The sequence below is a fragment of the Anolis sagrei genome, chromosome 3 (assembly GCF_037176765.1).
Source record: "Anolis sagrei isolate rAnoSag1 chromosome 3, rAnoSag1.mat, whole genome shotgun sequence".
In the NCBI taxonomy this organism is placed as follows: domain Eukaryota; kingdom Metazoa; phylum Chordata; class Lepidosauria; order Squamata; family Dactyloidae; genus Anolis; species Anolis sagrei.
This window is the reverse complement of record NC_090023.1, coordinates 46418750-46562928: the sequence shown is the minus strand read 5'-3', so window position 1 is coordinate 46562928 and position 144179 is coordinate 46418750. Positions and strand designations below refer to the sequence as shown.

At 40.1% G+C, this 144179-nt stretch overlaps 1 protein-coding gene and 1 long non-coding RNA gene across 6 annotated transcripts; both read left to right on the top strand.

Annotated features, from left to right (window-relative positions):
- The first annotated feature begins 2180 nt into the window (after window positions 1-2180).
- On the top strand, window positions 2181-20100 carry LOC137096618 (uncharacterized). The gene is made up of 4 exons (XR_010909549.1): window positions 2181-2255; window positions 15603-15771; window positions 19569-19747; window positions 19851-20100. It is a non-coding gene; the product is annotated as an uncharacterized lncRNA (long non-coding RNA).
- Window positions 20101-32110: 12010 nt separating this feature from the next.
- CD47 (CD47 molecule) lies at window positions 32111-105434 on the top strand. 5 transcript variants are annotated; one of them, XM_060770662.2, is made up of 11 exons: window positions 32112-32675; window positions 36557-36907; window positions 64938-65027; window positions 72763-72864; window positions 75054-75146; window positions 76868-76963; window positions 80324-80419; window positions 85602-85633; window positions 91666-91690; window positions 92336-92363; window positions 103253-105434. In XM_060770662.2, the coding sequence occupies exons 1-10, from the start codon at window positions 32627-32629 to the stop codon at window positions 92359-92361; spliced, it is 960 nt and encodes a 319-aa protein (XP_060626645.1). In that variant the 5' UTR covers window positions 32112-32626; the 3' UTR covers window positions 92362-92363; window positions 103253-105434. The 5 variants fall into 5 exon arrangements, with proteins under 5 accessions (XP_060626648.1, XP_060626645.1, XP_067322743.1 ...); XM_067466642.1 differs by lacking the exon at window positions 91666-91690; XM_060770665.2 differs by lacking the exons at window positions 80324-80419; window positions 85602-85633 and having other exon boundaries at window positions 32111-32675.
- The last annotated feature ends 38745 nt before the right edge of the window (window positions 105435-144179 follow it).

The window sequence follows — 144179 nt, the reverse complement described above, 5'->3', positions numbered from 1 at the left end:
ATATTTTGCTGCTTTTTTTACTTAATCATTTAGAGACAGCTAACCGTTCAAAGCTGTTAAGATCTAAAAAGGACGTTCTTTTTTTGACACAGAAAGTAGGAGGAAGTCAGAACCTTTTTTAGAAATCTGATCAGGCTTCCAGAGGCACTTGTTAAGTGAGCCAAATTTAATGGCAAAGTTAGAAGAGCAGCACAATTAAAATCAATACTACTTATAGTTATGATGGGGAGAGGCCCTTGCTCAGTGTAGAATATGTACTTTGCATGCAGAAGAAACCCACATTCAGTCCATGGAATCTTCCATTATTAAATGGCTGCTATCAGTAAGAGAAAAGTGACATAGTTATTTATGATTTCTGTATTACATTTTTATTTCACCCTTTTTTCCAAGAAATTTAGGATGACATGTTTAATCATTCTACCTGTTAGCTTTGCAACAACAGGTGTGTGAAGTAGGATAAGCTTACAGATGGTGTATCTACACCAGGGGTCCTCAAACTTTTTAAACAGAGGGCCAGGTCATAGTTCCTCAAATTGTTGGCCTGATTATAATTTGAAAAAGATAAGAATGAATGCCGATGCACACTGCACATATCTCATTTATAGTGCAGAAAACACAAAACAATACAATAATTAAAATGAAAAACAATTTTAACAAATATAAACTTATGAGTATTTAAATGGGAAGTGAGGACCTGCTTTTGGCTGATGAGATAGGGTTGTTGTTGTTGTTGTTGTTGTTGGGGGCTTTCAAGTCATTTCAGACTTAGGATGATCCTGAGCGAGGGCCGGGTAAATGACCTTGGAGGGCTGTATCTGGCCCCTGGGCCTTAGTTTGAGGACCCCTGATCTACACTGTAGAATTAATGCAGTTTGATACTACTTTAACTGTCATGGCTAATTCCACTTCATAAGAGGGATTTGAAAATGGGTCGCTCAAGTCCAATAGTCCTACCACATGTTGTATGCATTTGGGAATGGTGAGATTCATTTAATTGTACTGGTATGACATACCCTCCAATTTTTTGGAGGTAAAATTGACATATATGTGGCCCAGCAACAGCAGATGGCAAAAGTTATTAATGAGAATGAACTGAGAAGTTAGAGAGAGCTGCAGAAGTTTTGCATTGCCTGATTCTTCAGGGAAGGGAAAAATTCATCCCTTCCTGTTTTCTCCCTCCTCCAAGTAAATGGAATATGAACAATTTTTGCATTTAGAAGTCAAGAAGACCTGCGTCTTTCCCGCTAACAAATTACCTTGGCACAAAACGGTAGGCCTGGGTAACAACGGAAAAATTTGTTTCTAAAATCGATTTGTATTTGGGGTTTTTTTTTGTTTCGATATTTAAAATAATTACAAAATTTTCCTTTTAAAAAGTTCGATATTTACGAAATTTCGTAAATGGTAAAAAATTAACGAATCGATTTCCGAAACAATAACAAATCGATTCGTTAATGGCAGACGCGACCGCGAAATATGCTAAAAAACCTCCAAAACCTTCTGAAGCTTCCCTCTCCCTCTGCAGTTGACTGTTGGTGTGATATTATAATTTTTTTCACTAATTAAACCATAAAACTGGCCCAGACATACGGAAATAATAACGAAATGACCTCAAAACAATAACGAAACGAATACAATATCGAAATACGAAGCATTTACAAAACATTTTGAAAATTCGTTTTTTTAAATAATTGCTCCAGAATGGTTTGTTATCGTTTTGTAATTGAAAAAATTAACGAATTATTAACGAATTACGAATTAACGAAACGAAACCGCCCAGCCCTACAAAACAGGGTTTTCCTGCTTTGTGCTGAATGTAGTCATGTTTACGTGGGACATCGTTTGGTGGGACATCGTTTAGGTGCTGTTTGAATGCGCCCTGATTTATAAATGAGTATATACAAGATTTTTTTAAAAAAATCTTACAAAGAGAAAAAAAGAAATGAAATATAGCACCAAAGCTCACATACTACCGATTCTTTGAAACCTGGGTGTTTGAAGATCTGTGTGCACAAAACACAGCTTGGCAAATTGGCCATAGGGATATGGCAACACTAAGGTTACTTTCTTCTCTTTAGAAAAGTGTGGTTTCATGCAGACCAGTGCTTCTCAAACCTTGTCACGAACTGAAATAAACCAGGGGAGGAGGGAGAAGAGGAACCAAGTTACTAAGGCAACATAAACACATCTCAGCAAGCAGCACTTATGCATACAAGCTGAAACCTGAGACAGATGAAGAATCACAAGGAATTGTCGTAAGTAATCTGCATTTGACCAAATAGACATGACGAAAGATACATGACTCCAGGACATACACTGCTCAGCCTTTATTTATTTATTTAAAAGCCACGGCTTTGAACAGCCCACTACAGAGCAGTTTATTTCATTCCTCATTTAGGTTTAATGATAGTTATTTGAGGCAGGAAGAGCAACGTAAAAAGGCAAGGAAGGAGGGTCATGTTGACCTATAGCAGTCCTAAAATCCTTTCAAAGAAGTGATGCAAGGAAAGCAAATGATGGCATCAGGTGATGACATAAGGAGGAGGAGAAAGAATTTGATCTATTGACTCATAGTATGCTTCAGAGGTCCACCATGGAACAAAAAGCTAGGAGCAGGATCAAAAAGGCACATAAGTTGATTTATTGACACCTTATAGTCAACAGTCAATTTGAAAGCATATCCACCAAGTGAGCAATGAGAAGCCATCCAGAAGAAGTAGCTTAATGGTTTTGTCCAATGACTAGGATCGTTTTCACCCTAGATTAATAAAAACAATTTTGGGGGAAAGCAACCATATGGTCTTCAATTTTTTTAAAAAAAAAAAACATTTGAAATTGTGAATACCTCAGGACTCTAATAGTTACAGTAGTGATGCATAAATGTGGCATAAGTTTTCAAGTTCTCCAGTTTTCTACAAGCAGGCATAATTCAAAGAAAATAAATTAGAAGATGAGGGAAGAAATGAAAACAGAATTTAAAACTCAAAGTTCCCAAATCTTGCTTGGTGGATTGGCCCTGCTGATGTGTGTGTGTATGTGTCTGCAGCTCCAATACGGTTGCTTCAGGCTCAGAGAGGAAAACATGGTAAAGTGTCAACTTCCTACTTGCATGAATGCAGTTAGCGGGTTTTTCTCCATCTCCACCAATAAGATAGTTGCCTGATACTCAGAGAACTACTCATTTCTTTCTTGGGGCTTACAGGCTACCATTCATGAAGCAGTAGTATTTTTTAAAGCTTTAAAATGGTTCCCCTTTCCACCTGCTCTATGATTTGCTGCTTTCTGGTCATTATTTTATAACGTCTATCACTGACCACTCCTGAACTGTATGTGTGTGTGAATGTGTGTATGTCTGTGTATATATATATATATATATATATATATATATATATGGCTAAAGCAGACATCCATTGTTCTTACATCAGTCTGAACTAGAATGTAAGTACAAGTATGTTACATTTATATGATTAGTAAGGTTGGGCATTCTTCTTCCACTTAAGTTATGAAAAAATGGAAGCAATCAGCACCTAGAATAAATGTATTTGTGTTTTTGGCTGAATCCTGTATACTTTTTTGGGGAGATGTTATCAATCACCATGGAACCCCCAGTGGTGCAGTGGGTTAAAGCGCTGAACTTGCTGACCGAAAGGTCTCAGATTCGAATCCGGGGAGTAGCGTGAGCACCTGCTGTTAGCCCCAGCTTCTGCCAACCTAGTAGTTCGAAAACATGCAAAAGTGAGTAGATCGGTAAGGTTGAAAGGTAACAGTGCTCCTTGAAATCATGCTGGCCACATGACCTTGGAGGTATCTACAGACAATGCTGGCTCTTCGGCTTAGAAATGATGAGCATCAACCCCCAGAGTCGGAAATGATAGGACAATGTCAGGGGAAAACTATCAATCACCAGACCATGGCCATGGAATTGGGTTGCCATTTGTAGCATACTACTCTAAAAGGCTCTCCGTCCACTCATTACAGAGAGGCTAGAAGGCTAATAGGTTTCTGGAGTTAGAACTTTTGTAGGATGAAATCCTACAAAATGATGCATAGATGTGGCGTGAATTGGGGTGGCATTTGTAGCATACTACTCTAAGAGGCTCTCTGTCCACACATTTTAGAGGCTAGAAGGCAAATAGGTTTCTGGATTTAATACTTTTGTAGGATGAGATCCCCTAAAAGAAAAGCACCATTTGGGAATTTTTGGACTACAAATCCCAGAACCCTCCAATCAGGCTGACCAATGGCCATGCTAGATGGAGCTTCTGGGGGTTTTATTCCACACAAAGTGACTTTCCCAAGTTCTGGGATCCAATGAGCACACACAACCATCACAGCTGCTAGTAGTGCCATTGACCATTGCAGGATGAAATCTTCATGCATGTGTAAACTTCTGTGCCCTAAAAACCCCCCAAAGCATTGCAAGAACAAGGCCTCACTGTACAGCCGGTGCCATAGGAACAATTCTCTGTTGTTTCTTGAATGTATGGTATCCTGGCTCAAGAAAGCAAAGTAAACAGTTTTAATTTCTGAACACCAATTGTCCCTGACTGAAAAATGCTGCCAGCACTGATAGGTATGGTCTTGTTTCTTGCTTTCACTAGCTGAGCACTTCTCTGCTTGCTAAGAGAGGAGTGTGAAGACTCAAAAACATCTGTTTTACATATAACAGAAGCCACTCTTGTTGTAGTATGGGTGTATTGCAAGATTTTGGGGGCGGGGAGAGACTCCAAATGACATAGCTGCAGGATGCTAAAGTCTCTGGAGAAAGCTAGCTCACTATGGGCAGGATATACTAAGAAACTGATCCATACCGTCACTTAGAAGCACATGCATGACTAGAGAATGGTGTGCGGAGAAGAAAGCAGCTGGGAGTGATTTTGGTGGGTGTAGTTGCCAACACTTATCAACAGAAAAAAATGAAGAGATTGTAATCAGCAAATCTTCCCTTAGCTGCACCTAGGCATGCATGAACTGACACACACGCACACACTTCAGAAGCCCGACCCTTCCATCTGTCTCGTACAGGCTCTGTATCCATAGCATCAGAATGTCTTCTAATCTTTAATAGAGTGATCCTCTCAATATCTCTCTATAAACCCAGGACTGGCTAGCGGCCTGCTTTATAAACACTGAACTGTAAAATGCCAGAGGGACAAGGAGAAGGCCATGGATGTGATGAAGCTATCAGCTGGATTCTCAGAATGACAAGTTCTGGTATTTCAGTTCTTAAAAAGGAAGGAAAGGATTTTAGAATATCTGCATGATGTCTCACTGTAGAAATGTCCACTCACACTACATAACTTTAGTTTTGTGGTTCCTCTCAGCCAACTCCACGACATGACGTTTCTACCCTTTAGCTCACTAAATATGAAAACTTGCACAGTGCCACTGTGATTACCAAGATGGAGGGCTTTCCTTGATTCCTACCACTGGCACAATATAAGGAATTTCTTCTGCCCCAGCTGTATCCCTGAATGTGAGGACTGTGGAAATGCCCTCAAAGTACCTAGGAAGACGTATGAAACTTCTTCCCTTGATGGACACTACCCTACTATATTCAATAATAATAAACTTTCTACCCCGCACCATCTCCCCAATGGGGACTCGGGGTGGCTTACATGAGGTCAAGCCCAATCAACAAATTACAGCAAAATAAAACCAAAAACACACACAAGAAACAACAACAACATAATTACATAAAACATATGAATACATTAACAATCTAAGATTACAATAAACACAGTCACAGTAACAATGGGTGGCTACATGCGTGAGATAATGATTAAAAACTGATTAAAAACTGATTTAAAACATAGGTGAGATAAAAGGAGAAGCAGGTTATTTGTGGAGGGGGGTTCATTAAAACAAGGATTGTGGAAGCTTTCCCACGGGGGGGGGGGGATGGGACGTATACTCCAATTACAAAACATTGAGGCTAAGCAATAGTGTGAGGTTGTATAGGCACAAAGGCACAGCGGAAGAGCCAGGTTTTAAGGTTCTTTTTAAAGGTTTCTAGGATAGGGGCTTTACTAATCTCTCCAGGTAATTAGTTCCAGAGTCGGGGGGCCACAGAGGAGAAAGCTCTTTCCCTTGTGCTCAACAGGTGAGTTTGTGAAACTGGCTTGCTTGTGAAATATATTCAGTGCTGCTACCAGATATCTTGTCTGAATCCCAGGTCTTTTATAGATAGCATTTATGGAGGCCAAAATGTATATATAAACACAAATCTTTATTTATTTACAGATGTTAATAATATCAAAGCAGATTAAATATCTATTACATTTAAAACACCACAAATTTCCTTTCAATCTTCTCCCCAACTCCTTTCCTTATACTCTATTATAGACGCTCTCTAAATTATCCATCTCAGTATTCCATAGGGCAGAACCATGGTAGTTAAAGTAGAAAAATAGCCCTACAATTGTGTAGTGTGAATGGACCAAAGGGTCTGAATCTCTGCTCAGTCATGGACACCCACTGGGTGACATTGGTCAATTCACACTCTCTCATCACTGAGGAAGATAATGGCCAACCACTTTTGAAGAAATCGTGCTGTGAAAACCTTATGATAAGGTAACTTACTATATGTCAGAGATTACTTGAAGATACACAGTAAGAACCACCCAAGTCCTGCTCTCACTTCTGTTCATCAGGATTTGGAAAAAATCATTTTTGAACAAAAAAGCATGGCTAGTAACTTTGAGAGTGTGTGGTCCCCAAATGTAACTTTTCTAAGCTCTGCATCAGACATTCCCACAAGCAAGTGGGTCATAAAATGCAGTTCTGGAAGCCTGGTAAGTGTTGCATCTATAATTTAGAAGTTTTCTGGGATGTCACCAAGGGAAGAAATAACTGAGAAACATGAAAATGCAGCTGTCTTTTGATTGCCTTCTTCAGCAAAGGCATTAGCAAAGCAGGAGCGCTGGCAGAAGATGAGACCAGCAGGAGACCAGTCCCTCTCCAACCTTTCTTCGGTGGAATCTTGTCCAATTAAAATCATCTCAGTCCATTGTGATCCGCTGGCGCTCTGCTGCTGACCTCCCAGGTTCAGGCAATCATGCCTGCGGAGAACAAATTACTTTGGTTCTCTCGAATCTTCAGTCGGAAGCCGGAGTACGCTTTTTGAATGATCGCACAGAGACTGTGTAAGCACTGTAGAGGGGCATTGCTAAGAAACAAAGATATTTTATAAGAGAAGCATCCGGGTTCTCAGTTAGGAAACAGGGACTTCTCTGGAAAGAAGCTGTTTAACACATAGGGATTATCTAAAGACATTAGTTGGCAGTAGAATGAGAGGAGGCAAACAAAACATTTCTCCCTGCACCTAATAATGTGGATTTCATTCATGATTCAGTTGTCACAAGATGTGATAATGTTTCCTAGCTAGGAAAAGCTTTAAAAAGGATTTGACAAATTTGTGAAGAAGCTGTAAGTGTGGGACCACTCAACAGTTATTAGTGGAGGTGTCTGGGTGTATCCACACTGCACAATTATAGTATTTCAATACCACTTTAATTATCATGGCTATATATTACAGAGACTGTGGCTTTGTGAAGAATTATTTCCCACTAAGCTTGAATGTTATATTTATTGGAAATAGCAACCTTCCAAGCCTTCACTGTTTGTAAATTTGTATAATTGTTAACCTGATTGTCTGTCTATTTGTCTTGTGTGTCTAAGGCATTGAATGTTTGCCTGTATATGTACATTGTAATCCGCCCTGAGTCCCCTGCGGGGTGAGAAGGGCGGAATATAAATACTGTAAATAAATGAATAAATATATTATATTTGCCAGTTTGACTGTACCTCTTTGGTGTGGGAGAGGCTTCAGACTCAGGATTCCATTTTTGTTATACATTTGCATCAGTGGAGGTGGATGCATGTTTTTGTTTGGACTTTAGTACAGTATGCTTTTAGACTTCAGTGGAGGTGGATGCATGTATGTTGCTGTTTGGACTTTGGAATAGAGAAGTATGACTTATGAGCTTCAGTGAGTACAGCTATAAGATTAAAGACATTGGACTATGGACTAATATGCTGAATATATACAAGAAGTTTGTTAGTAAACCTGAGATGTTATTTTTAAAGAAGACTACTTTTGTCTCATGAGTGCATATTTTAACTAAGAGGGTTCAAAGGAGTATATATCTTTTGGGCAACTGCAATTACAATTATAACTGCAAATTCTACTTTAAAGAAGCAACCATCTTCTGCTAAACAATATATTTTTGTAGTGGCATGTCTTTGTCCTTGGCAGTTTAAAGATCATGGTTCTTCAGTTTAACAGCCGAGTTGCCTGTGTGCCATTACATTAATGCTTGTGGATATCACTTTTTCAAAGAGTTGACTTCTAACAAGGGCATGTGAAAAAAGGCCTCCCTCTTCTCTGGTCAGCTATTTTGAAGATACCCCACCTTACTTTGATATCTCACCAATAAATATAAATAATGTTTAATTCTGCTGCTACCATACAATGTAAAGGAATGAATCCATCAGGCGAGGGTGTTTTAAATATCTTTGCCACCTTTTCTGCTCCTTTAAAATAGAGGTTAGAAAGTGAGAGAGACTTTGCTTAAAGTAAAACAGTAACTGATGGTTTATTTGTATCCTTTTTGTGACAAAAGTGTGATGGTTTCCAAAATATAAATGCTTGGTGGTTACAAATGAGGTAAATATTCTTTTATGAAGATGTTACAAAACAACATTTCAGCATGACTTTCATTCAAGCCTTTCCTCTTCCCTAAAAGACTTTTAATATTAACACATGAAAACACATGAAAACTGGTTTCCAACAATCTTTGACCTGACATAGAGATCCTGACCACTTGGTACTTTTAAACCTTTTAAACCTTCTTGACCTTTCAAGAAGAGTTTGCTCCAGGCACTGTCAGCCCACTGTATGCTAATCAAGGTGGTCAGTGGAAAGATTCACACCCAGCCCAACTTACAAAAGCCCCTTTGTCTCATCCTGGCCATTCCACAGATATATAAACCCCCTTTTCCCCATTTCCAGCAGACCTCACCTCTGAGGATGCTTGCCATAGATGCAGGCGAAACGTCAGGAGAAATGCCTCTAGAACATGGCCATATAGCCCGAAAAAACCCACAAGAACTGAGGATTTTAAATGTTGGCTTTCTGTCTTCTGGAGGTTGTATTAAGAACCCAGTATTCTCTTTGAAGATTTTTTTTTAATTCTTAACCACCCTCCTCTACAGATGCTCTAAAATTATAAAAACCCACTCTCCTGGAGACTTCCATTTTCCTTTCACCTATAAAGCCTTCTTCCTTCTCCAACAGTCTCTACCTAGAACTGTTGAAGACACCTCCTCACCAGGTGTTCCTAAACACTTTACCTGGGGTCCATCCAGTTGGCATTTACGCACCAGGTTATTCTTTTAATGGTATGGTTTTACTATGTTCTTACCTTATCGTTAACATTTCCTCTTACCATACACTCTAGCCACAAGGTAAATAATATCGGCAGTTTGGCCTTTGCCATATGTGAGTCCTCCCATGCCACTTCTAATTTATTTCTGGGCCTGGGTCTGACCACTATGATCTGGTCTTCCACTTGGTTTCGCCATTTTAAAGGGTAATGTTTTTACACAATGTTGAATCATTTTCCCACACATATGATCCCAATTTATTGTTTGCCCACACAATAGTTAAACTCTCACATTTTATTGAGGACACAGGTGTTTTTCTGTGCAATGTCCCATGGCTCCAACACAGCCTTGACTGCACTGAACCACTATCTCTTTATGATGGTCTTTGGGCTTCTTCTCATTGCCTCTTCTTTTCCTCTTTTCTAGCATCATACATCTTCTTTGGGTGACTCGCCGCTGTCTTTGAGGGACGGTTTTCCTCCTCACAGGATGATCATGAGCCTTCTCTGCTTTTCTTCCTCTCTCTCTCTCCTGTGGTTTCTTCTTAGAAGCTGAGGTGATTTCAGACCTTTTTGGCTTCTTGACCACTGCTTTCCTGGCTCCTCTGGCAACCATGATGGGCTTTTGGCAATTCTCTTGACCACTTTCTTGGCTACTGGCTTTTCAGCTTTCAACGCTGATGAAGTGTGCTTCTTCTTATCATCAAAGGTGTTTTTGCTCTCACACATTGTGGGGTTTTCAGCCAATGCCCTCCGGATTTCTTTTTTCATAAGGCTGATGATCTCTTCAAACAGGATAGCATTTTTCTTTCTTTGTGCCACCCTGTATACTTTATCCCCAATAGTTTTGAATAGATAGGGTTTTTCTATATTGGGCATGGCACTTTCAGGTTCAGCTCCTTCCCACAACCCTTGAAGTCTCTCATCTTCTTTTGGGGCCTTTTGAAACTGTCTCGCATGATCAATGTCCAAATGAAATGGGACTTCTGGTGCGTTGTCATATTTATTTATTATTATTTATTTAAAACTTTAATATAAATATCCCGATCTTCTCTCCCTCCATAGAGGGACTCAGACCGGCTGACAGCAAACATTCAATGCTAACAGTAAAAATCTAAACTATCATTCATCAACAGTGGATTAACAAATACATATAAGGATAAAATACATAAAAGATTGGGAATCAGGAACCATTTCTGATGTAAAATTTCTTTCATTTCCCCCACCCCACCCTACCCTACCCTTAGCTTCTGGTGACTACATTTACTTTGCTGCAATGTGCTGCCAAGTCATTTCCTATAATGATGGGTATGTCTAAGCTTTCCATCACTCCCATCCACCACGTACCCACAAATTGATGGTATTTAACAGGTAATTCAGCCACTTGGACTTCGAAATAGGGCCCCTGTATTCCTTTAAGACAATACCTCTGATCATGTATTATCTGTTACTGAACTGTTCCCCAACACTCCATATTCCATACTCTAAATACTTTAACTGCACTTTCTGTCAGGGCGTTGCTCTCACTTGTGCAGTGTGGAAAAATCATGAATGAAACCTCTTACATTAGGGTTTAGGTAGACAGCAACTGCAAAACAGAAAGAAATGGAGACAGCAGTTAAAACTCATCAGTTTTCCCCAGCATATTTGAAAAAACATACTTCTAAAGTTTGGTCACCAAAATAACAATTACTAAAGAAGTGGAGTTTGGTGGAAAAAAATCATCTCTGTTCTTTCCATGTTATTTCTGCCTCTGGTACCAAAGCTTCTGTTTAAGAAGTAATGCCCAGAAGCACTTCTACCTTGTTAACTGAAATTTTCCTTATATACTCATTTTTAAAAGCAATTCAGCAACCTGTAGAATTCAATCATTTCACACTGATAAAGATAGAATTTAAAAGCAAAAAAAGTGCTGCATACTGTTAAGAGTTCTTTCTTTTTTTCATTTGGGAACATAACGTGAGCAAGGATAGGGCCATTCAGACCTCCCTAAGGAGAGAGTTTTAATGTCTGCAATCAGCCATAAGAAGTCCCTCTTCCTTGTTTCCACCAGATGTGTGTGGGGAAGGCAGTGGGACTGAGAGAAGGGCAATATTAAAGTAGAATTAAACTATTAAAATATTAAATCAACTTCAAGCATGCATTTAAAGAGCATACAAAAAAGCAATGATAAAAAATCAGTTAAAGATAGTACAATTAAAACAATACAGCACCTCTGAAAAGCACTTTCTTGAAAAACCTTCAGTTCTCAAAGCCTGTGGGTATAGTATAGTCTTTTCTTGCCAATGAAAGGACTTCAAGGAAGGGTTTTCCAAAGAGGGCTCTCCTGCTGATCTCAACAGCTAGATTCACAATGAGATTGGTAGCTGCAAAATCTTAGGCAGCCAGGCCTCAAAGACTTTTCCTTCAGAGATATTTACTGCCTTTTCCCTCTTTTCTTTCTTTTAGCACCTACTTTCTTTAGGGTTTTAGAAGGAATAGAGCAAAGGAAAGGTAATCGCAATCTAAGCATGTATTAAACACTCAGGCTGCAATCCTATGGATATTTACTCCCAGGGGAGGAAGCACAGGTTGCACAACAATTAATTGGAATTCCAAAATCCAAAACATTCCAAAATTCAAAATTATTAACATGGGTGGTTACATCTTTGTTTTCTGTTGGTTCAATGTTCACAAACTTTGTTCCATGCACAAAATAACTGAAAATATTGTACGCAATTACCTTTAGGCTATGTTGAAAAGGTACGTAAGAAACATAAATGAGTTTCTGTGAGTTTTCTTGGCTGTATGGCTATGTTCCAGAAGCATTCTCTCCTGATGTTTCACCCACATCTATGGCAGGCATCCTCAGAGATTGGGAAACTAGACAAGTGAGGTTTATATATCTGTGGGATGTCCAAGGTGAGAGAAAGAACTCTTGTCCTTTCAAGGCAAGTGTGAATATTGCAACCTCTGAGGATGCCTGCCATAGATGAGGGCTAAAAGTCAGGAGAGACACACATAAATGAGTTTCATGTTAGGCTTGAATACCAGTTCCAATATAAGACATTATGTATGTATATGCAAACACAGATATTCCAAAATCCAGAAATCTAAAACACTTCTGGTCCCATGCATTTTGGATGGGAATTACTCAACTGGTATTTATTTATTTATTTATTTATTTATTTATTTACTTCATTTATACACCGCTTTTCTCAGCCCTCAGGTGACTCAAAGCGGTTAACAACAGCAAAATTCAATGCAAAAACATCACAAAACAAATATGGGACAGTTAAAAACAGTAGCATCATCAACTATTAAACATCAATATAACAATCATTAGCGTCTCATCATTAAAATCAGAATCCAATCTCATCATCCATTATTCCGTATTCCTATATTCAATTACACTGCTTAATCGAATGCTTGTTTGAATAGCCAGGTCTTCACTTTCCTCTGAAATGCCAACAGGGAGAGGGCCGATCTGATATCTGTAGGAGGGGCGTTCCACAGCCGAGGGGCCACCACTGAGAAGGCCCTGTCTCTCGTCCCCGCCAGGCGCGCCTGTGATGCAGGCGGGACCAAGAACAGGGCCTCCCCAGATGATGCCCTAGTTGGTTCATAGGAGGAGATGCATTCGGAGAGATAAGTAGAGCCAGAACCGTTTAGGGTTTTATAGGCTAACACCAGCAATTTGAATTGTGCCCGGTAGCAAACTGGCAGCCAGTGGAGCTGGCGCAACAGAGGAGTTGTATGCTCCTTGAGTGCCGCTCCTATTAGCAACCTGGCTGCCGAACGCTGGACCATTTGAAGCTTCCAAGCAGTCTTCAAAGGCAACCACACGTAGAGAGCGTTGCAGTAGTCTATACGGGATGTAACCAGAGCATGGACTACCGTGGCCAAGTCAGACTTCCCAAGGTACGGGCGCAGCTGGCGCACAAGTTCTAACTGTGTGAATGCTCCCCTGGTCACTGCTGAAACCTGAGGTTCCAGGCTCAGTGATGAGTCCAAGATCACAACCAAGCTGTGAACCTGCGTCTTCAGGGGGAGTCTAACCCCATCCAACACAGGCTGTAAGCCTATGCCCTGTTCGGCCTTGCAACTGACCAGGAGTACCTCTGTCTTGTCTGGATACAATTTCAATTTGTTCGCCCTCATCCAGACTGTTACAGCGGCCAAGCACCGGTTCAGGACCTGAACAGCCTCCTTAGTAGCAGGTGGAAAGGAGTGACAGAGTTGGACATCATCCACGTACAGATGACATCATACCCCGAAACTCCGGATGATCTCCCCCAGCAGCTTCATGTAGATGTTAAACAACATGGGAGACAATATTGAATCCTGTGGAACCCCAGAAGACAATGGTTGTGGGGTAGAACAGGTGTCCCCCAATAACACCTTCTGAGATCAACCCTCTAAGAAGGACCGGAGCCACTGCAGAACAGTACCTCCAAGGCCCATCCCCGCGAGGCATCTCAGAAGGATACCGTGGTCGACGGTATCGAAGGCTGCTGAGTGGTCCAGCAGAACCAACAGGGACACACTCCCCGTCTAGCTCCCGGCGTAGATCATCCACTACTACTAAACACTCTGAAATTTCCTATCACATAGACTTGTGTATGTTTGCACAAAAAACTTCTGCTTTAAAATGTTCATGACTTTTATTAGACCTATTTAGTTGTGCAAAAAGGCCAAACTTTGTGTTTCCTCCTTCGGAGACAGCAGGAATCAGAAAAGGGGAACTTAAAATACTGTGCTTGATGTTTTAGTCTGAGAAGAAAGGTCATTGAGAAATGAATGCATCATAACATTTTTTCCCAGTTTGATTTCTTCCCAGTTCTATTTTTCTAGAGAAATTTCTTTTATCCCAGCTGCTTTTATTCCCAGTGTAGAAATTTGGTAAGTATCTCTATAGATCCTGTATAGGAAATACTATATGGATACTTTTGTCCTTCTGCCACAAGTTTCACAGACAAAGTGGGTGATGAACCAGCAAAATGTCAACATGAGCTGCTGGAGCTGCAAAACAACAGTGAACTGGAAGGCAAAATACAGCAACGTGACTCTTGTGGAGTTCGACAAGCTGTGTGCTCATGATAAAGCATCTCCAGAGACATGCTTTTAGAATAGCATCTTTGTTTGAAACAACCTACTGCTGTGAGCAGTTGTTCCTAAAGTGAACACTTGCAAAGATCCACCACCGGCTTTACACCAGATGAGAAAGGCAGTTGTAAATTCTTGGACCATTAATACAAGAGAATGTTCAAAAATTGTCCAAACAAAAGCATTCAAATCAGAAATGGAACAAAAAAGGACAGGACACAACTGAAGGACAGGAAAAGGCAGGTGTCACACACAGTTTTACTATATATGGCTGTGTCTGCACTTCAGAGTCAGAGTGGTCCAATACAATTTTGAATGCCATGGATCCATCCTATGTAATCCTAGCATCTGCAGGCTGGTGAGATGGAATTTTCTGCTGGAGAGCATTTGAATTATGAGCTTTCTAGTAGAGAATTTGAAGTACTCTACAAAACTACAAATTCTAGGATCCCAAAGCACAGAGCAGTGACAGCTAAAGCATTCTTTCCAACATTTGACAGATGAAAATTGGAACATACATGGCCAAGCAACATCAGAGTGTGGTCAAGATGGCAAAAATTATTAATGAGGGAAAATGCTCAAGCTGGGAGAGGCTGCAACAGCTAGCTTTTGCCTGGGGTACTGGAACGGTAAAACATTTTCCACTTCTCTTCTCTCTTTCTGCTGAGTCAATTGAGTATAAATTGCATTTTCAGTTCCAATTAGGTTTGCAGCAACTGAAGTAAGCTGAGGAACTAGGAGGAAAGTGTGTGGAAAATCAAATGAAAAAGTGGGATGACAATGGATTAATCAAGACTGTCCCTGCCATATTGGAAGGTGTGGTTCAGTACTATCAGGTTTTGTAGTTCACAGAACGTATTAAGGATGGCATCATGTTGTAGTTTATAGACATGTAAATGCAGCTTGTGCACAAGTACATTATTTTTATTAGGGTACAGAAGGCTGTCTTTTCCCCCTTCTACTCTGTCTGAAAACCTCCCACTGTTCAGTAATTGTCAATCATCTAGAACAGGCATGGGCAAACTTTGGCCCTCCAGGTGTTTTGGACTCCAAGCTGAAGTCCAAAACACTTGGAGGGCTGAAGTTTGCCCATGTCTAATCTAGAAAGACACCTCCTGTTGTTGTTTGCAGGTAGAGAAGGAAAAAAGCTGGAACGGCTATTAGGACCATAAAGATCCAGTTGCTCTGAGCTCCCATGGGAAGGAAAATGCAGGTGTATCCCACCTGAGAATGGTTTCCTTTCTCTACAACCAAGCTTAAACCAGCTGCATTTCCATACTCTGAAATGCCTCCACCACAGGTAAGTGAAAACAGCAGAGACTTGAAAACAGATAAGCAGTGGGAGGGCTTCAAGCTGTGTGTGCAAAGCTGAAGGTCTTTTCTTATAAAGGTCAACAAACACTGTGTTTTTAAAAGGGTACTATACAGTTGACCACCAATGGCATGTGGTCAATGTGAGCATTCTACTTTAACTCTTAGCCCCTTTCTACACAGTCCTTATATCCCAGTACCTGATATCAGATTATCTACTTATCCCAGATTATATGGCAGTGGAGGCTCATATGATCCAGTTAAATGCAGATAACCTGGGATCAGATCCTGGGATATAAGAACAGTGGAGAAGGGGCCTTATTTTTTTTTAAGGAATTAATCCTTTCTCTGGGGAGGGTGGAAAAAAGCTTTGTCCATCCTGGGATAACTTAAAAGAAGCACCGATCTCCTCTACTCTCTCAGCTCCGGTGCCTTTTTAATGATTGGGTAGGAAAATGTCTGCAGCAGCCATGGACGATTGGCTCTTTGACAGTACTGGTGCTTTCCCTTCTCCACAGAATGAATCTTGATTTATCCAGGGATCATATCAAAATCTATAATTTTGGCTCCCAAATATTCACTTGACTTTTACATGAAATTGGCATATACATATGTGCTTTTCTGTAACTTCTCTACAAAGCTGCAGGCAGATGTGGAATCTTGTCCTAAGAATGGTATTCTCAGATCTGCCCAGGTTTATGTTGGCCTTCCCCATTGCTAGGGCATGTCCCTTGATAGCCTTTCCAAAAGGGAATTCTGCTCTCAACCCTTATCTAGGATATATGCATCTAACCTTTTCCCCTTGTGAGCGAAATCATCTCAGACTGGGAGGAGAACTGATTTAAGTGAATAAATAAAAGACCTCCCCTAAAGATCTTAAAAACCTTGGAAGGTTCATATGGGAAAACAGAGGCTCCCCAAAGCAGCTAATACTAATATGAAACATGTAGTTATTTAAGAAAAGCAATTCCTATATGCAAATGTTCAGAGATTTAATTGATTAATTAATTGATTAATGGGCTAAGATTTCTTTAATCAGATGATAGCCCCACTAATCACTTAATTAAACTGAGTGCTCTGTGAAATAGTATCTTCTTAACTTGCTGCCTGAGGCTCAAGCTAGGCATTACATGAGAGGCATGAATGCATTTTCCTCATCTGTTTGATTGTCAAAGTCACCTTGCATCCTGGGGTTAATAGGCACTGGGCTTGGGGAAAAGGTTTCTTTTTATTACTATTGTATTGTAGTATGGAGGAAAGAATTAAGTTCTTTCTCCTCACATCATTCTTCTTAGCAGGAGTGTTCTCCTATGCTGATGGCTGCTATTTCAGTTTTTGAAAATGCTTGTACAATATATTTCCATGCATACTTCTAAATATGAGCCAGAGTGGTGCAGTGGTCTGAATGTTAGAATAGTAGTGTAGGTGACTGAAGTTCAAATCAGCACTCAGGCATGGAAGCCACTGGTTGACCTTGGGCCAGTCTCACTCTCTCAGACTATAAAGAAGGCAATAGCAAACATCCTCTGAATAAATCTTGTCAAGAAAATCATATAATAGGGTCACTTCTATATAAGTCAAAGTTGACATGAAGGCACATAACTACTACTACTACCACTTTTACTTCTTAACAATGAGAGAGCTCAATGAACTGCACTTCAAAGTAGTACCACAGTTCAATTTAACAGCATCAGTGCAGAGGCCAAAGGTGTGGTAAACTGTGACCCTCCAGGTGTAACTGAACTGGAAATCCCATCAGCTCTGGCCATCATAACTAATTGTGTGAAATTCTAGGAGGTGCACTTCAACATGTGGAGGATGGACTTTGCTAAATCCTGATATAGGCAACCTTTGACTGGCATGATTGTACATTGTACCACAGAGGTATATGGCCTATTGTCCTCCCAACCCTGTTATATGCCTTTGAAACATGATTTGTCTACAGACATCACACTCAACTACTGGAACGATTCCATCAATGTTGCCTCCAAAAAATCCTGCAAATCTTTTGGGAAGACAGGAGGACAAATGTTAGTATTCTGGAAGAAGCAAAGACCACCAGCACTGAAGCAATGATCCTCCACCATCAACTTTGCTGGACTGGCCACATTGTCCAAATGCCTGATCATTGTCTCCCAAAGCATTTACTATATTCTCAACTCAAGAATGGAAAACAAAATGTTGGTGGACAAGAAAATATATTTAAACATGGGATAACCTTTAAAACTGTGGCATAGACACTGAGAACTGGGAAGCCTTGGCTGTCGAGCACTCTAACTGGAGGTCAACTGTTACCAATAGTGCTGTGAAATTAAAAAAGGCACGAATGGAGGGCAAAAGGGACAAAAGTATCAAGAGGAAGGCACATCAAGCCAACCCTTATTGGGACTGCTTCCCAATCCAGAAATCGATGCCCTCACTGCAAAAGAGCATGCAGATCAAGAATAGGTCCCTACAGTCACCTATGGACCCACTGCAAGACCCTACAATTAGAAGGCAATCATACTCGACCATGAGTGACAACCTATGATGATGGCCATTCAGATGTCCTCAACAACTGTCACCATTAATTTTCAGTTAGGCAGTATGAAAATTGTTATTATAACTTTAGCAGGACTACATGTTACCCGGTCCTCCTTCACCTCAAAGCTGAAGCACAGTTGTGCTTCTTTCATGTAGATTTCTCAGCAGTTATAGAACTTAAACTCTGCTCAGCTCTAGTCAGCATGTCCAATGACTATCAATAATGAAATGTGTTGTGCAACAACAGAAGGGCCCCCAAATTTTGCACCTCTTGGTTGGGACATAGAACAGCAACTCTCTTTAAAAAGGCCATTCCTGTTGTTGGGATGTAGCTCTATTATCTGTGAGGAAGTGTTATTTCCCTATCCTCCAAAAAGGAACAAATTTAGCTGAAGATACAGACAGGCAAGTGTTGTCCGATTTGGTCAAAGGTAGTTTACTCAGAGTACAGGTGTTCGTGAGCTCAGGAGTGCCAATGAATTGGGATCCAGAGCAAGAAAATCAGATACTTTTTTTTTTCTTTTTCTAGTTTAGTCTTACATGTACACAATGAGAAGAGATGTATGTGTACCAATCATAGATAGCCAACCAAAGAATTAGCACAAGTCCCTTGCAAGTAACCAACTGACTGTTAAGTTGCCTGATACTGCAACAGCAGGCAGTAGAGGGGGCATGGTTTCACAGCAGCCTGTTCCATTGAAAGCTGATGCGGCTGTCTTAGTTTAATGAGGTGGCTGCTATACTCCATTTTACACTCTTGTACTCAGGAGTAGGAAACAAGCTCTGTTTTCCATGCTGACTTTGTCAATACTTCTGGGCTAGCAACAACTGGAATGAAGATTGTTGTAGTTGTGTGCCTTAAAGTGTTTTCCAACTTCTGGTGAATCTATCATAGGGTTTCCTGGGACTGAGTGTATGACTCGTTCAAGATCATCCAGTGGTTTTCCACTGAGATTAAGATTCTGTTCTCCAGAGTTTTAGTCCAACACTCAAACCACTACACCAGTCCTCTCCTAAATACATGCACATAGCATGCCAGTGATCTGTATTCTGGTTCAGAACCACAAAACGTTGCAAGATCATTCATGTGCATTACAACTCCCTAAATCCCTCAGTGGTGACACTGAGGGAGGATTTTGACAGTTGTAGTCTGAAAGTGATTTTTCCAAGTTCTGGCATAGAATCTTCAATCTTGAGCTATTATCATTAGTTATCAATTTTATTTATCCAATGCACTTGTTTCTGACCAATTTTCTTACACAGTACTGCCCTGCCTTGATGAGTTCTCATGATGCCCCTGTGAGCCTGGTCCAAAACCACTGAGTGAACTTGTTATCTGAGAGGGGATTTAAACCCCAGAAGACCCTTCAGAGTACATGTCTGAACTTCCATTGTCATGTTTGGAGATTCTGTGATTCATGTTTGGCTGTCCAAAAAAAAGAGTAAGTTTTCTAAGCCCTGTGCCACATTGTCTTTCACACGGAGAGCAAGGGTAGAATAATGAATCATTATTGCTGTGGTAGCTAACACCAGGTTTTCTTTCAGATCTACAGCTGCTGCCATGGGCCGTGCCTTCCCTCTGCTAGACAACCAGCACATTTGCTACACAGCTGTTTTGCTGAGCTGCGAATCCTTTGGAGAGGCACCACCAGTAGCTCGTTGTGTCTACGTGCTGCTGTTGCTGGTAAGCCAAGTGTGGGTGTGCTAGGCAGCAGGGAGTGGGTGTGCTCAGAGAGCTTCCTTGGCAGCCAAGCGATGAGTGGGTGTGAGGCAGCTGCAGAGCTCTGGACTCAGCCGTACAACGAAGGTAGTACTGCAGAGTAATCCCCTAATATAGACAGCACTCTGTGTGTGAGCACAGGCAAGTCCAAAAATCCAGCCTGTGCCTTGGGTCTATTCAAGTAGTTCTCTCTGAGGACTGCATTGGAAATAGTGTCCCCCTCCCCACATAGAGTCTGTTAGCTTCAGTCAATTTCAGCAAGCTATCAATGAATGCCTTTTGACTCCCACTGCAGGGAGGAAACTAGCTGGGTATAGTGTTGGTCTTTCCCTTCTGCAAGCTTCCCCAGTCCCCGCTCATGCCCTTTTATTAAACAGCCAGCTGGGCTGAATTGCTGTAGGGAACCTTGATCACAGAGAGAGATTTCCGAATGCTCCATGACCTCTCAGGCAGAAAACACAATTAATCTAAGGTCAGGGGGCAAAGAAGCAGGCACAGAGGAGGCAGGGAAAGTAACAATCTCTCCCCCACATGCCCTAGATCACAAACTTACATTATCTAAACTGGGGAGTTACAAGTTTTACAGCAACTGAAGACAACTTCCAACAAGGTTTAATCCTGGCTAAACTCAGCCCTGAATCCTGTTTTAATGCCACACAGGACTATGCTGGATAATGTGTAGTATGCAGTTTCTTATCACACAATAATCAAACATTGCCCATTTCCATCCCAACAGAGAGCCAGTAGTTCTAGGCAGATCCAAATACCTGTTATCTTACTTTTAATCAAATTGACATCTGCACTTCTATTTCAGCTTCATCCAATTCGTTTTTCCTTTGCTCTAATTATATTTTCTGGGCAGTATTTATATTTACCATGCTTTGGCTGCAATCCTATGAATAAGAAATCTCCACTGAACAGAACAGGATTTAATTCTGAGTAAATATACATAGGACTGTGCTCTCTATGAGCCAGTCTGACTAAAGTGAAGTGCACCACAAATGCTGAATATCTTATCTATCTGCACACTTAACCAACGTATTGGCATTCCTGACTGTACTCTAAAAGAGACAGAATAATGGAGTGAGGTTTGTTTTACCCAACTTTCTAAAGGCAGCCATTTTAGTTTGTTGTTGCAAAAACAAGAAGATGATTAGTAGCAATTTACAGAGTAGAAACTACACCATAGCATAAACTTCCATAGAGTACTGCTCACTTAATCAGATAGATAACATTTTGTGTATGTTGCACATATAGAGGAAAATGTATGATATAATAAACTGGTTAGTTTATAGGTCTCACGAGATTCCTTGCCATTTTATCCAATCATACTTTTGGCATCCATAATAAAATTATTACACCTGATTTCTTGTTTCATTCAAACATAGGCCTTGCAAATTAGGAATGCTATTTTGCCCTTTGTGAATCATAGAATCATAGACTCATTGAGTTGGAAGAGACCTTGTGGTCCATCCAGTTCAACCCCCTGCCAAGAAACAGGAAAATCACATTCAAAGCACCCCTGTCAGATGGTCATCCAAATTTTGTTTAAAGGCCTCCAAAGAAAGAACCACCACCACTGGAACTTCATAACCGGAACATCTCAACTTAGTTACTAGTGTTAGTTCACAGGGTTTTTTTTAATATACTGACTATTTATCTGCCAAATTAACAAAAACTAGGTAATTGTTGTGAATATGTGAGGGCTCCAGCATCAAGACTAGCAGGCCATTATAAAATTTGGATATCCAAAACACTCTAAATTTTTGTCCATATAAGTGGCTGAGTTAATGACATCTTTGCTTTCTGATGGTTCAGTCTACACCAACTTTGTTTCATGCTCAAAATTATTTAATGTCATGTATAAAATTACCTCTAGGCAATGTGTACAAGGAGCATATGTATCATAAATTAGTTTTATGTTTAGAAGTTGTTTTCATTTCCTTTCTATCTCATTATGTACATATATACACTGATATTCAGAAATCCAAAACACTTGTAGATCCAAGCATTTAGGATAAGGGATACTTACCCTGGTTATAAAATTGTTTAAGACATAGCATTAATATACCAAGGCAAGGGTAAAATATAGAGGATTCTATATGCAAAGATGGTTATAAACTTTTATATTTTTGATTGGTAATTCATTAGAATACTCAATTACTGACCACCAAGGTCCTGATTCTTGGCACCTGAACATTTTGTGGGGTTCAAACCAGCTTGCCCTCTTGTCCCTGGGTCCATGCCCCACATCCACTAAATTTGACAACTTTCGGCCTGTTTCCAATCTCCCCTTTTTGGGCAAAGTCATGGAAAGCGTGGTGGCCTCACAACTCCAGGTATTCTTGAGAGACACGGATTATCTGGATTCGGCACAGTCTGGTTTCAGACTGGGACATGGTACTGAGACGGTCTTGGTCGCCTTAGTGGATGATCTGCGCCGGGAGCTAGACAGGGGGAGTGTGTCCCTGTTGGTGCTCCTGGACCTCTCAGCGGCCTTCGATACCGTCGACCACGGTATCCTTCTGGGGCGCCTTGCGGAAATGGGGCTCGGGGGCACTGTTCTGCAGTGGCTCCGGTCATTTCTGGAGGGCCGCACCCAGAAGGTGTTATTGGGGGACACCTGTTCAACGCCACAGCCTTTGACTTGTGGGGTTCCACAGGGCTCTATACTGTCCCCCATGCTGTTTAATATCTACATGAAGCCGCTGGGTGAGATCATCCGGAGTTTCGGGGTGCGGTGTCATCTGTACGCAGATGATGTCCAACTCTGTCACTCCTTCCCACCTGCTACTAAGGAGGCTGTCGAGGTCCTGAACCGGTGCCTGGCCGCTGTAATGGTCTGGATGAGGGCGAACAAATTGAAATTAAATCCAGACAAGACAGAGGTACTCCTGGTCAGTCGCAAGGCCGAACAGGGTATAGGGTTACAGCCTGTGCTGGATGGGGTCGCACTCCCCTTGAAGGCGCAGGTTCGCAGCTTGGGTGTGATCCTGGATTCATCGTTGAGCCTGGACCCCCAGGTTTCAGCGGTGACCAGGGGAGCATTCGCACAGCTCAGGCTCGTGCGCCAGCTGCGCCCGTACCTTGGGAAGTCTGACTTGGCCATGGTAGTACACGCTCTGGTCACATCCCGCCTTGACTACTGCAACGCTCTCTACGTGGGGCTGCCCTTGAAGACGGCCCGGAAGCTCCAGCTAGTCCAGCGCGCGGCAGCCATGTTACTAACAGGAGCAGGACGCAGGGAGCACACAACGCCCTTGTTGTCCCAGCTCCACTGGCTGCCGATCTGCTACCGGGCCCAATTCAAGGTGCTGGTGTTGGCCTACAAAGCCCTAAACGGTTCCGGCCCAAAATAACTATCTGACCGCATCTCTGCCTATGAGCCCACGAGGACCTTGAGATCGTCTGGGGAGGCCCTTCTCTCGATCCCGCCTGCCTCACAGGCACGCCTGGCGGGGACGAGGGATAGGGCCTTCTCGGTGGTGTCCCCCCGGCTGTGGAACACCCTCCCTGTAGACATCAGACAGGCGCCCTCCCTTATGACATTCCGCAAGAGCCTAAAGACGTGGTTGTTTGAGAAGGCGTTTGACTAAGTGCTACAACAAATTGGCAATGATGAGTGGAACGGAATATGAATAACGAGATTTGATTGTGATTCTATGATGAGACGTCGCGAATGATTTAGTGTAATGGTATTATTAATAGTGATGTTGTTATTGTTGTTTATGATATTGCTTTCATTGTAAATTGTCTTTTTATATCTTGTACACCGCCGTGAGTCGCCCTAGGGCTGAGAACGGCGGTCAACAAATGCAGTAAATAAATAAATAAATCCAGCTTTTGCTGATACCATAGTGAGCAGGAAGCTCAAGCTCTATGGGCTATATATTTACTTAATCAAAAATATTTATCCCCAACATTTGAAAAGTTTCCAGCTCACAATAAAAGGAAAAATAAAATTTTAAAAAGAATAACAATATTAATAAATACAACAAGTAGCCTAAGGGAACAAACTTCAACACATGATTGTCAGCAAAAATAGCAGCATGCAATAAGGCATTCCCCGGTTTGTGCACCATTACTCAAAATACATAAAGCCAGCTTTCTGTAGATATAGCAGAAACATCCTAGTCCCAGTCTGTTCAAACCTTTGAAAGCTGAAACCAGTGCTTGAATTGCTTTGGAAACAGATGAATAGCCCATGAAAATCCACAGATTTTAAAGTTATGTAAGCTTTGTATGGGAAGTTCCATCAGAATTAGGGTAAATTTCTTTCTTTTTTTGTATACGAAGAATGTAAATCTTTGCATTTTTCATCTTCACAGACACAAATAAATAATTCTATTCACTGCACCAAAATTGTGAAGTTTTGGGGAATCTTTGCATACTATACTTTGGAAGTTTCTAAGCATAGGCTGGATGGACATTTGTTGGGAGTACTGTGATTGTGTGTTCCTGCATGGCAGAGGGTTGGACTTGAATGGCCCTCGTGGACTTTTCTGATGCCATGATTTTATTATTCTTTCAAGGAAATATTTTGTGGAGAAATGTGTATGTTTTTTCCACAAAGAAAACATATTTCTTCCACAATATTGCTGTTTTCTGCACACAAAACTCATTTTCTCTACAAGAGCAATTATTTATGAAGAAAATCCAGATGCATCTTATTCTTTATGGAAATGAAAACTGCATGGGATTTGACAAAGTGGGAAGAATTACATGCAATTATTCTATCGGATACCATTTCTCAATAATCAAGAAATCGTGTCTCAACTGGAAACTAGTTTAGAAAATTAATATTCTTTCCAGTCTGGAAAGACCCCCATATTCATGGAAGATATATTCTTAGGCAAATTGTGATGAACTGGAACTGCATATATGACTGAACACCATTAAATTATCTGACATCAGCTGGAGGAACTAAAGTTGAACTGGAGTATACCACTTTAGAAATTTGCTGGTGAGACTCTTATGGTAACCTCTGGGAGAAACATACAAGAGAATCTCCTAGAGAAACCATTGCCCCCCAGGCGCAGGTAAGTGAAACCATGGATAAGGGTTCCACAGATACATGAAACTTAGTGTATATGTAAGCTGCATCTCATCAACAGACTCATTAAAGCTCACCCAGTAGTTTCATGTAGTCCAAATGTGACCCACAGGCCAAACATAATTCAAATTGCAGCCCCTTTTGCCATTCTCTATTTTTGCACTGTTGAATTTTGCTGATGTGGTAGTGGCTGAAAAAGTTGCACAGCCCATTTATGAACATGTAGGTGGCAAACTCATTTTAAAGCATAAGCACATTTCTAGAAACCTCTCTGTCATGTCTTGCCCAATGTTTTTTAAAATGTCTTTCACATGCTTTGTTCTTAAAAGGGAAATGTGGCATTTTGTTGCTATAAGGTCAAACTTTAGTGGCAAACTGAATGGTGCAACCATGATTTCGGGGGTAGGGAATTTGTCCCTTAAATCCACAGAACATGATAATACTAATGTAGATGTTAATACCGAAGACAAAAAGGATGCTTGCAATAATGCATAAACATTAGGCAATAGGGTGGCTTCCTTGTCATTGTGACAGTGAATCTATTCCAGGGTTTTGCTAACTTTGTAGGAACTATCCAAGGTGCTGGTTGTATTTACAGGGTACAGAGTTTCAGAAAACTTATTTAAACCCAGGATTAAAACCTGGGATGTCTTCATTGCCCTACTGAAATGGGAGCCCTCAACCACTATTGTGGAGCAGCCATCTTTCAACACCACCTTCTGGAGTTCTCCTAAGAAGCATCTGCTGCCAATGAAATATGGTGTTTTCTGTTCCGGAAGGCAAGCCAGAAGGATATCATGATTGATAGCCTCAAATGCTGCTAAGCAGTCCAAGACAATCAACAGGATCATGCTCTGCTGATCCATCTCCCAGTAGAGATTGTCAACTGTGACGATCAGAGAATTTCAGTCCTAAAACAAAGTTCTTGTTGTTATTTTCAAGTCATTTGTGACTTATGGCCACCATAAAGCAACCTTATCACAGGGATTTTTTTGGCAAGATTTCTTGTTCAGAAGAACAGGGTGGGGCATAATTTTGGCCTATCCATTAGTCTCAGGCAAAAGGAAGCTGCTGAAGCCTTCCCTGCCTCATGGCCTCCCCTTTATTGGGGGGGGGGGGGGACGACGACATCTTGACTATCTTGACAATATTCGAATGTTGCTTGGCCACATATGTCTTGGTTTTCAGACATTAAATGTTGGAGGGCATCGTTGATGTGTGCAACAAGCTACTTCTGAATTATGGTGACCCTAATGCAAACCTATCACAGGGTTTTTCAGATTTATTCAGAGGGGCTTTTGTCTTTACTTGCATCTGACACCGAGGGAGTGTGATTTCTTGATGTCATTCAATGAGATTTCATGGCCAAGCTAAGATTTGAGCTTTGGTTTCCAGAGTCATAGTCCAACTTTCAAACCACTATTCTATGTTGGCCAAATCCAGGGGCAAAGCCAAATTTAACTAGTTCAGCACTGTATGAGAAAATAGAACGAGAGCACTATCACATACACAGCACCTTGTCTGAATATTATGCATCTGAGACAAGTCAATATTTTTTCAAAATCAGAAAGATCTATTCATAATGTACTATGATTGCCTCCTGCTGCTGCAGCTTTCGTCAAGGCAGGGAGGACCACATTGCCAAGGAATACTGTACACGTTCCCAAACTTCATGAACTCATATATTTACATTTTTAAAATGACAAGAAGAGATCAAATACATCCAATACTGATTAGGTAGCCAGTAAGTTCAATTAGAATGGATGTGAGCAAATTAATCCACAATGTTTAGAACACAACATCAGAGCAGTTACTGAATATTGCTCTAACTGTCCTTGATAGCCAACATGTAAAGTCATGGAACAAGCTAGCTGAATGCTATCATGTAAATCCTTGGATTGCTTTGACACTATCTTCCTTAAGAAATAGGCCTTCTAACAGAGTTTAAGAAATCAAACAGGATTTACTAAGTGAGAGAGATTACCTAACAGTATCACCTATCACATTCACCAGAAATGTGTGAATAGTTGTGATGAAGAATCCCTTCTGGAGATAAAAGAAATCCACCTACAACCCAGACCCACTATCCTTTGCAGATTGTTCCAGATGGTTCCAGCATTGCAGAGTTTGAGGACGCTCTACATATTTCCCAGCTTCACTTCCCTCCTGTCCAGTAGAAAACACTAAATCACATTTACAATATGCTTATCACCTCTGAGAAATCTGTAGTCCCAGATATAATCTAAAAGTAGCCTATGACTGACATGGAGGCCATGAATCGCTGAGCTCCGCAATCCCAGGACTGCCATGAAGGCCACAAAATATTAAGATTTTTGAGTGCAGAGTGGCAGCTTTGTATTGATGTTGTTGTTGCCAGGATGACAATCTTGGAGTTTCCACCCCGATTTCATTTATACACAAAATATGTCCTCTCCAGGTATTTTCTAGGTTCTCCAGTATGACTCCATGGTATTCTTGGGCCAGAAATCCTTCTGGAATCCCACGCATTTATACAAAGACCTGGAAATATATTCTCTGCAAATACAAGAGCCATACTGTACATACCACACTTGTTGGCAAATGAAATGTCCTGTGTACCCACTAGCCATGGAGCATCTTCATTGCTGAACAGTAGTTCCCAGCCTGTGGTACATGGACCATCAGTGGTCCCCAAGAACTAAACAACAACAACAAGCCTCCTGGCTGCTGTTTCTTGTCCTCCTCCCTCCCCAAGTGGAGCCATTACATGTGCACCTGGAAGCGGGGGCACCTTGGTGTCTTCGTTTTTACGCCTGTTTCTTGGGCTATTTGGGGTGCTGATTCAGAAAATTGCATTGGATAGACCACATCAGCTCTAGGTTATTAAATATGGTTTTCTGTGGACAAACAGATGGTGACTACTGGATAGTATATGTTCTGTAGCAGAAACTAGAGCTGATGTGGTCTATCCAATGCACCCCAAATAACCAAACTAAATCTAAAGTTGACCAAAAATCAATTCACAACCCTTTTGGTTCTAATGCTGGAGAGTGGTTCCTGATCAAAAAAAGGTTGGGAACCACTGGTGTAGAATGAATGCAGTTTGACACCACTTTAACTGGCATGGCTCAATGCTATAAAATCATGGGAGTTGTAGTTTGGTGAAGCACCAGCACTCTTGCATAGAACGCTAAAGGTCTTATAAGACCATAACTCCCACAACTTAATAGCCTTGAGCCATGCCAGTTATAATGGTGTCAAACCGCATTCTACAGTATAGATGTACCTTAAACCACCCACTGAAAACTGGGTTGGTTGGTCTTAGCTGGAAGATTAGAAAGGAAAGGGGAACAAAATTGAAAATATTGAATGCTATAACCAAATCTGTTTATATCATTACACATTGGGTCTCCAAAATGCTGCTTCAGTGTTTTGTTTTGTTTTTTTTGGAAAGTCTTTACAAATTATTTCTATGTGTGCACTAATGAATGGGATTTTAACTACTACTGATGCACAATGCTTCTGTTTATGTGGAAGATGACCAAGTGTGGCTGAATAGCATTTCAACAAGCCAGAATTTGTCGGAAACACTGAGTTGCTGTCAAACAAAATAGAAAAATTGGAGAGGCTGTGAACTGAACAGAAAAGGCCACCTTTATTCTAAATTAGCTTGGATACCTAGCATTGCCTGAGTTATTTGAAAGTCAGTTTTTAATTGTACAAAATTCATAAGGTTGTGGGTGAAATACAACTCACATCATGCCAGGTTAAAATTTGCTATGTTGGGAAAGTTTGCTCTAGATCAGTGGTTCTCAACCTGTGGGTCCCCAGGTATTTTGGTCTACAGCTCCCAGAAATCCCAGTTTGTTATGTTGGGCAAGTTTACTCCAGATCAGTGGTTTTCAACCTATGGGTCCCCAGGTGTTCTGGCCCACAACTCCAGCCAGTTTACCAGCTGTTATGATTTCTGGGAGTTGAAGGCCAAAACATCTGGAGACCCAGATGTTTTGTTCTAGCTGCATCATCGGTGGGGTTCAGTGTGCTCTCTGACTCACTATAGTGAGTCAGTCTCTTCAAACCTCTCCAGCAGGTTCTTAGTCATGGGGGTTCTGTGTGTCACGTTTGGTCCAGGTCTATTATTGTTGGGGTTCATAGTGCACTCTGAATGTAGGTGAACTACAACTCCTATAAATCTTTTCAAAGACCTCCAGTATTTTTTCTTGGTCATGGGGTTTCTGTGTACCAAGTTAGTTCCAGGTTCATCATTGGTGGAGTTCAGAGTGCTCTTAGACTGCAGGTGAAGAATACACCCCAGGACCTACAACTCCTATAAATCATTGTGAATTCTCCCTAAATTGCTCTAGTACGTTCAGTTGCTGATCAATTCCTCTGTTTGCTGTGTGTCATAGAAAAGAATAGGAAAGGCTTAAGGAAGAGGCAGTGGACGGGTCATGCAAATTTCACACCAATGGAGAGAATGCGGCACATTGGGATATCTCTGATGGAGGAAACACATGAAATCTAGGGTGACAGCCTTTACTTGGGTAGTGGGCAGTATGGTGTTTGTGGACAACATTTGCAGAGCTCTTGGACATGTTCATGGAACTCACTATAACCTGCAATGTCATTGCACGGTGGGCCTTTGGTGTCTCTCGAGTAGTGGAAGCTATAGCTGTATGTGGAGGCACGAGCTTGTCTGTGTAAGTCAGAGGTTCACAACCTTTTATTGACCAGGGACCACTTTGACCAGAGATCATTCTCCAACATTAGTACCAAAAGGTTAGAAATCAGTTTTTAGTCAAGTGTAGATTTGGTTTGGTTATTTGGGCTGCCCATTCAGAAAATTGCATTGGATAGACCACATCATCTCTAGTTTTTGACACACAACATATGCCATACAGTAGTCACCATCTGCTTGCCCACAGAAAACCATATTTAACAAGCTTTTTGGCAGGAAAAACAAAATGCAAAGATACAAAATGGGGGACGCCTGGCTCGAGAGCAGTACGTGTGAAAAAGATCTTGGAGTCCTCGTGGACAATAAGTTAAACATGAGCCAACAATGTGATGTGGCGGCAAAAAAAAAGCCAATGGGATTTTGGCCTGCATCAATAGGAGCATAGTGTCTAGATCTAGGGAAGTAATGCTACACCTCTATACCGCTTTGGTTAGACCACACCTGGAATATTGTGTCCAATTCTGGGCACCATAATTCAAGAGAGATATTGACAAGCTGGAATGTGTCCAGAGGAGGGCGACTAAAATGAACAAGGGTCTGGAGAACAAGCCCTATGAGGAGCGGCTTAAGGAGCTGGGCATGTTTAGCCTGAAGAAGAGAAGGCTGAGAGGAAATATGATAGTCATGTATAAATATGTGAGAGGAAGCCACAGGGAGGAGGGAGCAAGCTTGTTTTCTGCTTCCTTGGAGACTAGGACAATGGCTTCAAACTACAAGAGAGGAGATTCCATCTGAACATTAGGAAGAACTTCCTGACTGTGAGAGCCATTCGGCAGTGGAACTCTCTGCCCCGGAGTGTGGTGGAGGCTCCTTCTTTGGAAGCTTTTAAGCAGAGGCTGGATGGCCATCTGTCAGGGGTGATTTGAATACAATATTCCTGCTTCTTGGCAGGGGGTTGGACTGGATGGCCCATGAGGTCTCTTCCAACTCTTTGATTCTATGATTCTAAGCCTTGGTACTATAAGAGGGTTTCATGGGACCCGTCACTCTCGTTCCAACAGTGTAGTAACAGTGAGGCCGCACACCCTATTTTTGTTCATGCGGACCACAGGTTGGGAACCACTAGTGTAAGGGGACACCCCAGCCATACACATACATACACATTTTCACTTTTATTGCATGTATATATTAAATGGGTTGGTTCTCCGAGGCTTTGTCTAACACTGAACATTGAATGCATTAAAAGTGGTTTACATGGCCTGATGGGGATGACACACAACCATTCAGCTGCTGTGGTTGGGAGCTACCTTCGAATCGCGTTAAAGCAGTGGTTCTCAACCTGTGGGTCCCCAGATGTTTTGGCCTTCCACTCCCAGAAATCCTAAGAGCTGGTAAACTGGCTGGGATTTCTGGGAGTTGTAGGCCAAAACACCTGGGGACCGACAAGTTGAGAACCACTGCATTAAGAATCATTGTAGAACAAGCTGCTTTGGTTAGACCACATCTGGAATATTGTGTCCAATTCTAGGCACCACAATTCAAGAGAGATATTGACAAGCTGGAATGTGTCCAGAGGAGGGCGACTAAAATGATCAAGGGTCTGGAGAACAAGCCCTATGAGGAGCGGCTTAGGGAACTGGGCATGTTTAGCCTGAAGAAGAGAAGGCTGAGAGGAGATATGATAGCCATGTATAAATATGTGAGAGGAAGCCACAGGGAGGAGGGAGCAAGCTTGTTTTCTGCTTCCTTGGAGACTAGGACGCGGAACAATGGCTTCAAACTACAAGAGAGGAGATTCCATCTGAACATTAGGAAGAACTTCCTGACTGTGAGAGCCGTTCGGCAGTGGAACTCTCTGCCCCGGAGTGTGGTGGAGGCTCCTTCTTTGGAGGCTTTTAAACAGAGGCTGGATGGCCATTTGTCAGGGGTGATTTGAATGTAATATTCCTGCTTCTTGGCAGGGGGTTGTACTGGATGGCCCATGAGGTCTCTTCCAACTCTTTGATTCTATGATTCTAAGCATGGGAGAATTTAGGCTCTTCAAGTGTTTTGGACTCCAACTCCCACCATTCCTCACAGCCTCAGGCTCCTTTCTTTTCCCCCTCAGCCGCTTAAGCGGCTGAGGGGGAAAAGAAAAGGACCTGAGGCTGTGAGGAATGGTGGGAGTTGGGAGTCCAAAACACTTGAAGGGCCCAAATCTGTTCTGGAGGTTGGGGCGAAGCCAAAAAAAGCAAGCCTGTGGAAAGGTCTCAGGTGAGGCGTGGGCAACCAACCTCGACGCCGGTCCGCTGCGCCAGCTTGCCTGCCTTCCTATCCACAAACTGGGCGAGGCGTGACGCAGGACCGTCCCTGCTCCTCCCTCTTCGCTTTCGCCAAGAACTCGGCGTGAACTCCAAGGCTTGCGCATTGCCTGCCTCGCCTCTTCTGAGGAGAGAGATTGAGAGAGAGCGCGAGCCGGGGAAAAGAACCAACCGACCGACCCAACCAACCAACCAACCAACCGCGCGCCCGAGTTCCAGCGCGAGCGTCAACGGTCCCTCCACCGCGGCGGGAGGGGGGCAAGCTCCGCTGTTCCCTCCTCTCCTCCGCCCCCCTACCCTCCCCTCCCGCGCGGTAGAGCATCTCTCCCCCTCTCTCTCCCCCTCTCTGTGGTGGCCCCGCCCTTCTCGCTGCGGCTGGAGGGAGCAAGCGGAAGCTCGTCGTCAGGCTGCGGGTTGGTTGGGCGGCTCCAGAGAGAGCTCCGAGCTTTCTTTTCCTCATTATTATTAGTAGTAGTGTTTTCCCTTCCCCTCCTCTTCGTCCCGTTTGTCCCTCTTGGCCCTCCCTCTCTCTCTTCGAGGAGAAAACCAACCAACCAACCAACCAACCAACCCACCACCCCGGCGCTGGAGATGTGGGTGCTGCGCGTGTGTTGGGTGCTGCTGGGCACCTTGGCTGCCGGTGAGTAGTACGGACCTCTTCTCTTCCCTTTCCCTCCTCGCTCACTGCTGCCCCCTTTTGCCGCTTTCTGTCCCTTGGAACGGCCTGAGTGGAATGGGATGGAAAGGGGGGGGGGGAGCCTTTGCTGCTGCTGCTGCCCCGCGCGCGCGAGGCTGGAGGCAGCAGCTGCGCCATTCGCCCTCTGGTGTGTGCGCGCGCTCGCTCTCTCGCGCTGTCCCTGCCTGTGGCTCGCGCTCTCTCTCACTCTCTGACTCGCGCTCTGTGTCTGAGTGCGGCTCGCGCTCTCAGTGGCTCTCTCTCTCAGTGGCTCGCGCTCTCTCACACACTCTCTCTGTGGTTCTCTCTTGCTGTGGCTTGCGCTCTCTATATGTGGCTCTCCCTCACTCACTCACTCTCTGGCTCGCTTTCTGTCTCTGTGCGGCTCTCTCTCTCTCTCTCCTCTCTGTGGCTCTCGCTCTCTCACACACACTTTCTCTGGCTCGCGCGCTCTCTGTGGCTCTCTCTCGCTGTGGCTCTGTCTCTCTCCCCCTCTCTGGCTCGCACTCTCTCTGGCTCACTCTGTCTCTGTGGCTCACGCTCTATCTATGTATGTGGCTCTCTTTCGCTCGTTCTGTGGCTCGCTCTCCCCTCCCCCCCCCCCCCTCCGCCTGTGTATGGCTCGCGCTCTCTTTCGGCTCTTTAATTGGACCGAGGCGGGCGGTTGTCCTGAGCGCGTGGGAGGGAGACGCTCGTCCTGCCAAAGTGCGCCACGAAAGCTGGGCCGAGCTTCGTCCCTGACGTTCCCCTCCTCCTCCTCGTCCTCCCCCCGTTTGTTTCTTCGGGCGGAGAAGGGGGAGATTCGCTCGGGGATTGGCTCTCTCTCTCCCGCTATGCACTGCTCTCTCGCTCTCTCTCTCTCCCTGCATCAGCCGCGCTTCGGGATCCTCTCCTGCTTCGGAGTCGGCATCAGCAGCTCTGTATTAAGAGAGGGGTACCCCGCTCCCTTTCCCCTCTTCTCTCTCTTTCGCTCTGACACGCCGCGCACTGCTCGCCCTCGCCTTCTCCCACAAACAAACGCCCTCCCTTGCGCTGAAAGCCACGGGCCGGTTGGATTCTCAGTCTCCTCGTATTCCTGACTGATGAATCAATTTTTAAGCCGCCTTTCTGCACTGGCCACTTACTACGGTTTCAAAACGGTGTTTCGCTGGGATATGTCATATTATTCAGTCCCTGTGGGGAGGAAAGATGGGGTAGAAATAGAAGGGTAGAGTTGGAAGAGACTCCGTGGGCCATCCAATCCAACATCATTCTGCCAAGAAGCAGGAAAATCGAATTCAAATTTGCATTCACAGGTAGCCATCCAAAGCTTCCAAAGAAGGAGCCCCCACCACACTCTGAGGCAGAGAGTTCCACTGCTGAACAGCTCTCACAGGAAGTTCTGACTGAAAGCATGAGGAAGAACCCTCATGTTCAGGTGGAATCTCCTTTCCTGTTGTCTGAAGCCATTCTTCCATCCTAGTCTCTAGGGCAGCAGTAAATAAACCTGCTCCCCCTTCCCTATGACTTCCCTTCCCATATTTATACATGGCCCTCATCATGTCTCCTCTCAGCCTTCCCTTCTGCAGGCTAAACATGCCCAGCTCTTTAAGCTGCTCTTTAGAGGGCTTGTTCTCCAGACCCTTGATTGTTTTACTTATCCTTCTCTAGACACATTCCACCATGTCAACATCTCCCTTCAATTGCGGTGCCTAGAATTGAACACAGTGTGATTCTAGGTGTGGTCTGACCAAGGCAGAATAGAGGAGTAGCATGACTTCCCTGGATTTTGACATCAGGCTTCTATTTATGCAGGCCAAAATCCCATTGTCTTTTTTAGCTGCTGCATGACATTGTTGGCTCATGTTCACCTTGGGGGGAGTTTGCTGCCTAGCTGTGGCAGCTAGCTTAGAACTGCGTTAAACGGTCAGTGTGGATACAGAGCCTGACGCTTGCCTTGCCTGCCACACAAAACAAGCAGGAGAGGCAGGCATTTTCTGTTTGTTCTCTCTCTCTTGTGCTTTCTGTGACACATGTACACGCACTGCACACACTTCTCCCGCCTTCTCTCTCTCTCTCTCTCTCTCCCCCCCTCCCCCCAACTGCCTTCCTGCCCTGCGAGCCAGGCACTGTTTGGGCTTCTTCACACTGCACTCGCATTTTCTTTTTTCACAGTTAATCATTCTGGGCGATGGCTCTTGCCCTTGACAGCGCCTGCCTAAACGGCTGTGACAACGTGTGATCAGCCTCTTGCTCCTTCCTTCCCTGGCTTTCTTTCCTTCCCTCCCTCCTTCCCTCCTTTCCTGCAGCTGTGGGGCTCCCAAACTTTGGCACACATGAGTGCAGCAGTGCCCCTCAATGACTTATAGCCAAGGGGAAGGTTACCTTGGGGTTGGGTTGGAAAAGAAAGCCCTAGCAGCCCATTTTCCTGGTATGTTTCCCTATCAACATATAGACAGAGGGAATAGTCCACCCTCCGCCTATAATACTGCCTGTGCTCCTGCCTGTATGTGGGTTTTAACAATTAGGTTTGGCTTCTTTTTGTGGATTTCAAGGGACAGAAAAGCTACGCTTTCCTTCTTTTCTTTTTAATGCTGGGACCTGGAAATAAGACTGAACGTTTCTTCTCTCCAGAGTGAAAGGCTCTCTCAGATCATGTGGCCTTGTCAGGGATGAAAATGTAACTTCTGTTTTCATCTCCACAACAGTTCTTGTAAACATTTGGTGACCCAAATGTATGGTAGTGTGTGCAATCACTCTTGGAATCAGATACTGTTTTCAGGAACTCAATAGTTTGAGGAATGTGCCAAAATAATATTGTTTAGATCTGTTCCAAGTTTTTCCTGTTGTTTGAATACGAGAGACCAAAGCAAGTTTTTCTCAAGGTAACTGGCTTCTTATGAAATCAGGCAAAGCTTGTGACAGTATTTAGGTCTCAAAAGATTGGTTTACATGATAAACTAGGATGCTTTGTTCTGTGAAGCTTGGGAAGTTCATATAATTCCTCTGCTTCTCGGTGAATATTTAGACATGTGACTGATTTCTGCAAAGTTAGTTGAATTTTGAAGTTGGAGATATTTTAAAAGTTTGTTGATTCAAATCCACTTTCCTTTCGGGGAGATAGGGCAGGCTACAAATGAAGTTATTGTTATTATTATTATTATTCCCATTGGTATGATCAAGGTCCCTAAAAAGATGGATAAAAATTTCACAAAATTATTCTAATAAAAGGTGAAGGTAAATGTTTCCCCTTGACATTAAGTCTAGTCATGTCTGACTCTAGGAGGTGGTGCTCATCTCCATTTCTAAGCTGAAGAGCCGGCATTACCCATAGACACCTCCAAGGTTATATGGCCAGCATGGGTGCCTGGAGTGCCGTTACCTTCCCGCTGGAGTGGAACCTATTTACTCACATTTGGATGTTTTTGAACTGCTAGGTTGGCAGAAGCTGGGCCTAACAGCAGGAGCTCACCCCACTCCCCAGATTTGAACCGCTGACCCTCCACTCAGCAAGTTCAGCAGCTCAGCTGTGCTACCGGGGACACCCATTGTAATAAATACATGCAAAAAAAAAAATCAAGAGAAAAGCTGATAAATGGCTTTGATCCCATGGTATTCTAGAGTCACTATATCTTCATTGAGACAGTAGAAGCAACAGAATAATAAATTCAATTGATGTTTCCACAGTTTCAGAGATTGGAAAGGAAGCAAGAGGGAGAGGAAATTGTTCTGGCTGAAGAACAATATTAGAACTACTTAAATGAATACAGGCCCATTGGATCCAGAACTATTCTTGAAAAGTGCAGGATAGAACCAGTATGGATGTATTAAAACAAACACAACTTAATGACTTTTTTCTCTTTCAGGTTCTGCCCAGTTGTACTTTGAAAAGGTTCGGTCTGTTACACTGGACATTTGCAACACGAGTGCCATTATACCTTGCAGAGTAACTAATCTAATACTGCACAGGACTAACGCAACGTTTGTGAAGTGGAAATTACAAGGAAGTGAATTTTTTTCTTATGATGGAGTTGAAAATAAAGTCACAAGAAACAGTACTTTTCAGTCTGCCAATTTATTGGATTTATCAATGCTACCAAATGGCACTGCTTCGCTTATCCTGTCAAGAGAAGAGGCCCCACCAGGAAACTACACCTGTGATGTAGCAGAGTCAAGTAGAGAAGGAGACACTATAGTCGAACTTATACATATTTCAAGTAAGCATTTGTCTGGTATTTCCCATTCCTTATATATTGGGTATTTGTGAACTGCAGTCCCTAAATTATGTCTATTCTTGGGTTAATAATGAAATAGTTTGTGGCCTTCACATTTTGGCTCGACTCAGTTACTAACTGTAGCATCTGCTTACAAGTCAATGTTCCTCTTTCCTGAGTTTGTGTAGCACAAGATTTGAAAGTGGAGAGGGCCATTCATATTAGATTGGGAGTTGGAGTATGTGGTATGTCTGCTCCAAAACTCACTGATACAAGAGCTGGCTACTTTTCTGTGCATGGGAAACATAGGGAAATCTATATCTGGAAGAAGTTTTTGCCTATTGAGCACAGTATTGAAAATTTCCTTTTCAATTTTTATAGTCTTTTAAAAAGATCTTGAGTGACGAGGGAAATGATATTTGTGATCTTTGGTACCTTTTGTGCTGGAAAGCTTAGTGGCAACTTTTGGACAGAAACTCTGATTCAGTTGTAGCTCATGTGTCTTCTGTCAAGGGGACCAGATTTAGTTTTCATCTCAAGGTAAAGCAGGAGAAATCCTCAAGGGCTACTGTCTGTCACTGTTGATAGTACTAGGTCAGATGAATGAATGATCTGACTCATAGAATCATAGACTCAATCTGTGAAAGCTTCCTATGTGCCTTGAAGACATGCAGTTTTGTCTGTCATTAGCCAGTGTGGTATAGTGGTTAGAGTATCAGAGCAGGACTGGGAGAATGTCCACAACATACCCATGAAGCTCTGGAATAGCTCCAGACCTGTCATTCTCAACCTAACTTCTACAAGATGGTTGTGAAAACAAACAGCAGTATGTCTGTGTGTGTTTCTAAGAAACCATGTATACAGAAAGAATTCTCAAAATGGGGAAGCAACCATTCGACAGAAGGGCACACATTGTTGGAGAGATAAGGTTATCAGCTCTCAACTGCTACCTGATGGTGGAAGATCAAAAAGGACAGGGAGATGATGCATGTGGGGGCTACAGTAAAATGGCAATAGGGTGGAGCATGTTGGAAAAACAGTCTACTGTGTGTAATTACATTTGAATACTCCAATTTTTAGAAATAGGCGCTTAAATTTGGCAGATTTAAAGAGGGATTGTTATTTCGTAAAATCGGAAACATTTTCTTGAGCAAGTGCGTTTCTGCTGGGAGTGTCAGGATGAACATTTGCAAATTAAAGACTTGGTGGACAGAACATTTAACTGGTTCAGGAGAAGGAGAAAACAGTATTTAATTATCCTATGGAACAAGCTGCTGTGTTTACATGCTGTGATTACAATTAGCCTAAGTGTTAAAATGGATTGAATACATTCTTAGAGAATAAATGCATTAGTCTTTACAGATGATTGCAGAAAGAAAGCCTCTAAACAATTTTTTAAAAATATGATTGTCCGTTTTTCATTTTTATATTACTTTTGTCACTTAATTAGCATTACCTTGTTGTCATTGTGTAACTGCAGCATGCTGATAGAATAATTTAAAGATGTTTCTGTTTTGATCATAGAGAAATGGGAAGTTAAATAAAATGAGGCATACAGTTTTCATAAGATTAAAATATCTGTCATGGTGTTATATGCTCCTTGCGTGTATTGATGACAGTTTTTGGTGGAAAAAACTGAGACTGGTATACAATGTTGTTTTATGGTGATTGGTGTTGCTTTCTACATATACAAGGAAATCTTGAGTGCCAAACTTGATATTCTGTAGCAAGTGTGGCTAACAATCTCCTTACAGGTTACTTTAAAAATTAGTGAGTTACAGGAGATTTACAGTTTCCCACAGCAGCAACCCATTATTCACTGAGCCCTTGGTATCTATTGAGGATTGGTTGCAGGACCCCCACAAATACAAAAATGTTCATGCTCAAATCCCTATTAACAATGGTTTAGAGTAGTGGTAGACATATAGCTGCCAGGCATGTATTCCAGCCTCCATGGATCTTGACAGAAACTTGCTTCTACCTTTGAGGCACAAAGCAGAAAAAGGTGGCTGACTGCCAGGATTTTCCACCACTTTTACTACCCTGTTCCTACACCATTTTAAATTGATAAACCTCGCCTTGTGTTTACCATCTCTCTTCAAATCTTGTGAGGGAGTGGCATGCCCTGCCAGTTACCATCTTCTGCTTTGCAAAGAAGCTCTGTTGCCTCCAAAGCAGAAGTGGTCATTTGACATGTTCCCCACTATGGATAAGGCAGTCCCATTGTAGTTCTCTGAATCTCTGTTGTGGTATATCCCAGGCCTTACTGTAAGTGGCTAAAACCAAAATCATGAAATCCTGAAGTCAAAACAAACTACATTTTGTAAGTCAGGCCCCTTCCACATTGAACTGGCTTATTTGGCAGTGTGGACTCAAATAATCCAGTTCAAATCAGATATTGTGTATTTCCTTGATATTCTGGGTTACATGACTGTGTGGAAGGGCTTTCATATGGCAGTGAAGTGAATAGGCGAGACAAGCAGGGGTGTTTGGCAGGGGGGTTTACCCAGGAGGCCCAAATTTCTGTTCCATTTTTATTTAATTCTCTACTTACTTTTGCTAGAGATGGATAGTGAGGGAGCTCATGCAGCCACTTGCAACAGCTGTGGAATGTTTGTGTTCTTGCTAGTTGATATGGATAGCTATACTTACAGAAAGTGCAATTTAGTGGCCCTCTTGGAACAGAAGGCCCAGTGCTTTGAGGCCCAGGTAATCAGAGCAGACTGTCTTGCAAGAGAATCACATGAGATCTTTGAAGAGTAGGTCACTCCTCAAACATAGGAAGTAGACACTTGGATGAATGTTACACATAGAAATAGAAGGACCAAGAGTCATTCTGTAAGTTTGGAGATAGAGAATCAATTCAAAGTTCTCTACAGCATCAATGATGATGAAGACCAAAAGGCATGCAATAGAGTCTGTTCTCAGGGAGTGTGCAGGGGGACCCTGGAAAAGTCAGCACATGGAATGGCTCCTGCCAAACCTTCCAAGAAGACATGTAGTAGTTGTAGGGAACTCACTTCCGAGGGATATGGAAGTAGTGCTTTGTGGACATGACAGGATGACTTAAGAGGTATGCTATCTCCCTGGTACAAAAATCCAAGATGTAATAGAGAGGCAAACAAGGCTTGTGAAGCTCACAGATCATTACCCCTGCTTTTTGGTCTATGTGGAAACCAGTAACAATGCAAGATGCAGCCTTTGGGAAATCACCTGGGATTATGAAGGTATGGGCAGGAAGATGGGGTTTTGATGCCTAGGTTGAATTATTCAACACCTTATTTGCCTCAGTCTTCTGTAGAGGATGGAACAGAAGATGCAGTACGGGAAATGTAGCACACAATAAGTAGAAGGGCAATACAGGAATATCTGGCTAATCTAAATCAATTCAGATCCCCAGGGCTGGATTAACTACATCCAAGTGTATTACAAAAACTGGCAGAAGTAACCACTGGCAATCAAATTTGAGAATTTATGGAGAACATCAGACTGGAAGAAAGCAAATATCCCTATCTTCAAAAAAAAAAAAAAAAAAAAAGGGAAGTGGGGGAGGGGAGAGGACCCAATCCATCACCACCTAGTCAATCTGACATCAATACAAGGAATGATTCTAGAGCAGATTATTAAATAGACATTCTGTAAGCACTTAGAAAGGAATGCTATATTCACAAAAAGTCAACATGGATTTCTCAAAAACAAATCATACCAAAACCAAATATTTTTGTATAGTGTTACAAGCTTGGTAGATGAAAGGAATGTTGTAAATATAGCATATCTTAGTTTCAGTAAGGCCTTTGACAAGGTTCCCCATGACATTTTCACAAAAAGCTAATAAAATGGGGGCTAGACAATGCTACTGTTGGGTGGATTGGGAATTTGTTGACTAGCTGAACCCAAAGGGTGCTTACCAATTGTTCCTCCTCATCGGAAAGTCCACAAAGTTCTGTTTTGGGCTCAGTGCTATTCCATATTTTTATCAATGACTTGGACATGGAACTGAAGGCACACTTATCAAATTTAGAGATTATACCAAATTAGGAGGAATAGCTGATACCTCAGAGAATAGGATCAGAATCCAAAATGACCTTGACAGATTAGAGAGGTGGGCCAAAAGTAACAAAATGAGTTTCAATCAAGAAAAATGTACTAGACTTACAATGATAGAATAACAGAGTTAGAAGTGACCACATGGGCCATCTAGTCCAACTCCCTGTCATGCAGGAAAAGCACAATCAAAGTACTCCTGACAGATGTCCATCCAGCATCTGTTTAAAAGCTTCCAGGGAATGAGCTTCCACCATAATCTGAGGCAGAGAGTTCCAGTGCTGAACGGCTCTTACAGTCAGGAAGTTCTTCCTAATGTTCAGGTGGAATCTCCTTTCCTGTCATTTTAACCCATTGGTCCGAGTTCTAGTTTCCAGGACAGCAGAAAACAATCCAGATCCCTCTTCTTTATGATATCCTTTCACATATTTATACATGGCTATCATGTCTCCTCTCAACTTTCTCCTCTGCAGGCTAAACAGATCCAGATGTTTAAGATGCTCCTCATAGGGCATAGTCTTGAGACCTCTGATCATTTTAGTTGCCCTCCTCTGGACACCTTCCAGCTTGTCAATATCTCTTTTAAACTCTGGTGCCCAGAATTGGAGACAGTATACGAGGTTAGTTCTAACCAAAGCTTCTGCTTTGGTTAGAACTAACCTCGTATACTGTCTCCAATTCTGGGCACCATGTCTTCCATGGATCTAGGCATTATTTATTCATTTTATTTATTTACAGTATTTATATTCTGCCCTTCTCAGCCCACAGGGGACTCAGGACGGATTACAATGTACACATACATGGCAAACATTCAATACCATAGACACACAACACATATAGACAGATAGTCAGAGGCTATTTGACATTCCAACTTTCCTGGTCACCAGGGGAGCTGTCGCTTCACTGTCCATCTGCGACACTGAAGTTCTTCCCGCCTTCCCCACATGCTTTGCTGGAGATTTTTTATGGCTTCGTAAATTTGTTAAATTAGCCTCCCCACACATAGGTGGTACCTAAATTTCCTACTTGATAGATGCAACTGTCTTTCGGGTTGCAAAGATCAACAACAAGCTACACAAAATTGGTTGGAAGCTCACTCCAAACTGGGCTGGCTTCGAACTCGTGACCTTTTCAGTCAGTAGTGATCTTAATGCAGCTGACACCCAGCCAGCTGTGCTAAAGTCCTTTTGATGCAGCCCAAAATTCCATTGGCTTTTTAAGCTGCTGTATCACACTGTTATTTCATGTTCAACTTGTTGTCTATGAAAACTCAAAGATCTTTTTCACATGGACTGTTGAGCCAGGCACCACTCATTCTGTATCTTTGCATTCCATTTTTTCTGCCTAAGTGGCAGGTAATAAAATTCACAGATATAGGATGGGTAAAACATGTCTTGAAAACAATCCATATGAAAGTGATCTAGGAGTCTGTTAAACCACAAGCTGTGTGATGCGGCAGCTAAAAAAGCCAATGTGATTCTAGGCTGCATCAATGGGTGTATAGTCTTGAGATTGAGGGAAGTCATAGTCCCACCCTATTCAACTTTAGTCAGACCTCACCTGGAATACTGTGTCCAGTTCTGGGCACCACAATTCAAGAAGAATATTGACAAGCTAGAATGTGTCCAGAGATGTGTGACCAAAATAATTGAGGGTTTGGAAACCAAGCCCTGTAAGGAATGGCTTAGGAAGCTGTGTTTGTTTAGCTTGGCAAAAAGAAGACCAAGTGCGGACATGATATCTATGTTTAAATATATGAAAAGATGTCACATTGAGGAAGAGGCAAGTTTGTTTTCTGCTGCCCTGGAGACTAGGACATGGAGCAACCAATGCAGGTTGCAGGGAAGGAGATTTCCACTGAAACTTTCGGAAGAACTTCCTGACAGTAAGAGCTTTTCAGCAGTGGAATATGCTGCCTCAGAGAGTTGTGGAGCATCCTTCCCTGGAGGTTTTTAAGTAGAGACTGAAAGGCCATCTGTTGTGGGTGCTTTGATTGTATATTTCTGCATGGGAGAAATATACTGGATGGCTCTTTTGGTCTCTTCCAACTCTGTGATTCTACAATTGCTTTCTTTTATATCTTAATTTCACAGCATGGCAGGGAATTGTCTTTTTGTCCCTTATAAAGTGCCATGCACTCTGAATGCACTGTGAAAATAACAGGTTTGATAATTAAAATGGCTGCAAAGAGTAAGTGTTCTGCTTCAGTAGTCTTCAGTTCTAACTGGAGCCCTCACACACAACCATTTTAATGTTGTTTCTTGTCTCTCTCTTGCCACTTAAAAAACAACACAATTGTTCTCTACCTGTGCATCATGATCACATTTTCTGTTTTCTATGGCAATAGCAAAACAAGTTGGTTAAATGCTTGGCAGTTTGAAATGGGGGTGCTTATGAATAAGGCTGTGGCTTCTACATTCCTGTGAGGTGCCTTAGATATAAAAAGTATATATATTGGTAAATCAACAGGGAAGAGGCAGGTTGTTTTGAGTGTAGAACTGCAGGAGACAGGATTCAAATCCCCTGTCAGACAGGGTGATCTTGGGTAAGTCATACTTGGCCTCAGAGGAAGGCAATGACAAAACTTCCTCTGAACAAATCTTGTTGAGAAACCTGAGGTTGGAATCACCTTGGGTGCTCCACAAGTTAGAAAAATGACCTGAGGGGACATTCATGTATTAAAAGGATCCTTGTCAGACCTGGTAAAGACTTGTGAATACTTCAGCTTTATGGAAAAGATCTCAATTCGAGTGCAAGGAAAGCCTTTCAACATCACAGTGATCCAAATATACGCCCCAACCACAGCTGCTGAAAAAGCAGAAGTAGATCAGTTCTATGAGGATCTGCAGGACCTACTGGATAATACACCAAAAAGAGACATTATTTTCATTACAGGAGACTGGAGTGCCAAGGTGGGAAGTAAAATGACAACTGGGATCACAGGCAAGCATGGTCTGGGAGAACAAAATGAAGCGGGACGCAGGCTGATAGAATTTTGCCAGGAAAACTAGCTGTGTATAACAAACACTCTCTTCCAACAACCTAAAAGACGGCTTTATACATGGACATCACCAGATGGTCAGCACCGAAATCAGATTGACTACATCCTTTGCAGCCAAAGGTGGCGGACATCCATCCAGTCGGTGAAAACAAGACCTGGGGCTGACTGTAGCTCAGATCACGAACTTCTTATTGCTCAATTTAGAATAAAACTAAAGAGATCAGGGAAAGTACACGGACCAGTTAGATATGATCTCACTAACATTCCTAGCGAATATTCAGTGGAAGTGAAGAACAGATTTGAAGGACTAGATTTAGTAAACAGAGTCCCAGAAGAACTATGGACAGAAGTCCGCAACATTGTTCAGGAGGCGGCAAGAAAGTATGTCCCAAAGAAAAAGAAAACCAAGAAGGCAAAATGGTTGTCTGCTGAGACACTGGAAGTTGCCCAAGAAAGGAGGAAAGCAAAAGGAAACAGGGATAAGGGGAGATATGCCCAGTTAAATGCACAATTCCAGAGGTTAGCCAGAAGAGACAAGGAACTATTTTTAAACAAGCAATGCATGGAAGTGGAAGAAGACAACAGAATAGGAAGAACACGAGACCTCTTCCAGAAAATTAGAAACATTGGAGGTAAATTTCAGGCAAAAATTGGTATGATAAGAAACAAAGATGGCAGGGACCTAACAGAAGCTGAAGAGATCAAGAGAAGGTGGCGAGACTAAAGAGAAGATCTGTATAGGAAGGATAACAATATTGAGGATAGCTTTGACGGTGTGGTGAATGAATTAGAACCAGACATCCTGAGAAGTGAGGTTGAATGGGCCTTAAGAAGCATTGCTAACAACAAGGCAGCAGGAGACGACGGGATCCCAGCTGAACTGTTTAAAATCTTAAAAGATGATGCTGTCAAGGTGATGCATGCCATATGCCAGCAAATATGGAAAACACAAGAATGGCCATCAGACTGGAAAAAATCAACTTAAATCCCCATAACAAAAAAGGGAAATGCGAAAGACTGCTCAAACTTCCGTACAGTGGCCCTTATTTCTCATGCCAGTAAAGTAATGCTCAAGATCCTGCAAGGAAGACTCCAGCAATACATGGAGCAAGAGTTACCAGATGTTCAAGCTGGGTTTAGAAAAGGCAGAGGAACAAGAGACCAAATTGCCAATATCCGCTGGATAATGGAGAAAGGCAGGGAGTTTCAGAAAAACTACTTCTGCTTCATTGACTACTCTAAAGCCTTTGACTATGTGGATCATAATAAATTGTGGCAAGTTCTTGGTGGGATGGGCATCCCAAGCCACCTTGTCTCTCTCCTGAGGAATCTGTACAAGGACCAAGTAGCAACAGTCAGAACTGACCACGGAACAACAGACTGGTTCAAGATTGGGAAAGGTGTACGGCAAGGCTGCATACTCTCACCCAACCTTTTTAACTTGTATGCAGAATACATCATGCGATGTGTGGGGCTTGATGAATGCAAAGCTGGGGTAAAAATTGCTGGAAGAAACATTAACAACCTCAGATATGCAGATGACACCACTCTGATGGCCGAAAGCGAGGAGGAACTGAGGAGCCTTCTAATCAAGGTGAAAGAAGAAAGCGCAAAAGCTGGGTTGCAGCTAAACATAAAAAAACCCAAGATTATGGCAACAAGAATGATTGACAACTGGGAAATAGAGGGAGAAAACGTGGAGGCCATGACAGACTTTGTATTTCTAGGTGCAAAGATTACTGCAGATGCAGACTGTGGCCAGGAAATCATAAGACGCTTACTTCTTGGGAGGAGAGCAATGTCCAGTCTCGATAAAATAGTAAAGAGTAGAGACATCAGACTGGCAACAAAGATCCGCCTAGTCAAAGCCATGATATTCCCTGTAGTCATCTACGGATGTGAGAGCTGGACCTTAGGGAAGGCTGAGCGAAGGAAGATAGATGCTTTTGAACTGTGGTGTTGGAGGAAAGTTCTGAGAGTGCCTTGGACTGCGAGAAGATCCAACCAGTCCATCCTCCAGGAAAGAAAGCCTGACTGCTCATTGGAGGGAAGGATACTAGAGACAAAGTTGAAGTACTTTGGCCACATCATGAGGAGACAGCAAAGCCTAGAGAAGACAATTATGCTGGGGAAAGTGGAAGGTAAAAGGAAGAGGGGCCGACCAAGGGCAAGATGGATGGATGGCATCCTTGAAGTGACTGAACTGACCTTGAAGGAGCTGGGGGTGGTGACGGCCGACAGGGAGCTCTGGCATGGACTGGTCCATGAGGTCACAAAGAGTCAGAGACGACTGAACGAATGAACAACAACATGGAAAAAGTATAGAATTGTGGCTCTCCATATGATGTTGAACTTTACCTGCTGTCAGCTGTAGACAGCATTGCTAGTCACACAGTATCTGGAGAGCCATAATTTCTCCGCTTTGTTTAACAGCATGCTGATACTAGTTGTGCAAAGTGGTAAAGGCTGATCAAAATTGTGGAATAACCCGTTTTACTAGTTGGAAAGGCAACTTACTTCCTGTTTCCCTGAATTCAGAGGATCCATTGTTGTCATGCCAAGAAGAATTACCTGTTCATGTTTGTTCATCTGAAATGAAACCTAAAATGAATTTTATATGGCTAGAGTGTGAAAAGTTGGGGAAACATTAAAAAATGAAACTCATTTTCATGCAGGTCATGGGAATATTTGAAGCCTCTGCATGCAATTGAGGTGGGAACAATTTAGGTGGAGTAAACCTAGTTATAGTGTGCAGAATGTTTACAGGAGGAATTTCAGGCATAGAATCTAAGACGGCCTCATGAATACTCATACAATGCAATGTTACATTTACAGAACCACCACCTTATCATTTTATTAATTTCACCATGCTTTATTTGCCTTTTTAGTTATTATTTTATTCCAGAATTGACTGGCTAGATACTGTATCTGGCTGTATGGGTTGGTTCCAAGACCCACTGTGGGTACCAAAATCTGTGGATGCTCAAATCCCATTATATACAATGGCATAGTAAAAGGGTGTCCCTTATATAAAATGGCAAGGTTTGCCTTTTGGAATTTTGTGGAAATATTTTAAGCCATGTATGGTTGAATGCATTGATGGAGAATTCATACATCAGGAGGGTATAGATTTTATTTTCCTGAAAGTAAGTGAACTGTCTGGATAGATACATAGCAAAAAATATGATGAGTCCAGAACAAGTTTTAAATAACACACGCACACACAGCTCAGTCTCTTGAAGTTAATTTTGACTCAGAGCAACCCTTATGGAAACTTCTTATGGGGTTTTCTTCTGGTCGCTTCTGGAGAAAACCCCATAAGACATGCGAGTGTGGAGAAGAGCAAACCACTGACCACCTGCTAAAATGCAACCTGAGCCCTGCTACGTGCACAATGGCGGACCTTCTTGCAGCAACACCAGAGGCACTCCAAGTGGCCAGCTACTGGTCAAAGGACATTTAATCAACTACCAAGCTTGCAAATTCTGTGTTTTGTTTGTCTGTTTGTTTGTTTTTGTTAAAAATGTCATACAAATGCCTGGTTGCTGATGACATAAGAAATAAAAAATATATTTTATTCCAGCCAACTGCATTATTTTATGTGGCCTGTTCAGGTATGGAAACCCAGGAGGTTTCCATACCTGAACAGAGATTTGAATTCTGGTGTCCCAAGTATCCTAATCCAACATACAGACTACTATGGTACTTTGACACTTCTGTTTGTAGAACAATGTTTTTTTGGAATATTGAGATTGTTATTTAGGAAGAAATTGATCCCTAATAGCATTACAGATATGTTTGATCTGGAGAGTTTAATGTTGAGGCTGAGTGCAATGAATTTTACCCCACGGGCTACTGTATGGGAAAGTTTCAGGTGGAAGTAACAGTCAGGTAGAAATAAAAGGAACAGGACAGAACAGCAAAGAGATTATCCACCCTCCAGGACAAAATTGGGAGTGACCAAGGGTTTTGGGTGCTACAGTTAGAGTTTAGAGGACTGCACTCTTGCCAACCCCTGCCACCTATCTTTTGTCACTAAACCACGTTTCAGGGTGAGGGCAAAAGTATGGTGAAATTGCCCCATGCCAGGATATTTTTTTAAAACTATTAGAAGGCAAAAGGTCCCTCATGGACAATTTTATATTTTGGAGTATTTGAGATTTGGGATCTCTGGATAAGGGATTCTTAACTTATATAGGAAGTAGATTATGAAAGACCCAAGTATAGTTGCTTGCTCTTGCAGAACTGTTATCCTTGATATGCTGGGAGAGGTAGCCTTATAAATGGCAGATATATCTCAGAAGAAACAGGACAGGAGGTACTCCAATATCCAAGTATTCTATAAATTCAAGAATATACTCTAAATCTAGTGTTCTTTCTAATGGGAAGATATCCTGCATAGAAACATGCATTGTCCTCTATCATCTCAAGTGGAACAACTACCACACATAGAGAAGATTACAGTGCCTGTTGAGGTACTTTCCACAACAGGTATTATATTATGCAAAATAAATTATGCACATGCATATAATTTGCATAATTTATAGATTGTAAAATTGGTTTCTCTGGATGAGGTACTTTGTAACCTGTACTCTAATTAATATATTGATATTAAGAAGCAATAAGATTTTATCAATATAAATATTTGATTATTAGATATGTACAACTATAACAGTTGACCTTGGAGCAACTATAATCTGTTCTCAGTCACCTTCAACCATAGATTATATAATTGTGAATGTGTAACTATAAAATATTGTGAAGTATCCTATGTGGCTATGCTTTTAAAGTTAATATGTGCATGTGGTGTTTTAAAAGTAGTACAATTTGTTACTTTGCTTACTATTAAATGTGTCATAATGAAGTTGGAATAATAGATAAGACAAGTAGGATTTACAACAAAATGTGGGAATATCTTCACATGATTGCTTCATGCAGTTTGACACCACTGTCGCTGCCATTGCTTAATGCTATGGAATCATCAGAGTTGTAGTTTGGTGAGGCATCAGCACTCTTTGGCAGAGAAGGCCAAAGACTATATAAAACTATAGCTCCCATACTTGTGGGAGATGCTGGGTCATAGAATCATATAGCTGGAAGGGACATGGTAGGCCTTCAGGTCCAACTCCATGTTGGATCTCCAATTAGAGCTTGCTCAGCAGGTGGCTCTTTTTGAAGACTTTCAGGGCACATCCAGACAGCCTTTTTTGTGGTAACTCCTGAAATAAAGAAGGGGTTGTCCAAATGACATCCTGGACAATCCCGAATTAATTTCCTACAAACCAGGAAAACCCTGGTTCATAGCGAATTAATTAATAGTGGATTTATTCCGTGCCTTCTTGGAAGGTGCAGGAGAAACCCACTACTTGGACTATCTGCACTGCTCCCTCAAAAGGTTCTGGACTTTTGAGGGGGCAGTCCAGACAGTTGTCTCGTATTTTCCAGGCTGATTCAATCTGGAAAACTGCGAGGGCTCCAACCTCCCCCCCCCCAAACCTCCACAAAACCCTAAAAAATAAAAAAGGAAAGTTACCAGGAGCCATTTGGCTTCTTCTTTCTGATGGAGCATACCAATGACACCTGAAATGAAGGGGGGGGGGGGCTAAATCGCTCCTGGTTCCTCCTATGTACTGGCATCATTGGTATGTTCCCTCAGGTAGGAAAAGAAGCCAATTGACTCCTGGTAAGTTTCCTTTTTATTTTAAAGCTTTTTTGGGGGGATATCTGGATGGTAACATGCTATTGAGGAAGTATTCAGGATAGCATGTGGACAGCCAAAGAGGAAAGCCCATTTTTCCCCTGCCTGTGTGGATTTAAATCCCCAAAGTGGGTTTAATGTATGTGTAGAATCGCCCTCAGAGAGAAAGAGACCCTACAACCTCTCTAGGCAATTGGTTCAATTGCTAAACTATTCTCAGTTTCAAGAAGTTCCTTACAATTTTTGATTGAAATTTGTTCTCTTATCACTATCAGTTCTTGCTTCTTGAGAGTTGTTTCAAAAATGCATCATCCACTGCCACAAGATTCTTTGCTACCTGAGACAGAGTGGCAAATGGTATCCCCTTGTCAGTCCTCAGGCGTAGTGCCCAATGCTGGTTATCTGAGACAGAAAATCAATGTATCTGTAACTGTGAGTAAACATCCTCTGAGCTATTTCTGAAATATGTAATCTGGTGCCATAAAAGTGATAGTACAGATTGAGCATCCCTTATCCGGAATTCCAAAATCTGAAATATTCTAGAACAAGGGATCTCAAACTTTTAAAGCCACAGTGTCCTTTTTGAAGGGAACATTTCTAGTGGAGCCCCCATGAAAGTTTTGGACACAGGGGTCACATTGCATTTTAAAAATTGACAGTTGTACTGGACCAGTGGCCGATGGATGGAGAATGTGTGTGTGAACTAACTGAAAAAACAATGAACAAATTCCTATGCACACTGCACATACCTTGTTTGTAGTGCAAAAAAAGAAAAGAAAAAGAAATAAGAATACAATATTTAAAATGAAGAACAATTTTAACCAACATAAACTTAACAATATTTCAGTAGAAGACACCAGGGACCATCCAGTCTTTGCAATAGTAGTAGTAGTAATAATAATAATAATAATAATAATAATAATAGGAGCAACCCCAGAGACCACCCAGTTCTATCCTATCCTGCTTTGCAGGAAAACATGTGTCAAAGCACCACCAACAGATGACCATCCAGCCTTAGAAATAATAATACTAGTAATAATAATAATAATAATAATAATAATAATAATCTTTATTTATACCCCGCCACCATCTCCCCAACGGGGACTCGGTGCAGCTTACATGAGGCCAAGCCCGGAAATACATTATATCAAAATACATAATAAAACCAAAACAACTTAGAAATGCAATAAAACAAAGCAAAATAAAACAAAACAAAACAATGCAATGAGAAATCAAATCACAATGAGCGGGCCACATGTACAACATAGAATGATAAAACTCTGGTTGAGAAGGGATAAACGCATAGGACACAGAGTAGTTAGGACAAGCTTTCATACAGGCGGAAGGAAATACAGTAAGAGGATAACATTGTGGGAGGAATGACAAAAGAGGATACATGGTTACTCTCCGAAAGTGCAACTGAAAAGTCAGGTTTTGAGATCTTTCTTGAAGGCTGCTAAGGTAGGGGCTTGCCTAATCTCGCCAGGCAGTGAGTTCCAGAATCAGGCGGCCACCGCAGAGAAGGCTCTTTCTCTCGTTCCCACAAGTCGAGCCTGTGATGGAGAAAGGAGCGAGAGGAGGGCCTCCCTCGAAGATTGGAGAGAATGGGCAGGTTTGTGGGTGGAGATGCAATCATGAAGGTAGGGGGTCCCAAACCGTTTAGGGCTTTATAGGTGAACACCTGCACCTTGAATTGGGACCGAAAAATAAATGGCATTAGTAGTAATAGTAGTAGTAGTAGTAGTAATAATAGGAGTAAACCCAGGGGCCACCCAGTCCAAACTGACACAGCCTATGGGGCCTCCATGCTGCTGGCACATCCTATGGGCCTTCATGCACTGCTGGGGCCTTGCTTTTACCCCTCTCTTACCTTGAGGCTGGATGCCAGTCCATGGCACCCCATCTGCCCTAAGTGCGACTTGTGGGTCCATCCTTGGCAGTGGCTAATGCTCTGACCTAGGCACAGCCTGCTAAGTGGAGGGAGCCATGGCCTGGAGAAGGCTTAGGCAGGACCTGTGGGCACCTGCTTACAGGTGGCCTTTTTCCATGTCACTGGGCTACTTTAGGTGGGGATGTGGCAACGGCAAAGCAGGAAGGAAGGGCCAATTGCAGAGTGGAGGGAAGCAGTGAGCTCCTGGCCCACTGTTAGCACACCACGCCATGGCCAAGAGGGATCCCAGGAAAGGCTGAAGGGAGAGGCCGATGCTCATGGAGGAGAAGCCTCTGGGCCTCACAGAGGAGGAGGCAGGCGGTGGGCTGCAGGCAGGCAATGTGGAGGCCCCATAGGCCACACCAGTGACTGTGGGGCTCCATAGACTTCTCATTTCCTTGGGAGAGGGGAGTTCCTGACTGTGTTTCGTGGAGCCCTAACAGCTCCACTGAGCACAATTTGAGAACCGCTGCTCTAGAATCGCCCATGGGATGATTTATGATGGTTTAATGTACATAAACTTTGTTTCAAGAACAAAAAATTACTTTTGGTCAATATGTATAGGATGTCTGTGAAGCATACTTGAATTTTGCATTTATACTTAAGTCTCATCTCCAAGATAATTCATTATATATGTATATGCAAACACAATTATTCCAAAACCTGAAAGATCCAAAACACTTCAGGTCTCAAGCATTTGTGATAAGGGATACTCAACCTGTACCGATACTAAAATTTCATTTTAAAAATTAAAACCTAGTGTTACAGCCTTTGGTACATGCCAAACCCATACCAACAATTGTAGCTTACAATGCTTTGAAGCAGGCAGAAAAACTGTTAGCACACTGTTCTCCATAATCTTGCCTGGAAGCACATCATAATTATGAAAGTGAAGAATACAATAAAAATACCATAATGAAATCCAAAACAACACGTACTAAAATCTGACAACAGTGATGCCTAAATCTTAGCACAACAGTACAACTCAACTTCAATGCAGCTTACACAATTGAAGCTTAAGAGGAGCTATGTGAGGGCTTACCCACAGGGGGGTGCAGGCTAGAAAAAGCAGAATTTTCTGCTTTTATTATATTTTAAAGTGCTTCCTTCTTTGTGCAGAAATGCAAGGCAAAGAATATGCAGTGAGTGTTGTGTGAAATTCCTCATATTCAGGGAAAAGCCAGTAAAAAGGTTAAATAAAACCTTTCCTCCCTTTTCATGAACCTGACCTACTTCACTGCAAAACCCCCATAATAACAGGAAATGTTTTTAAGATACTGGGCTGCCTGTAATTGGGTTCTGGGTGTTTGGTTAGTGTTAATAGTGGATTCATCACCAAGAATTCCTTTCTAGCCCAGTGGCCAAAATCTTTTGGTCCTCCAGATGTTGTTGGGCTACAAGGCCCAGCAGCCTTAGTCAGCACAATCAGAGATGAGAAATGTAGAGAGTTGCAATGGTTCATGTGGAGGACTCGCTACTTCTTCACAAGATGGTTAGATATGATTCTGAGGCTGCAATCCTGTAGCCACCTACTTTGGAGTAAAGTCCATCAAAATAAATGAAAATTCACAGAATCTAAGGTATACTTTTCCTTGTTTAAGAAGTTTCAAAACCAGGGTGCACTTTAGATTAGCTGATTGGGAGGAGGGATTAAAAACTATCTTACCTCTGAGAGAGGAGGAGGAGGAGGCCCAGCCCCAAACAGCTGTGGTTTTGGAGTTTTTTTAAATTGTCTTACCTCCAAGGGAGGAAGAGGGGCCCCAGCCCCAAATGGCTCTGCCAGGTCCCCAATATTTTGTACTTAGCTTCAGCCAGATAACTGTTTACATCTGGCTAACCAAAACACCACTTCTTGCTTTTGCTGCCTCCCCAATGGGTTAATAGGCTTAGTTAAAAAAATAAAGACTCATACAAACAAGATGACTTACAAGTGTCTTCACATTCTCTTCTCAATCCATTGGGAAGATTGCACTACAAAGCCACAAAAAAAAAAAAAAAGGTATTGTGCATGCAGTGGAAATTCTAAAACATAGAATAATTGTGTGTGCATTTTTGGGATCCCAAAATGGGTTTCTCTCTCTTCTTACACAATTGTCACAGATCTTTCTAAAAAATTCCCTTTCTCCCAAAGACAGTTTAAACAAACACCAAGCTTTTCTCTGCTTCCTTACCCCTCAGAGATAGTTTAAACACAGAGCTCTCCCCGTCTCCTCTTTGTCTTGGGGGTAACACCTTTTTAAAAAACACCCTTTGAATTTGACAGACAGAAGGCACCAATTTGTTTTCACTGCATAATAGTTGCACCCCCTTTTTACAACAAGGGATAAAAGTGTGACTATTATGTGATGAATTATGGTATTAGAAGAAAATTCTCTCCCCCCCCCCCAAATTGAAGTGTTAAAATGGGGTGCATCTTACATTCAGTGGCACCTTAGATTTGGTGAAATGCTTTCTGTTCCAAAATGTATCATTGCACAGAGAATGTAACACATGTCGCCACATAATGGTCACCACCCTTTTGAGTCCCATTTTTTTCTCTCCTCACATAATAGTTGTGCCAGTATTGTCACTTTCTTCATTGTATTGAGCCCAAAAGCACTGGGTGAAGAAAGTGGCAATGCTGCCTTTTGACCTTTGGCCTTCTCCATCTGCGTGCATAGGGAGCAAGTGAAGACAAAGCATTTCCTATGGGAAGGACAGCACTGTGCTGAAGGAACTCAGCAGCTGCGAGGGGCTGCCAGACCCGATCTTACCTGAAGAGTGGCCTCCTCCTTCCCACAATCTCCCTCTGAAGTGGGCTTTTCTCTGGTGTCCTCCACAGCTGGAGTAAGACATCCAGGTGGTGGTGCAGGGGTGGAGAGAGCTCGTTGGGGTACAGACACCACAGTGTCTAGATGGCCCAGTGTCGCACTTGCAGCATGGTCTCAAGGTATGCAGGGTGCAAAGACAATCTTGGCCACCATCATCCCTATGGTCTGCATGTACTGTATGTCATACTGATATTTTTTTTAATAGTCACGCCCTCTTTTGGCTAAAAAATGAGTGAAAGAAATGTGACTATTAGGCCATGAAATACAGTGATATCTTCAGTTAAACCGCCTTGAGTCGCCAATTGGCTGAGAAAGGCGGTATACAAATACAGTAAATAAATAAATAAATAAGTTTAATTTGTTCCATGACCAAGCTCTTAACTCAAATCACTCTTATCTCAAAGTGAATTTTCCTATTGAAGTGCATTGAAATGATGTTAATTCATTCCAGCCCCCCAAAACCACTTCCACATTTTTGTTACATGTTTTTAAATCAGACAATGTATTTTATAAATAACAAATAATGTTTAAATGCACATTCACATGGAACAATAAAAAAGAAAGACCAACTTTAAAATGGTAGAAGCACAAAGTTGTGGTAAGGAAGCACATCTGAGGCAATAAAGCAGCTCCCCTGGCGGCCAGAAAAAAGTTAAATAGCCTTTGTCTGTTAAATGTTGTTTGTCAAACTGGCATTGAATGTTTGCCATATATGTGTTTACTGTAATCCGCCCTGAGTCCCCTGCGGGGTGAGAAGGGCGGAATATAAGAACTTTAAATAAATAAATAAATAAATAAATAATAAAATGTGTGTTGGCCACTGTAACATCAAGGGAAACCCTGCACATTCACATTGCACAATAAAAAAGATCAACTTTAAAATGGTAGAAGCACAAAGTTGTGACAAGAAAGCACAAAGTGAAGAGGCAAAAGCATCACTTTCTTCATACTGTACTCATTCCAGCCTCCCTCCCTCTCTCTTTTCATGAAGCCAAACATAGCAGGAATAAAACCTACACAAAATCAACTAACCCAAAGTTCCTCAAAGTGGACAAGAGCATAATGGACAGCAATCTCCCAAAGCAGACAAAGGCAAAGCAGACAGCAATCTCCCAAAGTGGAAAAGAGCATGAGGCACGGAGGCTACTCCCTTGAAGCCCTAAAGCCCTGCACTCATGTGCTAGCACACTCCCTCTTGCACTCCCTCTTAACTCAAAACACTCTTTAAGTTGGGATGCTCTTAAGTCAAGGTTCCACAGTATTGCAATTGTAGTATCAGTTACAGTACAGCTCCCGTATCTGCAGGGAATATGTTCCTGAAAATACTGTGGAAACAGGAAACTGGATCATAGGACATCCCATTGAAATGAATGACTTTTGTTTGAAGTTACAATAGGCTTAGAGGGGGACTTAGAAAATTCCTAGAGAGTTGTTCTTTCTAGAAATTTGCTTAGGTCCTCCAGGATGACTTCCATTTGAAGCATACCATAGAATCACTTGAAAGAACTAGAAAATTCTTATAGAGATATATATTCTTGTTGGATGTAGGTAGGGGAAACCATGGTTGCTGGACCCATGGCTGGCTAGTACCTAGAAGAGTGAAAAACTAATTGGAAGAGAGAGAAGCTCTTACCTTCAGGAAGTTTTCCTAATGTTTGGATAGACTTTCTTTTGGAATGTTTTGTTTTGGATTTTTTCTTGTAGAAAAAAATACAATACTACATGACAGATAATTTAGTTAGGATAAAAGAAATAGGTACTGTGGAGAGGTATAGTGTTCAATGATGGTTAAAAACTGCATTTATTAGAAAGCAGGTATTGCCACTGTGGATATGGAAGTCTTGAAACTGGGAGAATCAGAAATGGGATTTAATTTGGAAATCATTTAGTCAAGGTCCTATGGAAATAATGAAACAGTACCCTTCTTAGCTGACCATCTAAATTTTGCTTAGGCAGGAGAGTTTTGCACCTTGCAAGTTAGCCAGATGTAATGCTACCTTGTCACTATGTAACATGAGTTTTGTTCCTGGGTCATAAATGTCATTTTCTAATTGGTTCTATCATAAAAACATGGAAAATGTTTATTAACATCCCGAAATTTGTTTTTGTGGGATATCCTGCAGCACATTTTTCTATAGTTTTCCAATGAATATCTCATCAAGTCTCAACCACTACAACATAGTTTGTGGCAGCCACATAAAGCTTCTGAAGTATAATACAGGAATAACACTTTAAAACCAGGAACAGAACATTTTTTTCAAATTTTGTTACATAGTGTTTGTTATCAGAGACATGATCCTAATGTTTAGTTACAACTCCTTTAATCCTGTAATTTAATTTGCAAAACCGAGGACGAAAAGCCCAAAAGGAAGCAACAAGCAGAAAGTTGATTGATGGAGGCATGAGCACAACCTTCTAACATTTCTATACAAATTACATTCTGGAAACAAATGATTTACATTAAATTAGATTGAAGTGTTAAGAAGCAATATAAATACAACAGACAGAGAAACACATAATTGAGATATACATAGCAGCGAAATAGATATGTACCAACATTTCTGTATGTCATACTGATACATTTTATACAAATACTGTCTATTTCCTCATTCACAAAGGTGGTTTTCATAGGTCTCATACCTTTCAGAATTTGTTTGTAAAAGCTGATTGCATTCACAAAGGAAACATGACACCACCTTCTGGTAAAAAAGGAAACAGCAATGATACCACGTGGCTTCTTGAAAACCATGTTATATCAACTTGTTCCATTTCAAAAATTACCAAATAATGATGACTCTAAATTTGAACACTTTTGTAATTTTTTGATGGTGAATTGTCTCTTTAGTCAATTTGCATTCATCCAACACCTTGTTTAAAAAAATTAAAAGGTTGAAATTTGCCTTCAGTCTTTTTAAAAAGAATTATGTGTAAAGAATTGTTAGATGAAATTATCCCCCAAAGAAAACCTACACATGCATGCACCCACCCACACACTATATTATTTTATTCTTGGTCTGTAATTCCCTGAATTCATGTAATGTATCTAAATAATCTCAAGAAAGATAAGAAATATTGTTGATGAACATACCATAGTTTATTTTCAGTATTAGCAGTCTTGTGTCTCAATAAATGAGGTGCAAATCCTCTGCCACAAAGTTAGTTGGATGGCCAGACCTGTCTGTTCACCTGACATTGAAAACAAGAACTGTGTTCCATATTGATCCCCTTGGAGTGAAAGCAGGATACAAACTTAATATGAAAATGCATAGTATAAAATAAGTGGAGGTACAGTTTAGTGTTGACATCTGTTTGTACCAAAAAGGGAGTCCTATAGCGTGGTAACCAGCCATGAACACAGAACTACTCATGTATTAGTATACTGAGTTACCAGTTCAGGATCGTACACACTGAGATTTCAGGGTTAACAGCTATGACACCTTGACATACTCATAGTATGTCATAGTGTAACCGTCGTAAAAATGTGTGAATATGTATGTGTGAGAGAGTGTGATTTCTGGTGTTTGCACCACTTCTGTTTAGTTATTTCATTTCTGTATCATTCAATTAACATTCCCATTTGGATGCTTAATAGTAATGCCTTTTTTGAAGCCTATTCTTATCCTTCACCAAAGTCCCTCTGTACATGTTAAGGGGGATAGGATGGAGAAGGAAGAGGAACTGTTGTTCATTTTATTTCCAACCAGAATTCTGCAAATTAATGCAGGCAGACCCCTGCTTCCTCATGTTCTGACATACCTATCTATCTATCTATCCCAGATAAAAGACAGGAGGTTTATGGTGCTTTCCTTTAGGACATAGTACAGAGAGGAGACAAGGAGAATGGTGAAACAGTGTGAATCTTTTCAGTGTATTTTTTAGAAGTTGAAGTCTTGTTGAACCCCTGTATAGGCATATATAAGTCTACAAGTTTTAGCCAAAAATCAACCTAAAAAAAACCCTAGGTTGGCTTATCCAGGGATCATTCTGAGTACAAAAACCTCAATCATCCCTTTCTCTGAGTAGAGTAGGAAAAGGCAAGAGCTTGGTTCATCTCAGGAGAACCTGAAGGAAGCCTCTCTCTGTACTCATTCCACTGTGGCACTGTTTCTGACCTTTTTTAAATATCTGAATGGGAAAATGGCAGGAGTTGTCAGGTGCAAATGACCCCATGTTTGGCATGGGTGCTTTTTCTTCTCTCCATAGAATGACTCTTGACATATACACGTGTCATCACAAAATCCATAATTTTAGCCCCTAAACCTGCTCTTGACTAATACATTGAGTCAACTATTACATGAGTATACAGGGTAAATCTGGAAGTCAAAGTACAGTGGACTCTCCAGATCCACAGGAATTTGGTTCTAGGACTGTCTGCAAATGCCAAAAAATTAGACAATCATGTCTAATATTATTATATGGTGGTGAGTACACATATTTTCAATGTGCCCACATTCGTGTTACTGCCATTTTATGTATAGGTAAAGTTAAAGGTTTTCCCCTGCTATTAAGTCCAGTCATGTCCGACTCTGGGGGTTGGTGCTCATCTCCATTTCTAAGCCGAAGAGGCGGCATTGTCAGTAGGCACCTCCAAGGTCATATGGCTGGCATGACTTCATGAAGTGCCATTACCTTCCCACAGGAGCGGTACCTATTGATCTACTCACATTTGCATGTTTTTGAACTGCTAGGTTGGCAGAAGCTGAGGCTGACAGCAGGTGCGCCCTGGATTCGAACCTGTGACCTTTCAGTCAGCAAGTTCAGCAACTCAGTGCTCTAACCCATTGCTCCACTGAGGGCTCCTTAATGCATAGGACATGAAACTTATTCAATAAAAATTACAAATCTGGAGGATTCACTGTAAATTTCTCCTTTGCACCAACTGTTGCTAACATGAGGATTTGAAAAGAAATGCAGCTACTATTGTTGTGCTCATGTGAGCTCTTAGCAAATGGAACAGTTATAGAGGCACAAACTAAAGCTAGAAAGGAGTCACTACCATTCATTATCTCAATGACATAAAAAGATATGGTTTGTAGCCATTATGGAAGAAATTGTATTATGATGCTTTATTGAACAAAGGAAAAATTAAACCAGATGCATTTTATACAAACTGGTATCTTTTTTTTCAGTATGCTGAAAATTGTGAATATTATTATGTTATAATTCCTATGAAAGAAGAGGTTTGAGTAAGAACCAGTTCTACTCAAATGTCATTCTTTCACCTCCCTTTTCTGCTGCATTAGTTGCTGAGTGGATGTGGAGCAATAGTGGTGTATTGTTACATTTATTTTAAAACTAAGAGTAAAGATGTTTAATTTTTTTTAAAAAAAACAGCTACACAAAACCCCGTAAGCCTTAAAATATTGTGCGAACCCTATTTCAGGTGGAAAAAGATAGGTTTTACAGTTTCTGTATTTGTTCAGTTATAGGGATCTCATAATAGAAATTGGCCTTTGAATTTGAGACTTTATATAGCCATGAAGACTAGCAGCCATCAGTAGTCTTGCCCTCTGTTAAACTTGGCAAACCTCATTAACAGACTCTATCCTTGCAATATTCAGCTGGGGTCTATTTAATAGCTGTTAAGATTTTAACTTTCAAAATGCATACTTTTGCTTTTTTTAAAAAATGATAGCACAACTGCATTCCTTTTCCCTTGTCAGATATTCACTAGAATCTCTTGTAATTTCATCTGCCATCTCAGCAGGTTAAAGTCAAGAAGGCAAACTTTAATTTCTGCCATTTTAGGTAGAATCTGTTTTTATTTCCTCATTTCCTTAACAACAATTTGAATCAGTCAGTTGGTGAAGTGGAATGTGTTCTGCCTATAGGAACATGGGAGAGACAGGGGGTTAATGCCTTTCAAATTCTGGTGCCTTCTTTGGTAATTGCCCCCAAAGACAGCAACAGTTTGTTTTAGCTACACAGCAAAGTAAAGAAGACACACAAACTTCAATGGGTCTTGTTTTAGCAGTCTCAACAAGCTTTCCATTGCTGCTCTTTATCCAGATAATCCTTTCTCTGGGTACCAACCAGTAACTGCAGGAGCAAAAAGCAAGGCCTATTAATTGAGAATTTAGGTGTAGGTCAGACTGCTAGTAACCATAGCAGTTAGGGTGTGTCTACACTGTAGAATTAATCCAGTTTCACACCATTTTAATTGTCATGATACAGTGCTATGGAATCCTGGAATGTGTAGTTTGGTGAGGCACTAGCACTCTTTGTCAAAGAAGGCTAAATAACCTTGTATGATTCCACACCATTGAACAATGGCAAGTAAGTGGTGTCAAACTGCATTAAATCTACACTGTAGGTTCACACCTACAGACCACCTTAACTACCATAATTCCGTCCTTCACAATCCTGGGATTTTTAGTTCGTTGTGGCACCACATCTCTCAGGCAGAGAAGGCTATATCTCACAAAACTTAAGAACCCAAAAATTCAAGTTAGAGGTTATAAAATTTCTTTATTTCTGCCCTAGTTGCCTGCAACGTACTTAGTTAATTTTTGAAAGAATTTTAGCCCACCTTCACCAGAAATAGCTTTCAGAATTGCTTGTAAGAGATCAATATCAAATGAAGACATTCTCCCTACAGCAGTCATGGGCAAACTTCTAATTCAGGTGCCACATGGTGGTTGGAGCGCGGTGGGTGGGCTGGGAGGGAGGGGGTTCTCCCCAAGCCCCTCCTTGCTCTTTCCTTTCCTTCCTCTTCCCTTTCAGAGGCAGAAAGTGAAGGAAAGATGGGAAATGTTTGGATCCCAAAAGGGTTGGCCTTGGTCAGGATGAGATGGTGGGTGGAAGAGAAAAAGTGTATCTATTAGACCTCATATTGCCTACTCCTGATACAGAATTCTAGAGCTGGAAGAGATCCCCAAGGGCTATCCTGTCCAACACCCTGCCATGCAGGAAGGCACAATCAAAGAACTCCCCATAGACAGCCTCTGCAAAAAAAAAAAAAAAAAGCCTCCAGAGAAGGAGAGTCCACCACACAGCCAAGCAGCCTATGCTACTATCCAGGAAGTTCTTCCTAATTTTTCCATTGATTCTCTTTCCCTGCCATTTGAACCCATTGCTCCCTTGTGACCTGGTCTCTAGAGCAGCAGAAAGAAAGTCACCCCCCCCCCCCCGCCCCTCAATGGGACACCCTTTAAAATCTTGAAACATGGTTCTCATGTTCCCTCTCTACCCTTTCTTCTCCCAGTTAAACATCCCCAAGGAGGAAAGGAGGAAGAAAAAAGAGAAGGATGGAGGGAAGGGAGAAAGGAAAGAGAGAAGGAAGGAAAGACAAAAGGGAAGGAAGGAAAAAAGGGAAGGAGGGAGGAAGGAAGCATGAAAGGGTGGAAGGGAAGGATGGAAGGAGAAAGAGGGAGGTAAGGAAGGAAGGGAAGCGAAGGATGGAAGGAGGAACGAAAGAAAGAGGAAGGAAAGACAGGATAGTGGGAGAAAGAAGGGCCTGAGAAAAAAGCCCAAGGGCCATATGTGCCCCCCCCCCCGGCCCGAGTTTGCCCATACCTGCCCTACAGGCTTACAGTCTGAAAGAAAAGGGGTGGAAAGGGAGACTTTGGTAATTGCCCCCAAAGACAGCAACAGTTTGTTTTAGCTACACAGCAAAGTAAAGAAGACACACAAACTTCAATGGGTCTTGTTTTAGCAGTCCGAGTGAAGGGTGAACATGGAGATGGGTTAAACAACTTACATCTGTTCTTTTAAGATGAGCATCTTGCTGTTTGGCTCAGCCATTTTTGTAGCATTGCTGATTCTTGAGCAGAGGTATACATTTTTGTTTCATTCACTGTGGCATGCAGAACAAAACACAATATTCCCAGACAAGAATAAAGCCGTTTTAATGCATTTTAGTGAGTTTTCTCTTTTTGCCATTTTTTTGTTGTTAACATTCCATGATGCATTTAAAACATAGAACACATTGCTTTTCTATAAAAAGAAACAACAATTTCCACAAAATCCAGTGGCTGTCATGCATTCTTTTGGATATTTTGTGTAAAACAAAGCTCTTTACACCCTTACATAAGGCAACAAACCTTGTGGTAGTTTACACTTTCTGTCTTATTGGAGATGGGGGAAAAATCTGAATATTCTTTACATCCCCGCCCTTACATACATTTCAGGGTAGTTTCTTTCCAGATCAGATTGCTGTTCCTTTGATTCTCTGGACTATAATGATATTCCAGATAGGAAGACCATGGAAATAAGTGCTTCTTGATTCATCTAGGCTTTTTAAACATTATTTGATATAGCATGCTATGAATAAATTTCCTGTGAGATACCTCATGGCTCAGGTCTCAGCTCTTAGCTGGATCTGTTCATTGTATATTTTAAAGAATTGCATGGAGGTGGGTCTGTGTTGTACTGAAGCAGTTATTAAGCACATCAGGGAAACTTTGGAATATCATTGAGTTTACTCAAAGCATATGCTTTGTTTCTCCAAGAATATCATAACTGCTTTGGGTTATTTCTAAAGGACTTAATAGCTTTTTCAGCGTGTTCTTTGGCTGCCTCCGCTTCCTTGTTTTTGTCAGCAAAGTTTCTACAGAAATTCAGAAACAGCTATGTGATTCTACTCTTGCAAGTTCTATATACCCATCCCAGGGCCATATATGACATAGATGCCAGAATTGATTCAGAGTGCTACTCTGGACCAGCCTCAGGGGGTCCACATAGCCAGGCTCTGAACCCCATCTACTGTTCTTCTCTCACTGCTTTGGCACTCCAGCCAGTATCAGTATATCCAACGCTCAATGACCACCAACAATTTCACGCCCAATGATACCACTATTCTGACACAGTGATGGTGGCGTTAAGTAGCTCCCCCTGACCATGGACCGCTTGAGCTCTAGAAAGGAGAATGGCCATGTAAACAGTGCAAGATGGTTTTGAATCAGAACTGGTCTAACTGTTCACACATACCCAAAGTGCAGGGAAGCTTCGGGCTTCCCTCAGCTTCAAGTAACTTGAAACAAGGATACATTAAGCAGCCTTGTTAGATATTCAATCAAATCAGCCTTGTGCATCATTGGGATGCCATGAAGTCCATTCGCCCCTGCCCTGTCTAATTTTGCCTGTGTAGATGTGTCCCCAATCAATTCTGTTCTAACATTTAACAAATATGCTGTCTTTTCCGCATTAACCTTGAGTTTTACCATACAACTTGCCTGAAAATATATAGTTCTGAGCTTCATAGATTTATATGAAAAAATGAACTCTTGCCTTCAGTTGTGGTGTTTATGACTGTAGTGGGTACTTGACAATTGCTGAAGTGTGTGCAGTGAATTTGCTTCTAGATCTGTTCAATTTCTCCCATACATGGGAGTTTGGAGGAGGGGATGCTTCCACCCCAACATCTGCCAATTCTACCATAAAAACACATAGCAAATGTGATCCATATTTACCTTGAAACATCTGAAGTATGCCATGAATCCAGATACTCTGCATTGTTGCTTCCCCGCCCCGCCCACCCCCTCCCCCAAAATGAATTTGCTTTTCTTAATTCATTAGCATTAATTGGTTTCATTGAGGAGATGCAGTATTAATATTAGGACACAGAGTGCTTAGAAAACACTCTGTGGTGATATGGATTCTATAAGCATTTGGGATGGATAGCAAGCCATTGTAGTAAAACATGTTTGGAGTTTCAATTTGTTAGTATATTGATCTGAAATTGAGCATGAATTAATGAACTTGGTGGGAGAGACTAGATTAGAAGAACAATAAAACCAAACAATGTGCATTCTCAAATAGGGCTATACAAAGAGTGTCCCTCCAGGTGTTGTTGAACAGTAACTTCCACTAATAATAGTCAGCACAGCTAGTGATGAGAGGTGCTGGATACTGCAGTTCAACATCACCTGAAGAGTTGCACTTCAGCAGCCCCAATCAAGAACTATTTAAAAGCATTTTAATTCAAAAATGTGTATATGTCTGTAAATGCCATAGCTTAAAGCAATCCTTGCTCATGATTCTAAACTTGAACAAGTTTTTCTTCATTTCCTTTGAAAACAGTCCACTTGAAAGCAATGTAGAATTATATGTTCAAATCTTTAATGCATGTGCACATATTTAGTAACTGTACTCCAGGGGATACCAGTGGATGGAATATAAAGGTTTTTAATATCTGCTGATAGGCTGCTCTATTATCTTTCTGATGTTCACTGTAAAATGCTTATGGAATGTTAAAATGAAATTGGAGAGCTGTCTTTTAATGTTCATTTTCCCTCCTTTCCCCCTGAGAATAAGTAAGTATATTAAGATGGAGAAGCTGCTAGTATAGGGAATAGAGAAATGTCCAAGAGACTGGTTCAGGAATATCCAACCATGCTATCATTTTTAAGTAGGAAGAGAACAATTATGATTACGGCTGTGAATGGTTTGTTTATCAAAACGTATCTAGAAAACACAAATGTGCAAAGGGATTCAGAATTTTTTCCAATTAATTTAGAACTAATAATTTGTAAGGTAGCCCTAGCTTATGTTATGTATTTCTACAATAAGCTAATTTTATGTGATATTTACTATATTTATTTTACTTGTAGCTTCATGGTTTAAGCCCACAGAAAACTCCTTCATCATTGCCACCGTGATTGTTGCAGCTGTTTTGTATTTTTCTCAGTCAGTGGTTGTAGGTAAGTATGACGTTTCATATTCTTTATCAATGCTAGGGCTTATTTTATTATGAAGTATTTTCCATATGAATTAGAAAAGATTAAATGGAAGGGATGCTCTGCAGCCTCCTCTCCCAAATATTTAAGGTTACACACTTTGAGCAGTTAATGTAACTTTTAACTAATATTTTCTATGCTTTAAATATAATATAGAATGAAAGATTACATCGTAATTAATTTGACGTCTGCCATCTTTTGTGTATACAACCTGTGAATGGTAATTAATGCTTTCTATAATTCATAGCACAAAGGAAGCTTGTACATGTCTCTGGCTTTTCAATATCTTAGTCATCTAATTAACATAAAGATAGGTGCTGGCTGCTATCATCCTATCCCAAACTATTCCCTCTTTTTATAGAATTATTCTGTAAAGATATTGGTATGAAAATATGATGCCTGTTTTGTTATGCATCTATTTCTCCAATAGATAATATTATATTCATCCTTTCTAGATTGTTTTAAAAGAGTATCTTAAATATTCCAGTTTAACTGAGGAAAAGAGAGCTATTTGAGTGTTATACACAGCTATAGACAAGTAAAATTGTAGCTTTTTTGCTGTTAATACATGGCTACAATTTAGGAGTAATGGCAGGGACACAAAAACAGGCAGAGGGACCTGTTTTTTGCTCATTCTTTTCTTGGGGGAGGGGGGAGATCATGGCTTATCTGTGTGTATATATGTGTACCTTCAAATAATCTGTTGCCTTTTGATGATCACATGAATTTCATAGGATTTCTTAGTCAAGAAATACTCAAAGGTGATTTTCTAGTTCCTTCTTCTGAAATACGATGTAGCGTACAGTACCTAGTATTCACTGGTTGTCCCCCATTCAATTTCTAACCAGAACTGTGCTTAGCTTTCCAAGATCTGATGGGATCATCTGGTGCCTTTAGGATATTTAGGCTATCAGAACTTCTACCTAGAACAGAAAAGGCTCGTGCTAGCTGGTGAAAGGACAGACTTTTATCATTTAAAAAATGTAAAGTGAAACTTTGACTTACACTTGCACCAACTTATGGGTTTTTCAAGCTCTAGTGTTGCTGTTACTAGCCCCCCCCCCCCATTTCTAGCAGGTTGCCTTTCACCTAATTTGGTGGTTTGGGGGGGGGGGTGGAACAGATTAATAACATTTCAATGCATTTCAATGGGAAATTTTGCTTTCAGATAAGAACAATTTGAGGTAAGAGTTCAGCACAGAACAAATTAATTGTGTAAGTCAAGGTATCACTGTATTCCTTTCCTTCCTATGTCATTGCGCCAGAGTGAAATGAGGAATGCCTCTTTAAAAGAGAATGGTTCCAGGCACTTAAGAAGAGCCAGAGAAACACTCTTTGGGTCCCAAAGATCTCAATAGCTATTGGCTAGTTGCTAATAATAGCTATTTCTGCTGAGATACTTAGATAGATGGTTGTTGTACAACTCCAGTCAATTTGACAGTGAATAGTGTTTCTAAGTCAATTTCAATCTAGCTTTAGACCTTGTCAGTCTGCTTTGATTTTTGCCAAGGGACATATAGTGAGGTGTAGCCTTGTCAGTTCAGTTGGATCTTTTGGATCCTTTTGATTCCCTTGCTTCTGATGTCCTGGATAAGCTGTCCTGGTTGGGCAGTGGAGGTGCTGTGGCACAATGGTTCTATTCCTAACAACAGAATGGTGATGTTGGCAAATTATTTGCTTGCTAAAGCCTTGCATTTTATGCAGTTAGGTTCCATATGGCTTTTTTGTATTCTCCCATGCTATTTAACTTTTGCCTCAAGGATAGGATAGGAAACCGCTTTTAGAGTGAAGACTAATTCCACTTCCATAGATGTTCTGAGTAGTTTGGTGTCAGTCTTTCAGAAAGGGGGAAAACTGTAGAAAAGCTGTGAAATCAACAAATTATGGTATTGGGAACATAGATGTGACAGTATGGGGAACTGCAGAGTGCTAGATGTAGCACCAGGGCACAAGTTTCACTAGCTTTGATATATATGATATTCTTGAAGGCTTTGAGATATCATGTCAAAATGCAGATGATACATAACTGCATTAATTCTCGCATCTAGTTTGAGTTAAGCAGAGTAATGACCTAGATGAAGACCAATAAGCTGAATCTCAGTAGAGGCAGTCCCCGAGTTACAGACATCTGATTCACAAACCACTCCTAGTTAAGAAAGGGGGTGAGACAGCAGGAAGTGAGAGAGTTCTGCCCCCTGGAAGGGAAATTCTCTCCTGAAAGAGTTACATGGGAAAAAGTTGTATCTACTGAAGCATTCTCAACAATCATTTCCACAACAAGCCAATTATTTCAAATCCAATTATCACAAGGGACAGAAAGTGAGACGAAATCTTCTGAACAGGGGCACAACTAGCAAAACAAACACCATAGGTGTGTTAGCCCTTCTCTGTGCTATCCAAAGCTTACACACACACACACACACACACACACACACTTATATTTCTGATTGGAGTTACACTTTAAAATGTACCTCTTCCAGCTTACATACAAATTCAACTTAAGAACAAACCTATAGAACCTACCTTATTCGTAACTTGGGGACTGCCTGTATAGACAATATTGAGATCCATGTAAGAGATCAGATTCACATTTTGGAAATTCCCCTCTGTCTGTATCTGTCCAAATTGCTGACATGGTATGGAGTGTCTTTTTTTTTTTTAAGCAGATGAGATTATTCATCAGCTGTGGCCCTGGTCAGATAAGAGTAACATTGCTCTGGTAATCTCTAATACACTGTATATAGACAATATTTGAAAACAATTTTGAAAGTGCAGTTATTTGAAAATTAAATTGTACTCTAATCACATGGTGACATAACTACATCAGTAGTAGTTTTCTCTCTGTTTGTAGATCCAATTTAAATGGCTAATTTTGATCTTTATACCTCCTCCCAGTATGAAATCAGAGTATTTGAATTTTATGTCCCCTCGTGCATATTTCTTAGAGGGCCCCTGCTGGCTAAGGCAAGGTAGATGAGTGAGTACTAGCAAAAGGGCCTTCATAGTGATAGTGTCACCCATTTCATTGACATTTTGAATCTAGTTTTAAATTTCCTAAATAGCTTTATTTGTAAAGGAGTTGTTCCTTTATTCCAAAGAAAGAACATCTGCATTAACTGTAGTTGGGTTGCACTCATGATTTAATAAACTACTTGTTAAAACCAAATGTTAAAATATTTAAAAGGGTGTCCCATTGAAGAGGAGGAGGGGGAAAACTGACTTTTTACTGCTCTAGAGACCAGGGCACAAGGGAGCAATGGTTTCAAATGGCAGAAAAAGAGATTCCACTGAAAAGATTAGGAGGAACTTCCTGAAAGAGCTGTTGGAGAGTGGTACAGGCTGCCTGGGAGTGTGGTGGAGTCTCCTTCTCTGGAGGCTTTTCCACAGAGGCTGTCTATTGTGAGTGCTTTGATTGTGCCTTCCTGCATGATAGGGGGTTAGACTGGATAGCCCTTGGGAGTCTCTTTCAGCTCAAGGATTGTAGGATTCTATATCTGGAGTAAGCAATACGGGGTCTCATAGATGCACTTTTTCTCTGCAGTCCACCATCTCATCCTGACCAGGACTAACCCTTTTGGGATCCAAATGTTTATTTATTTATTTATTTACGGTATTTGTATACTGCTCTTCTCAGCCCTCAGGCAACTCAGGATGGTTTACAGAGGCAACAATGCAATGCCCAACAACACTATAAAAGTATTTAAAACATTAACATATAATATAAAACCATACAAAATCAATAAAAATATAAATCATTTGTGACTCCTAGTTAAAACTGTTGTCTTGTCCAGTATCATCATCCAGTCGTTCCATATTCCTATGTCTGTTACACTGCATTTTAAAACGCTTTCTCAAACAGCCAAGTCTTGACATTTTTCGGAATGTTTCCCATCATTCCTTCACTTTCTGCCTTCAAAAGAGAAGAGGAAGGGGAAGAAAGGACAGGGAGAGGACTTTGCAAGGACCCACTTCCTCCTGGCCCACCCACCATGCAGCTCCCAAATTAGAAAGTTTGCCCATGCCTGTACTAGATGATCATCTAACAATTCCTATTCTGTACTGACTCATATCCGAATTGATTTGTATATGAAGTGAACCTGAGTGTGTTATTTATTGAATGCAGTACAATTTGAGTCTAGTTTGTTTATAAAAATTCTGCTTATCTTCAGTGCATAAGTGGAGACTTGAAGATGCCAGGTGTTATTTATTTTTCTTTTATGACTTGAAATTTCCTTCTTCATCAAAATCTGCTACCCTACTCATTCGGACAGTGTAACAGCCAATATCTTGTCAGAACACCACTGATTGCTTTGGACATCAGTGTGAGTGCAGTATATATTAAAGATAAAGGTTTCCCCTTGACATTAAGTCTAGTTGTGTCCGAATCTGGGGAGTGGTGCTCATCACCATTTCTAAGCCGAAGAGCTGCCATTGTCTGTAGACACCTCCTAGGTCCTGCAGCATATAATATTAAGGTCAAAAATGAGACTCCTTTGTGCAAGGAGAACCTTGCACATCTATTATTTATTTATTTATTTATTTATTTATGCCCCACTTTATCTCCCCCAAAGGGGACTCAGTGTGGCTATGTGATTCAGCATTTCTTGGGGCGGCTAGCCCAATGCCTGTAGGCACTATTTCTCTGCACACTGATTAAGCAAACAGTCAGAGTAGTAATACAGATTTTTTCTATTTATTTCCTATTTGTTACTGTGGCGCAGAAGTGAACTGAAAGCCAGTGACTTTATTGATATGTTAGAAAACATGGCTATAGTGAAAAGAAATTACTGTTGACTGTTCAGCTTTCAAATGCTGCTCTTTAGAATTGTATTTACAAGTATTCTTTCTTCTTTATAATAAAAATCACACTGCGTCTTTTTTACATCATACAATATCTACAGTGATGATTCTTGACTAGAAATGTACCTGGTAGTTTGTTCAACAATGCTTAGGGCAGAAAAGAGCACAGCTGGCAATAGTGAGTGTGCAGTTTTCCCAACTTCTTTTCTTTGGAAGACTACCAAAGTGTAATGTAAACGTATGAACCATCAGTCTTTGAAATGAACCACTTCTGTAGTATACCTAATTTGACTGCATTTTTAAAAGGCTACCATGTTCAGCTGAAGTAGAAAAGAGAATGTAGTATCTGATCTGTCTCCCATACAGAGATCTAGTGGCAAATGAGTTGAACTTTATGCAGAGCACTTGTAATTTGAAATAAAATCAGAGATACCATGGCACTTAGTTCTAGAGTTGTAGATTCTCCTGGTGAGGGACTGCATTTGTGTAATTGAAATGGGCAAAGAAAGTGTTGGAATGCAGCATCTCTTACCAGCCTCATATTGACATGGAACTGTGGAGTTGGAGCAAAGGGTCTCATTTTACCAGTGTGAAACGTGGCTGGATTTTTGCAGATTGTGTAGTGTATACTTTCATAGAGCCTCAGGAGTGACTTCCTCTTCATTGCTGTGATTAGCACAAACCCAATTTCTGTAAGAGTTGTGTGATAACTGTGCAAATGTTAGGTTAATCTGCAGTATCAAAACTGGGTTTAAAAATTGTGAAAGGGTGATCTTGCTTGCTGCATTTCCTCCTTTTTAAAATCTGTGATCCTGACTTCTATAAACCACAGTTAATTTTTGTGTTTGTTTTTCAAATATTTTTCAAATACTATTGCTCACCTTTTTGACTAAATCACCTCCCCAAAATTAGGGTGCACATTAGATACGTGTAATATGGTAAATTCTTTTTTGGATTTCAGGGTTTCGAAAACTGAGGTGTGCATTAGATTCAATGGCACATTAGACTCGAGTAAATACGGTATTTAAAAAGGTAGTTTTTCCTACATATTATTGTAATATACTCCTTTTAAATAATTATAAAGACCCTTACCACTTAAAATTAAATCATTTTCTGTCATCCAATATAAACCTACTTGTTTAGGCCTAAAGTTATTTGTTTGGTAGAGTAGCCTTATTATCAGTTTAGCAAATTCCCATTAATACTATTTTTGTGCAAAGAAAGTAATCACTGATGATATGCTGGTGCAGGGGTGCAAGAGCAAGTGTTTTGGATCTGGAGGCCAAGAATTAGAAATGCCACGGAATAGATAATATGTTTTATTCATTTTATATATTAATGTGGACTTTTGCCTGGTCCCTGGGTTTTCAAAATCATGAGAGGCATCAGGGCCCATGGTTACCATGCTGTTTCTCTACCAGATTGTACTGTTGACTGTGTAAGTTGTGAATGTATCTGTTTCTATGGTTCTAAATACTTATTACTGTTGACAAAGCAGTATTAGTATTTGTTTTATATAGCATTAGAAACAGTGTTCTGCCCAGCAAGTACTCTGTACCTGAGAAGTTTTGAGAAACTGGTTTGTATCCTCAGACAATTGAACATGAAGGGATTCACATCAAGAAACCTGTCTGTCCCCTACTTCAGCCTGATTTTGTATGACTCTACCTCACTAGGGTTATAGATTTTACTTGATCAATTTGGAACTGCTGTAGAAAGATGAATTATACCAAGCAGGCAGAAATAATTCTGTAGTGAAAAATATGACAGAACTGCATAATCTGAAAATACTTACAAATAACTATAGATTATAACATACAGCAGAGAAGCATGTTTTGGGTTGTTGTAGGTTTTTTCGGGCTATATGGCCATGGTCTAGAGGCATTCTCTCCTGACGTTTCGCCTGTATCTATGGCAAGCATCCTCAGAGGTAGTGAGGTCTGTTGGAACTAGGACAAAGGGTTTATATATCTGTGGAATGCATAGGAAGATATATAGGGTACTTCTGGTTTAGGGGTGACATGATTGCACTCTTTAAATACCTTGAAGGCTGTCACAGAGAGGCCTGTTCTCTGCTGCCTTAGAGAGTGTGGCCAAGTCTAAGGTTTGAAGCTAGATTAGATTTTGATCAAAATTCAAAGGAGCATATTAAAAACAAGAGTAGTTTGATAGTTAAGTGCCTAGTGAGTTTTTTGGGTCTCTTTCCCTGGATGTCTTCAAAAAGAGACTGAACCTGTTGGGGATGCTCTATCTGGAGAGCCTGCATTTTGAGCAGTGTGTTGGACTTAGTGGCACATGAAGATCTTTCCATGCTATTCTTTGAACTTTCAGTATGGAATGGGACCTGGGACCATTCAGTTTTTGATAAATCTTAATGGTGTGTCTGTGAGGGGGTCCCAACTAGAATTATCCCACTTAATTATGGCATTTACTTAAATGTATACTTAGAATTCATTAAGTACTTCACCGTGTCTATTCTAACTAGGACTGGCAATTGCATTTAAGTAGCTCATCTCTCTTAGATCTAAAAAGTCTATTATGTGCACAGTTAGAATTATATTTACCTCTGTTTCTGTCTTTGTCTGTTCTACTTCTTTAACTCCTAGTAAACCTTAGGTACAGTATAGTTGTTTGGCATGGGAGCATTCGTACCTTTCTGTAAATATGTGGATATGGTTGATCATGCATTTTTCAGACATGTATCAAGAGAAGACAGCAGCATGACCATTCTTGTGTATCTTAATTTATAAACTGTATTGTCATAAATCGTTATCAGAAACATTGTCTTAATATTCTATTGATGTACTTCCAGAACGAATAATTTAAACATGGTATATGGTGTTCTTCAACTAATTACTAGTTTTGAAAGTATTACTTTCTTCTGTTTTTATTTTTACAGCAATGAGATTTGACATGACACTTTCTAAGAAGATTGGCTTATTTCTTTCAGAACTAATAGTCATCTTTCTTGCTGTGATAGGTATCATTCTTTTAATTCCAGGTAAGGTGCACCCTAACTTAAGTTCTTGAAGTAAGAGTAAGATTTTTGTGTGATAATCAGGCCAATAGTTGGTTGATTGTCTCAATTTGACAATGCACAGAATAGATTCTATATCTTAGGGGAGCTGATGTCACCTGTTCAGAAATACAAACTGAAAAAGCAGCAAGTTTTAAGAATTGGTTCTTTCCAAAACTAAACTTCCACTAGCTTAAGAGCATAATCTATCATGGGAGGTGGGAATTTGTAAACTTGCCATATTTCATCACATAATAGTCACACTGTTTTGTTTTTTTTAAAGAAAGGGAACTGCTACTATTATGCTATGGCAACTATTATGCATTGAAAAATGCCCCCAAAGCAAGACAAGGCTCTGTATCTCCGGAGGGGACAGATGGAGGGGAACCCACTCGCCCACCTCCCCCCATCCTTGGTCTTGTGGGGATTGACTTGGCTACCAGCTGATTCAAGCCCTGTGTTTTTAATGTTATGCTTTTAATTTGTTTTGATTTTATTGATTGTTTGATTACATTTTAAACTTTTGTATGAAGTACATTTTCTGCTTTATGGTTTTAACTATTGTAAGCCATCTCATGTCCCAGATGGGAAAGGCAGGATATAAATAAATATAGTAATAATTAAACTAAGAATAGGTGCTTTAGGCAATGCACCAGCGTGCATTTTTGTTTAAATTTTATGGGGGAAATAAACACATTGAAAACTTTAATAGACATCCATGTCTAATAACTTATGAATTAGATAATTAAATATGTCTTAGGGGTAAAAATATCTGCACAATCGTAATTCACAAATAGCATAGTGTATAGGTCGTTTAAGGAAAAGAAATCTCAGTTTGAGGTCTTTTGATGCAGGGAAGATCTCATCTCCTACCTTCCACAGCAATTTCCACAGGGTCTTCCCCCTGCCCAACATCTTACAAGAGGTAAGAAAGACACACTGAAAATGTCATAGAGGAGAGGAAGATGTGGGTCCAGAATTCCCTTAGTTCCCACCCATGCGGCCAAGATAAATTTAGACCAACCATGAAGGTGCTCTAGATTAGGCCTACACTACACATGGCCTGCCAAGCTCTGCCCCCCACCCCATCCCTTTTGCCACTTGTGTCCTCTGCTGCCCCCTCTTTTGAGCCTGACGAACGTGCAAGCAGGCTGGACTGCCCCTTACAGATTGGGATCTCCGCTGCCTGCCTTCTAGACCAGAAAAATGAATTACATTAAATATAGTATTCATATATCTGCCTCTCCACTTAAATTATTTGAAGCTATATTGCTGCCAAATTTGGTGTCCAGCACTTTCAACTTAGTGGCAGATGTTTCTGCTATTAGTTCAAAGCAGTTATTTGCCACAAATGCTAGAGTAGCACTGTACAGAACATAGTTGTCATTTTGAGATCATATTCCAGCAGTTGCTGGTCATGTGATGTCTTACATTACACACTGGTTCTTTATTTCATTAGCTGTACAAGCCATTTTATTTGTAAAAAATCATTTAAAAACCCAGCCTGTGTTTGGGAGGAGTGGAATGCGATTATACGATCCTTGCCCAGATGGCCTGCAATCTGCGACAGGCAAAGTTTGGGACAGTTAGAACAGAAATCCAGCATTCAGTTTAAATGGTTAAAACAAAAAAAAAAGTAGCAATTGAAATTTGTGTTTCTTTCTTATCCTTATTCAGTAGTCTTGATATGACTACTTCTATATCGTCTAAGTAGATTGGATGGCTATGTAATGCATGAATTCCTGTTATGTAAACGTTTAACAGAAAAATTGTATTTTTCTCATGTTGGTTTTCCCTGAAGGAACATTTAAGTAGGTCACTTTCATAATTTTCTGCTTCTTTTAGAATGTAGTAAATATAGTCATATTGGGGGATAGAATTTGTATTAATCCCATTTAAATGCTTTGAGTCCTCTAAGTATTAATACTGCTTCCTTTATGATATACCCAAAAATAAAATGGACAAAATGTTTGTTGGCTTAGCTATGTATTCAGTGCTCTGGTATGTGCTTTTTTGTTTTTGTTTTTTTGCAAGAAGCAGTCCCGTGGTTGCTTATTAAAGACTTGTTATGTACTCTGAAACTCAAATTTAAATAGAAGATAGTTAGGTATGTGTTTAAAATTCTTCTTTGTATTATATGATTAATGGCTTCTGTTTTAATTGATTTTTTATAGCGGGATATGAATCTTCACAACGAATTGGCCTTGCCTTAATAGTAGTGCCTGCTTTTATTTTAGTGCCCATTCTTCACTTTCTGTTCACATCAGGTAAGAATCCGTTGATTTCCTAACTTGGAAAATTATTCCCAGAATTTAATATGAAAGACAGAAGGAGACAAAATAGAAGTGAAGCATTTTTTGGGGCGGGGGGGGGGGGGGATAGAATATTCTTCTTAGCTCTGTCCTGGAATGATACTGGAAAAGTCTTACTGTTGCTGAAGTGTGGCATTTCTGGGATTGTATAGGGGACTTTGAAGAGTCAGGAGTTTCTTTTCTTCTTTTGCTGTTTGGAATAATCAAAATCATCTGTTACTGTCTGCTGCCAAATGGCATGTTTACATGGAACAGGCTAATGTGTGGCATTTGTGCTTGGAGCTGCCCCAGATCTAGCATGTAATTATGAAATCACGCTGTATGTATCCAGACAATTGAACCTGTCCCTCGCTGGCTCATATCACCACTGCTGCTCCATGGAGCTCCCGCAAGTGCTTGGCCATTGCTTGACACATTTGAGATGGCTGATCTGAGATGGTTTTAAACAATTGATTTTAATAGTGGAGATAATTGATTTTATAGTGTTTGTGTATATTTATAGTTTATTTTATGCTCCGGCATTGAATATTTGCCATATATATGTTGTGCTGAGTCTCTCTGAGTCTCCTTGTCTCCCAAATAAATCTATCTGCTTAGATTATAATGAGGTGCCCTGTTCTGACCTCAGCAGATACGACTGCAATGCCTAGAGGTTTATAGGGTGATCAGTGGCTAGCGAGAACCAGGGGCAACATGGGGACAACCCATCTCTGTCCACACGCTGTTTAGCACAGTGAAAGGATCATGAAAGTGATGTGCTTGTGAGTGATTTGGGTGAAAATGAACCAAATCCAGCTGTCCAGACAGCCACAAAACCTTCATATACTTTGGAATTTTCCGCAATCACCAGAGTATCCCCTGACTTTATTTAGTGTGGAGCACAGTTAAGTTAAGGGCTAAAAACTCCAGATACTTACTGGAAGTCACTGTGCATCAGGTGTGGTTTGGGGCGAGCATGGCTTTTTAAGTAATGTACATGAGCCCAAAGACAAGAAACGGAGGCAGAAAAACATGGTAAGTAGGTGGGCTTGAATCCAAGACTCCTCTTAGCACTAACATAACCATGTATGCTCACAGAGAAAACCTAGCTAGTTCGTGAGATTGGCTAAGTTTCTGGTTTGGTACAACCCCCATATCCACAGGAGGTACATTCCAGGATCCCCGTGGATACCTGAAAACATGGGTAATAGTAAACCTTATATTTTGACTATACTTGAGCCAGAAGCATACCATAGAATAACACTGGAGAACCTAAAGAGATTTACAAACACTCTAATTTATGGACCTCTTTAAACCCCCCCCCCCCCCAGTACAGTTTTATAATAACCTTGGGCCACAGAATTGCATAGACCCAGAAAGGCCCACATTTCATTGGAGTGTGGCTCTGAAATCATTTGATATCAAATCTGTGGATTTGGGTATTGTACTGTTTATCTGTTGTATTTAAACATTGTTTTTATTGTGATGTTGGAAAATAAATTAGCTTAGAACCTCTAGCTCTTGGAGTATTTTTAGTTGACAGTTACGTTTGTTTTTGCTTGCCCTACATGTTATATAAGACACATTTTCTCCCAGTTTAAATGAATATTTAAAACATCTCTATTTGTTTTGTTTCCATGTATGTATCAGTTGGTTCTCACCATTCTTTTCTTAATAATATATTATTGTTTCTCTAGTTTTTGAGAAGCAACCCCTGTTTGCAATTATTTTGGTATTCCTGAAAGCAATTGGATATATAATTGCCGTGGCTGGGTTTGGTTTGTGTGTGCTAGGTAAGCAATATATTTTATAATATTTCTTGAATTTTTGCTGTGAAGAACTTACTTACCGTTTTATTTTCAAGAGGTGTCATGTAGCACACTGACAAGTACCCTACAAAAAAACTTTTCTACATTGTTAAATCCATAAAGGTTTTCAAAGAAGAGAAACTTTGAGTACATTTAATATTGTTTTATCTCATGAACAAACATTGGCCTGAAGTTGGTGTTACATTTTCATCATCATGTCTCTGCCTTGCAGCCTGAATCTTGTGAGCTTGGGCTTAAAATAGGTTTGCTTTAAATTATTAACTCTACAGGCTGCACATTCTAAAGATGCTTCCAAAACTGCTGCTGGCTTTTACAGAGCTTGGAAAAGTCAGTTATAACTTCCATAATCTCCTGGCCAGCATGGCCATTGGACATCTGGAGCAAAACCATCTTTTTCAAGCATTGGCTTTTTGCAATTGTTTTAATTTGTATTTAGAACCTTAGTATGTGACATACACATGTATCCAAGAGATGAGGAAACTGAACAGCTTTATAGTTTTCACACATTTATGGAGTCTCCGGTAGTGCAACGGGTTAAACTGCTGAGCTGCTGAACTTGCTGACCAAAAGGTTTGTGGTTCTAATCCAGGGAATGGGGTGAGCTCCTGCTGTTATTCGCAGCTTCTGCCAACCTAGCAGTTCGAAAAAATGCAAATGTGAGTAGATCAATAGGTACTGCTTCGGCGGGAAAGTAACAGCACTCCATACAGTCATGCAGGCCACATGATCTTGGAGGTGTCTATGGACAATGCCGGCTCTTCAGTTTAGACATGGAGATGAGCACCAACCCCCACCACCACCACCACCACCACGCCCCACCACCCCAGAGTTGGACATGAGTAGACTTAATGTCAAGGGGAAACCTTTTCCATTTAACTATTTAACTAATATTAAACTTTTGCAAAATGACATACTGTATGTTTCATCACAATGTATAAAAGTTGGAAAATATTTTTGTGTGGTGAGAACATGTCATTTTAATGCCATTTTAAGGATGGACATCCTATAGTACTTTTTTTTTGTCGCGTCAGGAGCAACTTGAGAAACTGCAAGTCGCTTCTGGTGTGAGAGAATTGGCCATCTACAAGGATGTTGCCCAGGGGACGCCCGGATGATTTGATGTTTTTATCATCCTTGTGGGAGGCTTCTCTCATGTCCCCGCATGAGGAGCTGGAGTTGAGGAGGGAGCTCATCCGCCTCTCCCCGGATTCTAACCTGCGACCTGTCCTGCCAGCACAGTCCTGCCAGCACAGGGGTTTAACCCACTGCGCCACCAGGGGCTCATCCTATAGTACTGATGGCATATTAGACTTCTTTATTGTTTGTGTTCTTTTGTAGATATCTTTGCAGCGAACGTATACAGATAGAATCATGTCTGTTTGACTTTATGTTGAGTAGAGCATGCCTCTGTGAAATTCTGCTTACTGAGGCTCTTAGAACAAACAAACAAACTAAACAAGACTATATTTGCTGCAAGGCTTTTTAAATGAACTAAAATGTATAAAATAAGGAAAGCTATCTAAAAATGAGAGCCAAATGCTATGAATTGGCTTTAGCTGCAAGAGAGCAATTATTGCCTTGTGCCTAAAGCTTCAGTGTTTGGTAAATTGGCTGTATTTTAATTACTAGACACGCTTACCTTTTATCTTGCTTAGAAGATGCAGTCAACTCACAGCTGCAGTGGTTCCTGTGGATTCCATAGATCTTTTTAAGTCATATGAGATCAGCAGGGAATGCTGTTTCTGCTGTACAATTTTTAGTCAAGGCTTTTTAAAACAGAGATTACATGTACACAGACAATAAATACACATGCTTGGGAGACTTAGTAGAGGAAGTATTTATCAAGAAAGTATAGGTGTACTTAAATTTCTGTTATGATACCTGGAATTGAACAAAGCTTTTTTTTATCATACTTATAGCCAGTGTCATTTCAAAAGTTTTCTAGATTTAAACAAGCTGTAAAGTTTACTCACGTTCAAATGTATATGTGTTGGTATATGAGGGTTCCTAGATGCTTACGTTTCTTTGGGGCTGGGGTTCTTAATACAGTCTCCCCACACTGACTTCAGATTGCCTATCTTAATTTGAATATTTTTTCTCTAAGGTGAAAATGAAATTAATCTGCCACTTTTCAAGAAGGTTAATTGTTTTTGAAAAAAAAATCATTTGTGTCTTTTATATATGTAACCGTGTTATGTTGAAATATTGCTGAATGCATGTTCTTTGAGAAATGATATTACCATATGATCATGTTCCATTTGTATATTCAAAAGCATTAGAAGTAGGTTTCATTAAAAACTATTTTCCTAATTGTTGCTTCAAGGAGGTTCTGCTTTTTCCAATAAGGATTATAAATATTCACTTATGTAATTAATACTACATTACATTTTGGGAGGAACTATATTGGTTATAAAATTAAGGACAAGGGCATTTGATTGGTACATTAACAAAAAATAACACAAAATTGGCAGTATCAGAAATCAGTCGTCAGTCAAAAATGGGGAAAAAGAGCTGTTAAACTCCTCAGGGAGAAGCTTGAGAGCCCAATTTTTGCTATCATAGTATCGGAACTGGGACAGATGTACAATCTCCTCACTTTGGGAATTCATCTTTACAGTTGTTAAGTTGAACAGCACCCCACTCACTGGTGATTAGGATGCTGGGAGGCGACAACTGCATCTCTGTTGTGGGTGTGGGATACATTTCAATAAGCAACTGTGGTGGGACCCTAGTGATCTCTCCAGCTCTCCGTTCTATAGAGCCCCATGACTTGGAGAGCTCTGTAATCATCTCCCATTTACCCAATCTGAAGCACGTTGAAATACTTTGGCGGCACTGCGTGGCTTAAGAAGTATGCTTAGAGGGAATGGCATTAGCAGACATAGTTGTGAAGACAGAGGTCCTTCATTGTAACTACATCCCATTGTAACGAGAATTTCAGCTGTGGCTTATTGCTGCATAAAATTGCATCCCAGATATCATGTACAACTTTAAGTAATTCAGAAAACCACTTTTGTAACTGTCAGGCACAGTCATGCAAAAATAATTTAAAGCAGTTTAATATTTGAGGAATTACTCAGCCCTTACATTACAGTACAGGCATGAGAAAGGTCATTCTGCATTCCAAGATGGCTATGCATCTTTCAGCCCTGTATCTGTATAGAATTTCGTATAAGAGCTTCATAATCAGGAAGCTCTACATAGTAGTTATCAGCAGCCAAGGAAATGGTTGTATTACAAATGTTTTCATTTTGAAACCATGAGCTTTTTTAAAAAATAGAATTTTAAAATGCTGACCTAAATATCCCTTTTCCCTCCAAACAGCGTGCCCTCCCAAACAAGGTTCTATCATGATTGCAGGCTTAGCAATTATTGACATTGTAGCAGCAATTGGCCTAATTTATCTCATTGTTATTGGTGGTAAGTAATTTAAATTATACTTGAAGTTCTTTCTTTAAAATCAACTAATTCTTGAATGTTCAGAAGAGAATATTCTTGATGAGTGTTGATGTGTTGATTGATCAGTAGGGATTTTTGTGGGGGAGGAAGTGGGGCTATTTAAGAAAGGTTTTGGGACATTTGAGATGGTTGACATGAGTGAAAGAAACTGGCAAGGTGTACCTCTGCATTGCTTTGTCTGTAGACATCAGGGATTTGATTGGAGACCATAACTCTCCTTTCTGTCGGTTGCCTCCATTTTTTTTAAATGAACAAAGAAGAAACAGGAAATGTTTGATGTTTATTATTGGGAACAAAATCAGCTTGTATATTCAAGTAAGATGATATTTATGGGGTAGCTTGCATGTGGTCTAATACAAATCATGAATTCTGTCGTGTTTCATGCATATGAGAAATGTACATGATCCCATTTATGTAGCATTTATATCCAAAAATTCTTTAAATATAAAATGTGTAGGCTTTCATGGAACAAAACTTTCTCTCAGCTCCAGGCAGTTGTTGTCTATGTATGTTTGAAAAGAAACTAATTGGATTTTCATATACAAACTATCTAAAGGAATTTTATTTTATATGTGATGTTCTCCTACATGCATAAGAGTTCTCTCACAAAAGGTATAATTTAATAAGCTACCAAAGAGAAAATGAAGACTCGCTGAAATAGAATTCTATTAAGCACATAACCTGTTACTGACCTATTGATAGTATAGTATGTTGTTCATAGGCCTTCAGATCTTAAAGGGAATTATTACTTTAATTCATACTACAATTTGCCAGTCAACCACATAGCTTTCTCTATATAAGTATGTCTTATAAAAGTTAAGTCTCATCTTAAGTTTTTGGGTTCTACATGAAAACAATTGATGACTGTATGCACGTATAGCTGTGAACACTGATTCTTCACTTTGTATAGAAGGGGTACCTGTGCAATTTGCATTGTGTATGTGTCTGTGTCTGGCTGTTTGTCTGTTAGTAGCAAACTTGTTAACATTTACCCCATATCACTTTGGGTCTAATGTGATCTTGAAGCATCAGAATAGGAAATATTCACGTGGGGTGGACTTTTTTTTCTTACAATAGGGAGATGTTTGATGGTGTTTTTAGGGTTGGACTCCTGAAAAGCTGTAAGAAGTAGGTTATTTTGAGAAGAATAAAAGCTTGCATTCTGTTCTATTCATGCATCAATTGTAGGGTAGAGGATAAGGCAGAGCCACAGGCTCAAAGGTGGAAAGGAAAAAGAACAGATCAAACTGCATGGGAGCATATTCTAGTTAGCAGGAGATAACACATGGTATGCCGCTCATCATAACAGGAAATTAGCAATTGTAATGTAAAACTTCAAATACAGTACAGAATAAACACGAAGACAAACCAAACAAATGTCTGCAAAAATGTACTGAATGGCAACAAGGGTCTTTTTTCCCTCTAAAAAATTCTAGTTATGTTGAATTGAGCATTCATATGCAGATTGCTCAGTATTGGAAGTTAATGTGCTGAGCTGTATAACTCCTCTGTGCAGGCCTAGTAAGAGTACAAAGCAATGATGATGACTGCAAATCTGGGCCATAGCTACGTGTATTTAAATGTGCACCCTGAAATCAATCTGTTTAAAAGTACCTCCATTGACTGAATTAAGACTTGATTCAGGTTAAATTGTTTTCATTGCATTGGGCTATAGCAAATATGGGAGTTGCGTGGAGTTCTCATAGTTTTAGAAATGTCCAAGTTCTATAAGATGCTGGTAAAGAATGTTCAACCATTCAGATGTTTGCAGGGTATTCCTGGATAACCTGAATTTCCCAACAAGACAGATTATTATTCTCACCTCACAGAGCAGAAAAATTTACCCTGGCCTCTCTTTTATTATGTATTCTTGACACACAGAGGATTTTCAGGTCACCTAAGCATCTGACACCTTGAGAGCCTTTTTACTACTTCTGGAAATCCACATTATTGCAATTATTTATTTAATTTAAAAAACCCTGAAGTCACCAGATCCTTCTTGATCCTGGAAGCCAAGATGTGTTACCTCTGGTTAGTACTTGGATGGAGAACACCAAGTAATACCAGATATTGGCTATATTTCAGGTGAAGAAACTGGGGAAAAAACACCTCTGGGAATTCCTTTTTTAAGAAAACATTGTGAAAGTCATAAGATTGCAGTTAGTCAACTGGGGACTTGAAGGCACTTTAACATATACAACTATTAAAATATCTAATCTCTGATTCTAAATTGAACTTAATTTTGGTTTTCATTTAGTTCTAAACCTTTTTGGAATGCCATAATTATCATTTAAACTTAGCTTTGCTTAGACCATAAAAATACATTAGGCCAGGCTTTATGGAAAAAAATTATTACTTTTATATTCCCCACCTGCTAGAAACTGTCCATTTTTAGTTTGCTTGAAGATATTTATATGCCATCTTTCCATTATAAATAGCAGTGCCTAAAGGGGCATTTAATTCACATCATGAAAATTGCAGCACAATAAAACAAAACTAAAACCAGCAGAAATGAAGAAATTATAGATCATAATTTTGACTGGCTGCAGTAGCCAGTTACTTACCAAAGACTGGTTCACACATCCACTTACATCATTTGATGACTGTAATTTCCATGGTGATTTGCTTGAGTGAATGAGCAATCAGAGATCTGAAGGTCAAGAGAACTCTTTTTATTTTTTTTAACTTTGACTGCTCTAGAAGGAAATGTAAATGGAGGGTGAAGGTAAAGGGTGGCCAACTGAATGTGACATTTTGATCTCTGTCTGTCTTTCTCTCAAGCACACAATGCACATGCTACAGCTTTCCCTTTTAGTAGCCACTCAAGAAGCATGATAGATTACACCTTAGTTGAAATAAGAAATAAATGGTTCACCAGATCAGACTGGCTAGTCACCACCCTCACAGGCAGTGGTGGGCAACGGGAAAGGGAACAGATTAGAGGTATATTTACACTGTAGAATTAATACAGTTTAATATAACTTTTAACTGTCATGGCTCAATGCTGTGGAATCATGGGAGTTGTAGTTTTGCAAGATCATTAGCCTTCTTTGCTAAAGATTGCTGTGTCTCACCAAACCCCAATACCAAACTCCAAATGGCATTGAGCCATGATAGTTAATGTGTCAGACTGCATTAATTAATAATAATGATATAATAATAAACCTTTACTTATAAACTTCCCTCTCTCCTTGAGGGGACTCAGCATGGTTTATACACAAGAAAGGCAAACATTCAATGCCCAACTGAAATACAAATATTTAAAAATAAACAGAGTAATACAAAAATAACCATGGACTTGTGACAAAAGAGAAATTAACACCAAAATGTGGACCAAATATGAATAATCGAATAAATCTAATTATACTAATAAGATAAATCAACCTAGAAAATCCTAGAAAAGGCAATTAAAATATATTAAAATGGCTATCAAGGTTGTCCTTCTCATGTACCATAGCTGTACATAGATAGGTTAGCCAGCATTCCAGTGGAACTGAAATGTCCTAATCCTCCTCCTCTCTGTACGCCAAGGTGCACAAGTGTGTTTTCAAGAGCTTTTTAAAGGAGAGGAGGGTGAGTGCCATTTTTATTTCTTTGGGGAGGAAGTTCCAGAGACAGCAAGCAATCACAGAGAAGACCTCCTCTCTCGTCCTTACCAACCGCACCTGTGACAGGGGTGAGATCAAGAGGAGGGCCTCCTTCGCTGACTGCAGTGCAGCCTACATGTATCCTGGGAGACACCATGAAATGTAGACATATCCTGGGAGGCACCATGGGATTGTGAATTATTACATCCCCTAGGGGCCATGAGGGCAGGTTTTATGTTTTTAAAATGGGTGCTTTTTAGCAAAAAAAAAAAAAAACCCTTTTTAGAACTAGACATATCAGGCATTTTGTTTTTAACCATCCTCTCACCACATTTTTTGACAAAACGGTTTGGAGGACTTGAGTGGGGACATGGAGGACTTAAATGGCTTTGGATGGCTGCATGTAATTCACAAGCTGCACTTTTTCACACCTAAGAATACACATGTCTGGAATGGACATGAGCAAGGATGTTCTCAGCAAGTTCTCCTCTACTCTAGAAATCTGACCCATGGGAGGTTCGTTTGGTCTTCCTGTTGTCCTGCCATCAGAGACATTTTTTTTCTATTCAATCAGGCTGTGGCAACAGACTAGCTGTTGAAAGGGCTCTTAAAATTGTGCTATATTGCTTTTATTTTTGATTTCAAATAGATATGTTATAAATTGTGTCTGAACTTTCCCTTGAAGTCAAGATGACTAAACTGAAGCTATTGTACCTTCTTCATAATATGAGAAGAGATGACTTCCATAACAGAAATAGACCAAAAATGCTTGGTAAAGTGAAGGCAATAGGAAAAGAAGAAGACAGCATTCCAGAGGCATAGACTCAACCAGGAAAACCAGGGCCCTGACTGTTCCAAGATCTTAGCAATGCTGTTGAAGATAGGGTGACTTGGGAGCGGAAGAGACTGCCTTAAGATTGAAGTTGATTTGAAGATAGTTAATAATATTGTGCATTCCAACAGTTATGAACCTGTTTGTATGCATAACTGTTTTGTTCTTGAGTGAGATATAAATTAAATGGTTAAATGGCAGCTCCAGACCCAATATATGTTCTTAGCTCTCTTCAGTAAGGGTCATTTGTTGGTAGCACCCTTGGGCCAGTTGTTCCATTTCTTCAGGTCTTTTCCTCTCTTCAAGCGTAGCAAATTAGAGTGATTTTTTTCATTGAAAGCAGAGCATAGACAAGATAAATTCAGAGGAAATTGTCTGAGCTGCTTGATCCTAGATTTTATCTTTTTTTTTCATTGAATATACAAAGGCTTTGTATTTAGATAGTCTTGTTGGTATGAAGGCAAGTCTTTGCAGGACTGACCCTGTACTAGTTCTTGAAATCCTGAATGGTGTGGTTTGTCAGTATTCACTACTTTTCATTCTTCCCCACCTTGGATGACTATTGTGATATAATCTCTTTAAAGATGGAAACAGACCAGAAAGCCTTCAGATAGGGCAATGAAGCTGAAACTATTTCTTGATCTTATAACTTAGTAGTAATCAGATTCATCTACTTTGCATAACCAGCAAGAAAATATCTTCTATATTTTTCTTGTAATCCTAGGTTCCAGCTTGAGAGATCATCAGCCTCCAAGGGTAAGCTTAAAATGAATGCATTTGGGGTGACTAGATGGCTCAGGGGATATGTAATGAGATGCTGAGCCTTTCACAACTGGTTGGAACCAGGTTGGTAGCAAGCAAAGTCCATTCATTGGCTATCTAGAGGATTTTAGTGATGAGACCATTCAACCTTGATTTGCCTCATTCTTATTTCAACTCTAAGAAGCTATTCCAACAATACCGTTTCTCACCTCATTCCATATACAAATGTTGCAAAATAAGGACTGACCTACAGTTTGATCAGTCATTCATTGGAACCATTAAAGTCCATCTATCGTGGGGAACAACTGTTAAACTAGGGGGAAATGAAATAGGGTTAATCCATGCAAGATAAATTCTGTGTGATGGCTTGAGCCCTGATATGGTGAGAGACTTGTTCAGCTGTGGTTTAGCTAAATTGCTAAATTAGTTATAGTTCATTTATTAAACAAATTTCAGGGGATTGACACAATGGCTGTATTGAGATGCTATGATATTCCAGAGCTCTGAAGAAACTTGTTTTACTGTGTATTACTCCATCTTGGCTCCTTCTGCAGGTGGGAATGGCTAAACATACACTCGATAGTTTGTGATACATGATGACATTAGAACCAGGAGTTCTTCTGTGAAATTGCTCGTATAGATTTGTCTGCGCATACATAAATTTTCTGGAGCTACTGACAATAGAAAAAGTTCTAAGGGCTTTTGAAGTTCTCTTGCAACAAAAAGTGGTGCAGCTCCTATTGGACAACACCACAGTGAAATATTATATAAACAAACAAGGGGGAATGCACTCGCACAAGCTCCTCCATTTGGTCATGCGCATATGGCACTGGTGTATCTCTTAAGGGAATATGCCTCCTCGCCCTTCACTTTCCAGGAGAACAGAGCATACTGGCCTATTCTCTCAGCAGGGCACAAGCTCCCAATCATAAATGGTATCTGAAATCTCAATCTGCTCGACTTCTCTTTGACTGCTGGGACCAACCTAGCATAGACTTTGCGTCTCTTCTGAATGCACAATGTGTTATACTTTACACCAGACTGCGCCGAGCAACTATCTCGGGATGCCTCTTCACCTGGTCCCCAGGCCTGGTGTACACTTTTCCTTCAGTACCTTTGGTCACCAAAGTTTTGACAAAGGTAATCTTGGGTCAGGTAGTCTGCATCCTAGCCACTCAGTAGTGGCCTTGTCAGGCCACTCCTTCAGGCCTCGAGGAATGAGTTCATTCATCTCCCGCTCAGCCCCGACCATCTGATGTCAGATCTAGTACGCCACCCAGACCTGTCATTGCTCTGCCTCACTGCTTGGAGAATACAGTCATCCTGTCCCTCTCCACAGCAGCAAAACTAATAATCAAAACTGCTCAGAAAGCATCAACCAAAAAAAATCATACACCTACAAGTGATCATACACCTACAAGTTTTATCCACTTTCTCAGTCAATGGGGTCTCGATCCCATCACTTTTTTTTGTTGTGTCAGGAGCAACCTGAGAAACTGCAAGTCGCTCCTGTTGTGAGAGAATTGGCCATCTGCAAGGATCCCATCACTGCTCCTACGCTAGCGCTCCTAGACTTTTTAGTCCATCTGTCTGCAAAAGGACTCTCTATCTCCTCCCTAAGATGCTACCTGGGGCATTTTCCTGGTGCCACAGAAAAGCTGGGAAAAAATCCTGTTTTCTGGACCCTCTCATTCAGCTCTTCCTCAGGAGGTCCAAAAACATACATCCACCAGTCACATCCCTGCCCCCTGCATGGAACCTGGAACTGGTTCTATTTCAACTCTCCAAGCTGCCATTCAAATCCATGGCTTCTGGAAACCTGGCTTTTCTCTTGTGAAATGCGGTGTTCCTTATCACAGTCACTTTATCTAGACGTGCCAGCAAATTGTGTGAACTGTGAGCAGACTTACCATACCTTTGTTCCCACAAAGATAAGTTGGCTTTTCGCATGGATGTTACCCTCCCACCAAAAGTAGTCTCCCACTTCCACATGTGCCAAGATTTCACTTTACCAGCCTTTTTCAAAATCCCTCTTCTGCCCTAGAAGTGACTCTTCATTGCTTGGATGTGCAAAATGTGCTGCCTTTCTATGTATACAGGACATTGGCTCATATAAATTCACCAAAACTATTCCTCAAATATTGCAGAGATGCTCTGGTTCAATTAGTCACCTCGCAAAGTCTTTCCTCTTGGATCACAGCAACCTTTCACCTGGCCTAACTCACTGGCTGTCAACCACCACAGGAAGTCAAAGCTCACTCGGTCAGGGCGATGACCACATCACAAGCCTTTATGCATGGAGTCCCTCTAGATGACGTTTGCCAGTTGGCAACATGGTCCACTCCTCTCATGTTTGCCAGCCACTACAAACTGGAAGAAAACTGCCTTTGGTAGAACCGTGCTTTTCTCTTCACTGGCATGACCCACCTTCCAAGGCGGGTACCTTGCTAGTCACCCATATGTGAGATTTCACAGACAGCACGAAGTAGAAGAATTTGTTGCTTACCTGTAACCATGTTTCTTCACGTTGTGATCTGTGAAATTCACACATCCCTGCCCATCCTCCCTGCTGTTCTCATGCATCTTGTCCTTAGCTGTTGGCCATAGCAGCTGGGGAACTGAGGCTTAGCCTTTCTAACAGCTACTTAGACTATGTGTGAAGGGTGGGCAGGGCTACCGCCAAAATATTTCATTCTGGAGATCTAGAAGTTTCCGAACTGCACCGCACATGCAAACCCATATGCGTGAATTTCGCAGATAACCACTTGAAGAAACATGGTTACAGGCAAGCAACCAATTCTTATCATTTAATTCTCCGCAAACAACTGAAGTCATAAGCTGGGGCTTGTTTACTTGACTCCATTCACAGTAGGAGCCAAAGAAGAGTAATTGGACATGGGGTACTAGCTTGTTGTTCCTAACTGATTAGCCAGGGCTAAAATCTGATTTGTCTTATCATCCAAACTCACTTGTTTTGAGACAGTCCCTTCCCTAGAAGGGAAATACTTATAGGAATTGCTGTCTTGAATTGCCTTCTGTAGAGTCTTTGGTGAAAATAGAGGAGTATAATGCTGTATCTGGTCCTATCCCGGGAAAAAGGCAGGATGGTAAATAAATCTATCTGTATATGCTTCAATTACACTTTTTACAAGGGAGATACTGGTTTAAGGCCACATCATATTTCTTTTTTTCTAATTTATGCTACCTCAATATTTACAGATATTTAGATCATCTGAAGACTGAAAGATGGTTGTCAAGTTTTCCTTCCTGCAACCAACTTATAGGGTAGTCAATTTACTTACTGTTCAACTTTGGGCAGTAGGTAGTATTCATATGGTTAAATGTTCCTTGTGTCAGCAATGACCCCTCAGTTGTAGAGGTACCTTGAAACAGGCATTGGCATCTACCTTTCTCCCTTATGTGCTGAAAAGGTTGTGGAGGGGCGAGCAAGGGGCCAAGAGTATACAGGGTCCATTTACAGTTTGAAGAGCTCTCACCAGAACATGATCCACCATCTCCTTTATTTGTATTTGGTATTCAGGCACTTGGATTCCCCCCCCCCCCCTCAATCTGTTATATGATGTATAGCAATGCAGGATATATGTTTCTTGAAGTATATTTGAAAAATAAAGTGAAGCATAGATGTTTCTAATATTCCTTCACCTGTCAGACCTGAAACTTCGCTTGAAGTTTCTCTTTTCCTCTGGTAGTATGAACAAATTGCAAACTGTATTCATTGCTATTCTTTTAAAATCATGACCTCTTTTTCCCTTACCAATTTCCTGTCAATGAAGGGCAGACTTTGATCTGCCATGTAAGCTTCTTGGTTTTAAATCCATGCTGTTCTGGATTACAAAAGAAGCAGTAATGTTATCTTTTAGTTCATATATTAGATTCTTAATAGGTGTTAGGTGCAGGAACATTTTCTGAATTTCTCCTTTCCATTGCTCTTGACTGAAACTATGGTGTAGTCATGTTTTGTCTGCATCATTGCTAACAGCACTAAATTTTCAAACCTGTTTAAAAGGACAATTCTAGCTAGTGTTAAACTGGTTTTCTAAATTTAAAAGATGTGTATAGGTAAAGGTAAAGGTAGTCCCTTGACATTAAGTCCAGTCATGTCTGACTCTGGGGTGTGGTGCTCATCTCCATTTCTAAGCCTAAGAGCCAGCGTTGTCCGTAGACACCTCCAAGGTCATGTGGCCGGCATGACTGCATGGAGCGCCGTTACCTTCCCGCCGGAGCGGTACCTATTGATCTACTCACATTTGCATGTTTTCGAACTGCTAGGTTGTCAGAAGCTAGGGCTGACAGCGGAAGCTCACGCCGCTCCCCGGAATCGAACCTGCGACCTTTCGATCAACAAGCTCAGCAGCTCAGTGCTTTAACCCACTGCGCCACCGGGGGCTCCATAAAAAAGATGTGTATACAATTACAATTTTTCTGAGCAATAAAATACAGTAATAAAACATCCTCAGCTGTAAAACAGTAGTAAAAGGATGTAGTAAAAGCAGCTAGAAAGAGGTGGGAACAGTGGAAGGAACTAGTGTAACTGAGTTGCTGGATTGCATGAGCTACATGCCACCTACATTTATTAGATGGAGTTGAATGGATGAGAGCCTCCATTATCAGTATCAAGATCCAGACAGACTCATGATGGGAAGGAGATGTTTTCTCAGATATATAATTGATGAGTTTTTAATTGTTGATACATTATCAAGTGGGAAGTGTTCCCACTGTGCTCACAAAATACATTGTCTATGGTTCTCCTCTGATGCAAATTTCTTTCTTTTTTAGAATAGCCCACATTAATGTGGGTAATTAGCACTCCACACAATTAACATGTGGGCTACCCAAAATTGTAGATGGGCCCAGTGCGTAATGGGTTAAACCCCTGTGCTGGCAGGTCTGCTGACTGAAAGGTCGGTGGTCTGAATCAGGCAGTGAGATGGGCTCCCATCTGTCAGGTCCAGCTTCTCATGCAGAGACATGAAAGAAGCCTCCCACAGGATGGTAAAGCATCCTGGTGTCCTCTGGGCAGTGTCAAGGACAGCCAATTCTCTCACACAAGAAATGACCTGCAGTTTCTCAAGTTGCTTCTGACATGAAAAAAAAACCCCACCAAAATTGTGGAGGAAACAAAACATTCCCAAAAAATTATTGACCAGTGTAATCTTGTAAGCGACTTCTGTTTCTCTTTTTCAACTTATGCAATTAACACTGCATACCAATTTGGCATGTAATGAAATGCATTATATTAGTTTATAGCTGTGCTTTGAAATATACCCAGTTCGCAGAGATTTTAAACTAATTCGAGTGCTCAGTTTCTTGTCCTGTTTGTAGTGGTTAATTAAACATTCTTTTAGGATGGTGGACTTGGTATTTGACAATGTGGTCACTGGTGGGAAAAGCTTCTGACACAGCATAGTAGAAAGAAATATAGATGGAATTGTGTTGGGTTTCGGAATTATATCTGCTCCTAAAATATTTTGCTGTTAATAACTTTTTACCAAAAGTAAGTTGAGTTCAGTGAGAGTTTCTTCTGAGTGTATAAAAAATTTCAGCCTTTGTGTCCTTTCTCTGTTTTAAAAAACAAAGAACTATATACTAATTGTGTCATAATCGCTAAAACCACTAATGTGTTGAGCCAATGAGCCCCAGTCCTCATACTATTGACTTTTTTAATAAAAGGAATTGGAATGGCAGGGTGGGGGTGCTTGTGGGTAGTTTGCTACTAGTAAAAGTGTTGCATATAGACACAGGCCAGTTAAATGTGGTGGTTGTCTTTGCTTTGTGTATTTCAGCCAAGTTGTACATAGAGGCTTAATAGAGCACCTTTGAGCAGCAGGTTTGGTGTCAGTAACCACCAAGAAATAACTAAAACTGTTACTAAGTTTATTAATGTTCTGCTGCTTCTTCTATTTGTTTTGTAGAATCACTATTTATTGTATATATCTATTAGAATTGTTTAATTTTGGAGATCCAAGCTAGACATGAAGGCTTTATATATTTTAAATATTTTACAGAAAGCTGTCGAAGAATCCCTTAATGGTAGGTGGTAATTGATATTTTGTACTTTATTTTAGGGTCTTGACTTTGCTGATTTATGTAGGGTGTTGACTCAGTCTGAACAGATATTTATACAAGATAATGTAAAATTCATGGCCTTAAATCATGGATGCTTCATAGATTGCTAATGGGCAATCATGGGTACTAGGAGATATTTATTGACAGAGAAATCCTTCTTAGTTTGGACTTCTGTCCTGCTTGGCTTTCTGTTTTAGGATAAATCATATTTTGAACTTGTAAATTGCTTTACAAAAAGGGACTAATCAACCAATCTCTTTATGAAAGAGAAAGGAGATGGTGAACTGTCTGCTGCATGGGGTGCATGGATTTCTGGGAGAGTGCTAGGTAAAACTTTCCTCCTTGTGTGTCTTGCCTTTGAATCTCTGATGTACTTATTTGATCCAATTGGCTAAGGTAAAAACCCTGCTAAGACTGATGTAAATTTAAGTGGCACATCAATGTATTGTAATTGGGAAGACATGTCAGTGATAACGCTTCACTTTCCCCCCACTATGCATGGAATTCTAGCATGCTGAAACACAATCCTAAAATCTAACCTTTACTAAGATCATTGTTCTTTATTTATTTGTTTTCTTATCTAACAACTATTTGCTTCATTTTTCAAAGATGCAAAAGGAGTGATGTTAGAATGATGGTGAGTATATTTCACCTGCATTTATTGGTCATATTTTTCAATCAGGCATTTTTCTCCTGTTGTTCATAAGTTTTAAACATAAAACTGGGAATAAATATATGGTGACCAGTCAGTATTTCTACTACAGTTCTCATCCCAGTAGGATACAAACTCCATGCCTAGTAACCATTTTCCCTCATTATGAACTGAAAGATTTGCTTTTAAGAAAATGATAACGTACTACAATTTTATAGCCAGTGAAATGTAAACTTGCTGATTCATAGTACCAGGTTGTTTTTAGTATTATTACTACAACTCCGATAACTATTGCTAATAGCAGTAGTAGTAATTGTTATTGTTATTGTTGTTAATAACATAACCAGAATATATGCCCGAATTCCTTCAGAAGCCCAAAAGATATAGATCCCACTCCCATTTTTTTACATAGTGCTGAATTTTAAAACTCAGTGCAACAGAAATCGGTGATAAAAAGATTATATGCTTTGAACTACTTTGAAGCTATTGGAAATTTGAAGAAACACCTCTTTCCTGCTTCTACCCTAAAATCCTTTGGCACATGAAGAAAGCTTAAGAATGAAAGACTCGGAGTGAACAGGGATAATAGCTGGCTACTGAGCCAAGAGAAAAGTTAGTTTGCCATTGTCTGTTATCACTTGCAGTATAGCATCTGTTCTTAAGTTTAAATGAATTCTGGTAGCTTGCTAACATTTTCTTATCTTCACAACAATTGTTTTTACTAGATTTCGACATTTTTAAAATCTCTGTTGTTTAGGTGTCTTGTAGCACAAACTCTTTGTGTATAGTCTTTGTAGCGTATTGCTGAATTGCGATGTGCATCAGCCCTAGTCAGCACAGCTAATGGTAATGGAGTCAGCAACCATCTGGAGGATCACAAGGTGTCTACCCCTGCTGTGCACAAATAGCAAACATTTTCTCAGTATGGATTCATGTGTAACTAAAGTGGCACCATCCACATATAAGAGGGAGATACCAAGCAGAAACATCAAGGCTTAAAAAATGTAACCAATATTGTTTTTAGAATATGCACACACACACACACACACCCGTGAGGTGGGGGGCTTAATGGCAACTGAGTAGCCCCATTTTTATGGAATGATAGTTGAATAGAATGGATGAAGAAATTGAAAATTATGGGTATGGTAGTGACAAGACTGTTGGGTAGGAGTGAAATATTAGCCCCCCTGTATTTCCCTAGTGAAATACCGAATGAGCCCTGATACTGAGCAGATAGCAAACAAACAATAACTTTGGCCAAAGGATCTACCAAGCCTCAGCACTGTTTCCAGTACTCACAGCACTGTTTGAGATAGATCCATATCTGAGGTCTGTGTGACCAGTAAAGAATGTATCTAGACCAGCACAGAATGCAACTAAAACATGCTTGTTGTTTAAGAGGATGTTTCTCAGGGTGTGGCACTGTATGTAGCCGTAACATCTGGTTGTTGGTCCTGGCCACATAATATTGCAGTCACAACATTTCTAGCATAGTGCAAATGACAGAGCTCAGCAAATAATATAGGCTATGGGGGAGACATCAGCTGTTTTCAACATTGAGTTGATCAGGCTCACTAAAACAGATCAGCATTCAGGTGAATCCTTATGCCAACAATAGTTTCCTGGAAGAATCCCATGGTCAGCTCAGAATTCTGAACAGAAGGATTTTCTGTTGCCATTTAATAGAAATGTACTTTTCACTCTATTATTTTTATTTGTAAAGGAAGGAAATGCAAGAGAAAACTCACATTGATTAGGCATGTTCTCATTCTGTTGAATTATGTATATTTGAAATATGTTCTGCAAAGATGTCTGTAGAACATATGTGTCTGGCAATTTCACAACTGATTACATGTTAATGATGTAGTGCCCCATAGGCATGTTGTGTATACAATTTTTTTCTTTTTTCTTTAGAAATAAAATACTAATTTTGTTATTAGTTGACTGCAAGAAACAAGAAAAAATAATTAAGCAAATGTTCATATTCTGTGTACTTCATTCATCATCTCTGACTTACTATTTACTTCATACTTCATTGACTTCTGTTTAAACTAAATCCATTACTTGAGGATCAAGATTAATTAATCTATGACTGCAACCTAACTAGCGAGTAATTAGGTCTCAGTCATTCAAGCAGTTCATCAATGTGCTAATCGTGAGTATTTCATCAGTTTGTTCCATGTGCAACTTCTTATACTAGGTTCAATCAGAAAGTAATTGAAATTCATTTAAACAACTTTGCCACTCCCTAGAAGTTGATGGGTATACCAGAAGTTCATAAATCCCTACAAGAGTATGAATCAGAGGTTGGAAAAGTGCAGTCCTAGTACCTATTTTGTGGGATGGAAGATTCCACACTACCTCTCAGATGTGTTTTGCCTCCCAAACAGTGCCTCCACTCTCTGAAGGACCCCTCCAATGCCTCCCCCCAAAACCCAACTGAAGACAAGACCAGAATACTGATTGTCTGGCCTGCAAGGGAGGGAGGGGGACCGCAATGACTTTTGTTCCTTGTGCAGTTACCAATCTCTGATGTAAATGCATATGGTAGAATCTGACAAGCAGGTAGTGAGCTACACATGCAAGTATGGATGCTTCAGGTCGCATATCTAGTTAAAAGTCCTTTGTGCTCTATCAAAATCTGCTCCTGAAGGCTGAAAATTTTCCCTGCCTGATGTTCCTAAATGCTGCCATCTGAAATCAGGAAAACTTTTCTGGTGATGAATTACTTTATGTAAACACCGGGTACCAAATGAAAGAGCACCAGTGTGCTTTTTTCTTCTTCTAGTGGAGTTGACAATTCATCTTTTAAAGAATGGTTCTATGCTACCAATGGATATTGCAGATTTGTTGAGCTTTGTATCATTATATAGTAAAATTTCGTTACAAATTCTGGTGCATAAAATACAAAATGTGTTATAATAGTTTAACTTTGTGTTAAAACTATAATGCACAGGCTTCACTAACAAAGAACTATAACAAGCACTAACAGCAGCACCAAATCTGACCACTTTCTTTGTAACCTGAGACTATGGACTAAAGGTTAAGATTCTAGAAGATAGTGTTTATCCAGTGTAGCTGGATTATTATTTTTTAGATAATAAGAATATAAAAACACTGACTATTGCATTGGAAGGCACGGTGTAACAGCATACGCTCACTTCCCCTTAATTGCAGCTCATGGATATATGCTATAAAGTTGTGTGATACCCCTTCTCCAAAAGTGCAAAGGTGGAATAATAGAATAGGCTGAAGGTTCTTCTGAATTTGAACATTATTGGGGTATCTAGGTAATTTACTTATATATATATATATATAGAGAGAGAGAGAGAGAGAGAGAGAGAGAGAGAGAACGAACATGTCCCTATCTTACAAAGTGGTATGATCTGTGTCCAAATTCTATGACTGTTGTTTTCACTTTGCATTTAATATCCATAGATACAGTATAACCCATTGACTTTCAGTATAACCCATTGACTTTCAGTCAAATTGGATAAAAATTGTGCTCTCACTTTAGTGAAAGAACCTTCCCCTAAACATAATCCACAGTGTTGTTTAGATGGTTCAGTAAGCACAGACATGAAAACCTACACCCAAATATAGATCCTATTAATCTTCTATCTGCTTGATCTGAATTCTAGTAAAGAGCCATACTTTAGTCTTGCCATAGTTGAAAGTTTATTGCCATAATAAATGGCATGTCTCAATAATTGCCTTAAACAAGTGCTGCTCAAACTCCCCCAGTTCCTGTTTTGTTAAATTTAGTGGTTTCAATTTTTACAAGGGGTAGTGTAGATACTGCAGTGCTTAGATAAGTATAATGTATAGGTTAATTTCCATTCATCATTAGGAGTATTGATTTTGCAAGCTTCTAATTATTTGTAAATATCTTTTCACAGAAGAGTATGTACTCTTCACACATCCCACTAAGATATAAACTTTGAAGTAACTGTACTAGATTGGTGGGTTATTGTCCTCAGATTTAAAGAGAGAATAAGAGGGTATTTTATTTATTTATTTATTGCAGTTACTTATACCCCGCCCTTCTCACCCCCGAGGGGGGACTCAGGGCGGCTTACAAACAAAGGCACAAATTCGATGCCTGTCATATATAAAACAGTATATATAAAACAGTATAAACATTTAGCAGCATTAAAACATATCACTACATAATATAATAAAACAATTTCATGCACAGTGAAATTCAGAGTTCCGAAATGTCCATTCATTCCAACAATTCCTGCTCATCAATGGGTCCTTATTTTAGCTGCCAGAATGTCCAAAAGCTTGGTCCCAGATCCAGGTCTTCAGTTTTTTTCTGAACGACAGAAGGGAGGTCGCTGATCTGATCTCCCCGGGGAGTGAGTTCCATAGGTGAGGGGCCACCACCGAGAAGGCCCTGCTCCTCGTCCCCACCAGCCTCGCTTGAGATAGAGGCGGGGTCGAGAGCAGGGCCTCCCCAGATGATCATTGTTTTAGCTGAATTGTTTTTACCACTTTTTTATTTATTTTAATCATATTTTAACTGAATTGGTGTAATAATTATAATTATTTTAATTCTATTTTAATTGTTACTATGTGTATGTTTTAATTGTATTGTGTTGTGAGCCACTTTGGGGCCCAATCCTGAGAAAAAGGAAGATGATGATGATGATAGTCCCACAAAATGCTTCTCAAAAGTATCAATTCAAAGAGACTGCTCCCCATGTAGAATCAAAATAGCAAGTTTTATTAAATAAAATCTATGTACTAATAGCAAACACAGTTTTCTGAACACTTGCTCTTATATAAGCCAAACACCACTATCTGCATGCAAGATAAGAGATATCAGTAGGTAATGAAATACAAACTGCCTTTAGAGAAAAACATCCTCAGAAAAGGAAGGAAGCTGAGAGAACACTGGATATCCCTTCATGACCCCAGAATGCAGAAATTTGTGCATACGTAATACTGTGAAATATGTGGAAGAAGATCACGGTGAAACACTAGCATCCCTCCCACTCACTTTCATAGGATGGGCCTATCTGAAGGACCATATTCTTCTCCATGAGCTTGCTTTGGGTTTGTGTAACTCTAACCTCTGAGCTCTTCAGAGGTGGTTGTTCTCTGGCCCTGCCAATCTCATAAACTTGTACTGTATTGTATTTTTTTGGTGCAAGCAAGCAAAGCACCTTTTTATTCAGGTGGGCTTTTAGCAATTGACTGGCTGTTGTGAAAGGGACATTTAATTGACTGGTAGTGTACTTATCTCTTGGTGTGTTTTTAAATTGCTTTTTATTTCAGTGGGCTTGGATAATGTTGTATTTTGTTTAACCGTCATGGGAATGGATTTTGAAAAACTTGCACTGAGGTGCTGTTGAAATACTTTCATAAACGGATGAGAATTCCAGTTTATCTTGGAATAAAAATGCTCACCTTCACGGGAGGAATTCCATACTATTCAAATACCTTGGCCAGAAAATGCATGCTCAAATGAGGCAGAACATTTGTTTCGAGTAGTTGGTATACCTTCATTTCGGGGGGGGGGGGGGGAGCAGCATAGTTCCTCTATTCTAAAAATATGCTTTCACTGTTATTTTAAGCTGAAAATTAGTCTTTGTTGAAAATCCCTAAAATGAAGGAACTGGAAAGTGATTGCTTGTATTATTATTTTTTCTTTTTGGTAGGAATAACTGGCACCAAAATCTGGGGTAGAAAATCACCTCTTGCAACAGTAGTTTTTAAATAAATAACACTGAATTAGAATTGATAAAACCACATATCATTTCCTGTTTTACATAATCTATCTGCTGCAGTAATTTAAAGACCAAAGGCTTGCTTTAGTAACAACAATTTTGCTTACTGAGAGAAAGAGAGCACACACGACACCCAACTGAGCCTCCTTTGGAAGGGAATGCCACCAATTGGTAATAGCTACAGAGAAGGCTGACTCTTTCTTCCTCACCAAACAGGCCTGTGAGGTGGAATAAAGAGAAAGCCTTTCCTGGAAGAAATGTAAAGCTAGGTAAGTTTATGGATCTAAGGAAGCAGATGTTCCACATGTGTACTGACCTTTGGTTTTCTTATCTGCTTTCTACTCAAAAGTAACAGCCTTTTCAATATGTTCATGCCATATTCTATCAACTGGTGCCAATGTATATTAGGTCTTTGGTTAGCAAACCTGTCAGTTTTAAACCAGTGGGGAAAAAACTTCAATCTTGCTAAATTCAGTGGGGAAATATGGTTTTGTGAATGTTGTTGCCACACTTTAAGCAGATGTTCCTCTGGTGTGCCTACACTTCCTGACTAGGTAAACATATCCTTCCAGAGAATATGATGTCTTAGTATCTCAGCATCTCAACAGTTTAATTCCATTTTAAGTACATGGCATGTAGTACTGACACTTTGGTTTTAACTCAACCACCCATTCCTCAATGGTTATATTGGTCATGTTGCGACACGTTCAGAGATGTGCAAATAGATCTCATGTCCTGAATGGAGGCAGTTTATCAGCGACTCCACACATTTTTTTTTATTCCCTTCTCATTGAACTTTAGGTACCTTGTGGAAAACACTAAAATCTTTCCAGGTTTATTGCCTCTCTGATGAGACAGGATAACACAGTTCCTCCATTACCTTGTATTTTCCAGGATGAATCTTTGACTGACAAAGTATTTTCATTCATTCGGTCAAATATTTATATCTTGACCAATAGTCTAAGGTCTTGAAACAGTATATCATTAAAACAAATTTAAACAAATTAAAATAATAATTTCAAAATACTAAAAGCATATTAAATAATATGGAGCTAAAATGGCCAGGTGGGAATAATGTGCGGAATATGCCCCATATGTTCCCTAGAGGACATTTCGTGGTATTGAGGAGCAAGATTGATACATCCTCCACATATACTAAATATCCCTTGTTGTTCACATTTCCAGAAGACATTTGAAGCTCCTTTAAGCATTCTAGACAATGTTTTTGGTGTCATATACTAATTATATATCATTTTATAAAAGTTATCTTTAAGATTATAGCATAATATACATTTCAGTTCCATTAACCACATCCATGCCAATTACTCCATTTGTTATAGGCAAAAGTTCCTAACCCATACAGACTTTTACTTGTTCTTCCATTTCAGATCTTAACATGAGTTTATCTGTTTTACCACACACATTCATTCTCCATACCTAATTGCAATTCCAGTTCATATTTATTCTGTTCCAAATTATGGCTCTTTTATCCAATTTAAATCCTTCACATAACTGTAAATATAAAAGTCATTGAAAACTATATTTCTCTGCAAGTAACTGCTTATTCAACTTAATTTTATATTCTCCTTGATCATTCTCCAAAGAGTTTTGGTACATCTGCCATTTTAATTTTCTGTAATGAGTTTTTTGAGCCAAAAAGGCATTTTTGGACATAACCTGGGTTTGTATCTATTTAATAAGGCACATCAAAATCTATATAATCTTAAATTTATTGTACTATAAATATCTGTGCTACTCAAACCTAAAATCTAATCTTGTTTCTCAGCATCATTCATTCTTTTAACCAAATCTCAGTAAACCCACTCTTCTTGTTTGCCTAGCATCATAAACAACCTTAAATTTAATTCTTGGGTTTATCCTCATATAAATTAGATTAGATGGTAATCCATTGTCAAAATTGGAATTGTCTGAAACAAGAACAGCATTCTGGGCCAGTCATGTTTTTTAACCAAGATTCTATCCAAATTTTGATCTTGACTTTCCAGACTTGATTTTCAGTAGATGAACCCGCTTGAAAATCTCTAAACATGCATTTTATCTTGCAATTAGAATATTTTTTAAAAAAAAATCAGTCAAGATTACGTGTGTAAGTTTGGGATCATGGTTATCTTCAGTGTAACCCACCTCACAGAGTTGTAATAATGATAGTAGTAGTAGTAGTAGTAGTAGTAGTAATAATAATAATAATAATAATAATAATAATAATTTTCATTTGTACCCTGCCAGCATCTTCCTGAAGGAACTCATGGTGGCTTATCAAGCACTCCAAAGTGCCACACGTAAAATAAACAAGAGATAGAACTAAAAACGATAAAAACATGAACTTACAGTTGCCCACACAATCACCCACACATATATAATCACATAATAAAAATAAAATTCATAAAACGCAGTGATATCTGGGGATAAAACTGGTTGTTTTTTATTAACAAACCCAGTGCCGAAGTGAAGCCAACACTAAATCCTCAGACTAACCTTTAAAATCTACTAAAGTTTAAAGGCTTATTTAAAAAGCCATGTTTTAAAACTGGATTGGAAAACTTGAGAGAAGGGGCTAACTTCATCTCTCTAAGGAGGGCTTTCCAGAGCTGGGGGGCCACCACCAAGAAGACCCACTCTCTTGTCCCCATGAACTGTATTTGGGATGGTGGTGGGACCAAGAGAAGGGCCTTCCCGGTGGATCTCAGAGCCTGCATTGGCTGATAGAAGGAGATGCGGTCTTGAAGTTAGGTTGGACCTGAAGCGTATAAGGCTTTGTAGGTGATAACATTCACATTGAATTGGGGCCAGAAACTTGGAAGCCAGTGGAGCTTCCTTAATAGGAGTGTGGTATGTTCCCTATAGTTAGCCCCAGTTAGCTGATCTTTGCACTAACTGCAGTTTCCGACCCATGTTCAAATGCAGCCCCACTTAGAGTGCATTACAGTAGACCATTCTGGATGCAACTAAGGCATCAACCACCGTGGCCAAGTTGTAATGAAAATAAAAATGGAGAGGAGGTTGTTGTTCACTCACTATCTTGACATTTTGGGGGAAAGCTGACATGTAAATGCTAGTAACCCAGAATTTATTTCTGGATTCTTATAGCTAAAGATTACTATATTTTAATTTCTTAGTGAATTTTTTTTAGATTTTTACATTTTCAGAAAACTACCCTTGGTTGTTAAAATCCATTCTACCCTCCTAAGGAAGTGAATTTTGCAGTGAACATAAATTGCAGAAAATTGTTGGCATTTTGTTTTCTTTTTTTCCTAGCAGTTGTAAAATGACGATAATCTTTTGGAGAGTTTGTTTATAACACAGAAACATAACTGTTTGCTGAATGATAAGCGTAATTTCAATCAGCTGTTTCATTGTTGTTTTTAAAAATAGCACAATGTTAGAATATATGTATTTTATAAAAAGTATACTTCGGACAGTCCAAGCCTACAAGCTGGTTCAGGTTACCCCATGTGATTTATCACACAGTTATTGTGGAAGACAGGTTCAACTGAACAGTTGTAACTGGGATTTGATTAAAAGCTGTTCCCTCCCCAGCCTCAGATGTACTTAGTTTTGCATCTTGTTCAGTGGTTCCTAACCTTTGGTGTTTTGGACTTCGATACCCAGAAATTCCAGCCATCTTACAAGCTGTTAGGAATGGTAGGTGCTGAAGTCTAAAACACCCGGAGGGCCAAAGGTGGGAACCACTGATTTAGTTGAAAAAACCCTTATGTTGAAATTGACTTGTTTTTGTGTTCTGTTGTTGATGGTATCTGTTGCTAAATAAGGGTTGATAGAGGTACCCTTGTGTATATTACAGTCAGGAGCCGTGGTGACTCAATGGGCTAAAACCTTGTCCCGGGTGAACTGCTGACCTGAAGGTCGGCGGTTTGAATCTATGAGATGGGGTGAGCTCCCATCTGTCAGCTCCAGTTTCCCATGCTGGGACATTAGAAAAGCCTCCCACAGGATGGTAACACATCCGTGCATCCCCTGGGCAATGTCTCTGCGGACAGCCAATTCTCTCACCAGAAGCGACTTGCAGTTTCTCGAGTCACTTCTGGCATGATAAAAAAAAGTATTACAGCTGAAGAATGTTGTATGTCTGAATATTTACATGTCTGTGATGTGAATGACAATCTAGGAGATCTATATTTAGAAGATAGAGGGCATTGTTTCTTCACTGACTGGGGAATCAAAAAGTATCCAGTGTTTTTCATCATAACTTTTGAAGATGCCAAGGGTTAAATGTGAGACTTTACCTGAAAGGTAGAAAAAAATACTCTGGAAGTATTGAAACTTTATAGTGCATTTTGTTTTGTTGTTTCTGCATATTCATAGTTTTGTATCCAAACTTTTCAAAAAATAACTTGTGATTCCTTCCCTCCCTCTTCCCTTGGGTTCTTCCTCCACCCCTCCCATTGATAATCTAGATTCAGGAAACATTTCAGAAATTGATTCTCAACTATTATTCATGAATTACAGTCAAGGTGTTAAAGTGCTCTAGTGTGATTCTAGTTATGCATTCAGATCATTTTCTTTTATTGCATTCTTCTTTCCCTCACGTGAACTCTGTTGAATCTGGATTCCTGAAAACAATTACTATGTCTTGGCATTGGCCATCTTAGACACAGCCATGAAGAGATACATTTCATTATGGGAAATACCCTGGTAAATTCAAAGTAAATTTGGAAGTGGGAGTGAAAAGTTCTTGGTAATGCTAGGGGCTCCCTGGGAATATTTCAAAATGGAAAAGTGTCATGTAGATCTCCAGATTTGGTTTGTATAGAAACAAAACCTGGGACTTCCATCGACTTTTTCTTGTCTGGAGAGGCTCTATATCTTCTCCAATTAAGTTTACATTTGAACTAGTTAACATGCCTAGTAGACATCTGAATTGCATTTGCACATTCATCAGTAAGTTTGGGGATCTGAAAATAGTTCTAAAAATAATTTTGCTAGTCTTGCACAGCAGTTGCTATGGCGAATTGGCTGTGTCGCTGCTGTTCCAAGTCACTTTTCCCCTTCACTTTCAGAGGGATCAAAAAGTAAATTCTTGGGAGGAAAAAATGATTAAGTTTAATGGAAAGCAAATGGCTCAGATTTTTGAATAATGATTTTGTGTTTATTTCCTAGTCCCTCTTGTGAAGTAACTGGATCTGCTATGGACATGGGAACAAGTGGAGAGAGACTTTTGTTGATACACCGTGGCCTTGATGATGCACTACTCAAAGAAAAAAGAAAATCAGGAAATTAATTGTTTTTGCATGTGTGGAAAAGTGCTGTAATTACTGACATGATGTAACTTTATAGTCACAGCAGCTGTAGTAACTTTCGAGAGAGAAGTGAGTGTATGCACGTGAGGTTCTTTTCTTTGGGGGTGGCTGAGGGCAAGACTACAAAAGACTCTTTTTACCCACTGTAATATGTCTATTTTGTGCTGCACTTCTCAGAACAGTCGAACTGCCACTTTGCATAAAGACCAAACTCTATGAAGGACTAATTTCCGCCATCACAATATTGGCACGTTAGCTACTTTCTCTGGGTCACTGGACAGCAACTTCTTATCAAGAGTCCTGTCGCCATCTTCAAAATCCAACACAAAACACAAGTCATAAAGCTGCAGTCCTGAAAATGGAAAGTAGGGATATTCTCCTTGCCCTAGAGGCAATTTTAGTTAACTCTTCCAGTTACATTGTGGAAGTTACTTTTTTCAGGTGGCCTGGAAATTAGCCAAAATCTGTCCTGTGTTACACTAAGAAAGTGTTGCACTGTGAGAACTTGGGTATATTTGGTCACAGATCAGACTTCTTTGGGACCACTTAAGCAAATCTTTGTACTGCATGATAAATTATACTATTTTCTTTCTGAATTTTACTCACTTTCCTCTAAAAACCAACCCAAATCCAACCTACTTTATGACATTTTGTATGACAAATGGACAACAACTGCATTGGAATAAGGGTATTATTTCATAACCTTTATTCTTAACTCTATAGTGCGAACATGAGTGGATGTGATACAGGATGAACAGATACTGTACCTTGTATAACATTTTTACAGAACTATAGCAGTTAGCCTTTTTTCTAAAGAAAAGCTTGGTTTCCAACTCTTTTCGTATCACAAAAGTCCAATCCACCCACCTGCTGTTAGTATTTCTGCTGTATATACTGGAATTCTTAGTGTGCTTTGGTGATCAGTATTGTAGTTCAAGTAACTTTCCCTTTTTTCCTGTTCTTTCATTTAAAAGCAAGGGCCATGTTCAGCTTTAGTGGCACAAATCCCAACTTCTATACTGCCAAATGTAGTCTTTAAAGTTCATAATGTTAAGAATCAACCACAATAGTTCTACTAATTAAATCACCTTTTTTCCTATTTTCACCCGAACCATGCAGATAATGACAGGATCAGTTCTTTTTCACACCGTAGGTTACCAGCATTGCAAATTACATTCTATTGAAAGTATGAGTTTATTTACACTGCAGTTATAGCAGTTGAATAAAAAAGAATCAGCCATGGTTCCTTTGGACAGAATTCTGGGATTTATAGTTTGGTAAAATACTTAAGATTTCCTACTAGAAAATTCTGAACTTTTACAACATTAGAGTTCTCTAGCACCAAAATGTCAAATACAAATCCTATGCTACCATAGAATGCACCATTTCTTTATTTACTATTCATTTTATGGACATTTTGTCTTTCTTCCAACATGGTATCTGAGGCCGTGATGATAGTTAAAGTGGTATCGAACTACTGTAACTGTATAGCACAGTGTAGATATACTTATTTATGTATCATTATTTTTCTGAATTAAAAATTGGTTTCCAGCAGTTGCTTTGGAAGAAAAATGGGATATAAATAATGAAAAACAATGAAATGAAATAAATAACTCTTTTTGTATCATTGCTGTGATCCTGCCTTTCAGTGATTCCCATGTGTCGGATTCTGCAAGAGTATTTATGGAATTGTATTCTTGTGCCTGTTCGGTTTTCATAAATGTTGAAAGCATTCCATATAAAACCTGTTCTCCGCAACCTACATGGAAAGCTGTTGCCTGATCTTCTGCCACTTTCCTACAGCGAAACTGTTCCCAATGAACTCATTACAAAAACGTTATTTTAAAACTGTCTTTTTATTATTATTCTGAGCACCCAACTTGCAGTTACTTCACTTTTTGTAAAGTCAGGTCAGTTTCATGAAATGCTCTTCATTTGTTACAGATACTTTGTGAGGTTTTTTTTCTCATTCTCCTTACGGCGTCCCAGGTACGCGTTGTCAGTGCTTTTTTCCCTTACCAATAAACTGTGTTTCACCTTTATGAAGGTATAATGCTTGTTTTATTTTAAAGCAGATAGGTAATTCTTTTACGCTCCATGCCCTTTCCGCCGTATGCAACAAAATAACAGTGGCCATCTGGCAAACCCCCATGTTCCTCCAACCCCATCTGAGCAAGTAATTCAGTCAGAAGGGGAAATGCTTTTTGAAACTGGGGCCTCTCAATACCCATTGGCTCTTTTTCTTGAAGTGTTACATCAGGCATGGGCAAACTTCAGCCCTCCAGGTGTTTTGGACTTCAACAGCCGGTGGGCTATTAGGAATTGTGGGAGTTGAAATCCAAAACACCTGGAGGGTTGAAGTTATATACTCATATAAGTTGACCTCTTATATACATTAAAAGTGGTTTTGGGACTCAAATTATGGATTTGTACATGATCCATGGATAAGTTGAGGGTCATTCCACAGAGTGGCAATGCTACCTTGGGGCCAACTGCTCCTGGCCTCCACCACTGCCATTTTCTTGCTAAAAGTACAAAAGTGGAGGCAATAGAAAGGGTCAGTGCTTTTTAAAGGTTCTCTCAGAGTGGACTAAGCTCTTGCCTTTCCCCACTCTACTTGGAGAAGGGAATTATTCCTTTTTTTATATAAGAATAAAGTATCCCTGGTGGCTCAGCAGGTTAAACCACTGAGCTGCTGAACTTGCTGACTGAAAGGTTGGTGGTTCAAATCCAAGAAGTGAGTGAGCTCCCGCTGATAAGCCCAGCTTCTGCCAACCTAGCAATTTGAAAACATGCAAGTGTTAGTAGATCAATAGGTACCACTCTGGCGTTAAGGTAAAGGCACTCCATGCAGTCATCCTGACCACATGACCTTGGAGGTGTCTATGGACAATGCTGGCTCTTCGGCTTAGAAATGGAGATGAGCACTACCCCCAAAGTCGGACATGACTAGATTTAATGTCAGGGGAAACCTTTACTTTTACCTTTAAGGTACAATATTTACAATGACTCATGGATAAGTCAATCTAGGTTTTGACTCAATTTCTAGATTTAAACATGAGTATATACAGTAAAAATATTCGTTGATCAATGAAAGAGTTCAATTCCAAGGAGTGTGCTGATGGATCTGATTTCTGGATCATCAGAAGATGCGGTTCAGTGAATGTATCCCATGCTATATGAAATTTTAAGTTATTTTTGTTGAAGGGATAGGGAACACTTGGTTCCTCAGAGGTTGGATGTCGGCACCAGTCATCCCTTACTTTAGGTTAGCTGGGAGTGATCTGAATTGCTATCAAACATTTGGAAGCCATACATTCCCAATTTCTGTTATATAGGAAAGTAACAGGGAATACAGTTGTATTCAACATCAGTGGATAAAGCCAAATTCTTTTCTATACGTGCAAACTTCCTGAGACTTATTGAAAGACTTGTATTCTGCATATGCCCTTTTTGGAAAGGTGTAACATTGCAAGAGGGCCATCTTGTTTTAAATTTCATATAGCTGCCTTTAAGAAGTGTAAACTTTTATAAATTCCTCCTTTCGTTTTTCTGATGTTTAAGAAACCAAAGTGGTTGTTTTAAAGATTGTGTGGATTCTTTCTTCTTCTCCTCCTTGCAAATATAAAGCCACATTTTTGTTTCTCCATTTGGAGAAATCTTTCAAAGCTAAGTGTGTTTTTATTTATTGAACATGGCTTTGTAAATAGAACTATATAATTTAAATAAAACTGTTTACATTTTTTGTGTTTCTCCTTGAGTCAGCATAATAATTTCAGGCTCTGGCAGGTTGTTTTCCACCACAGTAAACCTGTAAATGATGGCAAATTATTACACTTTCTTGTTTTAACACTGTGCATAGCATTGCCCCCTTTATTCGTTGTACATATATAACTATTAAAACAACACAAAAAAATCACCAATGTGGTATTTGAAACAGTTTACTTCAGTCCAGGTGACCATGTAATAACACTGCATGTTTGAATTTGATTTAATACCTTGTCTTGAAAAATAAAGCTTAGGTTATTAAGTTTCTAGAAGCTACAAACATCAATGCAAATATAATGGAAATGGAACTTTACCTCGTATAAAATGCACTGTTTCCCACACTTTGGGGGCATGCTGTAGTGTGGTTTTAGTCATTGGGGGCTTTATATTTCATAGAAGACATTTTTCATTCAAGTCTAATAGCATTGCGGTATTTTATGAAAAAGCATTTTTAATGATTTCACCTGAGAAATTTTAACAGAACCTGTGAAGGAAAGCAACTTATTGGATTAGATGCCTGGCAGACCAAATCCTGTAACAATTGCTTATAGAACACATTAATTCTTCTCTGTAAATTAATGAATAATAACAGAAGTCTGGTGCATCTGCTTCTAGATATGCCTGAAATATCTAGGGGCTAAATCAGTTGCTAGTGACATCTAAAAAAAAGGCACATTCAGTCACATGTTAGACCATAAGTCAGTAATTTACATAACTGTCACTGATTTGATTACAAAATGGATTTAGACCCAAGTATTCTAGTGCAAGGGAGCCTCTGGTGATGCAACAGGTTAAACCGCTGAGCTTCTAAACTTGCTGATGGAAAGGTTGATGGTTTGACTCTGGGGAGCGGGGTGAGCTCCTGCTGTTAACCCCAGCTTCTGCCAACCTAGTAGTTCAAAAATATGCAAATGTGAGTAGATCAATAGGTACTGCTTTGGCGAGAAGGTAACAGTGCTCCATGCAGTCATGCTGGCCACATGATCTTGGGACGTCTACGGACAACACCAGCTCTTTGGCTTAGAAATTGAGGTGAGCACCACCCCCGTGACTAGACTTTATGTCAAGGGGAAACCTTTACCTTTACTATTCTAGGGCAAAAGTGGATAACGTTTAGGCATTGAGACACATAAAGCTGTGCAAGACTTGTGTCAACTACTCTAGACATTCCCAAATGCCTTTGTATGTGTGGCTGGCTTCTCTTTTTTGAAAACCACCTACTCTTTTGTCCCTGTTTATCTTTTTTTAAAAAAGCTTTTCTACACCAGAAATAGATTTCTCGCCTCCTTCAATTGACCAGCCCAATTTAGGGTCATTATGAATATTAGCAAGACGTTCATAGCTGTGGGTATACTTTCAATCTGTATACTATGTGTTGTGAAAACACACAACTGGTATATAAGCCATTAAATACAATGTGTTTCAAAATGATGGACCCAGTTTCAATGCAGTATATTTTGCAATAGCAACATGTTACACAAAATGTTACAAATTGCTTAATGATTTATCAAGTTTACTAAACATTCTGAGCCACAAACAAATTTAAAAAATAACCCTGCAAATGAAGAATATCTCATTAGGCCTTACGTTGCGAGGTTGCCCTCTTGCAGATGACTAAGGCTAGGGGTTGTGCCCTGAGAGAAGTATCTAGTTGCAATTATCTAAAACTCTGTGCCCCCTCCTTCAAATCATAAGGGTTTCATTCATAGGCTGTTTGTGGTTATAGAGATACAGTGAATTCAAATCAGTTCCATCTTTTTAAACACCCTGTATAAGCCACTAAGGCAGTGGTGAGTGTACAGTGTATGTGTGTAGGAGTTTGTATCCCAATTGTATATTGATTTAACTAAACAGATTATGGCACTGATTGAGGCATCTCAGAATATTCTCCCACTATCCCCACCATCAATCCAGTCACCCTTACATGTTCCCTACATGTGGTGGAGTGGGTACTCAAGCCTGACATATCTGAAGAAACAGTGAGAAAATCCAGTTTCTGACCATACAAGCTGTCTTGCCTAGAAAGGAGGAATCAATGAAAATGAACAAAATCCTGCTACCAGTATTAAAAAAAAACCTCCAAAATCAGGACAGTAAATAAAGAGCAACACTCAAAAAGCAGGGGGATTCCAGACAAGAATCAATCAGCCAGTTAACACCTCCTAACAAAGCATTCCTCCTGGCAGCAACCAGCCAGGCTTTGAAGCTGCAAGGACATTAAATGCTAATCAAGGTGGCCATTTGCAACATTCACACTTGCCTCGAGTAGACAAGAGTTCTTTCTTCCACCTTAGGCATATATAAACCTCACTTGCCTAGTTTCCAAAAGACCTCTCAACCTCTGAGGATACCTGCCATAGATGTGGGCGAAACATCAGAGGAGAATGCTTCTGGAACATGGCTATACAGGCCAGAAAACTCCCAGCAACGCTGTCTTGCCTATTCTTTTTTTAATGGCAAGTCATACCTTCCAGGAATGAAAAGATTGATCATGTAAGAAGGGAAAATTAGGATTCGGGAGGTTCTGAAGTTTTCTGAAAAGCATGAGGATGACCCTCCAAGATCATTGTTGCCAGCTTCCCACACCTCTGGAAGTCCCCACCTTTGCCTTGGGGTCTGTATGCAACATTTCTAGGTGAAAGTTTTACCAAATTGTCTCTGATCTTCCTCTTCTGCAGACAGGTTTCTCAACAACCATTGCCCTTTTTGCGCCCATGTGATCCAAAGCCAAATCTTCATGAAGAGGAAGCCGCTATGGAACACTTCCTCAACAAGATGTGACAGTAATAAAGTAATTGTGTTCACTTTCCTGAGCAATTGCTGGCATGCACATCTTTACACAACTGTGTAGTGCTTTCAAATATCCTATTTCTGTCCCTAATAGAAGTATTCACATTTCCTTCAAATGCTCTCAGCCCAGGCATCAAGTTAAGATACTACATTAAAACAAACACATTACAAGCATAAGTTGCAAGTTCATTGGAGAAATTGGCTGAACAGACATACTCTCTTTTCTCATCCCAACAGCTGTCAGACTCCAGAAGCAGCTGGTTTTAGCTCAGAGGCTTAGAAATGTGGGTGCACTCATAGGTAATGCACACCCTTCTTTTCCATCTCCCAAAGCCCAGAGCAGCTGCATCTTCATCTTAATCCTGTCCTTTCCTTCCCTGACGGCTGCCCTTGTGTGTGGGAGGGAGAGGTTTCAGATGGAGTGCAAAGGACTAAAGAATAGCTCTATTCTCACCAAACCCAAAAAGACATATGTGTGTGTCAACCACATTTAACTCACATGCATATCACTGACAGGGCTGCCCATTGATTGCTTGATGGAGACAACTAGCATTTATGAGATAATTTGTAAACCAAGCAGCATTTTGTATACATGTAGCAGTGTATTTTCTACATTTTGAGGAGTAAAGCGCAATGAGTCTATTCAAGACAGAATTGGGATTTTAAACTGTTCTCCATCCAGTACAGCAAGAATGAACATCAGAGAATCAAGGATCCATTTTTGGCCCCTGAAGCCAAGCAATGACTGTCATCATCATTACCACGACCACCACAAAGCCCCTAAAAAACCAAACTGAGAGTGAAGTTTATTGTTTAAAGCAGTGGGTGGGGGAGGGGGTTCTACAAACTTTAAAATATGCATTGCCACTCTTAGAAATTTCAAGGACAGAACATCCTTGTGGCATAAAAGGCAGTCCAGGGGGTACAGAGGCATACTAGGGGGTACTCAGCCCCTCATGAAGTTTACATTGTCATAGAATTGGAAGAGACCTCAAGAGCCATCTAGTTCAACTCTGACATGCAGGAGTGCACAAAGTACAGTAGAGTCTCACTTATCCAACATAAACGGGCTGGCAGAACGTTGGATAAGAGAAAACGTTGGATAAGGAGGGATTAAGGAAAAGCCTATTAAATGTCAAATTACATTATGATTTTACAAATTAAGCACCAAAGCATTACAACAAAAAGACAGAAAAAGCAGTTCAATACACGATAACGTTATGTAGTAATTACTGGATTTACAAATTTAGCACCAAAACATTGCAATGCATTGAAACAGCTGTGGATTCGGGTGGGGGGCAGTCTGCATTGGATAATACAGAACGTTGGATGAGTGAAGGTTGGATAAGCAAGACCCTACTCCCAATCTTTGACCATCCAGCCTCTGTTTAAAAATTTTAAGAGAAGGGGATTTCATCACACTCTTAAGCTAGCAATCACACTCAAATAGCTCTTACCATCCGGAAATTCTTCCTAATATTTAGGTTCCTAATTTTTAGATGGAATCTCTTTTTGTTTGGATCTATCATCCTATAATGTACTGGATTGGCATTTCTGCATACGTGGCTTACATCCCACAAAACCAATAGGTTTTGTAGTTTTGTATAGAATATGGCAGTCCAGCTTCTAAAAGCTCAATCAAAACTTCAACAAAACGTCAGGAGTGGACAACCTTTGTCAGATCTAGGGACCATCCCTTGTTTCCTGAGACCCAGCATAATCCCCTTCCCATTAAGCCTAGAAGTCTATTTCTGGTTTGGGAGAAGCCCATTTTTACTTAAAACAAGGCATCACAGGCAGCTTATCTGATTTTAAGGGAGAAGCATGTTTCCTTGAAGATTCCAGGAGCACCATTTTCTCTTTTACTAAAGTGAAAAATGTAAATAATAATAATAATAATAACTCTGTTTTTGTGACAATAAAATAATAATAATAATTTATTTATAGGCTGCCCTTTTCTTCCAGGGGGGACTCAGGGCAGCTTCCAAGCAAAAGGCAAGCATTCAGTGCCTTGGTAATGAACAAACACAATCAAAAACAGTACAAAGTAACATCATTATAAACTTATAAATCATTAAACAAGAAAATACAATTAATAATTAAATAACATAATTATCTAAACAAACATATAAGATCCATGAAAACCAGCACTACTGAAATGCATAAAAATAATTTAAAATGATTTCTGGCAGTCTGCAGAGTCGAGATAAAATTGCAGAAGTGCCAATAAAGTTGTCATGATGATGTCCTAATCCTTTTCCTCTCCATAGGCTAAAGTGCGTAAGTGTGTTTTCAACAGGTTTTTTTTAAAGGAGAGGAGGGAGGGGGCTATTTTTATCTCTGGGGAGGGAGTTCCAAAAGTGGGGAGTGATCACAGAGAAGGCCCTTTCGTTCCCACCAGCCCCACTTGAGATGGGAGTGAGACCGAGAGCAGTGCCTCCTCCACTGAACGCAGTGTGTGAGGTGGTTTATACAGGGAGATGTGGTTTGTCACATAGCCTAGACCCGAACCAGGCTATATAACCAGGCAATATATAATGTGTGAGCACTAAAGTTCTATATGATCCGAGCTAAAATGAGATATTCCCAAATGCTTTCTGGAGATCCCTTAAATTTAAAAGGGGGGGGGGGGTCTATAACTTCCAAACAAACTTCTATTCTGGCATGATTGCCTCAATGGTCTCAATAATTAAAATTCCACTTTCTGCCTTTAAAAGAACATTCTACCTGGTGCTGTAGGCTATGCTTCAGAGGAAGTCTAACAAAGCCACCTCTGACCAATTCATGCCTAAGAAAAACCCTATGAAATTCATGGAAGGTGTGATCTGAAGGCACATACGCACACAAAGACCACACGTTTCAGAGCATTTGTTAATAATTTGTTATTGATGTTAGATATAGGAGGTTATGCAAGATATTCTGAGTGTAGGTACATCTTGTAACTCAGGCAACACAACAAATTCAGAATAATTTTTCAAACTACTCCAGCCATAACAATACAAACATTATATTACTGCATTTATAATAAGTACCAAAGCTTGATAGCATGAAAATACAAATCTGTTGTTTCTGTCATGAGCCACAAAACAAGAAAACAAGCCTACTACTTTGTTTTCTTCATAATACCTCCATCTGGTTTGTGTTCAAAATTTAGCTGATGTTTCCCCTTCCCCCACCTTCTGGGTTTGCCCATGTTGCATTTTTTTGAATTCTCACTTCTCTAGATTATATTTTCTGCCCAGCCCAAATCTCTGCCTTTCTTTTGCACTGCAAAGCTTTTTGGCTCATTAGCTTACTGACATTACATTAAGTATTGACTAACCTGCATGACCAATATTTATCACATCTGTAGCCTTCTGGTTTTATCTATTTTTGTCATACTTAGTTTAACTTTCCTCAAGCAGCCTATATGGAAGATATTTTTGGCACTGTATTTTTTTTTAAAAAAATACTTTATTTCATCTTTACCTCCAAATGTGATGTGCCTAAAAAGAACATAATTGTAGTACTGTCAGTTTAATTGAAGTGTAAAGTTCCAAAATTCTCCTTAAAATGCACAAACATGAGAGTGTATTAATGTGGCACCTAAAGTATACTGAAGTTTGGTCAAGTTACACTCAAAAGAGCATTCCAAAGTCCATATGTCATCTTAAAGATAATGGATTTTCTTTCAGTGGAACTATATATCATGCTGTCTAAACTCAGGCTGCAGTAGGGCCCAAGTTACATAGGGCTCTTTCATACTATACAATTATACCACCATAATTAACATCCTGTTGAATCCTGGGATTTGCATTTTAAGGAGTGGTATTTAGACTATTCCAGCCAGAAAGCTCTAATACCATACCCAACTACAAACCCTCGCATTCTGTTGTCATCACAACTTACTTTTATGGTCATTGTGTATTTTAAATTCTACTTGGATGATGCAACAACCAACCCTCTCCAACTCACCTTATAAACAATGCAGACCCATCACCAACATGGCCACTCTGTCTCTTGGACTGCCTCTACCTGTTTTGTTGTCTCTGATACACTGCATGGATATCATCTACACAGAGAGTTTGCATGGACTCCTAGAGGTATCTGCAGATGCTTGTCACAGAACATTCAGGAAAATAGATGGTCACATTGTTGCTCTTCTTTCTGCCCTTCAAAAAGATGGAAATGTTTTTGGGAGGCGGGGAGGGGGGCTACAACTTGCAAGATGAATCCTTGGGTAATATTAAATACTACTACTAATAATAATAGTAATAATAATAATAATAATAATAATAACCACAACAACTTTGATGTTGCAATCCTAGGCAACTGGAAACAACTGGAAAAGCTGACACGATATGAGGATTTAAAGATCGAATTGCAAAGACTCTGGAACAAGCCAGTAAAGGTGGTCAGCACACTGGGTGCCAGTAAATTACCATCTGTCAGCTGCAAAAGGCCACCCTACTCGGATCTGCACACATTATTCGTCGATACATCCCACAGTCCTAGACACTTGGGAAGTGTCCAACATGTGATCCAATACAACAGCCAGCATAGTGATCTTGTTTACTATGTACTAATTTTGTTTTCTTTCAAATAATAATAACTTTATTTATATCCCATCACCCTCTCCCCGAAGGGACTCGGAGAAGCTCACAAAAGCATTCTGCAGTGCAACACACATAAAATACACAAATACGTAAGCAAATAAAGCAATGACAATATAAGTTTACACAACAATTTTACATAAAACATCATATAAACCCGTATCAATGAGATTTAAAATTCCATAAAATGCAGCACTGTCTGTAGATATAAAATATCTACAAGTATCAATCCACAGTGCCAGAGTGAAGCAAATCACTAACTCCTCAAATTTAACAATTAAAATTGTAATCATGGTCGAAGGCTTGTTTAAAGAGCCATGTTTTCAGATTTGACTGAAAAACTTCAAGAGTGAGGGCTAGCCTATTCTCTCTAGTGAGGGTATTCGGGGCCACCACTGAGAAGGCCCTGTCTCTCTCATCCCCGCCAACTGTGCTTGAGACAAAGGTGGGATTGACAGAAGGGCCTCCCTGGCAGATCTCAGAGTCCATGCTGGTACACAGAAGAAGATGCAGTCTCGAAGATAGGTTGGACCCAAAGCGTATAAGGAAGTGGTTCTCAACCTGTGGGTCCTCAGGTGTTTTGGCCTACGACTTCCAGAAAAACCCCAGCCAGTTTACCAGCTGTTAGGATTCCTGGGAGTTGCAGGCCAAAACATCTGGGGAACCCACAGATAGAGAACCACTGGTACAGGACTTTATCAGTAATAACCTGCACTTTGAATTGGGCTCAGAAACCTGTCAGCAACCATTGGAACTGCTTTAATAGGTACTGAGATGCAGCTACTACATAACAGATGTAAAATTCAGGAACCCAATCAATGTCCTCCACACCCTGCCCCTTGGCTTAATTTCATAGAAAACAGTTTCCTATTCCACACTTGTTTTCCACACTTCTCTTACTTCATAAAAAATTAAGTTTAGTCTGACCAGAGAAGGAGATTTTGGGAACAATAGGTGACTACTTATACCCATATTGAAACAGTTGCAAAAGTTTAATGTACTATTTATAGTCAATGAAGCCAGCAGTTCCAATGCTGGGCCAACATATTTTGCCTCTTTTTAGAAAACTGGGGGAGTGGGTGATTGGAGTTTCATTTAGAAATACGAAATAACGTTCCAGCTTTCTTGGAAAATGATCAAACAAACTTTGAATAGTAAATAGAACAGACTTCTCATTTTAAATGCAAAATGCAACTAGTGCAACAAGAATGTCCAAGGAATAATGAACACCTCATTTATTCTTAATGAAATAATGGATTGTTCATAGGTTCAACACTTGCCTCATTAGATATTGTACGTGCTCCTGGTGTCTGAGCCCTGCAGATGAAGTTCAAATAATCTGATTTCTGCTGTTCTTTAGGATCTCGCTGAAGAAGAAAAATGTTAATTTGGAAGTTGATGTTTTTTAAAAGTATAAAGTCTTCTAGAAATGGCTCCAAAGTCATGGCTTTTGAAATTGGTCTTCTAATGTGTAACCACCATTCTTAACTCAGCCCATCCAATATTGCTCTAAGGGATCATTGATATCACAGCCCTATAGAGTCAATTAAAATACAACTTTTCCCCCATTACTGATAGCAATAATCAAAGTTGTAGAAGAGCAAAGAACATTTTCAACAGAATTTACAGAATTGTTACTTAACTTCAACGTGAAATGAATCAAGTCTTAACTTTCCTGTGGTTAAGCTGACTCTTTCTTTGCAGTGAGAAATGTGAAGGCAGCAGAATTTAGGTTTTAATGAGCCAGTTGAATAGCTTTTCTTGGAATGTGATAAAGAATGCAGAACTTATTAGTTGCAGTTGCAGACGCCTGGCATATGTCACTGTCACATGCTACATCTGTAGCAGTAAATCAATGCTTTAGAGACCTGTAAATTCAGCTGCCAATATACCCTGCTTAGTCTGTATTTCCCATTAGAAAGACACTGTTGTGCTGCAGATAATGGAGTGACCTGAGATTCAAGTCAAAGCCCAATTGTCTACTGATGTTTTGCCATTCTCTGTGGTTTGGCAGAATATGAAAGTGGAAAATCCATTAATAAGAACTATTAACCCTCCAGTCCTGGCATTAAAATAGTGTCTCCTCCATTTTTTTTTTATGGGATAATACTTGGATTTGATTTTTGCAGCCTTCCTATCTTCTAACATTTCTCTGCGGTAACAATATCTCCTGCAGTACCTTTAGCTGGTTTGTGGAAAGGTTGTGAATATGTTGCAGGCTCAAGAATTCTTCAGTAGTGCATCTCCCAGGGCTTTAGCTGAAGCTTGACAAAGGTGAGGAAGGCCGTGTGCAAGATGACGCCTAAGCTGCACTGATTGGTCAACTTCCATATCAAGAGATGGTCTCATATGAGCCCATTACAATAAGAAAAACATCCATTGCCTTAATCCAGAGTGTTGCATCAACATAAGAACCAGACACCCAAGATTGGATTAAAACCTTGGGAGTCTTCTTTGTGAAGAGAAAAGGTGAGGAATAAATAAATGTAAATAATAATAATAATCTGGACACAATTTTATCTACATAACCAATGCACAATCTGACTGTGAGAATGAGAGACTTGTGCCTGCTGAGCAAGTCCAATCTCCTTAAGTGTTCCCTACTTATGATGGACTAACCATACTCCATACTTGATCCCAAGCCATCTATTTTCCAATTATAGAAGAAAGATACTGACACCAAAGGCCCATCCAGACATGGTATAAAATGTGCACCCTCCCAGATATTTACAGGGGGCATCCAAATAAAGCAGTTCTGCATTAACCATACATAAACCAGTCTCCAAGATCCTCCTCCACTCACACCCATACTCCTAAATATTTTAGTGTCCAGGATTTCCTCTTACTCACTTTACTTCCTACTGTATTAGGGTCCAGCCCCTGACATTGCATGAATTTCCTTCCCTGTTCCCCCTTGTTTGTTCCAGACCTCTCTCCAAATTGTCCACCATAACCTATAGGTTATGATACCTGGCTTTTGTATCACTCACACACACCTTCAGCCATGTCAAGTTCCTGGTAATTTCCCTGTTACCATAGCATCCCACAGCATTGACAGCCTTTGGAGAAGAAGCACTTGCCCATGCTCTTCTGGGATTCATCTTATTCCATAGCAGATGCATACTTTAAAACACTACTATTATTGTATGGAAATTAGCCATGGCCCTGGAAACCAGCTGTAATCTACATATTTGTGTGATGGCATCGTCACACAGGCAAATATTTGATTGTGGGTCCTTTTTTTTTTTTTTTTTTTGCTTTGAGCTCAATTGAACATTATATGAGAGCCTGTTACTTGATTTCTCATTTCTTAAACCGCCAAATGTTAGAAATGAGTGATAGTCCTAAAAATTTACTCATCCCAGTTACTACCATACATCTTTCTGCCCAAAGGGCTAGACTGTGGTTGCATATCGAGATTGTGAGGGGCAGATGTGTTGACAAGCATAAACAGTTAACAGGTAGGCATTATTTATCATGTCAGGAGTGAACCAAACAGTTATATTGTGATTTTTTTAAAAGTTTGCAAACTTGGCATTCTATTAAATGTCTTTTGACCAATAGCTGGCCACTTGGAGTGCTTCTGGTGTTGCTATAAGAAAGTCCTCCATTGTGCATGTGGCAGGGCTCAGGTTGCATTGTAGTAGGTGGTCTGTGGTTTGCTCTTCTCCACACTCGCATGTCGTGGATTCCGCTTTGTTGCCCGATTTCTTAAGGTTGGCTCTACATCTCATGGTGCCAGAGCGCAGTCTGTTCAGTGCCTTCCAAGTTGCCCAGTTTTCTGTGTGCCCAGGAGGGAGTCTCTCATTTGGTACCAAAAACTTGAGATGGCTGAAGGTGTGTGGGGGTGATACAAAAGCCAGATATCATAACCTACAGGTTATGGTGGACATGAGAGATGTCTCCCCGCAGGATTGCAAGACATCCGGGCATCCCCTGGACAACGTCTTCATAAACAGCTGATTCTCTCACTCCAGAAGCGACTTGCAGCATGCTACCAAACAGGCAGGTGAGTGACTTCTTTTTTCCCAGCCTCTGTACAAATTTGGCCGCAATCCTTTAGAATTGGTGTGGTTTCACCAATTCTAAAGGAGTAGGTTGAAAGGCTGTCTGTGAGGAGGGCCTAGTGCCACTATTGCTTTTTTTTTTTTTTAAGAATTTTGTGAAATTGATATTGAATTATATTGAGTTGACCATATGTATGAAAAGGGTCCCTTTGATGGAGGGGAGGGAGGAGTTTTATGAAAGTCTCAAGGTATAAAGAAAGCCACCCTGTGCAGAGCACCAACTCCAATTCATAGAAGATGATGAAACATTGATGACACGGGGAGTGAAAGTAGTATGCTCCTTCACTTCATATTTGTAAGCACCTCAATTCAATAGTTATTATAAGGCACATTCTTTGCACATTCTGATGGTTATAGAAATAGGAACACAGTTACATCATTTGGATTTTCCACTCTGTTCCTAATCCAGTCTAGGCACTCCTCACTCTGCTATATGTGAGCCTAACTTTTTGTCTGTACAGGCTTTTGTGATACCTGGATGTACCTCAAATGTACTTAAGATAACATGGAAGCTGAAGTTTTGTGCAGATGTACTCCGAGGCATACAAAATCACTGAGTCCAGTTTTGTGGGGGAAAGTGGGAAATAAATAAAGATAGCAACAGCTTCAGTAATACTCATTTAAAAGTCTAAAGACCTGATATATTTACATACAGCACTTAAATTTTAGCACTCTAAGCAGATTATAGGAAGCTGCCTTAAATCAAGTCAGTCCGGTGATTCAGGTAGTGCAGCATCATTGACATTGATTGGCAGGAGCTCTCTGGGGTTTCAGAAAGCAACCTTGTCCCAGACCTGCCTGGAGATGTTAAGAACGGGACCTGGGACCTTCTGCACACAAAACATTTGCTCTGCTACTGAGCCTCAGCTTTTCACCTGTCAAAGTCTTGCTGAGAATGTTTGGCAATGACAGGCTTGTTCCTCCCTCATAGCCTTGGATCTGTTTTGAAGAAATTTCCAGTAGCAGACACATGTGTATGTTTTCCTTGATAATGATATATATTAACTTTAGCTGTCGAACTATATTACAGGTATGGATACATAAACTAGAGTTACGGATATCTAACAACTCTGTAATAAGTTATGTTATACATTCAGGTGGTGACCTTATATTCATGATCATAAAACTCCCTGAATTCCACCTTGAACTCCAAGGAGCCCATATGAGCCATGGAGGTTGGTTCTGCTGGTAATTGGGGTGCAGTGGGATGACTTTGCCAGCCTTCTCCTTCCACCCAGTGAGGCTGCGAGAATTAAAAGCAGGGCCTCTCATTGCAATCCCTCATTGCACCACGCCTTGCAGGTAGGAGTGGGTTTGAGGGGGGCTGATGGCAGCAGAATAGACCTTCATCACTGTGGCTGCAGCTGTTACGACAGTTTTGGGGAGTCTAGTCAAGAGATGGTATTCAATTACACATTCATAATTAAGACATTGATGTAGGATCTCAGCCTGTGATTGTTTGTTTCTCTTTATTGTCATTTTGAAAAAGAATGGATTAAAATTGTCAAGGACCAAGATGCAGCATAGACATTACAAATAATTCCTATGACACTTTAGCTGAAGCTTCATGTCATCCTGCATTTAATTTTCATTCTTGCTTTGTTCCAAGCCCAGCAGGTGAAAACTAATGAGTGTATGGCTTTCCTTCCATTCTCATGCAGTCAAATAATAAGATGAGCAGGATAGGAAAAAAAAAGGTTGTGATTTCCCAGCTACCCATTGAACAGAATAGTCAGGATGAAGCCTTTGGTGCACACCAGATCTCTTTGCAACAACAGTAGACAGATTGGAACCACATTTATTCAGGAAGATCTTGGTTTCATACCTTAATGAAAATTGCTAGGGTATTTTTCACTTTTTAAATATGCCATGCATTTTCCTCACAGCCCATATTTGTGGTTGTTGTTTATTCGTTCAGTCGCTTCTGACTTTTTGTAACCTCATGGACCAGCCCATGCCAGAGCTCCCAATCAGCCATCACCACCCCCAGCTCCTTAAAGGTCAAGCCAGATACCATCCATCTTACCCTTGGTTGGCCCCTCTTCCTTTTTCCTTCCATTTCCCCAGCATCATTAACTTCTCCAAGCTTTCCTGTCTTCTCATTATGTGCCAAAGTACACTGACTTTGCCTCTAATATCATTCCCTCCAGTGGGCACTCGGGCATTATTTCCTGGAATATGGATTGCTTTGATCTTTTTGCAGTCCAAGGCACTCTCATAATTTTCTTCCAACAACACAGTTCAAAAGCATCTATATTTCTTCACTCAAACTTCCTTATGGTCCAGCTCTCGCATCCATAGGTTACTATGGAGAATAACATTGCTTTAAGTATGCGGACCTTCATTGCCAGTGTGATGTCTCTGCCCTTCACTATTTTATCGAGATTGGTCATTGCTCTCCTCCCAAGAAGTAAACGTATTCTGATTTCCTGGCTGCAGTCTTCATCTGCAGCAGTCTTTGCACCTAGAAATACAAAGTCTGTCACTATCTCCACATTTTCTACGCACTGGGATTGTGGCGCAGCTGGCTGAGTATCAGCTGCATTAAGATCACTCTGACCAAAAGATCATGAGTTCTAAGCCAGCCCGGGTTGGAGTGGGTTTCCAACCAATTGTGTGTAGCCTGTTGTCGACTTTTGCAACCCGAAAGACAGTTGCATCTGTCAAGTAGGAAAATTAGGTACCACCTTAAAAGTGTGGGGAGGCTAAATTAACTAATTTATGAGGCCATAAAGAAGACTCCAGTAGAGCATTCCAGCAGGAAGCATGCGGGGAATGTGGAAGTACTTTATCAGCATCGCAGATGGACGATGAAAGCGACAGCTCCCCTGGCGGCCAGAGTTAAATAGCCTCTGTGTTTGTCTGTATATGTTTGTATGTCAAAAAAATTGGCATTGAATGTTTGCCATATATGTGTATGCTGTAATCCGCCCTGAGTCCCCTGCGGGGTGAGAAGGGAGGAATATAAAAGCTGTAAATAAATAAAAATAAATAATTTTTCTCCCTCTATTTGACAGTTATCAATTAGTCAGGTTGCCATAATCTTGGGGTTTTTTTATGTTTAACTACAACCCAGCTTTTGTACTTTCTTCTTTCACCTTGGTTATAAGGCTCCTCAGCTCCTCTTCGCTTTCAGCCAACAAACTGGTATCATCTGCATATCTAAGGTTGTTAATGTTTCGTCCAGCAATTTTAACTCCAGCTTTGGATTCATCAAGCCCCACAAGTCACATGATGTGTTCGGCATATACAAGTTGAATAGGTAGAGTGAAAGTATACAGTCCTGACGTATACATGGCCAATATATTTGCCCTTATTTTGTAAATCACTATCATTATCATTAGATGTGACATTTAATTTCCAATTTCAATCTCAAAGTCAAGTGGAAATTGCTTGCTCTTAGGGGGTGATGTGATAACTGATCTTAATTCTCAGTTCAAATATTTTCTAAAGCCTTTGAAATTTCAGTTTCCTTTTCTGTTTACAATTTTGTGCACAGGTTGAGCATCCCTTATCCAGAATTCCAAAAATGAAATACTCCAAAATTTGTCTGCTGGTGTGGCTGTGATGGTGATACCTTTGCTTTCTGATGGTTCAATGTACACAAACCTTTTTCATATACAAAATTATTAAATATATTGAATAAAATTGCCATCAGGCTATGTGCATAAGATGTAAATGAAACATGACTGAATTCCATCTTTAGACTTTAGTCTCACCTGCAAGAAATCTCGTTATGTAAATTTATGGAAACCAAGGTATTTGGAGATGTCATTTGCCCAAGCATTTCAGGTAAAGGATACCCAACTTGTATTCATGTAATCTGCATTTGGCAATTTATATTTGGTTTTCTTTAAAATGTGTGTATTAGTCCCTCCCTTCTCATACAGTATATGCCTTTTTGTTTTAATTAGATTGAATGCTTTTGGCAACGCTGTTTTATTGTTTTATTTTTGTACAGCACCAAGTATATCAATAGTACTATCATAGCCATTATCATCATCTCACTATCTCCATACATTTATTAACAATATCATCTCTCAGCTAGATTGCAGATAAATACTTGGAAGAATGTACCGTGGAGAATCAGGACTAAGAAATCATGCTGTATCTATACAACATCATAATTTATTCCAAGCCTCTCCTTGGGGCAGTAATCCTGGCCCTCAGGAAGCTCAGTGACAGGCCAAAGAGAACAAGGAGGTTTGTGGAAAGAAAAATTCCTGCCACTTTCTAGAGGCAGCAGAGATGTTTTTTAATAATAGAGATTGTCTGTAGAGAGATGGCTTATTTCTTCAATGGCAAGGCATTGGGCTACATGAACCTTTGGGTGCTTTCCAACTTGGGTGCTTTACAGTTGTACAATTCTATGGTACTATGTGGGTTTTTTTGTTGGTTTTTTTTGGTTAGGCAATCCCTCATTGTCCAAATATTTGGCCTTCCAAGTGTAGTATCTTGGTGGATATGTAGGTGACTGTGGAGCCCTATTCTTCATCCGCGTGTTCTTCCACAGTGAGGGTATTACTTTCCAGGTGGAAGGCAGTCCCGGTCAAGGTTGGCTTGACATGCTTTCCTCTTGGCATGTTTCTCTCTTTTGCCCTCCATTTCTGCCCCTTTGAATTCCGCAGCACTGCTGGTCACAGCTGACCTCCAGTTAGAGTGCCCAAGGGCTAGGGCTTCCCAGTTCTTGGTATCTATGCCACTATATGTGTATGGTACTATATCATGCCTAGAAATCATTTTGTGGACTGCTGCTCCCAGAGTCTTCCAACCAGAGGATTTGGAAAAAACTGTAGCTCATTTCTACCCCAACTCTAAATCTGCTCAAACATTTCACATCAAGAGTTGAAGATAAATAACAAAAACAAAGTGGAATGCAGCACAATAAGGACACTTTAATAAAGACTCTGCCTGTATGTGTAACTAAATATCTGTGCAACAGGTAAACACAGATCTCTCCAACCTCTTATGAATGTTGAACACCTAATATGCACTATCCTCAGGAAATGAAGTATTGCTATAATTGTTAATTTAGTTTCCATGTGTTGTGAAAGACCTTGTTTACTCTGGGCCTTCCATTGTTTCCTTGTTTTTAAAAAAACTCATTTTGTTCTAAGAGTGTGGAGGTTTATTGGTAGTTGATGCATTTATCTTTTAAGGGATTGGAGACAGTTTCATCTTAACACCAGGAATTATCCTCCCTCCTGCTTGCTTGCTTTCTTGCTTCTTGCTTTCTTGCTTCTTGCTTTCTTGCTTTCTTTTTGCTTCTGTGCCCATTTACTAATGTTCTGGCATTCATTGTTTTATGAATCACTAATGTTATCTTCCTGACCAAGAATATTCAGTTTTGCATTCAAATAACACCAACATTTGCTTTGCGTAGCAACATATGTGTTCTGGGTTGATTGTTTTAAACAACTCAGGCTTGGATCAAACCTTCATGGCAGCTAGCATTGCATAAACATGGCTGAAGTCTTGTAATGTCATAGAAAATTACAAGCATTTTTAGTGTCTTGGGGAACAGCAATACAAAATTGGGGAACTACGTGACAGAAGTTTTGTGGTGAAAGATCATCCAACAAGTGTTCAATGAGGACTTAAAAATAGATGGAGGGTGCTTCTACATGGTAAAATTAATGCAGTTTGATACCATGGCTAAATTTAAAAGCATTAACACCACTTAATGATAATATAATAATATACTTTATTTATATTCCACCCTATCTTCATGAGGGGACTCAGGGATGTTTACATTACACATGTACAGCAAATATTCAATGCTGGTATATAATTAACAGAGACAGACAGTACATAAATAGAGGTAAAGGCATCCTATCTTTTTCCATCTCCAGCATCTGGAGGCTGTGCTCCATCCTTGTGGGGTGGGGGTGGGGTGGGGATAGCTGTCCATCTTCCATGCCAAGGTGTTTTGTTGTCCTTAGATGCTTTCCTGATTGAACCCATGTGGGTGCCTTTTTATTACCTCCTGGCCAAAGCAGTGCCTATTTATCTACTCACATTGCTGTTTTCAAACTGCTAGGTGAGCAGAAGCTGGGCTGTCAGCGGGAGCTCACCCCAACCCGGCTTAAACTGTTGCCAACTTTCGATTGGCAAGATTTGCTGCTACTAAAACCCAGCACTATGCTAAAGCCTGGGACTTAAACTGCCAAGGCTCAGGGCCATAGCACCCAGAGAGAAAGAAGTTGAGAAGAGACATGAAGTTGAGAGAGAGAGAGAGTGCTAAGAGAGTGAAAACCCACATAGCAAAACTGAAAAACAGGGGTCTCTGCTGGCAGAACAGGAATTAAGAAACCATTCAGCTTGAGAGCAGATGTTGTGAAAAATCAGGAGGCTACCGTAATCTGAAGGTTTAAAATTCATATTTGATTTGAACTGAATGTAAAGCTGTAGTTCCCTCCATTTTTTATACCATTGCTATAGTAACACCTTGAATTATCAGGTCCCCAGATGGCTTGTTGAAAATGCATAAAGAAACATACTTATATTAATTTTAAATAGAGAGCAATTAGTATGAATAAAATTAAAGGGAAACTAAAAATTGAAAATTACTAATCTAATATGATATACGGAAGCACATCACATTGTGTCAAGAAAGGAACATATAAATATATCACATTGAAAAAGGTACTCAGCAGAGCCTCAGTGCAAGCTAACTATTAAGAGAAATGTTACTTGAATGCTGTGATTATTTCTATCCCTTTGCACAAAGAAATTTCAGGAACACACAGTTCCTGACTTTTTCCATTTGTGCACGCTGCCCAGGAGGCCTTCCTATGGATTTACCATTTATGACAGTATGTTGCTAACTAGAACCTAAAGCTACAGGGATGATACCGTTTCCTAAGGTTTCCAATTGTCAGGGATAATGTGAATTGTAATTCATCACTTCTGAATTGTACCCAGGATACTTATCCCTTGCTGTATTTCATAACACAAAGTGCCACTGAAAATCCTCCCAGTCTTCGAAGAGATGGACAATAGGAGGATGCTATTTGAGAAACTCTTGGATGCAAGGATTTGGTTGTGAAAGCCTTAGGAATTAGAAAAATTAAATATTTCAAACCAATATTGTTTTTAAACACTATCACCAAAATTATTAACAACCTTTCATTCAAAATTGATAATGTTGAATAAAAAATACCAGCTGTGCTTTAGTGCAGCTGGTAAATCACCAGCAATGATAAGATCTACCAACTGAAAGGTTGCCAGTTCGAAGCCCCGGGTCGGCATGAGCACCCAATGGTAGCCCAGCTCACTGTTTACCTAAGCAGTTCAAAAACAACTTGAGCTGTAAGTAGAGAAAATAGATACCCTAAACAAGCAGGGGAGGTATTTTACGACACCATAAAGAAAAAAAGATCAGGAAATGTCCGGCAATCAAAAGGAAAGAGGAAGTCTTGATGGCTCTTTGTCATAGAGGATGGAGCAACAGCACCCTCCTGTGGCTGGATTCGAGCACAACCTCCAAGGCACCAAAAAGCTGGACATTGACACATCATACCTCCTTTCTGTTCTGTCTGTCTCTGTCCTATCTGTCCAAAATGGCATTGAATGTTTGCTGCCAAAATACACCCCAGAATCTTCCAAAATACAAGTTTTCCATGACAAACATGGGCTTCCCACAACAGACAATGCATAAAGGTTCTTTCAAAGTACAAGTCTTTGAAAATGACTTGAATTTCTGTACTGGGATCCACCTTGAGTCTCCTTGGGGAGACAGGATGGAATATAAATAAAGTGATGATGATGATGATGATGATGATGATGATGATGATGATGATGATGATAATGCACTCAAAAGAAAGACAAACCCTCTGGCACATTAAAGAGCATTAGTTAAAGCCAAACTCCAATTGTGGTGCATTGGGAATGGGAAAAGCAACTCTGGCATTCAAAGGGGGATTAGGACTAGCCAAGGGGAAACCGATCTTCTGGTGAATGCTCCAGTGATTAATCTTGCTTTAAAAATTCAGATGAAATGCCAGTTTTTGTAGCCTTGCTGGTGTAAACCTTAACAGTGCCCCTGAAAATATTTACCATATTAAACTTCTCATTATCCAATTTCCTCAAATATGTTATAATTTGCTGAGTTTTAATAATTCAGGAGTCATTTATCAATATTTCAGGATGCTTTCCCCTGTAAATGGCATTGAGCCTGATTCAGTGACTCTGAGCCAAGCACAAATATTTGATGAGTAAATTCTTCCGCTGGAGTGAAGCCGTTATTTACCAATATATGACAAAGGGACCCAAGGAATGCGAAAAAGAAACAAACACGGTGTATCCAGCACCATCTGCCTGATTCTGCTGACTCTGCTGAGATCTCTGATAGGCAGACCACTCCTGGCTTTGCATAGGCACCTGACATCAGGACCTCCATTTTCCCCCTAAGGCTTCTCTTCTTTTCTGTGAAAGTAGAATTCACTGCATTGATGCCAGCGCTGGCAAGGAATCTTTCTTTCATTCTGTCTTCTGTAAAAATGTTAACCTTTTATAAAGCACTGGCCTAGACAATTGTCGAGCGTATCCTTTTGATACGGTAAGGAGCAGCAAGTGTTCTGAAGTGTTTACTATCCCTGTTCCTTTCTTATTTTTCACACTAATAATGCTATCTAAAGAACATGAATGAACAACATTCTTTTTCCTCCAACCTTCAATCCTTGGCAAAGGTTCAAGGCTTTTTATTTATTTATTTTTGAATTCGGTTTGTTGTTTTTTAGGTGTTGAAGTCCTTCCATTGTAGTCGTTTCAGGAATTTCATTTTGAAAGAAACATTTCAAAACCTTGCTCCCTGGGTGCCCAGAAGATTTAATGGAGAAGTAGTCTTGTTTTTCTCCATCCTTCAAAAATAGCAATGAGAGACACTAGCTCTTTAGCTGATATTGGTTAGTTCCATCTAGTCTAATATTTTCTGCCTGGTGTTATTTTAACTTCCTATCCTATGCCATTATTGCCATCTACTTGGACAACCTGCATCTTTACTGTGAAACCTTTTACAAATTTCATTTACATAACTTTGATTAATCTATATTTACATTTCAATTCATAAGTCCTGAAGATAAAATTGTATTGTATGATCATTATTGTATTGATAATGATCAATAGAGGTTAAAGATGAGAGAGGAGTTTGTGGCGGAGGGTTATTCAATGCAATGGTTTGCCTAACTGAACAATCTAAAATAAATAATAAAATATTTGAATTTGAAACACTAAAAAAAGAGTTACTGTGTTCAGCGGATGACCATATGGTTGCTAAAAATATATATGGTATGTTGGTGTTAAAATTTGGAATTGACGCAGAACAAGTGAAGGATTGTATGGTCAAATAGGCTCAAAATATAGGTACATAAATGTGGATGAAAAGTTTGAAATTTACTTTGAGTAATGATTTGGAGAAGAAAAAAAATGTGATGATGGAAATGTGGGGACATTTTATTATACGTGATGGTCTTGTGGAAAGACCCAGAAATATTGGACTCAAATATATTTAATGCTGGAAGATATTGTTAAGGTTAACGTGAATCAATTGATAATTAATGGGGGTTTGGGTGAGGATGGAGGTGAACATACTGATTTAAATCACTTTTTCCATTAGTATGTTATCTTTGCTTGTTCCATTGCCAAATAGTTCCTTTTACCTATCCTGAATCTCCTACCATTTAACAAGTTTGGATAACCCCAGAGTTTTAGTATTATAAGATAGAGAACTCAACTTCTCTGTAATAACTTAATTTTTTTATACCCTGCCTCCATCTCCCTCAGACTCGGGGCAACTTACAAAGAGACATGGCCAACAAATACAGGTTAAAAACAAGCACAGAAAATACATTCAACAACAAAAATCAATAAAACATCATAATCAGACAACACCATAAAAACAATGTCATGGCTGAACAACAAATGATGGGTTCTGGCTCATGATTCCTAAGTGCGATGATTCCTACGTAGAGTATCCACTTTCTTCACACCACATATTATTTGGTGTACTTAATCATGTCTCCCCTTAACTAAACTCTCTCTCTCTTTCTGTGCCTTCTACTTGCCTGTCAACTTATGATAGTTCTAATAAATTTCACTGGGTTATCTTACACAACGATTACTCAGAGATGGTTTTGCCTGTTCCTTTCTCTAAAATATAGCCTATTTATTGGCTATAAACCAGGACTGACAATCAACAGTCCCTGTTTAAAGGCCTCTAAAAAAGGAGCCTCCACCACACTAAAAAGAACAATGGAACACAGTGAGTTCCACTGTTGAACAGCTATTATGGTCAGGAAGTTCTTTCTAATGTTTAGGTGGAATCTCCTTTCCTTTAATTTGAACCTATTGCTCTGAGTCCTGGTGTTCTGGGCACCAGAAAACAAGCCTGCGCCCTCTTCCTTATGAAAGCTGTTAAAATATTTAAACTTGCTATCATGTCTCCTCTCAACCTTCTCTTCTGGAGGCTAAACATACCCAGCACTTTAAACTTCTCATTATAGGGTATAGTCTCCAGATCTTTAATCATTTTAGCCACACTTGGCAATATCCCTCTTGAGTTGCAGTGCCCAGAGTTCAACACAGTATTCCAGATGAGGTCTGACCAAAGCAGAACTCTTAAAACTACACGGGCTGTTGTAAGATCTTGACCACTGTAAGATTTGCATAAGAGAGTTGATACAATCTCCTGATCTTCCGGTTATCCCCCTCTGATTCTAAAATATACTTTTTGAAATGTGGCAATGAGAATGGTACACAGCAGTCAAAATGTGGTTGCATCAAAATCAAAGATTGGATGTTATATATTACACATAAAAACATTACCTGCAGTGAGTTAATTTGTGTGTGGGAAATGAAGTAACATTGTCGTCACTCTGTTTCTTATTAATGCAAGAACTAGCAAAGTAGATGAAGAGGGGGAGTTGCCACTTTCCTAAACTATGCAAGGTAGCCAAGGGAATGTTGATTTAATTTTTACTTTGAAACATAGATCCTTTGCTGCTCAGTCCCAAAGGAACACAAAAGCTTGTATACTATTTCCAAATCCACCCACACTTCAGATCAATGTAATATTCTGAAGCAATTCCAGGATCTAATAGCACTTTACTAATTTACTTTTTCATTATTGTTTCTCACCAAATATACTAAAACAATCAAGAGGCCCCAAAATCCTGCTAAAGTACCTTCCCACAAACTCAAAAAAAGTAACTGCATGAAAACTTTCTTCTTATATTCTTCTTACTGAAGTGATTTTAGCTAGGACCGTGGTTAAAAGGGTGCATGTCCAGGGAGCATTCACTTAAACCAGATCAGCCAGGACAGAGAAACATATTCACCAAGTTGAAGGCAAGCCACAGAGGTTTATTGTGATTCAGCCAAAAAAGGATGCAATTTGCTTTAAAAGGTACAAGCATAAATTCACAGAAAAATTCAAGACATCTTATATAGTTCTGAAAGCTATTAGGAGTTCCCACTCCCTCCCCTGATTGGCTGAAAAAGAGGCAGGCTAGGATCTGCTCCTTATTGCCTGGGGGTTCCCTTGATGTTACAGCCTGCAGGAGGAGCTTTCCAGGTTGGGAAAAATGGCAGCCAGTGGTTGGTATTTCAAAGAACCAATCTATTGCAGACATGCCCCCTGGGAGGGCAGTCCACGGGGAAACAATGGTGTGGATATGCAGATGAGTCTCTGGTTAACTCAAGTGTCCTGTTCTGTTCGAGACAAAGGTACACAGCCTAAAAGACAAAGGTGTTGGATTGAAACAATCAAATACTTGACTGCCGGCATAGAAGGTTAATGAATATACATCTAATAAGCCCCCTCTTCTGTGGAAGTAGCAGATTCTCAGCCTCAGGTTAAATGGACAAACATCCTGAGCTTATTTTGTTGGTAAAGAGGATCATGTATCTATACATATACACAATGATTCTGGCTTAAGAAATAGCTGGCTCGATCTTGCCCAAGGTCCCATTTCCCAAGACAGTATGCAAACAGGGGGCATGAAGAGATGTAATAACACAGACTCTGGCACAAGTCAGTAAAGGTGGTCCCAGTGGTGATCGGCACACTGGGTGCTGTGCCTAAAGAACTTGGCCTGTAATTAAATACAATCGGCGCTGACAAAATTGCCATCTGCCAGCTGTAGAAGGCCACCTTACTGGGACCTGCATGCATTATTCGCTGATACATCACACAATCCTAGACACTTGGGAAGTGTCCGACGTGTGATCCAATACACAGACAGCAGAGTGATCTTGTCTGCTGTGGACTCCTTGTTGTGTTTCTAATAATAATAATAATAATAATAATAATAATAATAATAATACCTCATTACCTCTGAGGATGCTTGCCATAGATGCAGGCGAAACGTCAGGAGAAAAATTGCCTCCAGAACATGGCCATATAGCCCGGAAAAACCTACAACAACCCATGGATTCCGGCCATGAAAGCCTTCGACAATACATAATAATAATAATTTATTTCTAGACCACCCTCTCTTCCCGAAGGGACTCAGGATGGTTTACACACAAAAAAGGCAAACATTCAATGCCTCAAATGAGTACAAACACATCAAAAATAATACAGGATAATGCACAATAACAACAGTAAACTTACAGTAAAGGAATTGAGCATCAAAATGAAAAGAAAAAAACCCTGAAACAATCCAATAAGACATAATTAATTAAAACACAAGTAAATACAGTATTGCAACATAAACCCTAAAGCAAATTAAGATACATTATGTTAATAATGGCTAACACAGGTGTTCATTTAAGATGTGGCTGCCTACAAGTTGCATTTTGATTCATATATTAGAAACGGATTATGCACTTCATATAAGGAATTGACACAGTACACAGTATAGAAAAGATACAAGCTATACAGAAATCATCAAATTGATACACTTTATTAAATGGTTTAGAATTGATAGAGTTTGTAGGGTAAAGCTGTTACTATGTCCACTCCTGGACTTCTACAGCTTCAGAATTTCCCAACTCCGAATCTACAGAAAAGGTTTCATTAAAAAGAAAATAATAATATATTTGCTTGTGGTCTCTTAATGAACTATAAATCTTTCAGGGAAGGGGGTAATCATGGTTCAATAGCACTATCTTCAAAAAGTAACAGATTGTTACACACTTTACTTTCATGTTCGGCTATAAAACATTGGCAGTTTTACTTCTACTTTCCTACGCTGTGTTACAAACTACACAGTTTTACATTTCCTCGTCTTTGGAGCAACATTTTTATTGAGCTTATTTACCATGATCCATTCAAGGTCAGTCACCTCAATCTCTGCTCCCATCAATATACGTGAGAAGTCTGGATCCCGCCAACTCTTTCCATGTATTCTTTGCAATCTTGTTCAGTGTTTAACCAGTCGCAATATTTGCCATTGTCCATGTCATTGTTCATTTTGCTCACATTTTATGAAAGAGTTTAAAAGCACTGGTCCCAATACAAATCCTTGGAGAATACATGCCATGTTTAAATATTTGAACGGATGTCATCTTGAAGATGGAGCAGGCTTGTTTTCTTCTGCTCTAGAGACTAAGGCATGGATCAATGGATTCAAACTGCAGGAAAAGAGATTCTACCTGAATGTGAGGAAAAACCTTCTGATGATAAGAACTGGCCAACAGGGGAACACACGGCCTGCGAGTATGATGGAATCTGCTTTTTGGAGGCTTTTAAACCGAGGCTGGCTAGTCATCTGTCAGGAGTGTTTTGATTGTGTATTGATGCATGGCAGCAGATTGGATAGGATAGCCATTGTGGTGTCTTCCAATTCTGTGATTCTATTATTCTGCATCCTTGAAAAATCCCATATTTTACCTCTATGAATTCCTGAACTCTGCTAGGCTCCAGCCCAAGGGTAGGCAAAGCATGGCCCATGGACTATATGCAGGTGTCCATACCCCAAAGAGTTGCCCCTAAACCAGTGGTTCCCAATCTTTCGAAAGCTGCAATTCCTTTATACAGCTCCTCATGCTGTGGTGGCCCCCATCCATAAAATTATTTTTGTTGCTACTTCATAATTGTAATTTTGCTACTGTTATGAATTCTAATGTAAATATCTGATATGCAGGGTGTGTTTTCATTCACTGGACCAAGTTTGGCGCAAATACCCGATGCCCCCAAATTTGAATACTGTAGGGGTTGCAAGGGGGATTGATTTTGTCATTTGGGAGCTGTAGTTGCTGGGATTTATAGTTAACCTACAATCAAAGAGCATTCTGAACTCTACCAGCGATGGAATTGAACCAAACTTCCCATACAGAACTCCCATGACCAACAGAAAATACTTGAAGGGTTTGGTGGGCATTGAGTTTTGGAGCTGTAGTCCACCTACATCCAGAGAGCATTGTGGACTCAAACAATGATTGCTCTGGACCAAACTTGGCAAAATATACTTAATATGCCCAAATGTGAACACTGGTGGAGTTTGGGGGAAATAGATCTTGACATCTGGGAGTTGTAGTTGCTGGGATTTATAGTTCATGTACAATCAAAGGGCATTCCGAACTCCATTAACACTGGAATTGAACCAAACTTAGCACACAGAACTCCCATGACTAACAGAACATACTGGAAGGGTTTGGTGGGCATTGACCTTGAGTTTAGGAGTTGTAGTTCAATGGATCTGCAGCAAACTTGGCACACTACCTCCATGCCAACAATGCATACTAGTGGAGTTGGAGAAAGCTGTTTTTGAATTCTGGGAGTCGTAGTTCACCAACACTCAGAGAGCACGCTGTACCAAACTGGTGATGGAACTAGTAAACTTGCCACACAGAACTTCTCTCAGAAACAGCCTTCCTCTTGGCTATGAGGCCAGCTGAGAGGCTGACTAATCACAGCAGAGGAGGGCTTTTGGTGGGAGGATTCACTTCTCTGTTTCCAAAAAGGATGAGAAGGTCAGCTGGAGAGATCTTCAGCCTTCTCCACTAAAGGGGTTCCTAAGACCATCAGAAATATGTGTTTTCTGATGGTCTTTGGTGACCTCTCTGTAACCCCCCTTGCAACTCCACAGGAGTCCCAACCCCTAGGTTGAGGAGCCCTGCCCTAAACCCTCTACAATTTTTAAATACATCCAAACCACTGAAAAAACATTGTGTTTGTGTCCCCACAACTCTGACATAGCCCCAGACTGTTGAAAAGTCTGCCCATTCATACTGTTTTGTCTTTCCTCCTCCCAGCTCAGTGGAATGTTTAGGGAAGGACACACAAAGCTAGATGCCCTTAGTCTTGAGCTAAGTACAAGCTAAACAGGTGTAGCACTTGCAGACACAAGACACAAAGGTCACAGATGTTACTGCAATATTGTCAGCATCATTGCCTCTGGTCAGTAATTCAGGATCTCAGATTACCCAGTAAAACAATTAACAGAACAGAGAAAAAAGACATGGCAAAGAAGAAAACATTTTGATAGCCAAATTGACCTTAGGCAAAAGTTCCCCCCAAAATGCTACCAGCATGATTACAATAAATTTGATTGTAAATCTGAAGTATAACTATAGCTCTCTCACAAAGCAAAAAGCCCTGAGTTTTACACCAGCCTTGTTTTGCTCCAGAGAAGAACGTAACACAACATAAACCCATTATGTCTAAATATAATTCTAGCTTTATTTGATGAGTTTATCCATCAAGCCTGCAATACATTTCATCGGCCCTGCTGTTTGTCTCAAATTAAGACCATTTTTAAAAATTATGTTGCCTTAAATATTTTGGCTTTTTTAATCATTCTGGAATTAGGACAGACATAAGCTTTATGTTCTCCTCAAGATCTGTTTTGATTTACCAAGAAGAAAACAAAATTCAGTTGAAATTCTAGGGAGGGATTCAACTCGCTGACAATTTTGACAGGCAGAAACATTTGACAGACATAAGACACAATACACATGGAAACTGCCTACACTTTGGAACCTTTTAATGTGAGCAACATGAATTCCAGCGGATAAAACAAGCCTTCGGAAGGGCTATAGGCTCAGTGGAATAACATGCAGATTGTTTCAGATTCAATCCTGGTTAATTCCAAGTAGGGCTAGGAAGGATTCCTGTCTAAAACCCAGGAAAGACAGTGCCAGTCTATTGGGGGGCATTTAAAATTGCTGAGGCTTTGAAAGATCAGGCAGAAAGGTTGGGGAGCTGCAACAATTTTCCTGTGAGAGCTGCATATATTTTATAGGTTGCACTATACTAACCTGTAGTTGAACAGTACAAAGTGAGATAAGCAAATGGTCTGTTTTGGTATAAGACAGTTTCCTATAGTACTAAGATCAGAATTTGGGAATAATAAAATTTGGACAACAGCTGAGCTGGTGTCCAGTTGTCCCAGGGGATTTTGGGATTCATATTTTTCTCATTTTCTTGCTACTGGGTTCCACTGGAAATGTAAGACACAATGTCACACATGACTTTATCACACATACCTGCTATTCCATGGCACAATTACTGTTATTGCATTCATACTGGGATGTGAATCTTCATTATCATACCTGTTCATTCTGTTCATTCATACAATTGCAATGATTCATCGATGTGTGGTCCCGCAATTCTACTTCTGCATACACTAGTAATGCTGCCTTTCCACACTTCCACTTCTCCATAATTTATTTTTAAAAGCAATTTTGCTGTTCAAGCAATTGTTACTTTTTTAAGGAAAACACTAAAAAAATATTATCGGGGGGGGGGGGGGGGAGTAGTAGAGGGGGAGAATCCTGCCCCCTGACATAATTTTGCTACCAGCTTGCCAACACAGAAGTGGAACAGACCCATTGCACGAGGTAGGTGATGGGAACGTTATGGTAGTGGCAATTATTTACTTGTGAATGGGGGGTGGGGGGTGGGGGTGGATGAATCACAGCAGTAAACTTGCAGCAGAATGAGCATGGCATTGTGTGGTTGATACTGTCACATGTGCCTTTCTCTAAATGTTCCTGCTTCAATGCCAATTTGCCTGCCTTGTGCAATAAACTCCAAAGTAATTTGTAGGCGGGGGGGGGGGGGGGGATCATAACATGTAACTTTAGTTTTGCTAAGCACTAACCTATACTCAGCTTACTTACTTATTTACTTATTTACTTACTTACTTACTTAGGCGACCCCTCATTGTCCAAATATGATAGTCCTCCAAGTGTAGTGTCTTAGCTGTGGATCCGTAGGTGACTGTGGAACCCTATTTTCGATCCACTTGTTCTTCCACAGTTAGGGCATCAGTTTCCAGGTGGAAGGTGGTCCCAGTCAGGGTTGCCTTGATGTGCCTTCCTCTTGGCACATTTCTCCCTTTTGCCCTCCATTCATGCCTCTTCGAATTCCACAGCACGGCTGGTCACAGTTGACTTCCAGTTAGAGTGCTCAAGGGCCAGGGCTTCCCATTTCTCAGTGTCTATGCCACAGTTTTTAAGTTTAGCTTTAAGCCCATCCTTAAATCTATTTTCCTGTCCAGCAACATTCCATTTACCATTCTTGAGTTGGAAGTATAGTAACTGCTTTGGAAGTCGGTAATTGGGCATTCAGGCCATGTGGCCAGTCCAGCACAGTTGATGATGTAAGAGCATCACTTCAGTGATGGTGGTCTTTGCTTCTTCCAGCATGCTGACATTTGTCTGCCTGTCTTCCCAAGAAAATTGCAGGATTTTTTTGGAGGCAGCGCTGATGGAATCATTCCAGGAGTTGCATATGACGTCTGTAGACAGTTCATGTTTCACAGGCATATAGCATGGTTGGGAGGACAATAGCTTTATAAACAAGCGCCTTGTTATCCCTACAAGTGTCCTGATTCTCAAACACTCTCAGCACCAATCGGAAAAATGCTGCACTCTCAGAGCTCAGGTGATGTTGTATTTCAGTGTCAATGTTCACTTTTGTGGAGAGGTGGCTGCCAAGGTAGCGGAAATTGTCAACATTTTCTAATACTCAACATTGCTGTCATGGCCTGCTTGATGGTCTGCGTGTTGAATATATTAGGTTGAAAACGTAGCAGTTATCAGCAAAGGTATAAGTAGGGCTGATGTGTTTGGATCCATTATCATGGCCTTTTTAAATTCTAGTCTAGTGTTGAGCATAGTCTGGTTTCCAGAAAAGTCTACATTGAATATATTTCAGCAGTCATTGCAAAATACAGGAAACTGCCTATGGATGATTGGCCCACCTAGATTAGCATGGGTGACACTAACAGGCAGTAATTCTCCAAGGGCTCCAGACAGAAATGTTTGCCATTGTTGGATCATAATCTAGTGCATGCAAAACACAACTCTTGCAACATTCAACAAATGAACCTGATATACCTTCTCTCTGTCTCTCTTCCTTCAACAGCTCTATCCCTTTCCCCACTGTTTAGTATCCTTGATACTCTATTGAAATATGTAACCAGAGACATTTGAGGGAAAGAAGTAGGGAGCTGCAACAGCATCATTAGAACAGTTGCCTGGCCTGACATTTTCCCCATTTAAGACACATTATATCTTTTAAATAAAAATAAACAGAATGTAGTGGTAGTGTGGCAAGATCAGCTATAGTAGACCCCATCTCAGGATGCCCACGCTTACTATGTCCTAGCTCTGATGGAATGGTATGAAATCACAGGTGCACATGGAGAGGGGATTTTTTAATTATGTGTTTTTATGCTTTTCTTTTTAAAATAAAAAGAAACTCAGGTATGAAAACTGAACTTGTGTCACTGCAGCAGAAGCCTGTGGACTCACAATTAGTGTTCATGTGCTGTCAGAACTGTCAGGACAACTGTGCCTGGTAGCACACATGCAGGTTCAATTGTTAGTCCTAGCTGAAGGAAGGAAGGGAAGGAGGCAGCACAGTCCCTTCACAAAGCAGGTGCCTTGGGCTTCGGGATTTCAAGGGTCTTATTAAGACAGCCCTCAAACTTGAGAGTATGAAGAACAGTGGTGTGTCCCAGTATACATTTCTCCAGAGTCCACTTCTGCTGCTGTAAATTGCCAGATTTTCTGGAAATTGATACAGGATACACGAAGCAGGCCTATATAAGGCCTCCTCAAGTCTCATGGGAGGAGAACCTCTTGTGAAATTGCAGAGCTCTGTGAGATTTCAAATCCCAGGGTAATCCAAAACTCCTTGCAAATCTTGCAGTGGGAAGCCAGCTATCATGGGATGGTTTTCCTCCATGAGCATTGTTTGAGCAGAAAGGAGGAAGAATGGTGCTATGCCAGCCACAATCCTAGTACACTGGTCTGATTTGCTGTGCACATACTAAAGACATGGTGGTCATGGTTGACTGCTCTCAAATACAAGGGAATGTGGCATTGACAATCCAGTTTACTACCTCTCCCATATGCTGATAGGCACTTATGAAATTTATCATGGAGGTTTTTGCTGGAGGAGGTGATGGGAAGGTAAATGTGTGGCTGAAGAAACAAGAAAAGATGTTCTGACCAGCTGGGTTATATTGGTCTCATCCACCTCCCTCACAGAGGCGTTAACAGCCAACTAGCTTGTGAAATAAGAAACATCTGCTTAGAGGCAAATAGGGTTCATAAGTCTTAACATCTATGGCAGACATGACAAAACATCAGCAGGTTCCACCAAAGCTTCCCAATGGAAATCTAAGTTGTTCCAACTGTATAGCAGCCAATTCCAAGAAAATAATTCCATTTTTTTGTTATAGGCTCTTGAAGGTCTAGGTTAGAACTGTGAGCATATCACATCCATCATATCTGACCATTAGAAAAACAGTGCATGATACAGCCAAAGGCTAGTTAGGAAATAGACAAAGAGAAACGCAACAGTGGATTTCAGAGCAATACTTAGTGACAAAAGATTGGCACAGACAGAGGCAACCAGCAGGAAGAAAAACTGATAGAAAGTCATAAAAATGTCCAAGGAATGGGGAAAAGCTGGTAAAACTGGGTCATAGAACATTCTGGTGGCAGACTCCATGTACATTCCCAGAAAAATCCTTATTCAAAAGTCCCTGCTGCAAATCTCCTCTCATCACCAACACCACCACAACTGCTCCTTTCAGAACACGTATTTTTGCATGGAGAATCACATTCAAATAACTTTATGAAGTGAATATTCTATAATGGCTACAAGCTATCAGCTCCTTCTCATAGAATTGTCAGTATCAGTTAGGCCCTAAAGGTTGAAGCAGAGGACAGACAATCTAGGTGTAATAGGTTCTCAGTTTTCTTTGCATCTTTGGACGGTTCCAGACAGCCCTTTATTCCAAAAGCATTTGCGTTAAAAAAAACTTTCTGGCATAGGTGTACAGACATTCTCTCAGGCTAGAGAACATCTGGAGGCCCTACGCCCCTCCCCCCCCAAGCCCCCAGACCGCTTAGAAAAGTAATAGAAACTTATGTGATCTCCATTAGAAGCCTTGACGAGCTCTCCTGGCATGTAGAAATGACGTGCCAGGAGTGTGTGTGGGGAGGGGGGGGGGTGATTTTCCTCCCTCCCCCCCCTCCTGGTGAGTCATTTCAATGCAGCAGGAGAGTTTACCAAGGCTTCTAATGGAGATCATGTAAGTTTCTATTACTTTTCTAAGCGACTAACAAAGTAAGTTGCTACAAACGAGGGTTTCCTGGTTTGTAGCGAATTAATGCGGAACTGTCCAGAACGTTGTCTGGATAGCCCCTCCTTTATTGCAGGAGTTCCCACAATAAAAGTCCTGTCTGGACGGGGCCCCAGTCTCCTGTACTTTCCCACAGGAGGGATTCCAGGTAGAGTATACTGAGATCATCCTCCATTGTCCCCTTCTCTCCTGATTTGGACACAGCCATGCTTATAGATATCCCAGAAACCAGAGATGAGTGTGTAATCCACTGATTCCATTGGGTAAAGGCACAAACTTATATTCTTCTGTCCATAGAGCATAACTTATTGAGGATTCATCCCTGGACTCCAATTTATAGATAATAGTGAAATGAATATATAATTGAAGAACTTCTGGCCCAAGAATACCATAGACTTATGCTGGAGGGTGTAGACAATGTCTGGAGAGGACATACTTTGTCAGACATAGATAAGTGAAACTGGATATCAGTCCTGCAGATACAATAGTGGTATTGTATTCCTAAGTAAAGTACTTAGAGTACATATATAGTGAGGAGAATGACTAGATTTGGTATCCAAGACCTGCTTCCATGGGCAACTATCAGGGCCAAAAAATGTCCAGCCAGCATGAATGCTTCCTCTTAATCCAGATTACCCATGCATCCCCTTCCTTGAACAATTGCAGGCAACCAAAAGCCACCCATTTTAAATTTCTCACAATGATCTGCAACAGTGATGCTGGAAGGTGCTCATCCCTCTGGTACTTCATCCAGGGGCCCTCTAAAACCAAGAGCTGAAAGTTTCAGGGATTCAGCCTTGATCACAAGATTTTCTTATGCAATGTTTTGATGGTCCAGTGGTCAATACTGTGTTGACACTGCTGACACCACAAACCAGCCTGCATATTTGCAGGATCAGCAGGTGTTTTTCTGCAGCAAGCTGTTAAGACAATGTGCTTTGCATATTTTTTGTTAATGCTTAAAATGCCAGTAATGCCGCCCCTCACTATTTCCTTCTGCACAGCTCACTCTGCTTCCTTCTCTGAATACTCCAGGGGACCCCCTCTAGCAAAAATAGAAAAGAGAGGTGATGGATTTTTAATGATGGAACGAAGGCCTGAAAGCTTCTATATCTATCAAAGTGGGGCGTTTTATGTGCTGTTCCTCATGTACAGATACTAAATTTGTTCTCCCATAGGCTTAGGATGGGAAAGTACAGCTTTAAAGACCCACTGTAAGAACAGAAGATTTAATTGCAGCATGTGGGAAAGACCTCTCGTGTTTCCAAGAGAGGTCCTTTAATGCTTGTCTCGAAACACATAGATAGCAATGCTTTCTGCTGGCTTGGCAACACCTTATCAGTCTGTGAAGGGGGCTGTCTGTTGGAATATTTGCACAAGCTCCCTGGAGAAAATTGGGGAAACTACAGTTCCTTATTCTCTCTCACTTCATAGGATTATGTGAAACCTAACATGCTGGATAAGACCAATATCTATTTAATCTAGTATCCTGTTTTGCACAGTAGTGTTCTATACCAAGAGGGAGCAGATGCCATGAAATACAGGTTATAGTACATGGGAAAGTGGTTAAAGATGGGTCAAGCCAATCCAGGTCATGCATGGAAAATCTAGGGAGTTTACCAAAGATGGAGGGGAGGGGAGGCAGTAGTAGAGTCTTAGCTTTTCACTAGCAGTCATAAGGAAAGCCCAAAGGGAAAAAACAATGAGAAATATATTTAAGCCATGCAAAGGTCAAGAATCCAAATAAATCACTTTCCCAATAAATCTACTTGAGAGCTGAGTACAATGAAAAGCTTTATAGCTGCTGGGAGATTGCTGTTGCTAGGAGATTTAGGACTTTATCATACAAGGCTGGTAAACCCCAACTATAGAGTATAACAGCATATTTGGTTGGTTATTTATCAGATTTATTATTTACAGTATTTATATTCCACCCTTCTCATCCCGCAGGGGACTCAGGGCGGATTACAGTGCACATATACATGGCAAACATTCAATTACATTTAGACATATAACATATATAGATAGTAGGCCTGGGTAACAACGGAAAAATTTGTTTCTAAAATCGATTCGTTTTTTGGGGGGGGTTTTACGTTTCGTTATTTAAAATAATTACAAAATTTTCCTTTTAAAAAGTTCGATATTTACGAAATTTCGTGAATGTGAAAAAAATTACAAAACATTAACGAATCGATTTCCGAAACAATAATGAATCGATTCGTTAATGGTGGACGCGACCGCGAAATACGCTAAAAAACCTCCAAAAACTTCTGAAGCTTCCCTCTCCCTCTGTTGTTGACTGTTGGTGTGATATTATCATTTTTTTTCACTAATTAAACAAAAAACTTGCCCCAGACATGCAGAAATAATAACGAAACGACCTCAGAACAATAACGAAACGAATACAATAATGAAATACGAAGCATTTACAAAACGTGTTTAAAAATTCGTTTTTTAAAAAAATTGCTCCAGAATGGTTCGTTATCGTTTTGTAATTGAAAAAGTTAACGAATTATTAACGAATTACGAATTAATGAAACGAAACTGCCCAGCCCTAATAGATAGACACAGAGGCAATTTAGCATTCCAGCTTTTCCGACTTCATGAAGGTATGCTCGACTCTGGCCACAGGGGGAGCTGCTGCTTCACCGTCCACTTGTGCACCGACTCCTTTGATGGAGCACTTCCTCATTCTTCTGCACTCTGCTGGAAGGTTCTATGGTGTTGTAAATTAGTTAAATTAGCTTCCCCACATAAAGTGATAACTAAATTTCCTATTTGACAGATGCAGCTGTCTTTTGGGCTGCATAGATCAACAGCAAGCTAGACTGTTAATGGTTGGGAGCTTATTCCGACCTGGGCTGGCTTCGAACTCATGACCTCTCAATCAGTAGTGATTTAATGCAGCTGGCTACTAGCTAGCTGCGCCACAGCCTGGTCCTTCCACAGCCTGGTCAAGATGATGCCACGTTTCTCCAGCTATTCCTTGTATTTCAATTGTTAGCAGAGTGTTTCTTGTCACTGATGGGAGAAACCTTTCAATGGCTCCCAGTATGCTATTCCAATATGGCCTTTAGAACAATGGGTCCCTTTGGCTGCAGTTGGGATATTTTGGCAGTCACGTAGTGAGTGCACTGCCTCTCCTCTCACCCTGTCCTGCTCATTATTTATTTATTTATTTATTTATTTATTTATTTGCTTCATTTTTATACCGCATTTTTCAGCCCTTAACAGGCGACTCAATGCGGTTTACAGTGCAATTAAAACACAACAATACAACAACAGGATCGACAACGCCGATCCACAACAATTAACAATCAGACAGGACAAATCAACAAACAACATATATAACGCCTCAGTTGAAATCAGATCCGTTCTCATAGTCGTTGTGCCGTTCCTATGTTCCATTTACCGTCTTCCTTAATTAGATTGCATTGCTTAGCCAAACGCTTGTTTGTAAAGCCAGGTCTTGACCATTCTCCGAAACGTCAGCAACGTTATTCCCAAGCACTGTGAGTTTGCTTTCACTTTTTTGCATAATTGTGCAATTAGCAAAAAAAATTGCAAAAAAATTGAAAGATGTACATGTGCTGGGTAAGGCATACATGGTAGGAAGGGAGTGTTATATAGGAAGTGTGAATGAGGGATTGTGGCACCGTGCATCACCACAGTAGCACAGATTGAAGAGAAGTGTGATAGTGATTGTATCAATTTTTGTTTCTGTTTGCATCAATAATATAATTGCTGTGAGGCAATAAGCTGGTGTGATAAAGTCCTTATAGACTTTGACACACCAGGTGGATAAATCTCATGTAAGCCTCTGCAAAAGATGTTAACTTTTTGGCACTGTTGCTGATGTGCTACAAATAACAATGATGCATCTTTAGTGTATACCCATTCCAACCGGGGGTCCTCATCAGCTGTCTCTGCTATGAGCTGCTCAGATTCTGAGAGGCAGACATTCTCTGGAGTTAGAGGCTGGTCTACACCTGACTCTTCTGGGTCAGATTTGTAGGTATTCCATTGGATGAGTAACAAGAAATCACTAATCAGATGCCCCAGGAAGCTCATAGGCAGGACATGTTGGTCTTTAGCAATGGATCCTCAGCTTCGAAGAAACATATACTGTTGTCTCACAGCTATTAGTTACTGAGAGTTTTACACCCTGTGAATTTAACTAATTAGCTTTTAGGAAGAATATAAGAAACATAAAACAGGCCATTTGTAAGAAGTAATAATAAATTTTCAGCTTAATTAACTTCTCTGATATTTAGGAGAACGCACACATAGCTAGGGCTATGGGCACAGAACACTTTTTTAAATGCATACAGAAAAAGGGAATGAGCAAGAAACTGAATCCAGTCCTCTGATCTTGTTTCGTAACAGCTGATTGGTGGCATCAAAATGAGGAAGGGGGATTTTTCCATTCCATCATCTGAGACAGCCCTTTCCAAACATTTCAAAAAGTGGTGACACACTTTTTAGACATGCATCATTTCATGACACAGTAATTCAGTGTTACTGGCCTACCAGAAGTTAAACTAACCCCTTGTAAGAGTGACGGATTCATAAATAAATAATAATGAAATATATGGTGACACAATATATCTCATGAAAACCTTTCATTTACCATATATATTTTAAAATATAAGATTTATTGCTAATTTCACATTGACTCAGAGGTTTCTCAGTATGTTCATACAGCACGCCTACACACTGCAGCCAACATAGTAATGTGCCGTGACACATTGTTTGGAAAGCTCTGCTCTAAGGAGAGTCCATTCTTTGCAGATTTTTTAACTGGGAAGATTTTTTTGGCAACAAAGGAGGCCATCCTAGTTTCAGAAAATTAAGGTCCATAGCAAGAAGCAAAGAGGTTAAATTTCATAATTATCAAGTCTCCCACCCCTGTTTAATGCTGCTTGCCCTTTGAAAGAATTAGCATATTAAATGCAGCAGTACCTGATAGTTTTGTTCCACCTTTTAACCTGAATAAAATAAATAATAATAACAACAGCAAT

Coding starts and splice junctions, on each gene's coding strand:
- CD47 (XM_060770662.2), top strand. CDS start 32,627: ATGTGGGTGCTGCGCGTGTGTTGGGTGCTGCTGGGCACCTTGGCTGCC. Junction 65,028..72,762: donor TTCTCAGTCAGTGGTTGTAG/GTAAGTATGACG, acceptor TTATTTTTACAG/CAATGAGATTTGACATGACA. Junction 91,691..92,335: donor TGTCGAAGAATCCCTTAATG/GTAGGTGGTAAT, acceptor CATTTTTCAAAG/ATGCAAAAGGAGTGATGTTA.